The sequence below is a fragment of the Opisthocomus hoazin genome, chromosome 14, assembly GCF_030867145.1.
Source record: "Opisthocomus hoazin isolate bOpiHoa1 chromosome 14, bOpiHoa1.hap1, whole genome shotgun sequence".
NCBI lineage: Eukaryota > Metazoa > Chordata > Aves > Opisthocomiformes > Opisthocomidae > Opisthocomus > Opisthocomus hoazin.
Genome location: NC_134427.1, coordinates 11,529,090 through 11,663,582, shown reverse-complemented (window position 1 = coordinate 11,663,582; position 134,493 = coordinate 11,529,090). Strand labels below are relative to the sequence as shown.

The following is a 134,493-nucleotide window of genomic DNA, read 5'->3' as shown; positions in this document are numbered from 1 at the left end:
ACAGCATGGGAAAGCTCCTGAGCTGCCCCTGCCCTATGCATGGTTAGTGTCAGGCGGGCAACACCTGCAGGCCTGAGCCTTGACCAAGAGACCCCCTTCCACCTCCTCCTCCATCTCCTCCTGCTCCTCCCCGGGGCACCGTGGGGTGCTCCCAGCTGATGCAGTGCCCTCTGTCCCAGGACTACCGGGTGAACATCTTCCTGCGGCAGCAGTGGAATGACCCCCGCCTGGCTTACCGTGAGTACCCCGACGACTCCCTCGACCTCGACCCCTCCATGCTCGACTCCATCTGGAAGCCAGACTTGTTCTTCGCCAATGAGAAAGGGGCCAATTTCCATGAGGTCACCACCGACAACAAGCTGCTGCGCATCTTCAAGAATGGCAACGTGCTCTACAGCATTAGGTAGGACCCTTCTCCTCTGGTGCAGTGCCCGAGTGCAGAGGAAAATCTTTCCTCTTGCCTCCCGTGGGGCAGCTCTTCCCTCCCACTGCCCCAGCCCCCAGCAACCCCCTCCCTTCCTCTGCCTTGTCCAGGCTGACGCTGATCCTGTCCTGCCCCATGGACCTCAAGAACTTCCCCATGGACATCCAGACATGCACCATGCAGCTGGAGAGTTGTGAGTACCTAGCTGGGTTCAAGCTGTGCTTGACCCCCCAATGCCATGCCATGCCATGCCATGCCATGCCATGCCATCCCATCCCATCCCATCCCGTCCCATCCCAAAGGCTGGCATCTCCCTGCTTCTGCGAGGTGAGCAGGAAGGAGCAGTCGTCCAGCGTGGGGATGAATGGGGTGCGTGTCCCCCCTGTCCCATGGCTCCCTCTGCCTTCGCCAGTTGGCTACACCATGAATGACCTCATCTTCGAGTGGCTTGAGGAGCAGGAGGCTGTGCAGGTGGCAGAGGGCTTGACGCTCCCACAGTTCATTCTCAGGGATGAGAAGGACCTGGGCTATTGCACCAAGCACTACAACACAGGTGAGCACCCCAGGGATCCACTGCCACCCCTCTGCGATGGCCCAGGGGTCCCTCTCACCCATCGGAGTTGTCTTTCCCCACAGGCAAGTTCACCTGCATTGAGGTGAAGTTCCACCTGGAGAGGCAGATGGGTTACTACCTGATCCAGATGTACATCCCCAGCCTGCTCATCGTCATCCTCTCCTGGATCTCCTTCTGGATCAACATGGACGCGGCACCGGCCCGGGTGGGCTTGGGCATCACCACTGTGCTCACCATGACCACGCAGAGCGCCGGCTCCCGTGCCTCCCTGCCCAAGGTCAGTGCTGGCTCCATGCTGGACTCCCGTGATGCAGCCTGCCGGGGGCACCCGGGGTGCCCGCTGCCCGCAGTGCCCCAGGGGCAGGGGCAGCCTTGCCTTGGGGATGGCTGGCTCTGTAGCCAGCTGGCTGGGGCACCCCATCTGCCGAAGCGGGACACGGCACTGCTCGGCCGGGCGAGCGCTGGCCTCTGTGTCCCAGCTGAGAGGGCTCCTGTGCCCCTCGGCAGCGTGGCAAAGCTGGCAGTGGGGGGGATGAGCGAGGTGGGGGCAGCAGGTCCCTGAGCCCCGTCTTGCCCTCACAGGTCTCCTATGTGAAGGCCATCGACATCTGGATGGCTGTGTGCCTGGTCTTCGTCTTTGCTGCCTTGTTGGAGTACGCAGCCGTCAACTTCGTCTCCCGCCAACATAAGGAGTTCGTGCGCCTGCGCCGGCGCCAGCGGCGGCAGAGGATGGTGAGTCCCTCCCGCCACCGCTGTCATGATGCCTGCCTGTCCTCAGCTGCCAAGGGGACACGCCGGGGCTGCAGGGCCCGTTCCTCAGCAGTCGCTGGGGCAGGGCTCGGCGCTGGGCTGTGTCCCACTGCCTGGGGCTCGCAGCCGGCCCCTCCAGCACATCAGGGACCCATGGACATCGCAGTCCTTCTGCCTTCCTCAGCAGCACAGTGCACAGCACCTATGGGTGCCCCAGGCCCTGCCAGCGCAAGCATGCCTAGGGTGCCATCCTCCTCCTGCCGGGACATCTTTGGGCTCAGCTTCCTCTAAGAAAGCAGAAAAATGAACAACGAAGGTTGGGGAAATGGCCTTTCCCCTTTTCTGCAGCCCCAAACCTGGGCTCCTCGCTGTGCCACAGCAGTGGCAGGGGCTCGCTGCTGTGTCAGGGTGGTGAAGCACCAAGGGGACATGGTGGCACTTGGGGACAGGGTATGGGCTGCAGACAGGAGTGCAGCAGGGCCTGGAGAGGCAGGGTCCCACGCTGGCGGGACAGCCCTCCCCTCTGTCAGCCCGTCGGCGCAGGCGTCAGGCCTGTGAGGTGCTCAGGGAAGGCAGGCGGCTGCCCACTCTTTTTCTTGCTGCGAGTGCACCGCGAGGCACCAGACCTCCGTGGAAAACATGAGCACGCGCACAGACCACGCAGGCTCGCAGTGCCCTGTGCAGCCGAATCCCTGCGGCACATGCTGAAGACGGGTCCCGGTGCCTGGTCACTGCTAGGGGGGCTTTGGCCCCCATTTGGAGCCCCCATCCCCCTGCCGTGCCCATCCCGGTGGCCAGAGCCACTGTCTCTGGGGCCAGGGCGAAGCCACTGGTCACCCACTGCCCTGTTTCTATTTGGTGCGCACTGTCGGATGCCAAAATGGCCTGAGCAGAGGGACGGCCAGCCTGGAGTCGCTGCGGCAGCTGAGCGGCTGGCCCGGCGGCCAGCTCTCTCCAGCTCTCCAGCTCCCGGGGAAAGCTGGACCCTCTGGCAGCCCCCCGCGCACTGCAGCGCAGCGCACCCCTAGCCAGCCTCACCCCACCTTCCCAAACCGAGCCCCCCAGGAGCTGGCCCCGGGGACCAGCAAGGGTCCCTGAAAGAAGCAGGGCAGTGATGTATTTGCACAGAGCATGTGCCCATAAGGTGGAGCTGCCGCTCCCTGGGCTGAAAAAAGTTTTGAGCGAGGGACGGCAATGCAGCAGAGACAGCCCTGCTCCGTGCCTCAGTTTCCCCTTCCGCAAAGCAGGAGCAGCGCAGCCCCCTTTGCCAACGGCTGAGTGATGGGACAGACCGACGGCTGTTCCTGGGCTGCTGCCCAGCTCCCCAGGCCGTGCCCACACCTGTGGCAGGGTGAGGGCTCTCCCTGCCTGGCTTTCCTGGCGCAGGCAGCTTTGGGGCACTCGCGGCTGCTTGCAGTCACTCCAGCGTGGGCAGTTGCTCAGGGCACATGGGGACTTTGCAGCTCGAGGTGTGAGGAGCAGTGCGGCAGGGCAGGCTCTCAGGCTGGCAGGGAGATGCTGGGGGACGACCGCAGCTCCAGGGAGGAGATCACGCCTGGTACAGCCTCGCCTGTCCGCCCAGCTGGCCTGCCCCCAGCCTCCCCTCCGCCATCATCAGGCCTCGGACGCCGGGAGAGGCTTCCCGGCTCCCCCACCACGCTCGCTTTCTCCCTGCCTTTCACAGCCCCTGAGCACCGGCCCCTGGAGCACCCACCCAACTAGGGCAAGGAGGGCAGGGGCTCTGCCGAACCCAGGAACCGTCTGCCGGCTTAAAACAGACCAAAGTGCAGCTGCCCTGAGGCGGAGGCTGCAGAGCCACCCCGGGGTGCTGCTGGCTAGGCACTGGGTGCAGCCAGGAACCGCCCGGGTTGCTGCTTGGTCAGAGACTGGAGCAGAACCCTGCTGCCCACAGCTCCAGGGCCAGCGTATCCTGATGCAGCACAGCCCGGGTGCCGCAGCCTGACAGCAAATCGGTCCCACAGACCCCACAAAGCCGCGGCCAGGGAGCTCCCTGCACCCAGCCTCAGCCCCCAGTAAGTGCCTTGGGACTGCCGATGCCCAGAGGGACCCAGCCGGGAGGACCAGCACCCCCAGTCTGCCTTCTCCTCCCCCAAATGCCCTGGCTGGGCCTGCTGGCACCCTGGGCTGGGGGGATAGCTGCTGCCCCGGGGGCACACAGGGCAACCCGGCTCCCCCCACTGCATCACCTGGGGCAGCCGCAGGTGTTCAGCCTGGGGCAGGGAATAAAATTCCGCTGCAAATGAGAACGAATCGCAGCAATTTGAGCCATGCTGCTCTTCGCATTGAGAAATCTTGCTTAGCCGGCGGATTGCTGAGTTAAATAAAGATGCCGGGGTGCAGGCTCTCCGCATGAGAGCTCCCTTGCCGGCTGAGCGCCTGTGCAGGCTGACCTCAGCGAGGAGGCTGCTCTCCACGTTTTGAGGGCAGTGCCGGTCGGAGATGGCCTTTGGGATCTGGCACCGGGCTGCGTGTGAGCATGGCATGAGGCGAGGGGCTGGGCTGCAGCACGCCCTGCAAGGAGAGACCCACCGCAGCCAGATGTGGCACCGGTGGGGCAGAGGGGGGATGAGACACAGAGACCAAAGGAGTGGCCCAGGCGCTCAGCGAGAAGCCAGATGTGCAGCCCAGGCTTGCACGTGCTGGTCCCTTGCCAAATCTTTGCACACACAGCTGCACCCAAGGGTAAAAAGCAGGACAAGGGGAGTTGCTGGCGGTGCACAGCTGTCGGTGGGGAGGAGCACGGGCACCGCTGGCCAGCACCCGAGGGGCTGCTCGGTGAGCTGGGCTGTGCCACCCACCATGGCTGTGGGCTGCAACCCCAGGGTGAGGGCAGGCGCCCGGCTCTCACTGCACTTTTGCAGGTTTGATCAGTGGCATGCAGCCCGATGGGCACGCTGCCCGCCCTGCAGCCCCCTCCAGCATGGGGGGAGATGGGGTGAGCAAGGGCAAAGAGACCAGCAAGGAGTCCAGCTCACTCAGCCTTCCTCCTCCGCTGCACCGAGCAGCCCCCGCCAAGCAGCCATGGGGAGAGATGTGGGTCTGGGCCCTTGGAGCGATGGAGAGGCCTGCAAGCCCTGACAGTACCCGTGCTCCTGCATCCCTGCCCAACTCTGCCCCAGCGAGCTGCCTGCCCTCCCCATTCACTGGCACAGGCATGCTTCCATCCCGCAGCAAACACAGCTGCCACAGTAGTGCCTGCACCCCCGAGCTCCCTGCACCCCAGTGCACTCTGTGCCCTGCACCCCCATGCAGCCTGCATCCCCTGCATCCCTATGTGCCCGTCTCCCTCCCCGTCCAGGCTCACCCCCATCCCTCCGGCTGCCAGAGAGCCGGGCTTCCCAAGCTCCCGAGCTGGAGCTGGGAGGAGGCCAGTGGGGATCAGTGTTAGGCTGCCAGGGTCGGGTTGGCCCTTGGCTTTGCCCTTGAAACCTGTGCAGGATGACCAGGTCGGTGCTTGCCCCCACACCCCACGCACACCGCTGCCTGCCTCTGCCTGTCGGGCCCCTGAGTTTGCCTGCATGCTTCGGGCTTTCTGAGAAAGCACCTAACCTTGCGCCGGGCACTTACCTGACCTTATCACCCGGGGCGGGGGGTGGTGTATGGGACATGCGGCCACAAGCGCCTGCTCACCCTGCAGTATCGGCACCCACAGAGTGCCCCAGCTGACAGCCTTTCCCTTCGCCAGGAGGAAGAGCTCATCCGTGAGAGCCGCTTCTACTTGCGAGGCTACGGGCTGGGCCACTGCCTGCAGCCGAAGGATGGGGCTGGGGAGGGCCCCGGCATCTACAGCTCCCCCCCAGCTGGCATGCTGCTGCGGGAAGGGGAGAGCCTCCGCAGGTGCTACGGCGATCGGGCCAAGCGCATTGACACCATTTCCCGAGCAGTCTTCCCCTTCACCTTCCTGGTCTTCAATATCTTCTACTGGGTTGTCTACAAAGTGCTGCGCTCGGAGGACATCCACTTGGTGCCCTGAGACCTGGAAAAGCATGGCTGCCTCTCGGTCTGACCCCCCCAGTGCACCTGGATGCCACAAGCTGAGCCAGAACCAAGTTTCCCTCTGTCCTGGAGCAGTGGCACAGCTGGGATGGGTCTCAGAGCCCGGACACGTGGCAGCCCCCATGCCCCTTCAGGTGCTGGGGCACCGAGGGAGGGGATCAGCAACCCCAGGTCCCCACAGTCAGCTGGAGAGAGGGACCCCTCCTGCCTCCTGCATGGTGTCACCCACGGGTACCCAGGGATGCTGTGCTGCTGGGGGACCCCCAGGTACCCTGGGATGCTGCACTGCCATGGCACAGGGGAGTCCCAGGTACTTTAGGGTGCTGCACAGCTTGTGGCCAGGGAACACAACCTTGTAGCCAAACGCCCTCTGCCTCTCCGCACCTTCCATGCTGGGCTGCTGCTTCTCTAGGCTGCGTCACTGAGCCGTGGGCCACAAGCAGCCAGGTGAGAGGCTGCAGTCCTCTCTCCTCTCCTAGCCCAGAGCTTTGCTGCAGAAAACAGCAGGCAGCACCCCTGCCTGCGCCCAGACTGTGTGGGGTGCTGGTTATGGCCCTGTAGCCCCAGCCCAGCAACAGACAGGGCCCCTGCAGCCCCCAGCCAGCTCCAATGCACAGCAAAGCAGCGGGGCGGGGATGCTCCCCTCCCTGCAGAGCCCGGAACTGCCCATGATGCCCACGGTCACGGGCAGGACTGTGGCCGGGACACTGGGCAGGAGGCTCTGCTTCTGCCAAGGAAACACTAGCCCTGGGGCAGACAGCAGGTGAGCCCGGCCCCGCTGACAGCGAAGGGGCACAGATGGCCCTTCAGGTAGGGCCCACAGCCCGTCTTCTGAGGAACATTTTTCGGGATGAAAGTAGTGGGGCCAGCCTGGCCGATCCCTTTGGAGGAGCAGAGTGAGTGGTGGCATCCCCAGACTGCTGCGTTCCCACGGCACCACAGTGCCAGCACAGCTGGAGGTGAAAACCACCCCATTCCCCAGCTTTCTCCCCACCCTGGTGTCCGGGCATGGCGTCCCCCAGACAGGTTCACCCCTGCTTCTCCTCAACTGGAGAGGAGAGCATCCAAAACCTCAACAGGACAAGCTCAGCAAGGCTTCCAGCCCTCCAGACCTGGATATCCTCTGTGGTTAACAGGAAATAAAAGCAGTAGGTGATGTTTATGTAGGTCCTACAGAGAGAAATGTGTTGATGCTCTCCTTTTCCCCTGCTCACAGCCAGCCCGGAGGGGCTCGCAGCCCAGCGCGGTCTGTCCCCACATGACCCCGGGCACAGGAGAGGGCCCAGGGTCTTGCAGGCAGGGCAGGGTGGAAACAGGATTCGCCCCTTTCCTTGGAGGCTGTGGTGTCACCATGGCATGGCAAGGCCCCGGTGACCCACCTTGTCATGGCAAAAGGGAGCCTGCAGGGCAGGGGCACGTGGGTGGGAGGCCAGCACTGTCTGCTGGTACCAGACCTGGGCAGAACCCCCTGCCATGGCCCCTGGCCCGGCATGCATCACCCTCTCCCTTGCATGACTCACTGGGAGCAAAGCCCCACACCCCACACCCCCTGCCCAGCCCCCCAACCCCCACAGAGTGCTCAGCCGCACGCACCCACGACACAGATGGGGCAAGTGGAGGAGAACTGGCCCCAGGGCACAGCCGGGACCCACCAGGATGGGCCGAGCCAGGTCCATCCCACCACCACCGTGCATGCCTTCCCCACAGTGGGGGTCACCACAGGGCCCCACCGTGTGTCCAGGCCAGGCTTTCAAGACTTGTTTTTGGGGAGGGCCTGTTTGGAGGCAGAGGAAGAGGTGCACCTTGTCTCCTCAGCTCACCTAGCACCCGGCCACCGAGGCAGCGCCAAATGAGGAGGTGCCAGCACGCAGGCAGCACCCGCAGGTGCTGGGCGGCCAAGCCACCCTCTAGTAGTGGTGGGTTTTTAAACAGCATCGATCTTCCTACACAAATAAAACCTTTCTGGGATTTTCAGTGGTGTGCTGGGGGTTCGTCTCTGCCAAGGACCCTGCAGCCAGCTCCAGCTTCCAGTGGGGCCCCCCGTGTGTGGGAGGGACATGGGGATGAGGACAAAACAGCCCTGTGGTGACAGGAGCCGTGACCTGCAATTACACCCATATATATATATATGTGTATATATATATACACCTGATATCCTTACTTCCATGGGTGATTTTTCTGACACAATTGGTGGTGACTGTCAGGCTTTATCTCCCATGTGGAAGATGTCAGCAGGGTTGGGCGGGAGCCCCCCTGTGAGCTCCCAGCCCCAAACCCCATCCCTCCCCTTTCCCCTCAGCTCTGTGGGGTGCTCCCTGCTGCCACCCCAGCTCCTTTCCACCCCATCCAGGCGTGGCCAGGGGACAGGACCCAAGACTGGGCAGATGTGGGGCGGAGGGGGCTCCGGCTCTACGGTGGAGCTCAGACACCCGAACACGGGTGAGTACCCCGATGGCTGAGCCTTCCCACACGGCGCCCTCGCGCCGGCTCGCTGGGCAGGCGCCAGCCTTACAGAGCTGCCAGCTGTCCTGGGGGGCTTACGCCAGCCATACAGTGCCACCCGGGGCCAGCGCTTTTGTCCCCAGCTGGCGCGGGGGCAGGCAGAGCCCACAGCTGAGGGCCGAGCGCCCAAGCAAACATCAATCTCCCTCTGTCCTCCTGGCCAAGTTTCACAGACCAGCTCTGTTGGTACCTCGCAGCCCCGTCGCCTGCCCGGCCCCATCAGGGTCTTCTGCAGCAGGGAGGAGAGAAAGCGAGGTGCACCCACGCTGGTTTGGTACTTGGGTTGTTCTTCACATGGGATAAACCAAATCCCCCCGAGGTCTTGCTCCTGCCCCCACCCCAAACCCAGAGAGGATGCAGCTAATGGCAGAGCCGGGAGCTGCTTCACTCGAGAGCAGTGCCCTAGTTTCTTCACTCCCTGCTCTCCTTTCTCTCTCTTGTCAAATGTCAGGTCTGGGCACACAGCATCTGTTTGGAGACAAACGCTGCGGTCAGCCCTCAGCCACACAGCTCCGGGAACCGGCACGTCCTGGAAGAATGAAAATGGTGATAACCCAACACACTCTTCCTAGGCTAAACCCCCAGGTCCCACGCGCTGGACGCATCAGGGGGGCTGTGTCTCGCTGCTGGCACTGCTCTAGCAAAAGCTGCCCCACGGCCCCGCAAAGCCTTGTGGTTCGGGTGTCCCTGGGAGCAGTTTCAGGGTCAGGAGCAGTACTCAGCCCCTACCCTTGGTCCTCCCAGCAGCCCAGTTTGGACTGGGAGCCGCTGGGACACCCACACAGCTGCAGGGCTGTCACTGCCCTCCAGCACACAGCTCCAGCGGGTCCCTCACACCTTGGGGACAGCAGCAGAACCCAGGCTGGGGCTGCTAAGCCCCATGCCCTCCTGCAGATTGCAGCGTGGCCAGGGCCCAGCTCTGGGACGTGGCTCCATCCCCCAGCAAAGCCCACGGCCTTCCGATGGAGTAGGTTTTCCATTCCCCTCCGAAACTGTGCATTGGGGGATGCATCCCAGCCACCACAGGAAGCAGCAGTGGGCACAGGACCAACAGCCATAGCCAAGTTAATTGCTGGTTTAAATGGAAGTTAGTGGAGTTATACTGAGTTAACAGGATTCCCAGACAGTAAAATGAGCATCATCAGCACTGGCAGCTCCCTGTCAGCCTGCCCAACAGCGTGCCGAGGGCCAGGCAGCCATGGACACACACAGGTTTGGGGCAGCATTGCCCCTCACCAGCCCCAAGCACTCCCTGGGAGTCCTGCATGGGGCTGAGGAAACATGTCCTTGGCCAGGCGCTGCGACAGCATGCCAGTCAGGCCCCCACTCTGCCATCACAGAGGGCCTGATCCTGCTGGAGCCGCACTCTGCTGCTGCGCATGGTGCCATTGGGGCACCGACCCTTCCCTTCCTCCCCTGCTCCCTCACCAGGGCCTCCTGCCCGCACCTACAGCCTGCAGCGGCCTTGGAGCAGCGTCAGCTGCCAGAGGTTTAGCAAACCACCCTGCCCAGATGGACACCATGTCCCATGCTGTTCGGGACAGTGGGTTTAGAACCAGGTGAGTTGAGTGCAGCAAGAACAGGTGACAGCCCTGCTGAGGCTCCCAACGCTCAGCAGCCTTCGCACGTTGCCCAGGCATGGATTGTTTTAAAGACAGTATCAAGCTCCAAAGCTCCAGTAACAGCCAGCCAGCCCTGAGTGGGCCAGGGCTGCTCCTTACAGATGGGAAAACCAAGGCACGAGGAAAGCACCAGGACTGGCAGCTCCCTGCTAAGATCCGGCCACGCCAGGCTGCACGGTGCTGTTGCAGGACTGCAGACCCGCTGCGGCCGGCCCTGGGAGGGGCCACAGGGAAGGTCGTACAGGCTCAGGGTGCTCGGGCAGCGTGGCTGTGTTGGCACCCCAGCCCTCAGCACAGTTCTGCCAGCCCTGCCCCCGCACAGGTGAGCCCCAGGAGCCAAGGGGCACTTTGGCCCCTGCCATCTAAGCTCCAGTATCACACCACAGCCCAGCACTGCTGCCCACTCAGGGGGGCTTTGCCAGCGCCCTGCCAAACCCCACACCCCCAGCCAGCCCCCCAGCATCGCTTTGGGAATCAGCCTGAACTGCCCAGGGGAGGCCAGCCATCACACACAGGCCACGGGGCGCCCCGTTGTCCCCCAGCCCAAGGAGGGGGAGTGCGCCAGGTACTCCCAGGGGCAGGCGGGACACCCGGAAAGGGGCAGCGAGGGAGGGCTGGAGCCCGGTGACAAGCATGGATAAGCTCTGCAGCAATCCCAAGCCCTGGGAATACGGGATAACTGCCTGGCTCTGGGCTGCAGCTTTGCACAAGAAAAAACAAAGCGATGAGGTTTTCCAGTCCCTAAAGTGGCTTGTTTTGTCCGACGTTGAGAAGCCTCTGCGCTTCAGCCGCTCAAGGGGCAGTGGGAGGACCCCGGCACTGAAACAAGGAGCAATTATCAAACCACGGGCTCTGAAGAGCTTTTGTTTCCTGGATGCACCAGAGCAGGGATCGGAGGACACCTAGCGAGATGGCTCGCTGGCCCCATGCACCAGTGGCACCCAGAGCCCAGCGCTGCAGCGGCCCTGGTCCTGCACTGGTCCCATCCTGCTCCCCTCCTCCTGCTGTGGCACATCCCACGAGGGGAGCCCCAGCGGGGCCGCAAGGGCTGGTCCAGCCCTGGGCGAGATGTACAGCTGGGAAGAATCGGCTCCTCGCTTCCCACTGCTGCCTTGGCAGCAAGAGCTTCCATGCCTCCCCGGCAGGCCACACGTGCTGCCAGGGCAGATTACCTCCAGCAGCACGAGGCCCAGCAGTGCTCACGGCTGTGCGACTCTGGCAAAACCAGGGCTTAAAGCTGGGGCTCAGAGACACTGACTGGGATGCAGGTACCCCTTACAGCTCTCTGGGTCCTTGCTGACACCAGCATTGCCCCTTCCCAGAGGTTCTCCTCTCACCCCCCAGTCAAGCTGATTTACTGGTGCAAACAGGGCGATGTCCAGTGACTGTGACTTATTCTCATGGCTGAACTTGTTCGGAGACCACAGTCTTTGAGTGCAAATATCTGGATGGGCACAGGTACCCCAGGCAGAGACGTGCCAGGCCCAGCCCCTCAGAGATCCCCACGAGCAGGCAGAGTGGCAGCGAACAGCCCAGCCATACCCCACGCTCTGCATCGCCCTCTCGCCAGCGCTAGATCCAGCCCAGGCTTCGCTCTGCTCCTCAGATCCCTGCAAGGCGAGAGCCAGGCTCTGCAGACACCCTGCCCGCCTCCTCACCTCCCAGCCTGCAGTACCAGGAAACACCCCGAGCTCACGGCAGAGACCCCGCCAGCCCCGCAGCACAGCGGAGAGCCCTGTGCCCCCAGCGCCCCACGCAGCCGGAAGGCGGGCCCCAAGGTGCTGTCTGGAGAAGCGCCGTGGCACCGAACCCGTCCTCCTCCACTGACGCTGGGCCAGCTGCCGCAGTCCAGGAGCGGCAGCGCCCAGCGTAACGGGCACAGCGAGGCAGACGGACCCGGCGTACAGCTGAGGGCTGGAGGGACCCGGGTGGGTTACGAGGGCAGCAGCGGCAGAGGGGACAGCGTGCAGGGGGAAGGAGCTGCCTGAGGGCTCCGCCAGGACCTGCTCCACCAGGTTCCGAGCCAGGGCTGAAGAACGGAGCCGAAACCAAGCCCCGGGCCCGTGGGGGCAATCCCCCTTCCACAGGAGCCCGTGCTCCCGCGGGCAGCGCTGACGCCGCAGGCCCACTGCGGGCAGCTCCCGCGGCCCTGAGCCCGGGGCCGCGCCGCCGCAGGGCCGGGCCCGGCGGCAGGGGGAAGGGGCCCGCACAGGTTCCCAGCCCGGGCGCAGTCCCCCGGCCCCTCACAAGCGCCTCGGTGCAGCAGCCGGGGAAGGCCGGCCCTGCCACGCGTCCGCCGGAGCCCGCGGGGCGGGCAGCCCGCCCCCACCGCCGCCTTGTCCCCTCCCGCCTCGCCCAGCTGACGGGCAGAGGGCGGGCCGCGGCGCAGCTCGCCACCGGGGATTGGCCGAGGGTGGCGGGCGCCGCGCAGTGATTGGCCGGCCAGAGCGCCGTCGGCTCGGCGGCGGTCATGGCGGCACGGCGGGCTCTGCGCTGGGCTCTGGCGGCAGCGGCCATGGCGGCGGCGCTGGCGCTGGACAACGGGCTGGCGCGGACGCCGCCGATGGGCTGGCTGCACTGGGAGCGCTTCCTCTGCGGCACCGATTGCGCCACCGACCCGCGCCGCTGCGTCAGGTACCGGCGGCGGGAGGGCGGGGGTGCCCCGGGGCCCGGGGCGGTGGGGTGGGGGATGCCGGCGCCAGGGCAGCCCAGGCACGGGCACTGCGGGTGTCGGGTCGGGGCCGGCCGGCCCCCGTGCGATGCTCTGCGGCCCTGCCCCAGGTGTCCGCTCCCCACGCCGGGGCAGAGCGCCAGGCCGGCCCCCGTGCCGGGTCCTTCCCCGCAGGCCGGTGCCGCGCTCCCGGCCGGCCCGGTTGCGGTGTCGGTGCTAGCAACCGGGCTGCCACGTTCTCCGCTTTCCGTCCTGGTCGCGCCGCCTCCCCGTGCCCAGCGAGCAGCTCTTCGCAGAGATGGCCGACGTGATGGCCACCGAGGGCTGGAGGGACGCGGGCTACGAGTTCGTCTGCATCGACGACTGCTGGATGGCCCCGGCGCGGGATGAGCGCGGCCGGCTCCAGGCTGACCCGAAACGGTTCCCCAGCGGGATCCGCAAGCTGGCCGACTACGTGAGTGCCACCCGCCGCAGCGCGGGGCCGCGGCGGCAGCCTGGGACCCGACCTGCAGCCACTCTGGGGGCCGGGGGCAGGCCGGGTGGGGACAGCCGGGTGCCTGCTGAGTTCAGGCCCTGCCTGCCAGAGACAGGTTTGGGTTCGCTTGCCGGGCCAGCTCCGCTTCCTGCTGCCCCATCCCCAGCTCTCTGTCTGTCTGTCTGTCTGTCTGCAAGTGCAGGTCCACTCCAGGGGGCTGAAGCTGGGAATCTACGGTGATGTCGGGAACAAAACGTGCGCCGGGTTCCCTGGCAGTTACAATCACTACGACCTGGACGCCCAAACGTTCGCCTCCTGGGGCGTGGACCTGCTGAAGTTTGACGGCTGCAACTCGGACACGCTGGAGCTGCTGGCAGAAGGTAGGCACAGGCTCGAGGGCAGCGCTGCGCCACGGGGCGGGAGCTGCAGGCAGCGGCGATTCCAGGCCCAGCGTGCGCTCCAGGGAGCTGCTTTTCCCTGAGCATACTCATTTAATGGATCTGCTTACAAAGCGGGTATGAGACTCTGCTCCAAGCCCAAGGTAGTGAGTGTTGCTGGCCCAAGTGTTTTCTACCTGCTCAGCCTCCTGGAGCTTTAAATGCTGTGCACAGCTCGAAAAAGCAGCTTGCTCACACCAGAGACCACGTCTTGCTGAGCACAGGAACATCGACTGCGTACTCTGGGGGCTCTCTGTGCAGACTGCTGCCTCAGCTCTGAACCTGGCAGAGGCTCTGCCCTTCTGCAGCACCTTTACTGGAGAGCTCAAGGCGTTTCACACACTTAACCTTTAATTCCTTTGGTGAGCCCATGTCAACACAGATCAGCCTGAAGCTAGCGCAGCTAGTAAAAAGGGCAGTTATCGGGGCTTTTAACAGAAAAAAATGAAGGGAATTCTGGCATGAAAATCCTGCTGGGGTTTTCACTTTAAATCACGTCAGTGTAAACCCCTGTTCAGAAGTCACTTGCACACAGGCTGGCAAGTCAGCAGCTGAAAGCTCAGTAGCTCACTGTGCCAAGGGGGCTCGGCTACAGACTCCCTGCAAGCACAAGCAAATCCCAGTGCCACAGGACCAGATCTGTGGGAAGAATGGTGCAACTCAGAAGGCGGTTTTCTCTTGACTGGGCACTCACTGCTGGCACGGTCAGCACCACTGCCTTTGGCAGCAGGAATCCTGCACACAGTCCTGGCTCTGCCTGGTGGGGAGAACCTGCCCAAGTGACAATCGTGTGGAAGCCAGCCGGTGGGGCATATGCCAGCTGCCGCAGTCAGGAGCACAGCTCAGCACCGTACGTGACAGCTGAGCTGAAAGCTCTCGCTGGATCATACGTGTAACCCAGACACAATCCAGTTGTACTGAAGCAGTTCCAGGGGAAGAGAGAAAACTTTTTGTTCCTTCTCTGGTGATTAAAAGGGAGTTAACAGGGCTGTCTGGGGACAAGAACAGGACAAAGCTAGTGCTTTTACATTCCTGCCTGGTCTACATGGTGCAAATGCCTCAATAAGAACATACTCCTGCAACACTACCAGTAAAGCTCTACCCAGCAGCTTGATAGATACCAACTTGTATTTCCCAGGTATCTCGAGGAAAAAATGCCACAGCAAAACCACAACCTCCTCCCGTGGCTGTACACACAAAGAGATCAACAGCCTGGGGGCAACAAGCCTGCCCATCACCTGTAGCAGAGCTGTGAAGAAGCTCGCCTGTCCTTGGGAGGCAGGAGACTGGCTGCAGACTATAAGCTCCCCTGCCCTCCCTGTGGCCTTTCAGCCACGAGCACGTGTTTATTCTTGGTTTTGCAAGAGCTGAACTGAAACCTGAACCTGTGACATTGGATTAGTTCTTCTGTTTGACCAAGGAGATCATGTAACCTCTGTCCTCTTCCTTTAGGTTACAGGCGCATGTCTCTGGCCCTGAACAAGACTGGAAGGAGCATTGTATACTCCTGTGAGTGGCCTTTCTACCTGAGGCCCATGCAGCAGGTAAGGAGTGTTTCTCAAGGCTTTCCTGGGGCTGAAAGTGGGAAGAACAGAAAAGCATTAAGACTGCAAAACAGCCTCCTGAGAAACTTGTTGCTCTCTGGTCTGACAGAACAAAACTGTAAGGTGGAGGAAAACCGCTTTTTCCCTCTAGAGCCCTGAAGTAAACCTGAGGCGAGTCATTACTCTGCTGAAGAGAATTCAGTAGGATCCTGCAGCATGAAGGCACAGCCCAGGTGGAGCGTGCCAAGGAACACAGCAGCATCCATCTGCTCTCTGTCTCCAAGGAACTAAGCAACAAAACGTTGGCAATGCACACAGCTAGCCAATAATTCAGTGTTATTCCTTCCGGATGCAGAGTGCTGCAGACTCAGCCTTACAGTCACCGCTGGGGACCAGGAGAGAGACTTTAGGACAGCCTATGTAATAGGAATTCTCCACGTTGTTTACCGACAGATTTCTGCCAGCCAGGGTCCATGACCAACACGTTGCTCTCCACCCATAGCTGGCTTCTCCTGTGCCACCAGAACAGGATGCTGCCATTCCCTCCCACTGGTAGTTAAATCCATTAGTCACTGAAGGGTGTAAACCCAAGAAGTGGCAGTAATTACTGGGATGTCACAGTTTAATCCCACTGGCCCCATCACACCTTCAGTAAAATAGCACTCAAAGGAATCTTCTGTCAGAACTAGGTGGCCAGAACTATTCTCCCAAGGGAAGCAGTAGTGCTGTCTGGAGCATGGCAGACTGGCGTTACTGGGCACAAGGCGTCCTAGGGAGCCACCATGCACTAGATCATCCCTAAATTATCCCTGATCCAGTCTAGCCTTGTATACAGTCTTGTTCTTGTACAGCCAGGCTCTCTGGCTAACCACATTCACTGTTTTGGCAGCCCAATTACACAGAGATCAAACAGTACTGCAATCACTGGAGGAACTTTTTTGATGTCTACGATTCCTGGACCAGCATCAAGAATATCTTGGGCTGGACAGCACTTCACCAGGACAGCATTGTGAAGATAGCTGGGCCAGGGGGCTGGAATGATCCTGACATGGCAAGTAGAGCAATGCCCACCTCCATTGCAGCGCCAGCAAAAAGCCTTTCCTCAGCTGTAGGCTGAGAAGGATGGGGAGGGAGAAACATTGAGAGGAAGGGCTCTGATGGGGCTCTAGGATCGGGAACGTGATGAGATGGTCCCTGGCTGGAAAGAACCAGAGCCAGAGGAAGCACTGTGGCTGTGTAATACAGCCTCTACACACAGTGCCAGCTGAGAACACAGGCGTGGCAGTGGGCAACAGTCTCTGTAGTGCTGATCTCCCAACAGAGGGAAAAATCCTGGGCGCCCAGCTGGGTGCCAGCATTGCAAGGAGGGAACAGCTACATCTGAAAGCAGATTCTTAAATGCTGCCTAGTTAGTTAAGTGTCCTTCTTTACCTCCACCAGTGGTTCATCCTGAATTGCCACACTGGTCATGCCATGCCTTTCCCAACCAGCTGCTCCTGCTCCTGGCACTCAGCCGATCTAACCAGTCCCCAAACAGGGGTCCCACCCTCAGCATCCTGTCATTTACCAAGGTTTCAGGTTGGTGGCCCACTTTCTCCTTGGCAGGCAGTGTTACCGGGCATTTTTGTTTTCTTGTCACAGCTGGTGATTGGAAACTTTGGGCTGAGCTGGGACCAGGCGGTGACTCAGATGGCAATGTGGGCTATCATGGCAGCTCCCCTCTTCATGTCCAACGACTTGCGGCACATTAGCCCTGAAGCCAAGTGGCTGCTCCAGAACAAAGAGGTGATCGCCATCAACCAGGATCCACTGGGCAAGCAGGGATACCAAATCACCAAGGTACAGCAGGACCCTACTGGAGGTGCGGGGCACAGGCAGGCAGCCAGCCTCCTCAGAAAGGGGACACTGGGGACATTGCGGGGTGCAGAGGCGTGCTCAGGGTTTGAGAACAGAAGGCCAGTGAGCCCGCTTGTTCCTGAAGCTTGCTTAAACAGACAGGCACTAAGACCATCAGATCTGCCTTCGCTAATGTAAGCCCTGGGTTTATTTTCTCCTTGGCAGGACAACAACTTTGAGCTGTGGGAGCGGCCCCTGTCTGGCCAAGCCTATGCAGTGGCGGTGCTGAACCAGCAGGAGATTGGGGGACCCCAGAACTTCACCTTCTCCCTCGCCTTCCTCGGCAATGGAGTGGCCTGCAACCCAGCATGCTCTGTCCGGCAGGTCCTGCCAGCCAGCAGGGACTGGGGGGTTTACAGCTGGGTGTCCTACCTGAGCGTGGAGGTGAACCCAACAGGCACCGTGCTGCTGAAAGTAGCGGCACTATAGGAGGCACAAAGGCAATCTTTTCGTAAGGCTCAGACTCTAAACTGCTTGTCACAAGAAGCCTGTGTCTTTCCTCCAAGCAGGGTGCCTTTGTTCTCTCCTCAGGCATTCACTACTCGAGTGCTTCTACGTAGACTTTGAACCTTCAGCCTAATGCGACAAATACCCATCACTCCATCACCACGAGACAGAGAAAGGGGTGCTGCTTCTGTTCTGTTTACCTTTTCTCTGGCATCTCCCCTAACCCCTTCCAAGGGGCTATAAGGGTCCCAGCAGGGCAGCAACTCCTGTTAGCACCCACTGCCACTACCAGCCACAGAAATGCAAAGGATACATGCAGCATCTTGCAGCTGTCCTTGAGCATTTTCAGGACAACAAGGAAACACCCTGGCTGCCTTGCTTTTGCTTTGTCAGGCCAGGACACAGAGTCCAGGAACAAGAAAAGCTGCTCCTACCCCCACTGAAGAAATCCAGCACTCAGAGCACAGACATCTACTTCCGCTTTCTTACAACTCAGGGACTGGCCTAAGTCACTGCACTTCTTCGCAACTGCTTTCTTGACAGCTGCCGGCTTAGTATAAATGGGATGAAGTATCATGCCTTAGGACTTGGAAGTCTTCCTCTCACCAGTGGCTATCACTTCCCTTTAGATGACAGTTCCCTCTTCACCCTTCATGGGGCCACTGGGGTCCCCTTCCTCAGTGAGCTGCCTTCCAGAAGTACCTGTGTGCTGAGTTTTCACTGCTGGGAGTAGCCTTTAGGTTGAGTAACACAGGTCCTTCCGAGACAGAAGACAGATACTTAATCACTTACACAACCATTATATACAGGTGTGTTCTCTTCTGACTACTACACAATCAAGGTATCTTGATTTACTTTAATTTCTGTCACTAAGCATCTCAATTAAAGTGTCCCTTAGAAAGGCTAAGCTTTTTCTTATTTCCACTGTACAGGAGTATAGCATGGTATCTGAAATTAAGCCACGTTCTAGAAAACAGGCTGTTTTGTTCCAGTCACTCCGTTCTTGTGACATTTGTCACGATTGCAACAAACTGCGCTCAGTAAAGCTGACACGACGCAGCCACACAGTCCATCTCACAGGCAGAGACCAAAGCCACTGCTGCTAACAGGTTAAGCAGCAGTAGTTTGAAAACGCCAATCACATCAGCCAGTACTAAATATGCAAAAATATGAGTTCTGTTACTGTTCAGTAACTGAGCGTTCTCAGTCCCTATGAAGATGTGAAGAGGCATTTCTCCATCCTCCAGCTCTATTTTCACTACAAGGAAGTTACTCTCACACAGAGCGCTCCACATCGTGTTCTCAGCACCTGCTGCCAGTGGCCTTCCTGCTCACCGGCAGGACACTGCTGCCTCAAGTGGACAGCAGGGGCATCACAGCCCAGAGCAAGCTGTGCTGCAACGCACCGTGCTCTCGGTAACTGCCCAGTCACCACTCATTTGAAACTGCAGTGCTGTGCTTCAGCTTTTTCTTCTAAGCAAAATTCTAAGAGGCCCCAACAGCAGTCAGGCACAGGGGGCAGGCAGCTGAGGCCTGTCACAGCATCACTTTCAGCGTGACACTGAGCTGCTGGGGGAACCATGGGCACGAAGCTGTCCCTCTCCCATCTCAGCTACCCTAACACAGCCACTGCACACAACTCATCACTGAGCTGCACAAGTAACCACTGCCTAATGGTGCAGGCGATGCTTCCTCAGATGAAGCCCCTCGTACCACACCCACGAGCTGCTCCAGGCTGTTCGCTCATGCATTGGCCCTCAGGGCAGAACAGCTGTTCCCTGTTTGTAAAGAGGGGCCTACAGCCAAGCGCAGGGGCTGTTCGCATTACTCTGGTCCCTACAGTGTTAAAACCATGGCTGAGTGCAAGGAATCTTACCTGCCTCTCCTCTCAGGCAAGGGCTTAAAGAGGAAAAAGGCCTACTCTGACAGCTCTGCTTCTTTTTTCCCTGGTCACTACATCTACCAACAACTCAAATTCACCACAGCATTCATGAAATGAATCACAGAATTACAGAACGTTCGGGGTTGGAAGGGACCTCCGTGGGTCATCTAGTCCAACCCCCCTGCCGAAGCAGGGTCACCTACAGCAGGCAATGGAACCACTATAATAGAGACACGAACTGATTCAAATGAAACAAGCTGCAGAAGTTTGGAGGAGGCCCTTTTGGAGACAGCCTTCTACCATGGAAGCTCATGAATAAACCTGGAGAAAAGCACCAGCACAATGCCCACGCAGAGAAGCAAAACCCACTGGTGCAAAAACCCATCAGAGCCTCAGGCTCTACATATATTCTGAAATGCCTCTTGGCTATCAGCAGGGCTTTTTTCAAAAGCCTTCAGATTACAGACGGTTTATTTACTAATCAGCTTCGCAAGCAACACCTTCCTGTTGGGTTGATGTACTTGCAAGTCCCACCCCACCAACAAGAGCAGATACATAAAATTAAGCAATGGATCACTTCCAAGTAGTTTAATATGGTCCATAACAATGAGTAGGATTGATCTTAGAACTGGATCACCTGGCCCTGTAAGAAGGAAGAGACAGAGCAAGTTTATTCACCACTGAATGTTGCCACCCTTTCTCGGCCACTCATGGTACACAAACATACCTTTCTTTTCTTGTCTCCTCCCAGTTCAAAGTGCTTGCACCTCTTTATGGCCAGCATCCTTTTGGACCTGCAGTTGGGCTCCACACACTCCAGCCTCAGCACAATCTTCTTTGTGGTCTTAGCCTGTGAGGAGAGGAGCAGAGTGTATCAATGAACAAGATGTCCACAAGCAGACAAACTTCCGCTCTCAGGAAAAGCTCGTTATCTGCACTCCTGAAGATTCAGCAGCTTGTTCTCAAAGTATAAAGGAAAAGACTACCAACACAGTTAGGCTCCCTCCATTAAAAACAAGATGGCACCTTAAGGACCAGTACAGGAGTACAGCGAATCTGCACCTTCACAATAAATGACACTGGCAAAAGCATTCAGTGGAGCAGGGCTGGTCCCCTGCAGAGATCAGCCACGCTGGAAGGAAGTCTGTGCCAGTGAAGGCACCACCGAACAGGCACTTCTGCAGCGTGGGAGAACACACTGGCACTGCTCAGAAGTTCAGCAGAGAGCCGGGCAGAAAAAACACCTGAACGCAGCACGACTGAAACTTTCCCTGGAAGGAGCAGCGACACAACATGCTCAATGCAGATCAGCAGATACTGAGAATTCAGACGAAGCCTAAAAGATTAGAGAAGAATTCAAAGCTGCGAGGCTACTGTGGCAGCTGGACAGAGCTATAACCACCAGTTATAAGCCTCAGCCAATCATCCATATAATGCTAACTAGGAACAGAAATGGGGATGGCAAAGTACAGGTGGGGAATGCCAAACTGCGAGAGCAATACAGCTGCTTTGTGTACCCTGCTTGCAGAAGCATTTTTTTCAAGGTCTCCTCACTTCCTGGCAGAATATCAAGTTGAAAAGCTGCTGTCATTTATTTTTCTTCTTGGTGGAAAACTTCCTAAACATCTCCAGCAGAACACCAGGGCCTTCCAGCAATGAGCCACATACCTCTCTAAGGTAACTAAACAGTTCACACAAACTACAAAAAAAATCAGCTGATCAGGTTTCGCTTCTCTGCTGTAAACACCACAGTTTTTGCCCCTCCCCACTCCCTGGCAGGAGGTACATAGAGGCACAGACAGAAAACATGCTGCAAGACTACAGTCCCTGGCATCCACACTGAAAAGGAAGGACAACAGCAACAGACTCTGCAACTCATCTGTAACAGAATGAACTGCTGCCCTTCCACTGCTGCTTTGAGACTCAGGAAAAGTCTAACGCAGCAGCTCCCATTTACTGGCTCAGCAATATGATTTTCCTGAAGACAGCAGACTGCAAGAAAATGATGCTCTGCTCTGCAGTACCCCCAGGAATTGCACACGCTTCGCTTCCATCATACCCTTGTCAGTGAAGGCTGCCTCAGTATGCAGAGAGCCTCACAACCCAGCAAAAAGTTTCCGTGACAAACTACTGGCACTTCAAGAACATAAGGGAAGCAAGCTGCCTTTTCCTTCACTGCACTCTTCCCCTTTGGCAAGCAATGAGTAAAACACTCCTTTCATTAAAGGCATCACTTCCAGTAAGACCCTGCTCCCTTACAGCATCGAGGCTCCCTGCAGAACCTGCCCTGCAAACACACACTATGTCACTCCAGCAAAAATAAGGAGCATCTACATGAGACACAAGCAGCAGGGATAATGAGCAGATATGGACAGAGAAACTGCACTCCTCATACAGCACTACCAGCACAGAGCTGCCATAACACAGCTTGAGCACAGGACCACAAGGCTGCAGGTGACTGAAGTCTCCCTCTTCAGCTAGGCATGTGGATTGCCACGAAAGTTTCAGGTCCTCCTTCCACGAGTAGCACTCACCTTCTTACGGAAGATGGGCTTTGTCTGACCGCCATAGCCGCTTTGCTTCCTATCGTAGCGTCTTTTCCCTACAGGAGGAAATAGCTCTGTTTAGGCAACAAATCAAGACACACCACAAGCACACCCAGCATCCTCACCAAACCTCGGCCTGCAGCTGCACAACCGATCAGAAGCAATCCCCTTCTCCCACAGCCGCATGCTCAGCCCACAACCATTACCCTGCTACGGGGCATGACCACCCGGGGCCCAGGCGACTTCCCCCGGGCCGTGCCCCAGAACCACCGGGGCGCACCCGTCCCTACCCTGGGCGTAGAGGGAGTCCTTCCCCTTCTTGTACTGGGTGACTTTGTGCGGCTGGTGCTTGCCGCACTTCTTGCAGTAGGTCCGACGGGTTTTCGGGACGTTCACCTGGAGGGGCAGGGAGAGTCGATCAGCACGGCCAGGACCCGCGCACGGAGCTGGAACGACGCCACGCCGCGCTCCGGGGGCCCCCTCGCCCCTGCGCTGCCGAGCGCAGCCCGGCCGCCCTTTCCCGCCCCTCGGGGAGGCCCTGCGCCACCGTCCCGGGCCTGCGGCCTCCGCCGGCCGCCCCGACTCGGCCTAGCCGCCGGCCAAACACCCGCCGCCGCGGCCGGCGCCTCGGGGGCGCGGAGCGAGCCGCCGTCGGGGCGGATGGCAGCAGATGCAGCCAGACCCGCGGCCCGCGACCGCAGGCACTCACCATCTTGCCCGCTACCGACCGAAGAGAAGGAGCGCCCCGGAAGCGGAAGCAGACGGGCGCGGAGAACCATAGAGAGGAGGGGCGGAGGGAGGGCGAGCGGCCCGTGCGGCACTGGGCGTGCAGCGCCCCTGCCGGTGGGAGGAGAGCGGGGCGGCGGCCCCGGGCGGGGGGCCGGGGGTGTGTGTGTGTGGGGGTGGGGGACGTGGCCGGGGGGGCCGGGGGTTTGCGTGGGGGTGGGGTGCGTGGCCGGGGGCGCCGGGGTGGGAGACGTGGCCGGGGGGGGGCCGTGGGGGCCGTAGGGCTCGTGGTGTGGGCCGTGGCGAGCGGAGGCCGGAGGCCCGCGGGAACAGGGCGCCGTCCCCCGCCCGCCCCGCCGCCATGGGCTGGCGCCCCGTGCCCTCCGTGCGCGGCGGCCCCGCGGAGGTGGCCCGGCTGTCTCCGGGAGGAAATGCAGCCGCTGCTTTTGAGTCAGAAACCCTGAAAAGGGGAACCGAAAGGGTGGGGTGGGCCGGCCCCGTCCTTCCTCCCCGCGCGGCCGACCCCGCCGCCACAGCCACCCCGACCGCCGGGCTGGGCTGCTCGGGCCGGGCGCGGGGCAGCAGGACCCCGGCGGGCCGGGAGGGCTCGGTGAGTGCGCGGGGCGGCGGGCCCGGGGAGCCGTGTGCCGGCACCGCGTGGGCAGCACGAGGGCGCGGGGCCCCGGGGAGAGGCGTGGCCCTCGGCCTCGCACCCCCGCACGGCTCCTGGCGGGGCCGGGAGATCCGTCCGGGCTCCGGGTGCACCCTGCCGAGCGGCGGAGAGCCGGGCCGGGGCGGCTCGGCCTAGTCCCGTGGCCTGGGCAGCTCCGAGCCAGCGGCGGCTGCCCGGGGGAACGGCTGCCGTGGGGCCGGGGGGTGCCAGGGGCTCGGGGGTGCCAGGAGCAGGGGGTCAGGGTGGTTGGTGCGGGGGTGCCGGGGGCTGTGGGGTGCCAGGAGCAGGGGGTCAGGGTGGTTGGTGCGGGGGTGCCGGGGGCTGTGGGGTGCCAGGAGCAGGGGGTCAGGGTGGTTGGTGTGGGGGTGCCGGGGGCTCTGGGGCAGCAGCAGAGCACGGGATCAGGGTGGTCTGTGAGTGCCGGGAACCCCAGGGGGTCTCCAGAGCCAGGGGCCAAGGTGCTAACTGTGCCTTTGCCGCACCTTACTCATGTTTTTTGCAGTGGGTGCTGCTGGATTGCAGCACTGGGTTTGTCCCCAAGTCTCTCCAGAGCAGGAGATTCCCTCCTCTGTCCCTCCCACCCTTCACTTTTGGCACCCTCCAGGCTGCACCTGAAACACGTTGCTCTTCCTGTTTGCAGGTAGCGGGGGCAGCCAGGCTCGGCTCCTTTGCGGGTCACTGGCAGGGGCCAGGGAGCCTGCATGCCGGGGGTGGCCCTGGGGCCATGGTAGGGCACAGGGTCTGGTGGCACAGGGCCAGCGGTGCATGCTGGGCCCGGTGGTGGTGTTAGAACATGCTTGGCCGAGGTGTGACAGTGGCCGGAAGTCACATTAGCTGGGGGGGACACACACAGGACATGCTTCCACCCACCCATTCGCCACCTCTGCTGTCACAGTGCGGCACCAATGGCTGGCTGCTAGGGTGAGTCCCACGGGGCACCCACCACCCTGAAGGACAGGCAAGGCTGGAGCGGGGCTGGTGGCAGTGCTGGGCAGAGGGTGGCTGTGCCATGCTGGGGGACAGGGAGGGTATGCTGGGGACAGGGTGGCTGTGCCATGCTGAGGCAGAACAGCCCTCGGAGATGCTCATCGTCCTTTCCTCTCTGGTGGCACTGTCACAGAAGGCACAGCAAGGACGTGTCCCATCTGCCCGGCACTGCTGGCGGTGACCCAGCTGCTGCGACTCAAGGTGAAGCTCCTGGGGACCCAGCACTGCAGTCGGGATGGGCCGGTGCCTGTGCCGGGGGGCAATGGGAGCCCTCGTGCTCTTGGGACACGGGACCGGCAGCCGCATTTTATAGCTAGGGAAACTGAGGCATGGGGCTACAGGGGGATGCTGGCGTCACTCTGGGCTCACCCACCACCCTGCCAGCAGCCTGGGGTCAGTGGCCTCCCCAGCCACATGCCCTGTCCCCAGCAGGGACCCCAGGTCCCTCCCGCCAAAGTCTGGATCAGCCAGTGGAGGCTGCTGTTTTCTCTAAAAGACTCTGATGACTCGTTTTTTAAGTTTGGGTTTTTTTTTGAAACCGTGAAAACAAGCCGGAAGGGCCTGAGCCCTGAGGGCCACAAGGGGAGGGAAGGGAGGGCCCTGGGAGGGGGACCCTGCTTGTCCCCAGCCCCTCTGGCTGTAGCCACCGCAGCAGGGCAGGGTCAGGATTGCAGCAGCAGGGTCTGTGCTGGGAGGGTCTGGGCATTGCCAATGGATGGATGGAGGGACGCCCCTGCTCCTGTCCCCAGGCTGGGGCATGCCCTGGAGAGAGGCACAGCCGGTGGGACCAGCTCCTGCCATCTTTGGTCCCCTCCTGGTCCCTGTCGTGAGCAAGCCGATGCCTGCCTCCTGCATGGGGGGAGCGGATGGGCTGCCTGGCCGGGTAGCGGGGGGCTCAACCCCTGACTCTTGCCCACCTCTGAGCCTCCCTTGGAGGAGACGGGCTGCGGGCAGCAGAGGAGGGAAACAGCTTCTCCCAGGTTGTCCTCCAAAGCTGTGTTTGTAGGAGACGAAAGGGAACAAGGTGGAAGTGAAGGGGAAGCAGGGCACATAGGTAGTCGGGGCAGAAGACGCGGAGGGAGTCTCCAGGGGATCACAGTTCAGCAGTGGCTCCAAGTAGCTCATCAGGTCCCCGTTAGGTCCAGGCTGGAGTGAGGTGTTGTTACATCCCCCAGAGGAGGAGAAGCCCACAGCTCCAGCCACGCAGCTCGGCAGGGTGCTGGAACCGTCTGGGTGTTGCAGTGCCCGGGTGTGGCATGGAGCGGTGTGGGGCGAGGTGGACGGGCTGCTCCAAGAGGTGGGCCAGGGTGGATTTCCAGCCCCCTGAGAGCAGGGCAGCAGTGGGATGTGGGGCTCCCATCTGAGCCTTTCCCTGCCCTGACTGTCCCTGGAGAGACTCTGGGAGAGCTTTGCTGCAGAGGGCTGGGGGAGGATTTAACCCCTCTGGTTGCTGGCTGGAGGCAGCCCTTCCAGCCTAACCTGCAGCAAGTGAGCACTGCTCGCAGGGGAGGAACGGGGGCGGAGCATCGTCCCTGCACTCCTGCAGGCTCCTTGGATGCGGAGGGGAAGGATGACTTCAGGGCTACTCCGTGCTCTTGGCAGCACGGCACTGCGGCTCTTCGGGGCCAGGACACCCACGACTGTTTAGGGACCGGCGTCCCGCGGCCGTCCCTTGCACACTGCCGAGTCAGCACGGCCTGGCCTGAAGCGCCTGCGGTGCGGCAGGAGGAAACGGCCGCCACAAACACACACGGACGGTGCTGGAGGGGAGGAGGGAGCTTCTGGGTGTTGCTGCTCAGGCTCTGCGCTCCTCCCCGGGGTGACGCTTCTCGCAGCCTCCCCGGCTCCCTCCCTCTCCAGTGGTCTGTGTCTGTCCATCTGCACACCCGGGGGCCCTCTCCAGCGTCCGGCGGGAGACGAAGCTGGCTGGTGGTGGCTAAATCCTTAGCCTGGTGTCAGAGAGGGGACGGGAGAGGGAGAGGTCACATTGCAAATACCACACGCTGACCTGCCTGCACACCTCTGCAGCTGATTGCCCCCTTGGGGGGCCCCAGCACCCCCTGGCTGCCCCTCCGGCAGCGTGGAGAGTGCACCTGAGGGAGGTCCAGTGACCGGCAGGTTTTTGGCTGAGCAACCACTGTGTCGGGGTTGTCCTGCCCACAGCAACCCGGTGAGCACGGCACAGAGGAGGCTGGGGGGGCTGACATGGCCAGCGTCATCCTGGAGAGCATCTTCTTGAAGCGCTCACAGCAGAAGAAGAAAACATCTCCCCTCAACTTCAAGAAGCGCCTGTTCCTGTTGACAGAGAGCAAGCTGTCCTACTACGAGTATGACTTTGAGCGGGGGGTGAGTTGTTGGCCCCACGGCCACAGGGGCTGTGCCATGGCAGTGCCCACGGGTCGCCAGTTGTCCTTTGCCAGCACCCAGCCCAAGAAAGGGGTGGTTGGATGCGGACGGTGGTTGGCTTGAGTCTCCCTGGGTCTCCCCCTTCGCGATTGTTCCAACCAATGCCGTCCCTTGCAGCGCCGGGGCAGTAAGAAGGGCTCAGTGGACATTGAGAAGATCACCTGTGTGGAGACAGTTGTGCCTGAAGACAACCCTCCTCCTGAGCGGCAGGTCCCGGTGAGGAAGGTCCTGGGGTCACCACTTGTGCCTCCTGTCCCCTCACCGCGGAATTAGGGAGAGTTACCGTGGTCTGGGGTGGTGGGAATGGGGGACAGCCCTGCTTGGCAAGGGGGCCTCTGCACCCGTGGCCCGTACCATACCAGGGGCCCAGCTTGATGTAGGGCAGGGGGACACCAAAAGCTGTGGGTCCTAGGGTAGATGCCAGCTGCTGAGCAGCAGTGTGCCAGCGTCTGTCTCTGCCTCTCTCTTCCAGAGGAAAGGAGAGGATTACAACAACATGGAGCAGATCTCAATCATCGAACGGTTCCCCTACCCCTTCCAGGTGAGTCCTTACTGCATTCCCCTTGCCAGTCTGCTCTGCCCGGCTGCAGGGTGCTGGGGGCTGGCATTGGGGAAGGGCCCCAGAGGGACCTGGCGCAAAACACAGCACCACTGCCCCAGTGCCAGGTGTCAGTGAGCCGTTTGGGGACACCCTGCTGCTGCCCGTGCTGCATGGGACAGGCAGAGGAGCCTCTGCGAGCCCAGAGGAATTGGGCAGTTCTTTTTAAGGGGGCTGCTTACATGGAAACCTGCTTCTGAGCTCTGTCCTGCCACTTATGGTCCCCTGCCTGATGCTGGAGGGATACTGTCTGCCAGCTGCCCGCTCAGCCCCCAACCCAGCTGCCTGCTGCTGCTGGCACCCAGCGTGGCCCCCGACACACCGAAAGTCAGAGAAGGAAGTGGAAATTCTCGGGGGAGGGGGCTTATTTATAACCTCTCTGTCACGGTCCCGTGAGCACCATGCGGGGCCAGCACACACCGGCATGGCTTGTGCTCTGCACAGGCTGCTTAGGGTGGCCGCAAGCCTCAGCTCCCCCCTTCCTCCCTGGGAGACCCCCGGCTGGGGCGCTGAGGTGTGTGGTCCTGCAGGTGGTATACGACGAAGGGCCCCTCTACGTCTTCTCCCCAACAGAGGAGTTGCGCAAACGCTGGATCCATCAGCTGAAGAGCGGTGAGTGTGGGGGCTCTGCGGCTCCCTCGGAAGGCAAACACAAGCAATCGGCTGTGCGTGCGGCACGACCCAGAGCGCTGTGTTTCCGGGGGCTCGCTATCTGTGGTTACATTATCCCATGTCTACGGAAGAGTGAGGGCTGATCAGAAACTTCTCCCATGACGAGCGCACTCGTAAGACCATGCCCCCACATGCATGCTCCCTAACATCCCTGAGCTGACACTAGCTGCTCCTGCCCAGGGGGAGGAGGACCCTCACCTCTGTTACACTCTGACTTCTGCAGCCACCTCGGCTGAGGCTTCTTGCCCTCTCACAAGCCTGCTCCAAATTAGCTCTAGTAGGCTCAGAAGTTATTGAGGACAAGAGGAAATAGTAGATGTGGCCACGCAGCTGTACTGGCGTGCGAGGCGAGGGTTGAGCCCCAGTGCTTTGGGAAACACAGACAAAAGGCCTGCTGGAAACCAGGGAGCATCTGTCCCAGCCCACCCCGAGCCTCGCTCAGTGCTACTGAGCTAACGTCCAGCTGTGTGGGTGCTACCTCCTCGAGCTGAGAGCGTGTTGCAGCAGAACTGCACAGAGGGGCTTGGGTGCTTGTAGTCAGCCGAAATCTGCTGGAGCTGCCCGTATGTCTCTCTTGGTGCATGTGTATCTTCCTGTGGCTTTGTGCTGGTGGGGCGAGATTAGCTGCTTGAGTTGACACAGGGAAGTTTGCCTGAGCAAGGCGGAAGCAGACCAGGCTGATAACGGGGAAGTCGGTTATTTCACGAGAGCCCTGCTGCTCTGCCCCGGCAGGCAGCCAGCCCTCTCCCCACTTCCCTGCTGCGGGAGGGGGGTTGCTGTGGCAGCCGAAGCCAGTGTAAAATCCACAGGGAAAAGGGGAGAGAAAATGCTGGCCTTTTGCTGCCGGGATGGCCTCATACTGCTCCACCAGAGAAGGGGCTCTGTGCACCCTGTGGAGCTGCTGTAAGCCAGCACCGTGCTGCGGTGGTGTTTAGGCACATCCAGTTGTCCCTCCAGCTTGGGGAGAAGTATGAGGAAGCCGGTCAGCGCCTGCCTGGCAAGGGAGCGGTCTCCCAGCAAGGGAAGTTTCTGAGCAGGCAGGGGATGGTGGTCGTGCCCTGCTGTGTCCGTCAACAAACCAGGCACAGTACTGGCCTTCCTCCCCACTTCTGAAAAAAAGGGTTTAAAAGAGCTGTGAACTGTGGGCCTCAGCAGCCCGGCGGATGCTGGATGTTTCGGCTGGCAGGAGGGCCGGTCACAGCAGGACCTGGCCCTCCAAGCATGCTCGTGTCCCTTTGCAGAGCTGCTGAAGAGCTTTGATCAAATCTGAGAGGAAAAGCCTGGTGCTTCCCAAGCTAGGGGTTTCATGGCACAGGATCTGCATAGCTGCTGCACCCAAACACAAGCAGTGAGCTGAGGGAAACCCGGGCAGCAGGCCCACGTGTGGCTGTGTATCAGTGGCACAGCAGAGGGTGAAATGATTTAACAGGGCTGATCACCTGCATTCAGGGAGCAGAGGGCTCTCTGCAGCAGGCTGGGGACACAGCCCCGGTCACACACATCTCCCCTCCTCTGCCACAGTGATCCGGTACAACAGCGACCTGGTACAGAAGTATCACCCCTGCTTCTGGATCGATGGCCAGTACCTGTGCTGCTCCCAGACAGCCAAGAATGCCATGGGCTGCCAGATCCTGGAGAGCAGGAATGGCAGTAAGACACTGGGTACCCTCCTCTTGCCCCATCTCCAGTCCCTGGGGACCACTGCAGCACAACGCCGGGGATCAGTTCTCACCTTAGTCCCTTTTCTGTTCTGAAGGTTTAAAGGTTGGGCGGTCGCATCGCAAGACAAAGAAGCCTCTTCCCCCCACTCCTGAGGAGGACCAGGTAGGGCCAGTGTCAGCATGTGGGTTTGCTCCCAGGTGTTTAAGGAGAGGGTCTGCCTGGGAAAAGCCAACACGCTCAGTGACTGGCAGTGCATTGTTCAGAGAAGTACAGGCCAGGGCTCTGCTCTGGAGAGGGATGTCAAGATGGTACCCCCGGGGAGAGGGCGCTTGAACCAGGGGATGGAGCCCAAAGGCCTGGAGGAAAGTCAAATGATCCTCAGGGGGAGCTGGGAGAATGGAGAAGCCCTGATATAGGGTGGAGGAGTCACCGGTTAAGCCAAAAGACAGAGACAAAACGCTTGTCTTTTGTGAGGATGGGTCTTCAAGCAGGAAATGTTGCAATAAAAAGTGCTGGAGGGGGGACCGGTCTCCTGGTGGAGATACATGTGAGAGCTGATGTGGCCTGAGCCCACTGCCCTGCCAGGCCTGGGGAGGGTCTTGTCTGGGAAACAGTGTGTCTGCCAGCCTCACTGTGTCCCACGCTCTCCCTCACTCTGGGGAAGATGGTGATGAAGCCCATGTCCCCTGAGCTGGCCCACAGCACAGCAGGCGAGATGAAGAAGGTGGTGGCCCTCTACAACTACGTGCCGATGAACGTGCAGGACCTGCAACTGCAGAAGGGCGAGGAGTACTTCATTGTGGAGGAAAGCCACCTGCCCTGGTGGAAGGCTCGTGACAAGAACGGGTAAGAGCTCCCACTGCCCGCAGCACTTGCCCCTCAATGGTGCCATGGCATTGGTGGGCAAACGCACCTCTGCAGCATTGCAGGGGTTGAGACAGGCTGCCTGCCTGCCTGCGGGCTCTGCGTGGGATGGCACGGGAGGAGGGTGAGGGAGGCTGAAGCAGGCTGTGGTATCAGCTATCCCTAGGAACGAACCCAAATGGGTCTGCGCCAAGGTTTTTGAGCCATTTCTACTCAGCTTTCTGGGACAGGAACCTGCTTTCCCCTTGGCCTCCTCCATCAGTGTGTGACCAGCCCCTTTTCTCCTGCAGGAGGGAAGGATACATCCCCAGCAACTATGTCACTGAAACCAGCAATTCCCTGGAGATCTTTGAGTGAGTAAGAGAAGGCGCAGGGACGTGGCAAGTTGCGCTTGGTCAGAGACTATTTACATTCAGCTCTGTTAACCTGCACAGCCTGCGAGCCCAGCCTGGCTGGGTCACTCTCCCTCTTGGATACCCCTTGAGAGCCTCCAGCCCCCTGACAGCCATCCCGGTCCTGCTCCCTGCACCGCCTGTCCTGGCTGGGCCAGGGTCAGACCAGGCTCGGGACAGAAGGCTGCAGTGATCTCCCTGATGGCTGTGTCCTTGTTCCAGGTGGTACTCAAAGAATATCACTCGGAGCCAAGCGGAGCAACTGCTGAAACAGGAGGTAAGTGTTGACTCCTGAGGCTGGGTGCTTTCTTACACACCAGCCCTCCATGGGCTGCTGTCACGTTGTGATTAGCATGGGACCAGCCCTGGCTTGCGCTGGGAGGGAGTGTTGCTCCAGGCACCTCAGGAACCATCTCTACCCTGATGTGACCTCCTCCTGGCAGGCAGTCCAGGAGGTGGACCCCCAGGCAGGGACTGGAAGTAGGAATCCTCTGATGTACTGCACCCTCTCCAGCCATACTGTGATCTTCATTCACTTTGCCTGTTACAGTCACACCGCCCCACAACCACCCTGGCCCCTCTCCCCTTTCTGTTTTAGGGTAAGGAAGGGGGCTTCATTGTCCGAGACTCCACCAGCAAGACAGGGAAATACACTGTCTCTGTCTATGCCAAGTCCTCTCTGTAAGTGGATCTAAGAACAGCTTGTTCCTACCTCAGAGGGCCCCTCCAGGCACCCCTCACCCTCTGCCTGTCCTCCCCGTGCCGCTGACCCTACGTACTGTCTCTCCAGAGACCCCCAAGGCATGATCCGCCATTATGTTGTATGCTGCACCCCCCAGAATCAGTATTACCTGGCAGAGAAGCACCTGTTCAACAGCATCCCGGAGCTCATCACGTACCATCAGCACAACTCTGCCGGTCAGTGTTTGGTGGACAGAGTGAGGCCAGCAGTGTTTTTGCTGACACAACAGTATCCTCACCTTCCTGCGCGGAAGGCAGGAGGCTTGTGTTCCCTGCTGGAACGTGGTGGGTAAGCATGGTGTGGCAATCTACTTTTTTGTGTTTCAGGGCTCATATCCAGACTGAAGTACCCTGTGTCTCAACACCAGAAAAGTGCTCCTTCCACAGCTGGCCTTGGCTATGGTAAGCTGGCCAGGGCTACCTCACGGTTCCCTGGCTGCAGGGCAGTTACTCTGCTGGTAGTAACTTTCCGGGGCTGGGATCCTGGCTGTCCTATGGCAGCAGGGCTCACAGCCTTCCCAGGAATCACTCACTGGCCTTCTGGTGACAGTACTGACCAAGAGACCCCACAAGCTACTTTGCTTCCTGTCCCCTGGAGGAACAAGTCTCAGATTTCATGGATTTTTTGGGATAGTTTTTCAGGAAGCACATGCTTGTGAGCTCTTCTTGGGCTGGCTAGATCAGATGACTGGGAGCACCCTGGAGGGAGGTCACCTGCACCCACACTGCGCTTGCACTCTCTGTCCTAGGGTCGTGGGAGATTGACCCAAAGGATCTGACCTTCCTGAAGGAACTGGGGACGGGGCAGTTTGGCGTGGTGAAGTACGGGAAATGGAGAGGCCAGTACAACGTTGCTATCAAGATGATCAGGGAGGGCTCCATGTCAGAGGATGAGTTTATTGACGAAGCCAAAGTCATGATGTAAGTGGTGAGCAGCCTGCAGGTCAGTGCTGGATATGCCGTGCCAGAATGGCTGCGCTCCTGGGTGGTGTGGAGGGACAGTCTCGGGCAGCCTCACATGCTGCAAAATGCATCCGAGAACCTACTGCCTTTGTGCTGATTCCCCGGTGACCTTTTACACTGTCGCCCAGGCCAGGAGCACCTTCCCTTCCCAAACTCTCTTTTTTCACAGATGTTTCTTTTGCTGTTTGCCCTTCTAGATGCTCAGGATTGCTCTTCTTGTCCCCAATACAGGAACCTGTCTCATGAGAAGCTGGTGCAGCTTTATGGGGTCTGCACCAAGCAGCGTCCCATCTTCATCATCACCGAGTACATGGCCAATGGCTGCCTCCTGAACTTCCTGAGGGAAACTCGGCGGCGGTTCCAGCCTGCTGAGCTGCTGGAGATGTGCAAGGATGTCTGTGAAGCTATGGAGTATCTGGAATCCAAGCAGTTCTTGCACCGAGACCTGGTAGGTCTGTGGCTGAAGGACACATTTCCAGCTCGGCAACAGCCACAGCATGTCCTAGTCAGGGCCCAGATAGTTTGTCAATGTGAGGAGAGGCAGCTCTGCAGTCTTCTCTGCAGAAAATCCCTCTAAGCTTCCCTGCCCACCTGAGCGCGGGTGGGACGCTCTGAAGTCACTGCCCTGCAGCGAGTTAGCAGAGATTGCAGAAAAAGCAGGACTAGGTAGTTTTCCAGGGGATGGGAAATGCATTTGTGGCTCGGGCAGGGTTTGTGTTAGGCAGCACAGGCAGCATCGCTGGCTCAGACATGAAAAGGGACCTTTCCATCCCCATGAAGAGCTGAGCCTACAATTTGTCAGGCCTTGGACTGGCATTGCCAACTTGCAGCCCTGCTAGGTGCTGTACCTGATCCCCTCCTGGTGCTGCTTTGTTCAGGCAAAATCCCGCTGGGGAAGTTGCCACTCCGTAGATAAAGGGGATGTCTGGAGTCCTCTCTTGCCGTCTTTGCTGAGGACTTTGTAGCTTGCCCCAGTCCAGGTCAACCTGCAGGACACAGTGAGGCAAAGTGTTAAGTGGGTGGGGATGAGATGAAGTTCCAGATGGTACAGGAGGATGAGAGAGGCAGGAGCAGGTAGGAGTGACTGCCTCCATCTCTCCATCCACAGGCTGCTCGCAACTGCTTGGTGAATGACCAAGGAATAGTGAAAGTATCAGATTTTGGCCTTTCCAGGTCTGGTAGATACGTCTGTGTCACCTCCCGGTCTCAATCCTACATCTCCTCCTTCAATCTTTTCTGCACTTCAGTATTTCTCCCCACCATCCTCCAGCTCTGCTTTTCCTCCGTCTTCTGTCTTTTTGTTTCATCTGTCTGGCTCCACTTTCTGCCTCCTCACTTTCCGCTATCCCTTTCTTACTTCCCGCGTCACTTTTCCACCTCTCTGCTTCTTCTTGCCCGCACCTCATCTCCTGGCTGCAGCTTTCTCTCCACATCCCCTTTTTGCTATGCTGCTGTGTCACCCTATACCTTCCCCAATCTTGACGAACACATACTTGTTTGCAAAAGGACATTTCTGCCCGTTGAAACCCATGCAGAGTGCAACCTCTGGTCTCTCCAAGAGCTGTCAATTCTTTCTGGGCTTGGTCGGTTGCACGGAGAAGTGAAATGTGAAATCCAAGACAGGCACCCTGATCCATTTATCTGTTGCAGGTATGTTCTAGATGACGAGTACACGAGCTCCATGGGGTCAAAGTTTCCAGTGCGGTGGTCTCCCCCTGAAGTGCTTCTGTACAGCAAGTTCAGCAGCAAGTCTGACGTGTGGGCTTTTGGTAAGAGCATGGTGCTAGTGACTTGGAGGTTGGGAAGAGAGGGTGCCCTAACAACAGTGAGCTCCTCTGCACATCGGCTTCAGGTACAGGTGCTCCCATGTCTCATGACTGTCCCCGCCATTTCCCGTAACAGGCGTTCTGATGTGGGAGGTTTACTCTCTGGGAAAGATGCCTTACGAGAGGTTTACTAACAGTGAGACAACAGAGCACGTCATCCAGGGCCTGCGCCTCTACCGCCCGCAGCAGGCCTCGGAGCGCGTCTACGCCATCATGTACAGCTGCTGGCATGAGGTAAGCCACGTCCCCCTCGGTGCTCGTCCCCGGCCGCCCTGGGGGGGCTGACACGGCCCTGCGGCTCCCCCGGGTGCAGGGGGGGGGTGGGGGCAGCAGGCTGCAGCAGGGCCCCCCTCTCGCCTGGCAGAAGGCCGAGGAGCGCCCCACCTTCACCGCGCTGCTGGGCACGATCCTGGACATCACCGACGAGGAGCCCTGACCGCCGCCCGGCCCGGCCCGCTGACCCCGGCCCGGTGCTGGCGGCCGGCACCGCCGAGCTGGTGCTGCCCCAGCGCCTGCCGCGCCGGACCTGCGCGCCGGCCGGTACCTCAGCACCGCGGCTCCGGGCACGCTGGGGCCCGAGGGACCTCGCGGCCGCCACCGCAGCCCCGGCCAGAGGCGGGGCCCTGCCGGCCGCCGCCCCGGTCCCGCCCAGCGCAATAAACGGTTCCCCTGCCGACACCTCCCTGGTACCGCCGCGCGGGCAGGGGGCGCGCGGGGCGCGCGGAAGGGGCGGGCGCGGCGCGTGCGCGGGGCGGGCGCGGCGCATGCGCGGCGGCGGCGGCGCGGCGCGGCGCGGCACGTGAAGGTCGCGGCGCGGCGGGGCCGGTAGCCCGGGCGGTACCGGCAGCGGGATGGACGCGCCGTCCGCCGGCGGGCTGGGCGGCGCCGACCCCCAGCTCCAGCGCTTCATCGAGGTGGAGACGCAGAAGCAGCGCTTCCAGCAGCTGGTGCACCAGATGACCGAGCTCTGCTGGGTACGGGCCCTGACCGGCGCGGCGGGGGCGGGCGGGGGCGCCGCGCTGACCGTTGCCCCCAGGGGGAGGAGGGACACGGGGACAAAATGGAGCCGGCCCCGGTGAGTTCGGGGGGAGGGGGGGGGCGGCTCTGGAGGAATGGAGGTCCCGGGGGGACGGGCCGGGAAGAGCCTGGGGCGGGGAGCTGGGTGTCCGGGGGTTGGGGAAGCGCAGGAGGCACGGCCTCGGTGCGCGGGGGTGGGGCCGCAGTGCCCCGGGACCGACGGGACCCCCGGTGTGTGCAGGAGAAGTGCATGGACAAGCCGGGTCCGAAGCTGGACAGCCGCGCCGAGACGTGCTTCGTGAACTGCGTGGAGCGCTTCATCGACACCAGCCAGTTCATCCTGAACCGGCTGGAGCAGACGCAGAAGTCTAAGTCGGCCTTCTCGGAGAGCCTGTCCGACTGAGCAGGACCCGCGCCCCGGGGGACCCCAGCCAGCCCCCCCCCCAGGCCAGGCCCTCTGCCGCACCGGCTCCCGGTCGCTCTGCCGCCCGAATGAGCCGGGAGCAGCTCTGGGGTTTAGGATTTAATTAAATGCCAGTCTCGGGGAAGTTGCAGCCAGATGAGAGCCTACGACAGAGGCACGGTCGCCCCTCCTCGGGGTGACGTGCTGCTCCCGGCCCCGTGGGCCAGCAGCCACCTTTGTGCTGGGACTCTGGAGCTACCGCTGCTGCGCTGGGAGCGCGTGGAACGCACCCGCTCAGTGGGACGGAGGGCTGGAGATGCACGCAGCGGGAGGTGCTCCCAGCGCTGATGTGAATCACAGTGCCGGGCGAGACCGGCCTGCGACCGCTGCCGCAAACGGTGCTGCGCAGGACAAACCCTCCCGGGTAGATGCTAACAAGCCCTGCAGGCGCTATCGCCGCGCAGGCCAGGACAGGTTCCCTTCGTGAGAAGAGCTTGTTGGGCACAGTGATCATCCCAGGCAGTGTCACTACTGGAAAGTTCTTTCAGGTGTCCATAGGTAAATCATTCATGTGGCCAAGTGACAAATTTTCAAATTGCAGCACAACTCTGTCAATATGACTTGCTCCATTAACTGCTTTCCCCTGGTCAATGGAATAAATATTTACTGGGTCAATTTTTAACATGAGATTCTCCTTTGTTCACTTAGATGAGCAGTGAGAATTGAAAATCTGGCCATCTTGTCACTCCACCTCCTTCCCAGTCATCCTGTTCAGTGCAAAATTAGTAGGGAAGGGGTATAATTGTCTTCTGGCTAGAAGGTCTGCTCTGAACCCTGATTTGTTGCTCAGTTCATTTGGTCCCGTGAATCAAGCTTGTTTCTGTTCAAGGCCTTTCTTCCTCTTCCCCAAGGACAGCTCCTGCTGTCCGGTAAATGACTAGTTTCTTTAGGGAGACTAAATGCAGGAAATAAGTAACCAGCTACTTTATAACCTCATGTACCTTTACCTGTGGAGACCGCTGGAGGGAGGCCTATGGCTGTGTCTTTTGGACCTCTGCCCCCAGGACACAGAGAGGAGCTTCCAACTGGAAAAGCAACAAATTACTGATCCGCCTTCTGGAAAGGCGGCGTGGCGTTTCAGCAGTGTTTATGTGCAGCGTGGTTCTGGGAAGCCTGGAGCAACACACTGACAGTGACCTGGAGCTCTACACAGGAACCTGGTGAAGAGTTCCGCACACACCATTTGCTATGGGTGGCTGGACAGGGTGTGCGAGTTCCTGGCCGGCTTGTAGCCAGCAGCCTTCCTGGGAACAAATTCAGGATGTGTTTAACAGAGCTACGCAGATAGAAACCCACGTTATGTGAGGACACAGCTGTCTAGTTATCTTTCAGAAGCTTACCTCAATAGCTAAGGACTCTTAGGTCTCTCCTGTTCCCACAGTAAGCGATTCCCTCTCCTCTCCCTGCCTTGAGTTTTTCTCGAGCATCTGCACAGTTCTTCCTACCCCTGTAATCCTTCACGTCTTTCAGTGCTGGCCCAGCTCTCAGGATGCATCACTAGCACTCGGTAACTGAACAAATCGGTTTTTAATAGAATACAGTAAGCAGGTGCTTCATCAACCTGCACAGCAGACATTGCATGAAGAGGCTGGTCCCTCCCTAAGAGCCACAGCACCACGTGGCAGCACCACTGTTTTCCAGTTCTGGCTGTATTCTGTTCTTGAATGTGAATCTGTAAATAAATTCTAGCAGAGTGAGCAAAACAAGTACTCAACAGAGGAATTTTTGAATTAATATTCTGGGTCTGTCATCTTTAGAGCCAGACATCCATCTTCGTGTAATCTTAGCACCATATTAGATTATTTTGTAACTGTTAATCTTCTAAGTGAGTTTTTAAAGAATGCTGTGAGGCATCCCCAAATGTGTGGTCTTCGCATTCAGTAAGGGTTAGCACTGTGTTAGTGCTGTGGGCCTCTGCGCAGCCGAAGCCTGTGTCCTGACGAGGGCGGATCAGTTCTTCCTGTATAAGGGCAGTGAAGAGGCATCCGATCCCAGGAACTGGGCGGTTCCCAGGGCTCCTGTCTGTAGCGGCAGGAGGCTGCTGTCCCCGTCAGCCTCCTGGCAGTGGCAGGTCACCCATCTCACACCTGGGGCAGGTAGAGGGTAACTGCCAACTCCTGCTAGTGCAGCAGTAGCTAGCAGCAGCTGAGGCAGCACGTTCAACTTTGCAGTGGACCTGCTCAGCAGTGGGAGCAGAAAGCGAGCAGTTCAGAGGCTTTCTCACACGCTTCCACCTTCCTCCTCCTCTTCCTCCTCTGTGCTCTGAGTGCCTTTGTCCTCTGAGGGCAGAAGAGGCTGGTGCTGACATGACTGATGTCTGTCTGCAGTCCTCCACGAGGCATGCAGGTCTGCCCTGCCTTGCTGCAGGAAGAGGGGCAGGAGGTCGGGGGTGAAGGGCATGTCCCTGAAGGCGTGCAGGAGGAAGATGCCGCACACAATGGTGAGGAAGCCGCTGATGGTGCCGATGCTGTTGTCTAGCACCATGTGTTGCCACTCCTTGAAGAGGATGGCAGAGCATGTCATGACTGCTGTGGTGAACAGCACGTAGTAAATGGGTGTGACCACAGATGTATTGAAGATGTCCAAGGCTTTGTTCAGGTAGTTGATCTGGACGCTGATGCAGATAACAAGGCATACCAGGAGCACCCAGCCAAGTGGTTCTTTCAGAACTGGCTTCCCAGAAAACAGTTCTTTCAGGGCAATCCCCAAGCCTTTGACGCAGGACACAGAAAGCGAGCCGATGGCAGAACAGACCAAAACATAAACCAGGACGTTGCTTTGTCCGTAACGGGGTCCAGCCACAAAGATAAGCAGAAGGGAGCTCACCAGGACGCACACAGCAAATACAATGAATCCTTGGGGAAGGAAGAATTAAAGAGCTCTATGAGAGCACCAGTGACAGACGTAACTGAACAGCAAGTAGAGATGGCTGCATCAGTCTGTCTTTTTAGCCTCCACCTATAGGGACCGGGGTTGGAAAGGAGAGTTGGTCTCCAGCCTGAGCAAAGTTGCAGAGGCAACGGCAGCTCTGTACAGAGCTGATCACAGCACGGCCCCACAAGTCAGCCTGTCAGGGGATACAGCTGCCCGTGCTGGAAGGGGTAGGGGCACAGCCAGGCTATGCTGCACTAGTGGAGGTGGAGGACTTATTGACCAGGAAGATGAGGGGGCACAGCTCTGCAGGAGGCCCAGGAGGGTGGCAGAAGGCTTGGGAAGCCCCACCTGAACTCTGCAGGCTATGGCAGAATAAAGAGGAAAGCACCACATCACAGGAGCGCGAGGTCCTGCCAGAGCACTCCCTCTAATGAGCAGCAGCACCTACCTGTTACTCTGCTTTGCTCTTCGCTCTGTGCTGCCTTCCTCCATCTCCTGTGGCTTATTCTGCCATTCATGCTACTGCCCAAATCACGTCCTTGCAACCTGCTTCATCCTCTAACATAAATATCAGGACTACTTGATCTTGGGCATAACTCCTTGAATCACTCATTCACCTCTGCCTCCTCTCTTCCCTCAGCCACTGCAGTGCCACCCTCGTGTACAGGAATTCCCTCTCCTGTCCCAGCACTGCCACAGGCCAACCCCTTCTGCTGACAGCTGCAGCTAATTCCCATGCTTTTCACTTTTTCCATCTATACCTCATAGACAGTACAAAAAGAGTACACTTGGTGACTGTTAATGACCCAAGTTCTCATCCTTGCTTTGGCACAGACCCAGTGACTTGGGAGCACCACCCAGACTCCCTCTCTGCGAAGCGGGGTTCCCATCTGCTTCGTTCATCCAGGGTCAGGAAGCCTTGACAGTCCTAAAAAGCCATTCAGAAGCTGACCCTCCCCCTGTGTTTTGAGCTAGTCAGTACGGTGTAAATCTTCTGAGCATGTGCATTAAACGCTGTTTGACTGTCACCAGTCTCTCACACTTAGAGCATGGAGACCCCAGCCTTCTCCTACCACAGAAGGCAACCTGCAAGCTATCCTGGACACAGGGACACCAGCTTCCTCCACTGGTGCACAGAACAAGAAACACCTCAATTACCTTTTAGTTCAGTCCTTCCCAATCTAGCCAAGTTGTGTCCTACCTTCTGCTGTCACTTCCAAGCCTGAAGTTGACAGGACCCCTTTTATTTTAGTACCTGGATCTTTCAGCTTCTCTGCCATTGACTCCAGGCTGGAAACCTCTTCTTCCTGCGGAGCATGGATCACCATCACTGTGGAGCCCAGGATACTCAGGATGCAGCCAATCTTCCCATGAACATTCAGCTGCTCATTCAGGAAGGTGGAAGACAGAACTGCACTGAACGATAGTAAAAAAACCCAAAACCAATTAGGCCAAGGGATGGAGCACCTGAGGGAAGAGACAGAGGAAAGCAGAGAAATTGCTTTCACCGCTAAGGGGTGGTAGGCGAGGTAAGGGTGTTTCTGAGCCTGCTTACCTAACAAGGACACTTAGAGCACCCAGTGGAGTTACCAGCGTTGCAGGGGCAAAGGCGTAGGCAGCAAAATTTGCCGCTTCTCCAACACCCACTGCAAGAGAAACTCTGTCAGGTGAGCATCAAAGTAGGAACAATTCAGCATAATACACGTTTGAGCGCAGTCAGAAGAGAGTTTCAGGTTCCATCTGAGCATCCTGTGTTTCTCTGAGGTCTGTTGTGCAACCACAAAAGAACAGCACCACCAAGAACAAGCAGAAGCCCAATATAGGTTCTCTTGGGAAGAGAAGGCTCGTGGTTACTTATGGTGATCCTTAGTCACATATGGCTATGCAGCTGAGCAGTAACCACAGAAAAGTATTTCCATAATGTCCTCAAAGCTGAAAGGAGTTTTGACCCATTTTGTATTTCTAAGTCATGTTCTTCTGGAACAGCTTTTATGTTTTTTTAAACGGTAAATCAAGTACAATTGGTTATTAACGTTGAAAAGTGTAAAACAGAGCTGCTGAAATCGCTGTAGCACTACACCTGTGGTGCTGGATGTGCCACTATAACTACATCATCTGGGCAGGCCATTTCAGAAGCACTTAACCCAACCCAGTCAGACCAGCTCCTCAACTCCTATTTAGCAGAGAAACCTGGTAACGCGTCAGACTTCAGAGTATTTTAGAGTTACAATTAGATCAACAACATCCTCAGATACTCAGATAGAAATCAAGGAGTCAAACAAGGATCATGATAATAAAGCATGAAAGCAACTGGAAACAATGACAAACACACTCTTAAGTGTGTGTGTCTCGCTACAGTGTCAGAGCGGGTACTTACTGCACAGCAGGCCTGCCCACCAAAGCCATTCCTGCAGGTACGCGTGACCTCCTTGCCCTGCGTAAGGAAGGGTAACGAGAAAGCTCAGAGGAAGCTGCACAAAAGGCTCATTATCCTGCCCGAACTGCCTCGGAGAAGCAAGTGCAGGCAGCCTGATCTGGCCTACACGCGAGGCTGCCTCGGGCCTGGTGTCACACGTTGGGCTGACCCGGACACGGGCAAGCACTGATTATTTTACCCTGAAAGCAAAGATTGTTGTCCCCTGGATCTCTCGAGTTTGAAAGAGAGTGGTTTGAAGAGCGCGTGTGTGGTTACCGAAACGGGCCTTGCCTGGCTACGGCCGATGGCTGCCCGCCCCCGGGGAAGCGGCCTGCTGCCAGAGCAGCCCCCGGGCAGGGGCGGGCTGCCGGGGCCCGGCGCTGGCCCGGGGGGAGGCAGGCGGCTCCGGGGGCGAGGCGGCAGGGCCAGCCCGGGCGGTGTCAGCCCGGGGGGGTGTCGGCCCGGGGGGTAGGGGTGTCGGCCCGGGGGGGGGTGTCGGCTGGCGGGCCGGTTGCGGGCCGCTCCCAGGGCAGGCACCGGCGCGTTTTGCCCCTCCCGCCCCCGTTAGCCCGAGCCACCTCCCTCCCCCCCGCCCCGGGCCGGGGGTACCTGCCCTAGCGCGGCCGCGGCGGCAGAGTCGAAGCAGCCCCTTCTTCTTGAGGACGAAGCTGCCGCCGATGAAGGCGCTGGAGGCCAGCGCCAGGCCCAGCCCCGCGTAGAAGCCGGGCCGCCCGCCCGCGCCCCCCATGGCGGCGCCGCGGCCGCTTCCGGTGCGCCGCCAACACCCTTCCCCCGGCGGCGCGGCGCGGAGCGGGCCGGGCAGTCTTGGCCGGCGCACCGGGCCTGACTTCCGCCCGGGATCGGGGCTGTGCGCGCCGGACGGGGCCCGGCGCGGTGTCACCGCCGCAGTAGAGCAGCCCGCGCCCCGGAAGGGCCCCAGCTGCCCTGGCGAGAGCCCGGCCGCAGGGCGCCGGGCCGGGGCTGCCTTGTAGGAGCCGCCTGGGGCCGGGGTGGTTGTGTCTTGTTCTCCAGGCGGAGGGATGAGTAAGAGCAAGGACGATGCCCCGCATGAGCTGGAGAGCCAGTTCGTGCTGCGGCTGCCGCCGGTGAGGGACGGCTCGGCCCGGTCTGCTCGGCGAGCACGGGGGTGGGGAGAGAGGTCAGCAAGGCAGGGGAGCTCGGTGGGGGATCTGCCGACCTGGCAAGGGACCTGGCAGCAGGCTGGGTGCTTGTGGCCGTGGGTAGCCCGTTCTCACTCGTCTGGACAGATTTTCCACGGCGTCCTCTGGAGAGGGGCTCCTGCAGCACAGAGCGGGGGGCTCGGAACACGGCTTGGAGGATTAGGGAGGAAATTTCTGGAAGGGTGGAGCTTTGGCAAGTGCTGGGTCTCTAGCTGCTGTGGCTGTCGGTGCTCTTGATGCTGTTGTTAGATGCTTAAAGCTGTGGCTGTGTCCTGCTGAGATCACGAGAGCTTGGCGAGGGGAGCTGTAACGTCCCCCAGAGCTGTGGTTCGCTGGCAGGGTGTCTCCATCGGGGCCTCACACCACTGTCCGCTGTGTCGCGTCAGGGCATGTGAAGGGCATTGGGAACAGCAGAGCCACAGCCTTAATGTGGGGTTTTGGGAGGAGGGTGCAGTTTTCGTTACAGCTGTTGCAGTTGTTTCGCAGCATTGGGATGGCAGGGCTGTTTATAGCTGGGTCAGCTAGACAGACGCCTTCGGTGATACTCGGAAGAAGCCCACCCAGTCCTGACAGAAGTCTCTCCAACCTTCCCAGGAATATGCCTCCACTGTGCGGCGAGCAGTACAGTCTGGGAATGTCAACTGGAAGGACAGGCTCACCATTGAGCTACACGGTGAGTGAGCAGGAGCAGGGCATCTTAAAACTCCTCTGACTGCCCACAAATGCACCTGTGCAACTTGCATGTGTTTTCCCATGAAATTTCTGCTGCCCAGGAATGTATTGCTCAGTTCAGCTGTTCAGTGACAGCACTAACCTGTCCTGTGCCTTTCCGCAGCGGATGGGCGCCATGGGATCGTCCGCGTTGACCGGGTGCCACTGGCGGCCAAGCTGGTGGATCTGCCCTGCATCATAGAGAGCTTAAAAACCATTGACAAGAAAACCTTCTATAAGACAGCAGACATTTGCCAGGTATGGGCTGTCCTTCTTGCCTGCCCCAACAGCTTAATTTCTTGCATCCCTCTCCAGGAAAACCCTTGTACACTTTGGCAGCTGGACACAGAGTGTTACATAGCCAATTTCTGTATTTTCACAATGTTGGCAGTTTCAAATTCTCCACTCCACTTGGTGTTTAGAAATCCCATTTCTGAAGCATGAAATGGGATTGTTCTTGTAACAGCTTAACTGCCACTGTGTTCAGATATGAACTGGGCTGGGTGTGGAACATTTTGTTTCTCGTACCCCATGCCCGTGAGTCCCTTTGACTCACAACATGCAGTGGGCAGCCACTGTTTATTTTCCAGAAAAGCTTTCACATCCTTTTGTCCTTGCATTATGATAAGCACCCTTTGTGTTTATGCCGGCATTCCAGATGCTTGTTTGCACTGTGGATGGTGATCTGTACCCCCCTTTGGAAGAGCAAACAGTGAGCACTGACCCCAAGGCAAACAAGAAGAAGGACAAGGACAGAGAGAAGAAATTCATCTGGAACCATGGCAGTGAGTAGAGGCTGTGCCAGACCCCTCCGTCCCACCACCCCAGTGCCCCCACAGCTGGGCAGGGCGCTCACCAGTGCCGGGTCCCGGCTGTTCTGCTGCTCCGTTTTCAGTCTGCGCTCTGTTATTGAAGGGACCTTCTCCCTTTTGGCATGCAGCTCTCCCGTTAGGCCATCTGCCTGACACATGCGATCTGTTTTCTCTGTCACAGTCACGCTTCCCCTGAAAAATGTACGGAAGAGACGATTCCGGAAGACTGCTAAGAAGAAGGTGAGTTGCTTCTCACACAGATGCAGATTCAATAACCAAGGGATAGGAAGGCAGAGACATTAGAGCTCTAGCTGTCTATTAGTCCAGAAAACATGTAATTTCTTAACATTGCTTCACATGTTTTCTTTCCTGAGATGAGGGTGAAGGTAGGGTAGTGGATTTAAACACTTCTTTGGGTGCTTCCTCCATGTTTTCCAAGATGCTCCTGGGGGGAAAATCCTCTGCGCAGAGAACTGCTGGACACCATTCCTGCGGCTGCCTTGCCGTAGCGCATCTCTTCCTGCTCGTAGAGAAGAAAGGAAGACTCTCATGGAAATGAGGCTTCACTCGTTCCTGCTTTCCCAGCCGAAATTCTATGCATGACCCATTCACTTCCCCAACAAGCAACACTACAAATAGAATAGCTGTCATGTCAGCTGGGGGAGTGACAACAGATGGAGCTCAGAGACCACCTCTCCGCATATGCACAAGCCAGGCAAGGTGTTGGGGAGATGCAGCACCGTGAGGCTGGGAAGATCTGTTCTTCTCTGCTTTACAGTTTCTGAGAACAGGATGGAGTGCTATTTTGCATGACATTTGGGAAACAAAATACTTGTGACATTCTTATAGCCCACAGGAGAGGTTTGATGTCACTACATTAAGATTCCTGGCTAATTTAAAAGTGAAAAATGAAACCTTCTTTTGAGTGCGATGGGAAGGAGTTGAGTTGACCATCCATCAGGAAACAGCACCTCAAGGACTTTCTGCATACACACGGAAAGTCTTATTTCAGAAATAGTGTAGAAAAGTGAGAGTATACAACCCACCAAGGAGCTCTGTACAAAACAGATGGATTGCTTTCTGGAGGTGCATAAATTACTTCTAGAGTGAGCATGAGGAAAGTCTGAGCAGAAAGCTTAAGAAAGGCTTGAAACAGGGCCTTGTCCAGAGGTGGAGGGTTGGAGTTGACCAGCACCAGCAGCTTGTAGGAGGCATTTAACAGTGACTCTGTTCTCTTTCCCCTCTCTGGCCCAGTATATTGAGTCTCCTGATGTGGAAAAAGAGGTGAAGCGTCTCCTGAGCACAGATGCTGAAGCTGTCAGTGTCCGTATCCTTTTAGGAGAAAAAAAGATCAAGTGGGGGACAGGATGCTATGTGTGACCACGGGGTTACGGAAAAGAGAGACAAGTTCAGCTTTGTGTGGGTGTGAGAGACTGGGAGATAAGCACATGAGAGGCACGGAAGTTTTGGAGCTTCGTCTTTGCCTTGTTCAAAGCTCATTGCTTCTTCATGTGACCTTTCCTTGTGGACTGTACTATTGTACTGAGCAGGAACTGAAGAAACAGCAGAGGAAAAGGCATCAAAAAAGGGGTCCGGGGTGGTTTGTCCTGGATGTCCGTAGCTACAAGGCCAGACTTCTTGGAGAGGCAGTGATCTGCGGTTTTTAGCATTCTTTTGTTGTACTGCATGTTTCATGTTCCTCTTTTTCCCTTGACTCGTCTGTTCCTGCTGTCAGGCTGGGAAGTCATTGCTGAAGATGAAACAAAAGAAGTAGACAACCATGGTTCACTCACCAGCCTGGACATCTCCTCCCCAGGGATGTCGGGGCATAAGCAAGGCCACGGCTCCTCAGGTGCGCTGGGGAAGGCGGTGGGTTTCTTTCTAGCCACTAAGTAATCAGTTGGGCCCATTCTCGCTGGGGTAAGCCCTAACCAGAGTGCAGGAGGGAGGGCGTTGAGACAGGCACCCTGTACTGACATGGTCCCTGGCAGGCAGAGGGTGCTGGGAGCTTATCAGCTGTGTTTTTCCTCTTCCCTTTTGCACCCCCCTAGAACATGATGAACTGCGGGAGATATTTAATGACATCAGCAGCAGCAGTGAAGATGAAGATGAGAGGGATCATCATGACGATGAAGACCTGAACATCATGGACACTGAAGAGGACTTGGAGAGGCAGCTGCAGGACAAGCTGAATGAGTCCGATGGGCAGCAACAGGAGAATGAGGGCTCCAACCAGATAGGTGAGTGGGTGGCAGAGCGCAGCAGAATCAGCAGGGTGCCAGGTGGGCTGCGCTGCCCAGCTCTGCTGCTGCTCTGGGTCTGAGCTCACTGTCTGTTCCAGTCATGGGGATACAGAAACAGATTGACAACCTGAAAAGTAAACTCCAGGAGACCCAGGACAGGAGGAAGCGCCAGGAAGATCTCATCATGAAAGTGGAGAACCTAGCCCTCAAGGTGAGAGCTCTCCTGGGATCTTTTCAAGTCTTCTGCTTAGCCCTGGCTTACCGGTAGATCCAGCAGACTGATTCAGCTGCTGCCCTGGAAAAGCCAGGGGACTTTGCCTGCTGGGTTCAAAATAATTGTGGTGTGACCATACATACTCCAGCATTTCCTGATGGAGGCAAAGCAATCTGTGAAACTACAGGAGACAAGGGGCCTGGTTGTCAGTGCAGCTTGGTGCTTGCTGCACCGTTTGACGTGTTGTGGCAGCACCCATTCAGTTGAGAACACATTGGTGACTGGTCTGGCACGTTTGTCTCTGCAGACCCGTCTCCAGGCTGTGCTGGATGAGTTCAAGCAGCAGGAGGAGCGCGAGAAGCAGCAGGTGAGGAAACTCCCGCGGTGCAGTGGGAGGGACTGGGGCGTGACATGGTTCTAGGCTTGGCCTCTGTAGTTTCCCGAATCTTGTGCCACGCCAGCAGCTTTGAACTCGAGTGTCACAGGTCCGGTGTGGTTGTACCTCATCTGTACTTGCATGGAGCTTCGTAAGGACACAAGGAGATGTAGGAAATGGGACTGATTGCAGTCTGCCTTCTGGAGCCGAAACATACCTAGTCAGCAGTCCAAGGCTGCTAGGATTGCTGCCTGGGGTAAAACAAGAGACAAACGCAGTGGCACCCATGTGTAAGAAAGGCAGTAGCTGTAGGGTCCTTGCAGATTTCCTGCCTGAGCAGCTCTGCTGAGTTTCAGCCAGGTACCAAGGCAGGAGGTTCCCACTCCCAGGTTCCTGTTGTGCAGCTTTGCCTCGTGGGCAGTGCTGAGTTCTGCGCCAGAGGTGCCCAGGCACCACTGCCTGCGACGTGCAGGCAGAGCAGCCACTGGCGTAGGAGTAGGAGGAAGATTCACAGAACACAAAAGGGCTTGGGCTGGAGCTGCCAGGAGTCCCAGCCATGCCTTACAGTAACGTCTCACTCCCTCTTCCCAGATGACATCCCTACAGGAGCAGCTGGAGTCCCTCATGGAGAAGTGAGGAGCAGGCCTGGGTCTTCATAACTGCAAGCAGAGCTGGAAGCGTTGTTCATCTGCCATGCTGAAGTCTTTGCTCTAGTCACACACCTCTGCTGCTGGGCAGTGCTAGAGCTGCTCTCACATACATTGTGCTGGGCTTAGCTGGTGGGGCTAAGGAATTGGACTATGCCTGTGAGAGCAGCCAAAACGCTGGATTTACTGTAAATATTAAGCACCATTCTCCCGGAGGGGTTTAGTCCTCCCTGAGGGCACTGGGACAGTATGGTGCAGCTTTCTGTGTCTTAGTGAGTCTTGGAGTTGGTGGGCTGTGGCCTGGTGGGAGCTTGTTCTTGTGTTTGGGGAATGCTTGTGTCTGCAGACCAGACTCAATAAAGTACCATTTCTAACCCTGGTCTGTTCCTCTGTAGTCTCTGGAGCACAGACTAGCACGGCCTCTTGCCAGCTTGTGCCTGACCACATTCAGACCTTGGCTGGTGCTCCCACAGGCATTGCTGGACTCCTTCACCGACATGCTCCTTGCATGGCTGGGTCAAAGGGAGACTGTGCGCGAGGGGACCCCATGAGCTGTCACGCAGTGGGAGGAACAAAGCCCTCCTCGTCAGGGAGTTTCTTTAATTCCTTACAGACTAGGCAGGCAAATCCCAGATTAACCTGGCAGGGTGGGAAGAGGATTAGAAAGGCAGTTCCAGAACGCAACAGAGGGCACCGCAGGCTTCGGCAAGGGTGTACCACAGCAGGACGCCCCTCTTGCAACCCAAAGGGCAGGGGAAGGGGAGAAGGCTTCCAAGCTCTGCCCCCAGAACGGAAGGTGAAAGCCCAGCGGCAGCCCTGGGAGATGGCACATGTGTCCAGATAGTCAAGAAAGGCAGATACCCTGAGGAAGACGTGGAACTCGGCAAGGGCTAGAGCGTGCCCGTGTGCATGTGCCTGTGACCTGCTCCTGGAGGCTGGCAGGAGTGGCCATGGAGGAAACCTACCTACTGAACGTGGAAGGGGTCAAAAAGAAGATTCTGCATGGAGGCCAAGGGGAGCTGCCGAAGTTGCAGGATGGGAGCAAGGTAAGTAGTCTTGGCTGTTGCCCCAAAGCCCTAGGAGAGGGGAGTGGGTCCAGCACCACCATCCCTGCCCATTATGGTTAGATTCCCGCTCACAAGCCAAGCTCCAAGTCCGTGGCACAGGGAGATCCCGTCTCCAGGAGATCCCTCGCAAGAGGGGTGCAGGAAGGGCCATGTTGGGTACAGGCAGCCACATTGCCCACTGCTTTCGTCTTGCATTGGTGTTGTTATCCACCTCCTCCCTCTGTCCTGGGGCCAGCAGAGCTCAGTGGCCACGATGGGTTGCTGGAAATCCGCCTTTCTTGATGTGTGTCAAACAGGAGTGAGGGGTGCTAAGGGGGAGCTTTCTGGGCATTCCAAGATTGCCCAGCCCATGGGTGCAGGCAGATCAGTGTGGGTTCCACCAAGTCATGCTGCTTGATGCAGGAGCACGCTCTTTGCCGGGCTATAAAGCGGGATCCAAAGAGAGCAGCAAGATGTAGCACTGGTGGGCGTTAAGACACGCCACCATCTGCTCGCTGTCTAAGACAAGTGGGTAGGAGGCACAATCTCCTGCAGATAGACAGCTGCCAATCAAACCCACACCTCGCCAGGAGCAGGCTTGGCCCTGCATCCTGGCCTCGTAGCAGAGGGTTTCAGGGCTGGTGGGGGGACAGAGGGCTCTCACTGCAGCACCTGCCCTGGCTCAACACTGAGTTTTCTCCGGGGCAGATCACCTTCCACTTCCAGACACTGAAGGATGACTTTGAGCGGACAGTGATCGACGACAGCCGGGAAGCTGGCATCCCCATGGAGATCATTGTGGGCAAGATGTTCAAGCTGGAGATCTGGGAGACACTGCTCAGCTCCATGAGAGCCGGGGAGGTGGCTGAGTTCTGGTGCGACACCATTGTGAGTGAGGGGCCCACAGGTGCCCCCTCCCCTCCTTTCTACGGAGCCAGGGCACAGGACCGTGCACCCCAGAGATGCTCCAGCCTTGCCTGGTGGAAGCACAGGGGGCACAGGTGTCACTTCACCATGGCACCAGGGGTCTGCCCCAGACGAAGGGGGTGCGGGCTGCCCCCATGCAGCTGAGCAGGGTGCTCCCCCTCCTCGCAGCACACAGGCATGTACGCCCTGGTCTCCAGGGGCATGCGGAGGATCGCGGAAGGCCGGGACCCCCTGGAAGGGCAGAAGCACCGCTGTGGCATGGGCAACATGTTTGACTACCACAGCACAGGGTACGACGACCTGGACGAGCTGCAGCGGACACCACAGCCCCTCATCTTCATCATGGAGTTGTTCCGGGTAAGGGGGATGGCAGGGATGGCTGCCAGTGCAGGGATGGCCGGGGCAGGCAGCTCAGCTCCTGCTGCCCGTGCAGGTGGAGGAGCCCTCAGCATACAAGCGTGACACCTGGGCCATGAGCAAGGAGGAGAAGCTGGCGGCAGTGCCTGTGCTGCACAGCGAGGGCAACCGCCTCGTCCTCTGCAAGGAGTTTGGGCAGGCAGCGGCAAAGTACCAGGAGGCTGTCATTTGCCTGAGGAACCTCCAGGCCAAGGTGAGCAGGACCCGGCCACCTCTGTCATCCCTGCCTGGGTTTCCTCAGCAAAGCACTCCTCTGTGTGTCCTGGATGGCCAGGAGGGGACAGCCATAACCGTGAAGCACCCACTGTGTCTCCTCGGGGCAGGAGAAGCCGTGGGAGGAAGGTTGGATGAAGCTGGAGAGGTTGGTCACGCCACTGGTGCTCAACTACTGCCAATGCCAGCTGGAGCTGGGCGAGTACTATGAGGTGCTGGAGCACACAACGGAGCTCCTCCAGAAACACAACGGTACCCGTGCCCTGCATCCCATCCCGCGCTGTGTCCACAGCCCCCAACGACTCTGTCCTCTGGGTCCTCTCATCCATGACAGTACTCATCCCACATCCCTCTACCTGTGATGGTACCTATGTCACCTGGATCCCTATGTCCACTGCAGAACCTGTGTCCCAGATTCCCCTGCATATGACAGTGTCCACATCCCTGGTTTGCTGTGCCTACGATGGCACCTGCACCCCATATACTTTAGGTCCCCCAGCCCACCATGGCTCTTCTTGCCCATGATGATCCTTGCACCCCATAACCCCTGGTGCCCATGGTGGTATGTGCATGGCCCAGATTCCCCTGTCCATGATGGTACCCGTACCTACAAGTGTGTACACCCCATGTTCCCCTGCCTGTGATGGTACCTGTGCCCCATGTCCCCTGGGTTCCCAGGCTTTCCAGCTCCTGTGGCTGGTGGCCATGAGCTGCAGGACCACTGCTGGGGGCTCTCCTCTCCCGGCAGACAACGCCAAGGCCTATTTCAAGCGGGCGAAGGCCCATGCTGCTGTCTGGAATGAGCGGGAGGCACGGGAGGACTTCCTGCGCGTGGCCCACCTTGACCCCTCCATGGCAGCTGCTGTGAAGAAGGAGCTGAAGCAGCTGGGGGAGAGGATGAGGAAGAAGCACGTGGAGGATCGGAAGCGCTACCAGGGGCTCTTCCAGCCGCCCCGGGGGCCACAGGCCAGCGAGGGGCAGGAGCGCAGAGAGGTGGGTAATGGGGTGATGCTGCAGGAACAGGCACCCCAGGGTGAGGTTGGGGTCCTGGAGATCTCTGGAGAAGGGGAGCAGGGTGCAGGGGCCAAAGAAGCAGAACAACCAGGGGCTGACCATGCAGAACAAGGGGCCACCGGGTCGAAGTGTGAAGGTGCAGCACCAGGAGGAGACGCAGCTCAGGGGCAGCTTGCAGGGACAGAGGTGGAAGCAAGGAGTGGGACAGAACTGTGGAAAGAAGCAAGCCTGGGCACCTGCGAGGCAGAGCCAGAGAGCTGGAGAGCAGAGGGTGGGGCAGAGGAGGAAGATGAGAAAGCGGAGGAGGCAGAAGAGGAGGGGGAAGAGGAAGAAGAAGAGGGAGACGAGGTGGAGAAGGAAGGAAAAGTGGAGAGGAAGGAAGAGAAGGTGGAAGACGAGGAGGGAAAAGTGGAGAGGGAGGAAGAGAAGATGGAAGACGAGGAGGGAAAAGTGGAGAGAGAGGAAGAGAAGGTGGAAGATGAGGAAGAAGAAGTGGAGAGGGAGGAGGAGAAGGTGGAAGACGAGGAAGGAAAAGTGGAGAAGAAGAAGGAGAAGGTGGAAGATGAGGAAGAAATAGTGGAGAAGGAGGAGGAGAAGGTGAAGGAGAGCCCAGCAGCAGAGATGGAAAAGCTGGCTGTAGGGCAATGTAGGGCTGTAGGGCAGACGGAGGCAGTGGGGCTCAGGCAGGGAGCTGGCACAAGGAGCATGGCTGGTGCTGAGCCAGGCAGAGTCCCAGGGCCCCGCCGCGAGAGGCTGGGGTCAGCTGAGGGACCCCCAGAGCCGGAGGATGAAACACCCAGAGAGGCACTGGAAGAGGGGAGCTGCAGGAACCAGCGAGCAGACCACAGCTGAAGAGATGACACAGACAGCTTCCCTCCTGGGGCAGTGCTCCAGGCTGGGCGCTCAGGGGCTGACAAGGAGCTCAGGAGCTGGGCAGAGTGGCAGAAGTACCCTCCTGCCCCATAGCAACCAGGGAAGGGGGTGCTGCATCCCCAGGGCAGTGCAGTGAGAGCAGAGAGCTTGGAGCCACAACGCTGGGGCACGACCAGCCCTGTGCAGGGCCAGTTACCCTTGGATGGGGAAAAGGCTGCTGGACCACTGAGAAGGAGGCACAACACAGGTGTCGTGGCTGCTGTACCCCGAGAGGGAGCCCCGGGACTGGGGACTGGCCCTGGCACTGACACAGGAACAATGCCAGCGCTGGGACCACCAGCCCTGCTGCGCAGCAGTGCCTGCTGCCTCCCTGTGCCGACACACCGGCTCCAGCCCCTTGCACCTTGGACCCCCGGAGCCTTGCTGGCTGAGAAATAAAAGCTCTTCCCTGGCACTGTGCGCTGGACTTGTTCCTGGAAGTGACTGGCTTCCCTGATCACAGCCCGCACCCCTGCCTTGTGCTGGAGCCTGTGGCACAGGGATGGGGATGGGACATTTTGCTCTACCCTTGAGAAGGGGGAGTTAAAGAGGCCGCATTTCACCCCCGTTTAAGCTCCTGAATCTCTGCTGTGTGAGAGCTGTCCCTACACTTTGCTGCAGTAGCACCATGTCAGGCCTGTGCCCAGCCCCGCCAGCCCTTCCTACAGGTATCAGCCCTGGGCAGGCTTCACCACCAGCCAGAGCTGGGCTGCACCCGGTGTGGCGTGGAGGACCCAAGACCCCTCAGCCTTGCCCTGGGCTAGTCCTCAGCTGAGCCTCTCACTGTGCCGTAGAGACACAGGGCACATGGGGCAGCATCCCACTGCTGCCTACATCCTTCCTGGGGCTAAAGGGTTTCCTGCAGCAGAAATTCCCAGGTGAGGAAGAGGGATTGTTCCCACACAGCCCCTGTCCCAGCCCTCAGGCTGCCTCGTTGTCTTGAGTAGACCTTGCTGGAAGAGGATGAAGGAAGATGGCAGTTGGGAGATGTACCTGTGTCTGGGGAGCCTGGGGTATGCTCTCAGCTTCTGCTTTGCCTCGAATGCTGTGAACAGCCAGGGTGGCACAGGGCACAGGGACATCCGTGTCCCAGCAGCGCGGCAGGAGTGGTGCCAGCATGGTACAACACTGAGAGCTGTCCTGACTCAGCTGAGGTGCACAGATAGAAGAGGCCAGAGCACCAGTCTGGGTCTCAGTACAAATACAAATTTATTCTCTTTCCAGAGCAGAGATGGTGCAAAGCAGTGAGGACAGCAGCACCATCGTACATGGTTACCAGAGCATTAGCCAGCTTGCTCCCCTCCCTGTCGCATCCTGGCTCCCAAACACGGCCCACGCTTGCCCTGTACCCGACAGCCCAAGCACGCAGCCTGGCCACTGCTGCTCCCCATGCCTGGCACCGGGGCTGGCAGCTCTGCCCTCATCCTGCCTTTTCCTTCCTCCAGACCCCCCCAGGCTGGGTACTCCTGACCTCATCCTCAGGCCAAAGCCTCACTCCCCCTCCCCCACTCCTCCCCATCCTGCCAGTGGGATAACAGGGGGGGTTCAGCTGGGTCTTGCAGGCTGGCATGTGATCCCTCACTGCGGTCAGACAAGCAGCCTGACACACAGCACACTTACAGCCAGCCTAACGCCAACGCCGCTGCATTCCTGCCGCCCACCCGGGTGTGAGCGGGGATGGCAAGGACAGCACCCAAAACACCGTACGGCTCACGCCCCCCAGTCCCCGCTGCAGGCACCGCTTTGCACCTCTGCCAGCACGCCAAAGCCAACCGCACAGCCCTGTGCCCCCACATACTGCCTTGATTCAAACCTCCCCACACAGCTCGCCACGGCATCCCGTCCCAGCCACAACAGCCCCGGCCCTGTCCTTGCAGCAAGCCCTGTTTTGGGCAGGATGCTTCACACCGGCATGCAGCCCTGCTTGTGCCCTGCCCTGCGGGCTCAGGCATCACATCCCTCCACAGCCTGTGGCCCCAGAGCACCAGGGCCATCTCAGCCTCTGCTCTGGGCCACCCCTCAGCACCTGACTCTACCTCTTTCTCGACATAACACAGCATGAGACAGCCAGCCTGAGGGAGCCTTTGGGAGCAGGAGCCATCACCACCGAGCTACCCTGCAGAACAGCCTCCACCACTGCCCACGGGGACTCACCTGCTCCCAACTAGTGCCTCTGGCCCCTCAGCCCAGCTCAAACTGGGGGACAGCAGCAGGGAAGCTGCCCCTTGGCGCTGGCAAGGCGGTGGCCTGCCTGTCCTGCTGCCTGCCTGCACTGCTGTGCTCCTGCATCCCAGCCCAATATCCTGGTGGTCGCTAGGGCTGGAGCTACAGCTGGAGAAATCTGTTCCCACAGCGCTGTGGGGATGGGTGGCTGCAGGAGCTGAGGGTCCCCAGGGACCGAGCTGGGTCTGGGCAGGACAGGATCTCTATGCCACGACAAAGGCACAGCACCCTAGGAAACCGGGTAGGACAGAGTACCTGCTGTCGGTCTGGCCTTCTGCTGAGCTCCCCTTGCAGCAGCCCTGCTCTAAGGCAGCACCTGCAATGGGGAAGGTGCTGGTCCCCACGGGAACAGATGTTGGTCTGGACTCCAAGCAAAGGGCAGCTGCACTTACAGTATTAGAATTTAATGGAGTGAGTCCATGAGAGTATTTAAGTACAGAATATATATAATATATAGAAATATATGCAAATTAAATGATAAGGCTCTGTTATAAAGACCTTCTCAAGATAAGGCTACTAGCTGGGCTGAAGCTCTAACATGGACTCATCCCTACTCCATAAACCTCACTGACTCTCCCCACCAGAACATATGTACCTGGCTGGCCGCGGAGCCCTGGGTGGCAGAGAGAGTTGAATCCGTAAGGCTGGCACCTGGATGCTGTTCGAATGAGTTCTTTCAAAAGCCAGGCGGCTCCAGGAGTGTTTTGTGCCCATAAACCTGGAGGCCTCTGAGCACAACTGAAGAGGAACGGGATGCTGAGCTCTGCGTCCCCCAAGGGCTGTGGTCAAAGGCAGCAGCCCAGGAGCACCAAGGCGGGGACAGGTAGCTTTCACAGCCTCAGTACTTTCTTCTAAACCTTTCCACCCAGGCTTGGACACTGTGGCTGAGTGACCAAGCCAGCCTCCTGGGGAGCCCCCAGTCCCACTCCTGTATGACCTATGTTCCCCTGAGATCTTCTGGAGCTGGCAAGCATCCTGCACAACTGGCTTAGAGGGAGCCTGTGCGAGGTCTGCTGCAGCACAGGGAGCACGGCAGGGAGAGGAGGGGGAAGAAAGCAGCCAGGTAGCTGGTTAGGAAAAGTCTCTGGCTCACAGGATTTGTTAGATAAGGGAGGTCATACCTGAAAGAGAAATGGAGAGGTCAGGAAAATAGGACCTGGAGCCATGTGGTTAGAATGAAGCTGCTGCAGAGCCAGGAGGATCCTGCTTAGGGATGGCAGAAAGTGGGTGAGGGTCTGTGTGGGCAGAGGGGAAAGCTCTCCCTCATCTCATGTTAGTGCTGGCACAAAGCAATATCTCCCCCCGGCATGCGCATGGGCAGCCTGGGCGAGGGACCGAGTGCTGCTCCTGGGCTGGAGCACAGAGGGACAGCAGAAAGACCAACACCAAAACCCACCGGGTGAGTAGAGCGCTGTCCACACACGCATCCCCCAGTCCCCACCCCTGCTGGGAAGAGCCATCCATGAGCAGCTAGGAGACCTCGCACCATTGCTTCCATCTTGCCAGGTAACAGGGGCCTCAGTCTCTCCTGGAGAGGGGTCTGGACAGGACAAGGCGAGGAGGTGGCTCAAGGTGATCACTGCAAACTCGATGCTGGCAGACATGTCCATCTTCACAGTGGGAAGCCCCGTGGCGTGCAGGGTCCCAAGCAGGGCAGAAGGCTGCCTTGCAGCTCTTCTGGGGGGGATCTAGTTGGTCCATACTCTTGGCAGCTCTGATCGCCTCTCCTTGCAGATGTGAAACCTCCTCCTCAACCTCTCTGCACCCAGGCCACACACCAGTCCCAGCAGCACCGCGGCAGCATAGCTCTTGGCTATAGGCACTGCAGGGGATCAGCCGTCGCAGGGAAGCTGGGATTGGGGCAGGGCTCCATGGGGAAAACCTCATCTGAGGGAGCAGTAAGAGGCCAGAGAGGGAGATTTCACTCGAGTACCTCGAGAGTTGGGGAAGGCGCTCCGCAGCTTCTCCATGATGTCTTCCAGGCACATGCTGACTTCCTGGGTTTTGGCTTCCACATCATCTACAGTGGGGAAAAATGGGGTAGGGGGGAGCAGGCTCTCTGGGCAAACCGCATCGCCGGCCAGCATCTCTGAAGGATGGCAGGGCGTAGGCAGCTTCCTGCAGTATTGAACTAAGGGAGTGGGACCGAGAGCTCAGCCTCAACCCCAATCCTCACCTGCAGCTTCGGTGTCAGGGGTGTTGTGCTCTTTCTCCTTTGCCTGGCTGCCTTCAGACTGATGTGGAGATGAAGCCAAGGAAGAGGCTGCTGAACCATTGCCATCTGACTCTGCTGGAGGCTGAAGAGAGAAGTGGGGGTGTCATGATCCTCTACCCTTGTTCTTCCGCTTCTGACCATCCCTTTCTGCCGCTGCCCTAGCTCCGTTATGGCAAAGCCCACCCCAAGAATGGGCTTCTCCAGATCCTTGCTCTGAGAATACCTGCAGCAGCAGCTCCCTCAGCCGGTGCAACTGGGACTCCAGCTGCTTGTTGTGGTCCTCCAGGATCTGCATGCGGGTCTCCAGGCGGCTCTTGTGCTGCCGGAGGATTCGTGCTTCTGCCAGGAGCTCATCATTACGTAGGTCTTGCACCGATTCAGGGGAGCCTGTAGCCAAGGTTGGAGACTCCACTGCTTCATCATGCTGCCATTTCAAACGTCTTAGCTCTCCCTGGAGGATCCTGCAAGATAGCCTAGGTCAGCATCACTGCTCTGCTTTCTAGAGACTGCTGGAAACACGCAGCAGCTTCACACTGGGGATGGCCAGAAGACCCCTGGAGGCTTTGCCACGTGTGAAGCTTGAGGACCAGGACACTCCCAGATTTTGTTCCTGCACTGCAGGGTGGCCTGCTTGCAGCTCTGACCCCCTTGGGCGGTTTACAAAAAGACATGTAACTGCTTCCTAAAAGACTGAGAACAAGGGCAGGGAAAGCATCACCTCCTCCTGAGCTGAGCTGTCCCGCCCAGACCCTCAACCTCATGTGGTCCAGAGCAGCACCATCACTGTTTGTGGGGAGCTCAAGGACAAGAGAGATAGCAGTGCACGAGACTCACTTCAACCAGTTTGGGGTTCAGGAGGGGTACAGGTTCCGGGGATGGGGGCAGGAACATTTTGGGGAACAGAGTCTTCTCCCTTCCTTGGAGAACACACCTGCACCGAGTGCTCCCATGAAGGTTTTAGGGCTCAGCCTAGACACCCTCCAAACCAGCCCACTCATCTCCTCCGATCCCCACCTCCAGCCCCAGCAGCTATTCTCTGCCTCCACTCTGAGCTCTGCCAGGCTTCTCCAGCCCCTTTCCCTTAGGCTATAAACCTCACTTTAAGAGTTGCCCATGGCCCTACCTGTTTTCATCCTCTAGGTGGGCTAGGATTCGCTCCAGGTTTCCCTTGTCATCCATGTTGAGGCTTCCTGGAACATGCTGGCTGCCCCCAGGCTCTCTGTCGGTGATGGGGCTGGAATGGCGCAGCAGGTACTGGTCCTCGTCCCTGTTGCAGGAGGTGGAGAAACACCTTAGTGAGGTCTCACAGGATTTGTGTGCCCTTGGAGAAGGACAGCCTGGAGGGAGCTGGTTTCATATGGGAGCTTGTTCTGGCTGCTCCAGGTCTAGAGCTCAGAAATGGCTCAGCATCCCTGGGTAGATGGGGGTCCCTAAGAGCCTCAGACTCAAAGGAGCTGGGAAGGAAAGCATTTCTGTGCTCTGGCCAGGCAGGGATGGAGCCACAGGAGCCCTGACTCAGCAGGAGGTGAGGAGAAGGGAAAGAAGACAGAACTCACAAGCTATCATCAGGGGATAGGCTGTCATTGAAGAAGGAACAGTTCTGGCTTTCCATTTCTGCAAGCCTGGAGGAAAGAGAAACTGGTTGAGATATGGTCAGAGACACCCTGAATGTCTACTCAATGCACCCTATTTATGGCAACCCCTGCAAGACCCCTCTCTGGCAGGGCCTACCAGCTGGCCTGCACCAGTTTGCCCTTCTTTACAGGCTCTAGAGAGTTTTGCCTTTTTAGAAAACAAAAGACACTGCTGCTCTGGGGCGACAGTCACTGGAATAAAGGGCTGCTGCCATGCAGCTGGCTCAGCCTCCTCTCCCCTAAGCAAAGGAAAGGGGTGAAAGCGTACCGTCTCCAGCCTAGGGCCTGAGCTATGGGCTCCCTGTGCTCCTTTGGTCCCCGCTCTGCCTCGCTCCATGGTGAGGGCAGAGGCATTACCATCCATAAGGCAGCAGCAATGGGATGTGTGCAAGCAGCACTGGTGAGCACACAGGCAGAGCAAGGCATTGAGGGATCTGCCTGGTGAAAATCCAAGCAGCAGCTCATATTGTGAAAAGCGGAAGGGTACATGGAGGCTGCTTCATCACTAAGACATCTGCTGTCAAATGCGTGGTATCTGCTGCCAGTTTGCGTGGCATAAGTCACATTCCAGGCAGGACCAAAGTGGTGCAGGCAGGTGTGCCTGGCCCTGCAGCTACATCTTCCCAACAGCACTGCAGCCTGAACCACTGCAGCCAGCATGCTGGGAGGTATGAAGGGGGCTGCAGGCAGCAGGAGCTCACCATGCGTCTGCCCCGAAACCCCTCCACACCCATTGGAGTCATGCTCCGTGCTCTGGCATGACAGCAGTGCCCAGTGGTGATACCTGCTGGCAAAGTGCTCGATCCGGGAGTGGGTGTCAGCGTGTGGTAACATGGGGGAGGAGGCTGGTCTGGAAGAGAAGCACACTGGTGAGCAAGGCTTGGCAGTCCTCACTTAAAGCTAGGGCTTGGAGAGGCTGCCCTGCTCTCATGTGGGCTGAGAAGAGCCAGGGACAGGCTGGCGAGGGAGACCGAAATCTCTGCTTCTCCAAGAACTAGCAGCTCCAGAGAGAGTGCCCCCTCCAGCCCTCCCATGGGAGCTCTATCTTGCAGTTGAGATGCTGCTTCCATCTGTGGGGCCAGCATATCAGGCAGGGTTGAAAGGAACAGCCAACTCACGTCTCAGAGAATTCAGCCTCAAGTACAGACTGGACAGGCAGGTAACCTCTCTGCGGGTGCTTGCTGAAGTACTGCTTGGACCGAAACTTGTTCTTCAGCGTCGTGGCAAAGTCTCTCATGTTCTCACTGGAAGTGGTCTGCAGAGACACAAACATTACAAAGGTGCAGCTTAATGAAAAGTGAGGGACCACAGGAGAGCATCTGAAGGAAAGAAGTCCCTTCAGGCTGGGCACAAGTTCCACTGAGGAAGAGGCAGACACAACTGAGGAAACAAGGAGGACACACGGCAGGTCTGTCAACCTGGCATGGGGCCTGGCACAAGCCAAGCTGGGCACTGGTGGATGCCATGCATCTTCCTCACCACAAGCCCCAGAATAGCAGGGACACAGGCAACCTCCAACACGTGGAGTGGAACAAAAAAAATACAAGGGATCCACTTCTGGGGCTGCACCAGCCTAACCATTGCAAGGCTGCTGCTGTTGATAGGGACCTGCTCCGAGCCAAGACCCTCCCAGCCCAGCCCTATACCGGGGTGTAGTACTCCATGATGGGGTAGTGCAGCTTGTTGCCCTTGCTGGCTCGCCCGGTGAGGAAGCAAGTCTGGCAGATATCCACATTGAACTGCTTCAGGCTCCGATACCTGGAGAGATCAAGAGGCGATAGGGAGGCAGTGAGGGTAAGCAAAAACACATCATTTTGGAGCCCAAGGAGAGCTCAGCAGGGGACAGAGGTGGTCTGTGTTGTTCTTGCACCCCACTGAAACCACAGTGCTGATGGCTGAAGACCCCAGAAAAGCATCCTGCTCTTTCCCCTCCGCTGTCACCTAGTCTGACCTGCCTGAAACACTGCTGCTGCAGAGCTCTAGGTTCCCCCAACAGCACAAAGCAAATTCAGCTCCCTCCTGCAGGACACCATGCAATTCTCTTGGGGGCCAGGTTCCCATCTCACAACCCCTACCTGAAGCCCTTGATGGGGCACTGCCGGCAGACGGAGCACTTGGTCTGGTGCTTCACCTGCTCAGCCATCGTCACCCGGTGCAGCACGGCCAGCCACACCATGGACTGTGGCTCCAGGTTGGCCCACTCCAGGAACTGGGATACCTCAATGGTGGGCTTTCCGTTGCTCTGGGGAGGGGAAAGGAAGGGGCTGCTCAGAGCTGGAACCCAGCTGTGATGGGGTGCAAGCTCCTTGCCACCTCTGGGAGGCTCTCCCTGCCACAGATGCTGCAGAGGGGATGGCACGGACCATGGCACCCTACTCACAAAGCGGAAGCAGCTGCGGACGCTGGGCTCCACGTTGCTGCCCCCGAATGCCGCCACCTCCCCCAGCTGGCGCGGGACCTGGATGGCCTCATGGAGCAGGACGCCAAGGTGCCGCTGGTCACACAGTCCCCCGGCGTTCGCCACTTGGCTGAAGAGATCTGCTGGCAGGACGGACATACGTCCCCGTTAGAGACACAGCTGACATCCCGGCACACTGGGCAGGATGCATGCACGAGGGAGCAGTGTGTGGATCAGACCAGGGGCTCTGCTGCCTGTCTCCGGCCAGGAGCTCAAATAAGAGGGAAAACCTGAGCTATGATTAAATAACCTTTACCAGTGGCCTTCCAGCTCCCAATAACCAGGAGTTTAGAGTCTTCTTGAGACAGAGGTTACATATATCACTTCCTAAACAGCCATAGCTGGCCTGTCCTCTATGAATCTGCCCAATCCCTTTATTTAACCCCTTGGTTCTTCCTATGTTAACCTCCCCACCGTATCCCATGACAGAGAACCATAGTTGAAAATAAGTGAAATAAGGGGCTCCCTTTAATTTGTTTGAAACCTACTACCCAGCCATGCACACCCACTTTTTTTTCCTTCTGGGGAGCACTGGACAGCTGTTGCCTGTTTGCCTTCTCTGCACTGTTCCTTACAGTGCCATGCGAGCAAGATCACTGCAGCACCAGTCTGCTAAAACGCCTCCTAATTTAGGTGGCGTAGGCTTGGGTAGGGAGGGAGGGAGGGAGAGGTGGCAATGCAAGCAGATTAGTCACTGCAGCAAAGCTGTTTCTCTGCTCTTTCTGGGCAAAGAAGGGTTAAGCTGGGACATAAAAACACTCCCACATTCCCCAGGTTACTCCACACCAGGCTCTGGGGAGGGAGACAGGGGACTCACACTGAAACTTCTCCTTGACCTCTGTCCCGCACAGACATGCAATGCCCGTCTTGAAGGAGAGAGCCCTCATCTTCCCACTGCGGCCACTGCAAGGCGAGATATTGCACAGGTTTGCAAATGTTTTGGAGTTTGTTTGGTTTTGTTTTCTTTTTTTTTATGCAGGGGGGTCAGCAAGGCAAGCCTGTGCCAGGCAGCCCCCTCACTAGCAGCCAAGGCCTTTTTTCAGCACTGCCAGCTGGAAGAGCAGCACAGACGTTTCCTTCCAAGCATGGAAGCCCCACAGCTCAGGGGGATGCTCAGAGGCTGGTACCTGTCGAAGACATTCAGCAGCCAGTTGAGGCTCATGTCCACACAGAGCGGCACATTCACCAGGATGCCTCGCTCCTCCTCCAGCCTCTCATAGAGGGCAGTCAGGCAGTGGATGACCTCCACCACATCCATTGCCCGGTCGCTGGGCTGAAGGTCATGCTCACTGAAGATTTCCAAGGCCGTGGCCAGGGTCACCATGTCCACTGCGCAGAAAGCCCAGGCGGAGGGATCAGAGGCAGAGAAGAAAACGGGAGAGGTGAGAACCAAGAAGAAGGAGACACAGAGCTGCCCTGACCTGAGGCAGTCTCAGCCCCACTGGAATGGGGAAGATGCTGGCAGGATGGACACAGATTCCAGAATTGCTCTCCCATGCATAAACCCCTCCCAAAATACCCACATCTCCACCCACAGCAACTTGAACCACCATTCTGTGACCTCCTTTCCCTGCTGCTGTGGCCAGCCATGGCCACAAAAACGCTACCCATGAAAGGCTCTGTGCGGAGCCACAGGAACCCAAATCCAGCCTCTGCATGTGCCAGGACCCTGCGGGACAGGCGTGGGGAGGTGAGGGAGCACAGAGCCACACAGACCGTATGAGCAGCTGCCTAGAGGTGGAGCAGTCCTGTCTCCAGCTCTGACTGACAGCAGGTGTCGAGGCACAAACCTAAAACAGGGCTAGGACAGCATGGGCTGCCTTAGCTACCTTGCTTTCAGATTTCTATGGCTGCAGGTTGTATGTGCTATGGTGTTAAGCAGCCAGCAATCTTTCTTTCCTGAAAGTCTTTCCATTTCTGAGACCATTTACATTCCCAGTGCCCAGGGGGTCATGTGCCATTACCACACTGTAACTTCACTCTGTGGAAAAGTCCTTCCCTCTCTCCTGTCAAAGATGATGACATTTGCACTGGGGACCCCCAATTCACACGCCTGTGGGTATCGCTCCTGCTCACCTTTGCATCCACACTGCCCAAAACTGCATATGGCTCTGACATGTCCCACACTGCCTCTTTCCTACATGGTCACTCACTCCACCAAACCTCTCTCATCATGGGGAAGCTGCCTTGGCAGACTCCTCGCCCTGCTCAAGTACATCTTGAAGAAGCACTTCTTCACATTCTTCCACATCCTTTCTAGGCTGGGAAGAAGGCAGCAGTGCAGCATGTGAGATGCAAGAGACGGCAGACCAAAGATGCACAAGAAGCACATGAAAGGGCTCTGCTTTGCTCTCTGCCCTTTTCCTCACCATACCTGCTGTTTCTGTGGCAGCTGCTGCAGGGACTTTTTTGCAGGGTGATGAAAGCTGACTGCTGCTTGCCTCCATTTGGCACTACATCAGCCCTGAATGTCCCCGGATATGGGACAGCCTGGTCACCACAGTGTCATGAAACTGCTCTGCAGCCAGGGTTCAACTCCCCGAGTACCAAACCTCCCCTCACCCATTGCCTTCTTCCAGGCCTTTCACAAGACATCAAGGAGCACAGGTCTGCCTAGGATCCCATTGCCACCTGGCTGTGTCTCCTCCCTGTCGGGAATGACTAATTCAGGAGCAGGCGTTCCCTCATCCTGCCCCTGTTTAATTTTGACAGAGCTTTAGGTGAGAGGCCTTGCCGAAAGCTCTCCAGCAGCCAAGGATGCCGCATCTATCAGATTCCTGTCCACCTGCTTGCTGATTGCCCCAGAAACTCCTCAACAGTTTCAGAGGAGCAGCTTCCCCTCAGAGTGCCACACCTCGTGTCAAACTCCTATAGCATCATATTCACTTGGCTATTAATCCTCATTCTAACTGGAGTTTTACCAACAGTGCAGAAGTTGGGTTTATTGGCTTCCTTCCTCCTCTTTAATTAGTGAAGTCCCCTCTGCCCTTGCCAGTGAGGCTGATTTCTGCTCTCAGGTACACCTTTGGCTTCTCCTGGCTCCCTTGGAGCTCCTGGGTGAGCCCCTGCCCAATCCCACAGCTTTATAACTCTGAGCTGGACCACTTTGCTCTCAAATCCCTCTGAATAACACCTGCCCTTGAGGTATTTCCACCCTAAGCCTGCAAAGAAAGGCACTGACACAGACACCTCACTGGTGGATTTGCTCAGCTTTCCAGCCACTGGCTCATCTTCCTAGCTCTTCTCGCCCTCAGCTACCTGTCCCCTGGTAGACTCCTGCCTTTGATGTGCTGATAAAAGCTTGTGTTAGTTTAATGCCTTTATAGAGGGAGACCCAGCAGGAGGGAAATACTTCCCACACTCACGTCGCAGGGCTTTTTGCACCCGTCGTAGTTTCATAGCCGTCCGGTACGCTGAGAACTTGATGTTATTCAAATCCGCTGCGATAACACAGGAAAAGAAGAATAAAACCGCAGCTCGACATCCTTATCTCCAGGGCAGGAAGCAGCAGTTGCAGTTCCCAGACACCAGCCCCACCAGCAGAAGCAGAGTGTGTGCGGGAGGAGGACAGGCAGAGCCTGACAGAGGGTGGCACCCCATTGCTTTGGGGGGCCCTGGGCCACCGAGGGGAGCAGGTGGGCTGGGGAAACCTCTCACAGCACCCCATGCTACAGAAAGGCGGATGCTACTTGAATGGTTTTGTGGCAGCCTCCTTACCCAGCGTCTGGTACAACTCCGTCATCTTCGGGTGGTCCCAGCATGTTGTCTGGGCCTGGTGGCTGGAAGGAAAATAGAAAGAAACCATGAGTCAACCTGGGAATTAGGCAGCTGCCATGAGAGATTAAAAAAAGGACTCAGCTGCCCCTGAGAACAAGTCCCCCAGTGCCTGCAGACACTGGGGCAGCTGCACCCCAGTGAGCACGCTCCCCAGCCACAGCAGCATGGAGGATGCCCACAGAAGGATGCCCCCACTTGCTGCCAGCCCCTCCTCCTTCCAGCCAGCATCCCCTCTCCTCTGGGACATCTCAGCTGGCAGGGAAAGCATGGCTTTGCCAGGTTGGGGGCAACATGCTTTGCTGGAGATCAGTGCTCAGACCAGTCTGCTCACTGTCCCCTACTCCGAATTGATCCCCAACTCCTGTTCCCACTGGGCCAGAGAAGACCTGCGGTTGCGAGCACACTCACTTGATGTAGTATGGCACTTTGTTGGGGGAAATGGCTCTCTCCCAGGGTACCTGGACAGAGGCTGCAAGGAGAGAAACACAGATGTCAAATCAACACCAAATGCTCCTTTAGGTTGATGCTGCTTCTGATGAGAGCCCAGCAGGACTGTCCCACCAGGTGGGTGTTTCTGAAGAGGCTGTGCCTTCCCAAATCACCAACTGCAGATGTTGGAGTGGGCAAGGGGATGCTGCCTATAAGAGAGGCACAAGACTGCTGGTCTTGTCAGAGGTATCTTGCCTCCCTTGAGACAGGGGCTCTGAATCTGGCTGAGCTCAGAACTCGGGAGAAGACACTTCCTGACAAGGAATGCTGTGGTCACCAGCAGGCAGGGCTCACAGCAGCTGGGATTTCGGCACACACACAGAGCAGTGCCTGTTTTGGCCAGGCTTGGGCACTCGCAGCATCTGCTGTTCCCATTACTCATGCTCTGTGTGACAGCTGCAGTATCTCAGGAAGATGAGGACACATCCCATACCTGTTGCCTGCCACCCTGTGTTTGTTGTCTAGAGGACAAAAGCCCTTGTATGACCCTCAGCTGTTTTCCCTTGTCACAGGCAGCTTATCAATTCCAGCAACTGGGAAAGTTGCTCTTCCTTTCGGATAGGAGGACTTGGTCTGCAGAGAAACACAGGCCAACAAACCCCACTGGCATCTGGAAACCTTGCAGGGCTCAGCACTTCTGAGGACAGACCCCAGACTCTGGAGCACAATCTGCTGCCCATCCTTTTCAGGTCTGAAAGGTGTAAGCCAGCAGCAGCTCAGCTGTGTAGGAACAGCATCTCTCTGCCTCGCCACAAGAATGAAAACCTCCTTAACGTGCTCATTTTTGGCCTCTGAATGACTAACACGGGATATGGGGGACTGCCTTTTTCTGCCATCTGTTGTCCTGCCCACCCAGTCTCTGAGGCTGGCACAGTCCCAGTATCACCTGGGAGCTGTTGCTGCAAATGTCACAGCTCTTTGCTCTGAAACAGAACACTCATGCCCCACCCTTGGTCCCACAAGGTGAGGCAATGCACCACTAACTTTGGGAGATGCCTTCTGCTCATGTTCCTGTGCACCAGGCACTGGCCTGGGCCCTTTTCTAGCTGTGTGCGTGGCTCTGGGCTTAGCAACAGGACTCTGCACCCCATTCTCCTGTGCCACAGCCCATGCTAAGACACTCTGCAGAGACAGCCTCACAGCAGGAATCCAGCAGGACCTGTTCACGTACAGGAGAGGAAGTGCTGGGAGCCTGGTCCAAAGTCCCGATGGGCATCCTGGAGCTGCTTCAGGCGTTCGTTTATGGAGGCCTGGAGAGTGGGACAGAACAATTCAGTGGCAGCCTACCAGGCATTTCAGATCGAAGCCCCACTCAAGAAGTCTTGTGGATGGACTCAGGCATGCCCCAGCACCCAGGTCTTCTTTGTTCCTTGCCTGCCTTGGTATTTGCATTCCCCAGTCCACTCAGCTCCCTACACCTCCTCCCACAGGCTGAAGCAGCACAGGTCACATCTCTAGCTCACCTGTATCCATATTTGCAAGACATCAACAAAGCCACAGCTGGTACTGACACCCCCCCCTCCCGATCCTGATTTTCTTCAGACAACATCCTTTGTTCCTCCCATTGCCTTTTCCTGCTCAAGACCTCTACAGATTTACCAGCCACTTTCCTCACACTGAACCAATGTTCTCCTCTTCCAGGAACACCAGCTACACCATCCCTGCCATGCCAAGCCTTACTTTATTATCCCTGAAGCTCAGCAGTGACAGCCCTTCCCCAGTGTCCTCCCACCTGTGGTTTATTTGCAGTGCTTGGTCCTGACTCCTTCCCACCTGCAGCTGCTTCCAGTGCGTGTTGATCTGCTCCAGGGTACGGGAGTTCTCCATGGACAGGTGGACATCTGAGATGGCAAGCTGATGGGCAAGATCATTGACCACTTTCACCCCATCCTTCACGGGGGAGAGCTCCTCTTTGAACAGCTGGAGTCCCGTGCCCGGGGGAATAGGCACAGGGCAGGAGAAGAAGGAAAAGAAGCAGGCGAGCAGTCAGGACTTGGATCCGATTCCTCTGCTACAAGCTAGGGTGGTCTAGTGGCTGGCAAGACACTGTTGACTAACCCTCCCACAGGGTACTTTAGTGGGGAAAAAAAAACAACCACACAAACCAGCCAGGCTGGAGATTACTTAAAACTCCTGAGAAGTGGGACATGGACAATCTATGCTAAGCCACTATACCTGTGTAAAGTCTGTAACGTGACAAGGTCCTCAGAACCTTGCTCACAATTGCTCAGGACACTGCAGGCCAAACCCACCCTCACAAAGCTAGGGGGTCTGTCAGAGGGAGGGCTTGGTCCCTGAGACCCCAAGTAACGAGGCTGCATTGGACTGAGTAGTCAGGAGGAGCAGCACTGCCCTCCTGGGAAGCAGCATCTCATCACCTCTGGGGCCAAGACTGGAGCCTGGTCAGAGACAGAACTACCTTGGTTGACTGGATGTGCTCCGGTAAGGAGTCAATGAAGAGGTCCCCAATGGGTTCCCAGGTTTCACGCACGCTTTCAGCCTGGTCCAGTGTCATGCTGAGCTCCTCCATGGCCCCTTTAATCTCTAGCAGCTGCTCCAGCGTCCGTTCAATGTGACGGTGCTGGTCCACACACCGGGCTGTGAGCTTCTCCCACAGCTCACTGGCCACGTTTGCCTGCTTCCAGACAAAGCGGCTGATGTTTTGAATCCGGTGCCGGGGAGAGACATCTGTGAAGGCAAAGCAGATGGGGAAAGGAGAGCAAAAATGAGAGCCCAGCCCAGAGGAAAGTGGGCAAGAGACGGAGGGAGGGCACAGAAAAGGAAAATAAAAAAATCTAGGGAAAACTGGAAAGAGGGAGTAAAACCAAGTGATAACAGTATCCATCTCTGCACCAGCTCCTCTAGGTATCTAGTCTAGTCCTCTATCTGTCCTCACAGGCAGAAGCCTTGCTGCCCTTTAAAATGCTTCCCCAGAGCATATCTGATACTGTCTCATGAGATGCACCCCATCAAGGTCTGCGCCAGCGGCCTCTGCCTTTGCCCAGAACAGAAGCACCGCTCTGCACCGGTCTGACCTTTGTCCAAAGACTGGAAAGAGCCTGGTGCATGATGGTGTGAGGCAGAGCGCTGATGTGCTGCTTTGTGCCACACCAACCACCACCACTTTATCTTCTCTGGTCCATCCCCAGGAGGAGCTGTGTGGTGCTATGGGAGAGCAAGGAAGGGGGAGCTCCACAGACCTTTGCTTTCTGAAGTTGGTTCTTCCAGTTCCTCAAATGGATGCTGGGAAAGGAAAGCCTGTGCTGACTCCAGGACAGAATAAATGTATGGTCCCCGAGACTTCACTTCTTCCATGAAAGCCTGAGAGCACAGAGATGAGACAGCAGGCTGAGCTGGAGAATCATGCCCTTGCCGCCCCCTTGCCAGGGGCTACAGTGATTTATTCACTCCACAGCCCAAACCTCACTGGAGACACAGAGAGAAATTAAGAGAGAAATGTTTTGCTGTTCGGGGAAGGAATGACCGCCTGCAGGAAGGTGGCTCCTGCAGAGGTCTGGACTGCAGCTTTGCTTGAGGGGGGGAGGCAGAGCAGCAAGCCCAGCAGGAGCCCAGAGCAGACTTTGGAGGCAGGCTGGTTTAGGATGTCCTCTCCTCCCTTCCAGCTGCAACCCCCCACTGGTGCTGTCTGCTGGATGGGCTATTTGTGCACTGGGAAAGTGGCTAGCTCCAGCAAGGATGAGGGGTGTCAACAGTAAGCAACAGTTCTGTTTTTGAGGTAAAAACAACGAAAGTCCAATGGCCACTGTCAGCAAGAAGGAAATGCTCTGATCAGGGAAGCAGGAAACTCTGATCTGTCTGGGTTTACCCCAGTTTCAGATGTGATGATAGTGTGCTACTGCAGGGATCGCTCGTGTCCCGACAAGCACGGTGCCTGTAGACTGATCCACATCCTCAGGCCCCAGGGTCCCAAAAGCAGTGGTCAGTGAGAGGCAATTCCCTCTGTTGCAGAGGCAGGACATAAGGAGGAAGCTAGAAGAGGAGTGGTGGGGCCCGTTACAAGCTGCAGCACATGCAGATGTCTTGAGGCTGTAGTGCAGATTTATTGTCTAAAACCAGATGGGCTACGCCTGTTACGTGCCATGGGTATTTGCTATGGGACTGGGGCTCTGCCTTTCCACAGGAAGGAGAGATACAGATGGGCAAGGCCTGGTGCACTCATAGGCTACGGGCATGGGCAGCGACATGGGGCAGGGGTCCCAGAGAGGGCAGCCCTCCTGCAGTCCACCTTAGCAGTGAATGGTGGCAGGCAGGTGCGAGGGAACGTACCGCATGCGTCTCCTTTTCCTGCTGCACCAGGAGGACATCACCCCGCAGCGGCAGCTGTGCCGAGAGCTCCTCATCCTTCTGCCCCAGCCAGTCTATGATCTCCTGGAGAGGCACCTGCAGCTTCCCACTGTGATCGGAAAAGGCCTCCAGCCGAGCCCTGGCAGGAGAGCAAGGACAGCAGGACGGTGGTCAGACAGACAGGAGAGGGGCAGGTTCCCTGGGGAGGGGAGGCACAGCACCATGGCTGAGGTGGTGGCCCCCAGGCACCCACCGGACCCCACCAGTGACTGGCAGCACCCCTCAGCATGGGCTATGCATGACCCTTAGCCAGCACAGAGGCTGCACAGCCAGGTGGGGTATTGGGAGGAGGAAACTCTGAGGCTATTCGTCACCCTGGAGTCTAGAACAGAGGACAGAGCCACTCTGCGTTTGCCTGTGGGTCGGGGCTGTGCTCTGGCTAGCATGGGGAGGGGGAGCTTGGCTTGGTATTTGCATGACTGGGCAGCTTCCAGGAGCCTTGCGTTAAGGCAGCAGACAATTAACACGCCCCAGTTAAGCTCTCCACCATGCTGGCTGTGGAGCTGCAACCTCTGGGGCTCTGGAAGCTGTGTTCCTCCCACGCAGTGGAGAGGCCTCCCAGCAAAGGGACGAGCGTGGAGGAGGTGGTGGCAAGGCTGTGGGGCAAAAAGAGACAAGCTGCAGAAGCAGCAGCGGCAGAGGATGGAGAAAGCAGCAGAAAGCAAGCAGGAGTGAAGGAGGAGAGGGAGAGGAGGATGGGGTGGATAGAAATGGAGGGGATGCTTTCCAGCGTAAGGAGAAAGACTAAGGGGTCTGTGGACAAGAGGGGAAACCGAGGCAAGGTCACTGTGAATTCATGTGGCTCATCAAGCAAACAAGTTCAAAAACCTCCTGACAAGCACATGCAGCGGGCAAGGCTGGAAGGCCAGGCCAGCCCTGGGAGCTTGCTCCGGGCAGGGACTCTTACCGAAGGCTGTGGGATTTCTTTTTGATCTCGTTCCAGCAAAGATTCATTTCCAGAGGCGCCTGGGGCCCAGCGGTACCGCTCAGAGCGCGGGGGGTTACACACGAAGGTCCTGCACCATCCTGCGAGGCTTCAACCTGGGCAGAAACAGAACCACGCTGCATCCAGAGATCGCTGCCCGGTGCTTACAGCACTTGCCTGGGAACACCTAATCCCCTCTGTCCTGAACCCACCTGGATTTTCAGCTCACAAGGGGGCTGTCCTGCTCCCAGAGGGGTCTATTAGCAGCTCCAGGAAAGCTTGTAGCTGTGCCTGGGAGGAAGGATGCAGTGCCAGCTCCAACAGCACTAAGAGCAAAGGCTGAAGGAAGGGCTTACTGCGAATCTCCTGCTCTGCTTGATATCTGTGGTCCTCGGTTAACCAGCAATGAACCTATCTCACTTCTAGGTATTAAATCAGAGCTGGTCTTTGTGTGTCAGTCCCTGAAGGTCTAGCGGCAATTTCTTTCCACGCCATACAGGGCTGCTGTGCTTTGAGAAGAGGCGAGGCACCCTGAGTCCTGTTGCTCCTAGGGACCAAGAGGACCTGCCAACCTCCTTTACGCCATCCCCAGTACTGGGAGCTGCCACCTGCTCCTCTGCAGAAGCACAAGGATATTCCCTGCCTGCACAGCAAATCTGAGATGCCACTTCTCCTCCACAGACGCTGCTTCTCCTCCACACCTCCCCAGAATGAGCAGGGGTGGGAAGGATGCTCTGAGAGGTCTTGGAGCAGATGACAGCAAACCCTAACCCAGCCACACAAAGGAAGCACAATTTGTGCTGTGCCACTTAGCCTGGAAAATTGGGTGCTGATCCCTAGGCAACAAATCCTTGGCGGATGGGGGAAGGAATCCTGAATGCTAAGCATGTAGCACTGTATCATGCTCCTGCTCGTGATGGTAGTGAAGACATCATTGCACATGCTGGTGACAGCCACACACATGAGCAGGACTGAAAGCATTTCACATAGGACTCAGTGAGTGAGAAGGGATTTCCTTTCCGAAAAACGCAGTTTGTTGTGCAAAACACACGGACACATTGCATTTCCACAAGTGAGACATTGACGCCCTTTGTTGGGGAAATGGCAGCATTTAGATCTAATGCTACTTTTATATTAGAGCTCATTTGTGATAATTATCCCCAGGTGATTAATCAGCCATAATTAACTGCATTAGCACTTTCTAAACAGCGCATACAACAGGCACCCCTTTGCCAGAGAAGGGCAGCCTCTGGGGGAAAGCAGCAGCTCTTCCAAGGAAAATGCGCAGATACTTGTCATTTGTCCTGTCCGAGGGCTCCCAGAGGTGTCCAGGGGACAGATCCAGCCAAGCCAAGGAGAAGAACAGGCAGAAGCAAACCAGCAGATGAGGAATTTGGCTGCACAGCTAAAACTATACCCCCTCCAATCCCAGCTGTCAGAGACAAATCAAATGATTGCCGAGACTGGTGCAAAATTTGCTTCAGCTAAAACCATCTAACACCAGGCTGTTCTCTGCCTCCCCGTCCTGCCACTCCAGAAGCATCAAGAAAACAGAGAAAACCATCACCTGCAGAGTTCACAGAAATCTTGGGGCCATGAATAATAAACCACTCCAGCTAAAACTGCTGCTCGCACATAGAAAAATCAATACTCTGCATGTGCACATCCTCACGGCACTAAAGTACGTTAGCCCCACAGCGCTGCCAGGGAGCACTCCAGCCCTCCGCTCTGCCCCAGGGGATACCAAAGCAGGTGATCAGCTCTATCTGGGTGCAAGCACAACTGCAGCACAGCTCAGCAGACAACCCAGTCCTCCCAGCCTTGTTTAAGTTAAAAGCCCGTCAAGCCTGCAACTCACAGACCGTGCCCGGCAGAGGAGCCAGTGACAGTGGACAAGCGGGGGCCAGGTGTTGACCATCTGCTCCCGTAAGACAAACCCCCCCCTCCCGCAAGAAAGCAAAGGGAGAAAGCAATGCTTTCCCTCTGACCAAACCCTAAGCATCCCTTCCTCAGAGCCCCGGCAGCGTCAGCCTGGATCCGCACTCCCCCTCCACCCTTGCACAGCTTTATTTTCAGGCGCAGAACACTCTGCAGGCTCTGGCGAGCGCGTCTACCTGTGCTCAGCCACAGATCTGCCGCAGGGCCGCTCAGCTTCTCCGGAGGAGCGGGCATCGCTTCCCACCCGTCCGGGTGCCACCGGGCAGCACCCGGCGGGGAAGCAGGCAAGCGCCGTGTGCTTGGCAGAGCGGGCGCCCCGAGCACTGACCCCCCAGGAATCTGGAGGGGGGCGGCAGTGCCTCACAGCCAGCCTCAATCCCAGCTTTGTGCGGTGGCATTCCAGCAGCCTCCAACCTGCCTTAACCCCGGTGGTGCCACCGTAGCTGCCTGCAAAGCGCAAAGGGGGCAGAGATCTGCCCGCTGCAGGGCACCCTGGCGTGGGAAAGCCCCTTGTGGGAAGTTGGCCATGCGCAGCAGGATTGCTCCGGGCACTGGGAAAGATCCATCTCTGCAAGGGCATGGCATAGGTGATGGTGGGCTGGGATGGAGTGACCCGCAGAGACCTTGACCTCAGATGCTGCAGCACAATGCAGGGCAGACAGGGGTGTTTGCCATGGAAGAGATTTACCCAGGGAATGGTCCCAGCAAACTTTGGCTACCCAGAAGGTAAATAGTCAGGTCCTTGAGACCTAACCCCCAAGAAGCCAAAGTTGCCTTCCTTGCCCCCAACATGTCCCAGCCCAGTACTGGGTGCCGGCACAGATGTTCTGTCCTCCTGGACCGGGTGCAAAGAGTTTGTTTTTGCCAGAAAGCTCTGGGTTGGCTCCTTGTGCCCCCCACAGTCTTGCCGCCCAGCATTGTTTCCATGCTCTCCTCCACCTACAGGGAAGGAATGAAAAGCTTGCTGTATCTCCCCCTCTCTTCCCCTCCTTCCCTGCTCGCACATCTGACTGCTGCTGCCTCTTTCTCTGGGACCAACATGGCCAGCCTCCTCTCCCCACCACCTCCCAGGCCCCACAGATGCAGCACCAGCTCCCAGACTGGAGGAGGGGCCTTCAGCAAGGCCAGGGCACAACTAAGGATGGGTTGTCTGCAGCCAGCTGGGAGCTTTCAGCACAAGCAAGGACAAGAGAGGAAGGCTGTTTCCTGGGTGGCAACACCTACACCTGTGAGGAGGGGGGCATGGCAGACCCTTTGAATGAGACAGGCTGACATTAACATTGCAGGAGCCAGCAGCCAGCTGGTGCGTAGCACCCAACACGGTGATGCCCACACAGCAGAAAGCCAGGCTCAGACAGGGACTGGGGGAAACCTGTGATGGATGTGGCCTGAGCTGAAGATGTTTGCCCCCTCCCTGGGTGCCATTTTGCAGCTCAGTGGTGGCAAGTCCCACAGGGCATCCTGGCCCAGCTCCCCTCCCCTCTCTCAGCAAATTCCACAGGGCTCTGACCCCGTCTGTAGAAGCTTGGGCTGCTCAGGCAGCTCAAGAGTGTATTTGCTTGCTCACCTTGTTCTGTCCCTCTCCCTCCTTGCTTCATCTGCTGGGCTGTTCATTAACCACCCATGCATTGTCCTGGTAGCAGCTACCTACCAGCCACTCCAGGGCCAATAAGCTCTGACTCAGCTACCGAGAGCCTGCCCCAGCTGTAAGCCCCATCCTTGCATGCTGGAGCCACTCCAGAGACAGCTCTGCCTTTCTCCTGCACACCCCAGCTCTCTGGGGCAGGATGGGTCCAGGCTGATGACAAGCCACGACAGGGAGGAATCCCAGGCTCAGCCTCTGCTCTTCATGTTTGAAGAATGATAAATAAGGAAAAGGCAGAGCCAGGGATCTCATTAGTCCTGGAAATGACACTGCCAACACCCATGGCACCTTCCATCATCACGGTCTTGCAAGTGAGAGGTACCCTGGGGCCAACAGCTACAGGCAGCAAAGGGGAAGCTATGCTCTAGCAGAGATAAGGCAGCTTTTACTCAGCCTTGCTGTCCTGGGTGACCCAGGACAAGGTGCTAAACCGGCTTGTGACAGCTCGGTGCAGAACACAGGAAGCTTTGCAGACAGCTGCCAGCACACCTTTCTGTTCTCCTCCACTCTGCCCTGCCATTTAGCCAGGGATCCCAGAGACCTCTGCTCAGCTTCAGCGAGGAGCCTGGCTTGCTGGCTCAGACACCCTGGGGAGAAAGGAGGAGGGAGACCAGCAATGTGAGCACCTATTCACTGTTCCTCAAGACAACTAGATTAGAAAGAGGTCAGACTCCTCCCTCTGTCTTACAGCATTCGCCAGGGGCTTATTTCCAAGCTCTTCTCTGCAACCAGGAAGATTAGAAACCTACTTTTTCAGCAAAAGCTGATGTTCTTCCAAGTTTCCAGGAAAAACGTAAACCCAACCAAATACACAAGAGCTGTTAACAGTGGCCTCTTCCTCTTTATTTTGAAGGAAGCTTGAAATGAAGCTCTGCAGGTTGTCTTTCGCTCTACTTTGGGAAAAACTTTGCAGCCAAAACGCTTGAGGAGTGCTAACGCTCTCATTAAGTGCAAGCCGATGAGGGGCTGGAGCTAACAGCTTTCCCTGCCACCAGGAACAGAGGTCCTGGTTTGCTCCACAGACGTTTGCAACCACTGCAAAAAGCTGCCATGAGAAAGGCTCCCAGACCCAGCTCTTACCTGAGATAGCGGGTGGGCAGCGCTGCTGTGCTGCACCTGGTCTGTGACATGCCACTCAGGGCATCGTGGGAGGACATAGGGCCATTCCTGCATCACCAGGGGCTGCATCAGAACCGCTGCTCATGGGGACGGAGACAGCTCTGGGCACAAGCACCTGAAAAGCAGCGTGAGAGTCCCTGGGTCAGCTTGCACCTCCTCATGGAGCTGACCCCCTTCCCAGCTGCCTAGTGTGCTGCCTTCACTAAGGCCGAAGAGTAAAAGGATGCATTTAAAAAAAATATTTGTACTAATGTTGCAATATTTTTTCATGTAAATGTCCAACTCTTTTTTGCATCTAGTTATACAATTTGCTGTAATAATATCCTGTATTAGTGAGTCCCACATATGATGTTGCAGTTTTAAAAAAGGTTGGGTTTCTTGCACTACAAGAGATGCCCATGGTTTAAAGGAAGAGGGGAGAGAGGATCTCACTGTCATCACCACTTATGTTTAGACATAATAGACATATCCCCATAACAGACAATATTTTAAAATATTTTTTTTCCTTTTATGTTCAGAAGGAAAATTGCCGAAAGCCTCAGTCCCCCATATATGCATCTCACTATCAGCTGCCTTTTTATGAGCTGTTACTCATTATGAGTTATAAAATTCCCTTTTTTATTCTGTTTTTAAAACTCTATGACCCATAAAGCCACTTAGTAGTGGCCCCTTGTCTATTCTATGCTTCTGAAATGCAACCTCTGGTCACATCACGGCTTTTTTTTGTTGTTGTTTGAACTCTGAATAAGGTAAAATACTGATTTATCCCACTGCCAGCATGATCCTAGCTTTACAGAAAGCCATGAGAAAATAAAGCCCAGAGAAAACAGTGCAAGGTAATATTTACATGAATCTGGTAAATTTTTAGAACTGAAGCACAATCCCACACCTCTACATTTGGCCAGTGGCAGTGCTGTGAAAACGGTTGAGTACCAACACATTCACAGCAGGCTGGAGACCTAACACACAAAAGCTGTGAACACCATGCACCTTCCATGCTGGCACCTTCTGTGTGGGAACAATCACTGGACGTCTGCAATTTTAGAGGGGGACTCTGGCAAAAGTGAGTTTGACTGAGAGACTGTGTTGGAACCTGTGTCTTTGCCTGTATCAGAGTCAGCACATCTAAGGTCAGATGAGCAAATCAAGAGTGATGCTTGGATAGTGCCTGTGATGGGTCAAGAGGCGGTGCTGAGAGACTGTGCTGTCTCCTGTCCCACCCACTGCCTAACTTAGAGATTCCTTTCCTGCTTTTAGAGGGAAGCTATCATCTGGCTCCAGCAGTCATACCTCCTGTCCAAGCAGAGATGTGGCTGCTTCCAAGGTACTGGTACAGAGGAACATTGCTGGAAGAAGGTCATTGGCTCCTTCACACCCAGTTCACTTAGACCACCTGAGAAACTTCCTGCTTGGTCATGGCAGGGCAGGAGTAGGCAGTGCAACCTGCACAGCCAGCAATCATGCTGGACAGATGGACGAGGAGAAAGACCGCAGGCCCTGGTACTCACTGCCCATCTCTCACGCTTTCACATCCCTCACTCCCCTGCTTGAGCTTTCACTGCCTCTCCCCCCTCCATTACACACATTAAGAGAACAGCTTATGCTGTTATGATTTTTTTAATCCCTTAGCAATTTCTACAGCCATAATTCTCTCCCTCTCCAGCAGAACAGCCTGTGCTGAGCTCTCCAACATCCTGATAATCCAAGGTCTTGTCCTCTATCCCTCCTGCCATTTGCACAAACGAACATCGCAGACTGTATATCACAGCACCCTCACCCTGCTCCTTTCCCTGTGCAAGCAGTGTTATTGGGACACATTAATAGTTATAAACTCCAGGATCTTCAAAGTCTTGTGGCGCAAATTCTTCTCATACAACTCATGTGGTGGTACAGTGGATTATTTCTGGTTTTGACAGAAATTGTATTTCTCCAGTGCTTGTCATATTTGTGATCTGAGCTGCCCCTGATCCTCCAAATAACCTCTAGATGAGGCTCAGTTTGGCAGAGGTGCAATTCTCACGGCATGAACAGTTACCTTGCCTCAAAGCCGTCACCAGAGGAACACCATTCTGCTCTGTTGCATGGCTGGAAAATGTATGGCTTTCGCCGATGAAGTTCTGCGACGTCTCATTGCAGCTGCCAACCTAAGGCCTCAGTTCTTCTGCTGTGCAATGTAATTGCAGTGATGTGTGCTGGCCAGGCAGGTTCACCCAGCCCTCCAACACCACACACAGGGCCTCTCTGTTCCCAGGCATTTCCCAACACAGCCTGGTCTCTTGTTCCTCCCACCTGTGCTGCAGAACAAGAGCAATACTGGGAAGGTCACTAGCTCTGATCTTACTGCATTTTTCTCAAGGATAAGTCTCCATGCACAGGATGGGTGCAGTTCTGGAGACAGAGAAGGGTAAACCATGTCCTGCGGGTATCCACGTGTCAGATGTGGTGGGTCTCCATGCTCTCTACTAGCATTATGGAAATAAGAGCAGCCCTTGCCTCACTTCCTCAGTGCTGGGCCCCTGAACTCCTACAGTGAAGACAAGGTCCATCAGGACACAGAGCCATGGCACAAGGAAACTAAAGACTGCCCGAGGCAGCAGTCAAAGGACAAGACTGATCTGGAAAGCTAAGTGTCACGCACAGGCCACTACCTCAGCAATACCTTGCTGACACTGGAATCTTACTGCAGGTTTGATGGCAATGGCTCAGCTGTTCTTTGCCACTCTGCAATAACAAAGACAAAGCCCAGATGTGGAGAACCCAAGATAATGTGGAAATAACTCAGCTGCCCAGCAGCCAGCACACAGGAGGACACTCAGTGGGAGAGAGAGGCAGCCAGATGGTGAGGCACAACTGCAAGCAAACCAACAACTACATATGGCTCAACATCCAGATGGAGATTGGTGACAAGTGGTGTCCCTCAGGGGTCTGTATTGGGACAAGTACTGTTTAAGATCTTCATCAATGACAAGGACAGTGGGATCAAGCGCACCCTCAGCAAGTTTGCAGATGACACCAAGCTGAGTGGTGCAGTCAATATGCCTGACGGATGGGATGCCATTCCAGAGGGACCCGGACAAGCTTGAGAATTGGGCCTGTGTGAACCTCATGAGGTTGAACAAGGCTAAGTACAGGGTCCTGCACCTGCAGGGCAACCCCCAGTATCAGTGCAGGCTGGGGGATGAAGGGATTGAGAGCAGCCCTGCGGAGAGGGATTTGGGGGCACTGGTGGATGAAAAGCTGGACTTGAGCCACCAGTGTGCACTCACAGCCCAGGAAGCAAACTGTATCCTGGGCCACATCCAAAGCAGCATGGCCAGCAGGTGAAGAGAGGTGATTCTGCCCCCCTAGCCTGCTCTGGTGAGACCCCACCTGGAGTCCTGCATCCAGCTCCAGAGCCCTCAGCACAGGAAAGACATGAAGCTGTTGGACTGGGTCCAGAGGAGGCCACAAAAGTGATCCGAGGGCTAGAACACCTCTCCTATGAGGAAAGGCTGAGAGAGTTGGGGCTGTTCAGCCTGGAGCAGAGAAGGCTCTGTGGAGACTTTATTGTGACCTTTGAATACTTAAAGGGGGCTTCTAAGAAAGATGGGGATAGCCTTTTTAGCAAGGCCTGTAGCAATAGGCCAAGTGGTAATAATTTTAAACCAAAATAGGGTAGATTTAGACCAGATGTAAGGAAGACTTTTTTTTACAATTAGGGTAGTGTAACACTGGAACAGGTTGCCCACAGAGGTGGTACATGCCCCATCACTGGAAACTTTCAGGATCAGATTGGACAGGGCTCTGAGCAGCCTGATCTAGTTGAAGATGTCCCTGCTTATTGCTGTGGGGTTGAACTAGATGACCTTCAAAGGTGCCTTCCAACCCTAACCATTCTATGATATGATCCCTTGCCAAATTCCCTGCTATTACAGGAAGCATGCAAGGAGAAATGCTCTTGATCTGCTCTGCTCCTTTGCTGCGGCTAACAAAATAGCTCCAACTCTTGCACTTTAGTGCTTCAGTATGACACTGTTTCTGGGTGCTGCAGCATGTGGAGTAGTTATGTTGTGGATGCTTCCTGGCTAAATGTCTATTGCCTGCTGCCTATGCCTGTCAAGAACCGAACTCGTGACCCATCTTGCTTCTTGCATACTAGCATTCACACTCTGTGCTCTGGTCTAGGTTGGTGCTGGAGACTTGGTGTGCTACAGCCAAGGGACAACATCAATCGAAAAATATTTCAGTGTTGGCAACTAAAACTACCATCTCTGCAGCCTGCTGCAAGGCTCTACTTGAAAAGGAGCTGGAAAATCCTCCTTTGGAGGACTCTTGGAGCAATGTCATCAGGCAGTCCAAACACATTTAAAGCAAGGTTGATCCCCTGGGTGCGTTTCTGTGCAAGAAGGAAAAACTTCTAAGCCCATGTGAGCAGAAGCAGGTGAGAATTTCCACAGGACGACATTGCAAGGAGCAGTCTTATAGTCACCACAGAGCAGGCACTGGGACACTGCACCTGTGCAGTGAAGAGAGCAAGGACTGAAACCTTTCCCACTGCTGTCTCACCTGGTCTTCGCTGGAGGTCCTCATTCCAGGCCCAAAGGCGATCAGACCCTGCCTTAGAAGGATCAGGTACAACCTTGTTACATGATGCTGTTTTGAACCCGCCTACACGAAAAGCACCCAACACTTGCCTCTGCTCTTAGTACACGTTAAGAAGCAAAGCATTAGACGTTTCACAGTGCTGTGTTATAGTTTCCAAACACTTTAGTAACCAAGGCACAACTGTTTAGCCTAGTTGGAGACCATGACGATCCTCTATTTGCAAAATAAGAGAGCCAAAAATCTCGATATTACATTTCAACAGTTGAATGCTTGGGCATTAAGGTGTATTCAAAACAAAAGTTGCCTTTTTCCTCTTCCTACATGAACTGCATCTGTTACAAATTCAGCACTGGAGAGCCTGGCTCACCGCACTGCTTTCCAGGCAGTCTGACAAAGGCAGCTGGAACAGCCTTTGCTCAACCAGTTCTGCTTCAGCTCTGCCGCACAACTTACTGCTCTGCTCAGTGATCTCTGCACTCTTCCCACTTACAGACCCGTTGCAGCAGCAATGCTGGCTGGCCGGAGAGGCAGGACTCAGGAGCACAGGCTATGTCCCTTCTCCATCCCAGACAACAGTGAGATGACAGCTTGCCACCAGTGCACACACTGAAGAGTGTATTTCTTCCATTTTGCTGCATTTGTTTAAAATCATCATGATACAAACCCAGATCCAAACTCTCCCAGACATCAAGGGAATTCACACTGCAGCTGACCCGCATCGTTAAAGGTAACCCCCAGGATTAGGGACCTGCCACGGAAGCTAGTGTCCAATGTCGGATGTGGCATTTCTGGCTCTCTACCACATATAACAGCAGCAAATACAGCATATAGGTCAAGAGGTCTCTCAATCACAAGGCTTATGCTTTGAATTGCTAATTTTCTCCAAAACGTTCTTTCTGGGCTGAAACTTTCCACTTCAGTCCTTGGCCTATAAGGAAAAAAATATGGCAACATTTTGAGGCAAAATGATCAGCCTTTATCTCATGAGGGGAATGGAAACACAAACAACTTCCCTTCTGTTGGAAATGTTAATGACTTTGTTGTTGTTTAACTTACTGTACAAGAGAAGTAATAATATTTCAGCTCAGCATGCTCGGTGTCCTTTAAGGGGAAAGGTGGGAGGCTTGTGGATATTTCAAGGTTCAGCTCCCATGTAGATATTAACAAAGGAAGCATTCCCAAGCTGGCAGACAGCAGGACTCCTGTGACAGCGCAATAGCACATCCTGTTCCAGCAAAAATTGTTTTCTGCATGTGTAAGAAAATAGTTTAAGCCTGAGATCGAGGACCAGCAGACCTAATTCCCAAGACCCCACTAGGTCAAGATTTGGTGAGAGAGAAGGAAGAGATTCCAGTGGAACAAAGACTTCAAGCGTACAAACAACACAACTCCCTCTTAAAGCATGGGCCCTTAGTCTCCATCTCTTTACAAACCAGGAACATATACCCAAACACACTCCTTAGAAAAATCACCCCAACAGTCTTCTGGTTCTCACTTGCTTACATGCACAAGGAAAGGGGAAAAGGACTTCCACAAGAGTGGGCATTTACAACCCTGTCATCCAAGGGCTAAAAAAGCCAGATGTCAAAGCTGCAGCTGGGCTTCACACTGCACTTCCACGTAAGTACCAGTTCCCCTTCATTAATTAGAATGAAGAGTCCTTCAGTTAGGCAGTTGTCCTTACGAAGTAACATAAAACCTTTGCTGTACCTGGTAGTGAGCAAGTGGCACAGAAGATGCCTTATTCACTGAGGGTGGGTGAAGTGGGGCACTCTCATATCTCATGAGCTACACTCTTAAATGACCCCTTAGACTTTGAGCTCATACAAAAATGTTATTTTAATTCAATGGATAAATAGGTGCCACAGGTCCTAATAAAGATGCAGCTTCTCTTCTGCTGGCTCACTCGGTCTCCATTTGCCCAGGCAATAGTACATGCACATGCACACAAAAGCTCAAGTTGAAAAAATTCACCAGTTAGTTTTGTATTAGGAAACTGGGGCAATGATGTCCACTGCTAACCAGGTAGCTGCGGGTGCATGCCCACAACAAGGCCATGCAGAACTGACTGCTCCTCTCTCTGCTTAAAAAAAAATCTGGGAATTTATTTAGGAAGATTGAAACCTAGCTTTCTTTCACACGCCATTTCAGACTCCCAGCTGGGTTTTAAGCTGCTCTCTCCAAAACTCACTTTGCCTAGGAATTCTTCCCATCGCTTCTCCTCTTCCTCCTTCGATTAGACAAGTACTACAAATAATTACCCGAGCACCTTGAGGACCCAGCTGTAAACACACAGCCCTGCTAGACACAGAGAAATTGCTGTCTGAGAGACCCGACAGACAAAGGAGCAGGGGGAAGCAGCAAACATCCTCCAACCTCCCAAAAGGGACAGGGTGAGCCGGGGGGAAGAATAACTTGCCTAATGACCAAAAGAAGATTGCCCCAACTGTAAAAATTGAACCCAGTTCTTCAGAAACTTAGACACGTCCTGCAGCCCTGAAACCAGCCTATTTAAACTCACTAAAAATCCTGAGTCTTGTCTTCGTCTTTCCCCTCTGAGACCCTGAGCTTTCCCTTCCCTGCTGTTAGAGGCAGGAAATGAGTCTTGCTGTGTTGTGAAAAATGCATCACCCACCTGCCATAGTGGGAAGAGCACACACACCACACAGTGATAGCCAAAGTAATGCTGTGCTAACTTTTGGCTTCCTTGACACTGCGTTTCTCATTCTCAGTATCAAACTACTGTCTGTTTCTCTGTACTGAATATTCTGCCTTGCCCCCAACAAGCTTGTCTTTATAATAAACTCCCAGTCAAATCACGGGGTTCTCTGGCCATGTATTTTATAAGCAGCCTGTGAGCCACATGAAGTCGCATTTCCTTTCCTTTCTTGATATGTATCAGAGAAACCTTATTCTTATGCTAAGGGAAACAGCAAAGGGAAATGGGATGTAGCTATTTTGGCTCAATTCTGAAAAGCTCAGTTTCATCTTTATACACCTGTGAAAATGAGGATTTTTTGACAATTGAATTTCTTCTGATCAGTATGTCTTGTTTCATGAGACTTACAATTCCTCTTTTATGCTTTTATCATAGGCATCCAGCCTAAAGTGGAGGCCTTGAATATATTTCTCAAAATAGCATTATGATCAGAAATTCAACATACATCTCTGGAACTCAGGGCTTTTGTTTGAATGCATTCATCCAATCCCTCCCCTAACTCACTTTGTTTAGTTTTGAAAAGAGTCACTCCAACAGGAGCAGTCCCACTCACAGTTACAGTACTGGCCAATTTCAGTGAGTAGGATTGATCTATCTCAGGTATTAATCCAGAGAGAGATAGTCCCCATCTTAGTTTCTTCAATTAACACAGAGGACCTGAACGCAGCATCGCATCACAGCACCCACCTCAACACATTTGTATCCCAGTGCTCCAGGTACCCACGTTCCTGGGCACAGTGCTGTAAAACAAGATAGTTTGAAACTGCACGTCTATAGTCTGGTCCCTCTCCGGAATGCCATTACACACCTGTTGTCACCAGAGCCCTGCCTGGCCATCCCTGCAGCAGCAGAGAAAGCAGCTTTCAGCATGGGAAACTGGCAGGGGAGGATGCGAGATGGCACCAGAGCCATGGCAGGCACATGCGCTGCACACGGCTGCCAGAAGAACGGAAACCCTCCCGGCGCAACTGAGCCTTGTAGCTGGGACTTCACACAGTGTGTTGCTGTAGGGTACTATGGCGAGGCAATAAAAGCCATTAAAGAGAATGATCAAGCCAGAAATCTTACAGCTCCAGAGAGATCAGTGAGCAGCAGAAGCAGAGAAGGTGTGAAGGACCTTGGATTAGGGCACAGGTAAAACTGACTGACAAAGATTTGACTAGAGATTTTTTTTCGACCCTAAAAACCAAAACCCAAACAAACATGAGTTTCTTCCACAGACAGCACAGCATTTAAAAGTGTGGGAGTAATTGCTCCATACCCCTGTCACTGCATACAGGCAATCTCAGCTTTGAGACCCCATGAATACAGTGCTGGCAATTCTACCAGCAGAGCTCTATGCATACAATGCCACGCCGGAGGGAAGACTGAAGGGTACGGGCTGGACTGTGGACCAGTAACAAGCTGTTGTGCAAAGTGGCACTAAATCTTGGTGAACCACTGCCCAGGCTGCCCTGTCTGGCATGGAGATGGAGGCGGACTGCTGAGCCCCGGGGAGCAGGAAAGGTCCTATGGCTACTGCGGGTGGTTCTGCAGCCGGTCAGGGCTGCCTGCATCAAAGGGAAGGTCAGTGGTGGCAATATAAAGCCTTAAGAGAGGAGGAGGAGGAGGAATGAGTAAAAAGGACTGGGAAGAAGCTGGGGGGTGGGGCAGACACAAAGGAGCAAGGCTGGACTGGACTGAATGAAAAGGGCAGAGCTGGGACTAGAGTCTAATCCCAGCTTATCACTCGAGAAGTATTTGGGTCCCTGCCTTGCCCTGATGTCTAATCCTCCCAGAAGGATGCTTAGAAGGCCACCATGTATCCTGCCCAGAGCAGTCCTTCAGCTCAGGCAAAAACAGTGCCAGGGTAGATAAGCCTGTGCAAAGAGTCAAAAAAATTGTAAAATTAGGATGCTGGCTACTATTGTTTGCCTTGGGAATCCACATCACTTACTGGTTCCCAGCCTCTCCCTTGTGGAAACAATCTTGGCTACCTCTCTTGTTCCCACTGTGTCCCCCCGACACCCTTCGTTTCTTCTCTGCAAGTTTCCTCACCCATACATACATGGGCAGTGTTACTGCGAGGGGATATACACATGCACGCACGCCCAAAGAACGTATTTCCGAGGTTTATCATCCATCAGTATTTTCCCCTTTTCCAGCCCAGGCAGGATCTGAGTGGGAAACAAATTTTGTCATGGCCTACCTTCTGAGTCCACCAGGTCTGAGATGCAGGGGCTGTGGCTGCTGGGCTTCAGGAGCAGGGACTGGGGCTGCCTCTGTGAATCAGCAAAGGAGTCCCTGTGACAGGGATGCATGCTGAGGCTGAGCGCTGCTGTCTGCACACTCCCTGCCTCTCCTCCTCCACCGCCCGTGTTGCTGTGTTGCTATGCAATCACATCAGCAGGAGTAACAGCATCTCTCCAAGCCTGCAAAGAGATACCCTTGACTCGGCAAACGCAGGAGGAACAAGGACGATCCCACAAAGTGCCTGGCCCTTTGGAGGTCTCCTCAGCTAGCAATCGATCCAGAGGAGGGGAGGGAGAAGAGTGGAGATGCAAAGACAGACACACGCACAGGAGGAGGAGGAGACAAAATACACATGGAGATGGAGAGAGAAAAGGGAGGGGGGGGAGAGATGCAAACGCACAAAAGGCGCTGTAGTCTGACCTCCGGAGACCTGACACAGGCTGCTGGGCTCAGACACGCTTCCCGCTGCTTGCCGACATGTCCCCACTGCCTTTCAGGACTGGAGGCTCTCATTTTAGATTAGATATGGCCATGCATCTGCTTGAAAATGCCAGACATTTTCACCTCCTTTCTTAACCGCAATTTGGGTGTCTGGCATAAGATTATTAACTTAAAAATAGCCCATTCTAAAATTAAAGTTAAGGAGCAAAAATAGGATAATCATTTAATTTCAGACATGCTTCCTATTCTTCTTACAAAAGAAAAATAAGTAAAGGAAGAGCCAGTTCTCCAAGCTGCAGAGAAATCCTGATCCAAGATTTTTTAAATGTCACAGTATCTTGTCTGAGCTTATGAGAAACAGAAGGATTTGAGCTGCTAACTTGGCTGAGGACATAAGCAGACCTGGAGTTCGGATTTCAGTCCGTACAAAACAAGTAGCTTGCAGTTCTTCAGATCATTGCACCCAAGGATTTTAAACTGTTCAAGATGCAACTAATGTTACTCCAATATCACACAAAAAGAAACTGAGTTAAATGACTTTGTCAGAAAAGGGATTCAAATCTGATCCCAGCCCTGTGCCTTAGCCACTAGACTGTCTTAGCCTCTCCCTGGGAAAATTAAAACTTGGGAAACATGATCTTCCTGGTTCCTGACAGAACAAACTATAATGAACCTTAACCCTTCTTTTCCAAGAACTGACAGACTGAAGATGTTAATTTTCGACTCATACAGTCATGTTCTACAGAAATATCACTGCTGTTTATAAAGATTGCCCATTTTCACACATCTATTCCTCAGAAACGGCAGGTTGGGTGTACCTCAAAAAGCAGGTTCTCTTGGCTCATTCAGCCCCAGCAAATGGGTAGGTAACAACAGCTTCACAATTCCACTACATTTCTGAAAATCATTTCTGGTCAAGACACCTCTCTTGCAGCAACGGAAAAGGCAACTGGAAAACTATTTGCAGTGGCACAGGGCTTCCCATGGGCTGTGCATTGATGAACGTCGGTCAGGAAATGCTGTCGCACAGAGCAGCAGTGTCCAACCCACCTCAGCTGCCTGCTGCTGTGGCCCGTGTAGTGAGGAGGCCAAGTCTACCTTTCAGCCAGTTTTGGGACCCTAAGAACAAAACTTTCTAATCCCACACACCATTGTTACAAGGTAGATCTGAACAGATCAAAAACTTTCCACAGAATATGGAAAGAGGGACAGGCCACTTGGGAAGAATACAGGAATGTCGCCAGAGCACGCAGAGATGCAACGAGGAAGGCCAGGGCCCACCTGGAATTAAATCTGGCAAGGGATGTTAGAAACAGCAAGAAGGGCTTCTTCAAGTACATCAGCAGCAAATGGAAGACCAGGGACAATGTGGGGCCGCTGCTGAATGAGGTGGGTGTCCTGGTGATAGAGGATGCAGAGAAGGCAGAGCTACTGAATGCCTTCTTTGCTTCAGTCTTCAGTGCTAAGACTGGCCCTCAGGAATCCCAGGCCCTGGAGGTAAGAGGGGAAGCCTGTGGAAAGGATGACCTTCACTTGGTCAAGGAGGATTGTGTGAGAGATCATTTAATGAATCTGGATGCCCACAAAACCCCGAGCCCCAATGGAATGCACCCACAGGTGCTGAGGGAGCTGGCGGACGTCATTGCTGAGCCACTCTCCATCATCTTTGAGAGGTCCTGGAGGACAGGAGAGGTGCCCGAGGACTGGAGAAAGGCCAATGTCACTCCAATCTTCAAAAAGGGCAAGAATGAGGACCCAGGGAACTACAGGCCGGTCAGCCTCACCTCCATCCCAGGAAAGGTGCTGGAGCAGCTCATTCTAGAGGTCATCATCAAGCAAGTGGAGGAAAAGAAGGTTATCAGGAGTAGGCAGCATGGATTCACCAAGGGGAAATCATCCCTGACCAATCTGATAGCTTTCTACGATGGCATGACTGGCTGGGTAGATGAGGGGAGAGCTGTAGTTGTTGTCTACTTAGACTTCAGCAAGGCTTTTGACACTGTCTCCCATAACATCCTCCTAGGGAAGCTCGGGAAGTGTGGGCTGGATGAGTGGTCAGTGAGGTGGATTGAGAACTGTCTGAGTGGCAGAACTCAGAGGGTTGTCATCAGTGGCACTGAGTCTAGCTGGAGGCTGGTAACTATTGGTGTCCCCCAGGGGTCAGTACTGGGCCCAGTCTTGTTTAACTTCTTCATCAACGACCTGAATGAAGGGACAGAGTGTACCCTCAGCAAGTTTGCTGATGACACAAAACTGGGAGGAGTGGTAGATACACCAGGAGGCTGTGCTGCCATTCAGCAAGACATGGACAGGCTAGAGAGCTGGGCAGAGAGGAACCTGATGAGGTTCAACAAGGGCAAATGCAAGGTCCTGCACCTGGGGAGGAACAACCCCAAGCACCAGTACAGGCTCGGGGCAGACCTGCTGGAGAGCAGCTCTGCGGTGAGGGACCTGGTTGTCCCAGTGGATGACAGGTTGACCATGAGTCAGCAGTGTGCCCTGGTTACCAAGAAGCCCAGTGGGATCCTGGGGTGCATGAAGAGTGTGGCCAGCAGGTTAAGGGAGGTTCTCCTTCCCCTCTACTCTGCCCTGGTGAAGCCCCATCTGGAGTGCTGTGTCCAGTTCTGGGCTCCCCAGTTCAAGAAAGATGAGGAGCTACTGGAGAGAGTCCAGTGGAGGGCTACGAAGATGATAAGGGGACTGGAGCATCTGTCCTACAAGGAAAGGCTGAGGGAGCTGGGCTTGTTTAGCCTGGACAAGAGAAGGCTGAGAGATAATCTTATAATCGCTTAGAAATCTCTTATGGATGGGTCTCAAGAGGATGGGGCCAGACTCTTTTCAGTGGTGCCCAGCAACAGGACAAGGGCAACAGGCACAAACTGAAGCATAGGAAGTTCCATCTGAACACGAGGAAGAACTTCTTCACTCAGAGAGTGACAGAGCACTGGAACTGTCCGCCTAGAAGGGTTGTGGATTCTCCTTCTCTGGAGATATTCAAAACCTGTCTGGATAAGGTCCTGTGGAGCCTGCTCTAGGTGATTCTGCTTTGGCAGGGGGGCTGGACTAGATGACACAGAGAGGTCCCTCCCAACCCCTATCATTCTGTGATTCTGTGAATTTCTAGGTCACCAATTTAAACCTGGAGAAGGCAGTCAAAATGCAGTTTATCTGCAGTAAAATACATTTGAGAGAGTCCTCAAGAAACCATTGTGCTCCTCATAGTGGTACCAGCTAGACAACCTTCAGCAGGTGGGTGACTGACCCCGAGGAACCTCTCCTTTCATCCTAGGCAGATGAACCAGTAGTCAGGAGCAGAGTCCATCAGCACATATTGAGGCAAGATGCACAGAAACCTCACTGTAAGGAGATTTTTAAATAGCAGCCTCCTCATAGCTGGTTCCAAAAGGAGCAACACTGAATATTTCGAGTACCAAACCAAGAACACGTACTCATTCCACACACCTTCTGCTTTTAAAAGCTTCTTCAACAGCTTCTGCTCCACAACAGCTGTACTAATGCAACAAAACTCATTCTGAAAAGCTGTATTTAGGCCGAAAAAAATAGATATGGATAGGAAGACAGAAATGAGCAGAGTCTCTGGTGGACTATTTTTGTGCATACACACACACAAATAAGTTCAGGGTTAAGTAAGGAGAATGAGGGGGATAAAACCAACAGAGTGCTGGAAAGGCTATCCAGGCAACTCCAAACACACTATTCTACAGAGAGACGTGACCAAATTCAACTGCAGCGTGCATCTGTCACCAACGGTATCTATAAGGGACATGACAACATGGATAAACAAAGTGAATACCTATCAAGCCAAGTTACACATGCACATGTGACAGACATCAGCACAGAGACACTAACAGACAGCACAAACCACAAAACCAAGGTGCTTTGCAGCACCTGAATCCTAAATTATTGATAGTTTAGGGACAGCAAAATGCAGCAGAAAAAAAATGTCGTGCCAGTTTAGCTTAGATTTTGAGGAAAATCAGAATCTCTGGTGAAAGATTTGCTCCCAAGGCTGGGAGCATCTTCGTAAGTCCCCCAATACCTTCTCTTTAAAGGATATAATTAGGAAAAACAGCTGAGCAATTCAGAACTCAAAGAAAATCAGGGAGACAAAATCAGATTTGTCATAAACATAGGCTTTCACATAAGCACTACAACTTTTTAAAGTGTATGGGAAGGAATCTAGGACAGGATGCTAAAATTTGTGTGCTTTGAGTTCTGAAAATAACTTAAAAAAAAAATTCTCCCAAGGAACTCCAAGAACCCAGCTTCCAGATGACACAGTGATACCTATCATATGCCTTTCCCTAACAAAATATTTCAGACATATATATTTTACTAAATAGCAAATATGTACCTGTTAGCAAAATTAAGAATCTTTACCCACCCAACAGCAACATCTCGACATGCACAATGCTGCATCCATGGGCCCCGATGGAATGCATCCACGAATGCTGAGGGAGCTGGCGGATGACATTGCTGAGCCACTCTCCATCATCTTTGAGAGGTCCTGGAGGACAGGAGAGGTGCCCGAGGACTGGAGAAAGGCCAATGTCACTCCAATCTTCAAAAAGGGCAAGAAGGAGGACCCAGGGAACTACAGGCCGGTCAGCCTCACCTCCATCCCAGGAAAGGTGATGGAGCAGCTCATTCTAGAGGTCATCATCAAGCAAGTGGAGGAAAAGAAGGTTATCAGGAGTAGGCAGCATGGATTCACCAAGGGGAAATCATCCCTGACCAATCTGATAGCTTTCTACGATGGCATGACTGGCTGGGTAGATGAGGGGAGAGCAGTGGATGTTGTCTACCTAGACTTCAGCAAGGCTTTTGACACTGTCTCCCATAACATCCTCCTAGGGAAGCTCGGGAAGTGTGGGCTGGATGAGTGGTCAGTGAGGTGGATTGAGAACTGGCTGAATGGCAGAACTCAGAGGGTTGTCATCAGTGGCACTGAGTCTAGCTGGAGGCTGGTAACTATTGGTGTCCCCCAGGGGTCAGTACTGGGCCCAGTCTTGTTCAACTTCTTCATCAACGACCTGGATGAAGGGACAGAGTGTACCCTCAGCAAGTTTGCTGATGACACAAAACTGGGAGGAGTGGTAGATACACCAGGAGGCTGTGCTGCCATTCAGCAAGACATGGACAGGCTAGAGAGCTGGGCAGAGAGGAACCTGATGAGGTTCAACAAGGGCAAATGCAAGGTCCTGCACCTGGGGAGGAACAACCCCAAGCACCAGTACAGGCTCGGGGCAGACCTGCTGGAGAGCAGCTCTGCGGTGAGGGACCTGGTTGTCCCAGTGGATGACAGGTTGACCATGAGTCAGCAGTGTGCCCTGGTTACCAAGAAGCCCAGTGGGATCCTGGGGTGCATGAAGAGTGTGGCCAGCAGGTTAAGGGAGGTTCTCCTTCCCCTCTACTCTGCCCTGGTGAAGCCCCGTCTGGAGTGCTGTGTCCAGTTCTGGGCTCCCCAGTTCAAGAAAGATGAGGAGCTACTGGAGAGAGTCCAGTGGAGGGCTACGAAGATGATAAGGGGACTGGAGCATCTGTCCTACAAGGAAAGGCTGAGGGAGCTGGGCTTGTTTAGCCTGGACAAGAGAAGGCTGAGAGATAATCTTATAATCGCTTAGAAATCTCTTAGAGTCCAGCGGAGGGCTACTAGAGCATCTGTCCTATGAGGAAAGGCTGCGGGAGCTGGGCTTGTTCAGCCTGAAGAAGAGAAGGCTGAGGGGGGACCTAATAAATGTTTATAAATATCTCAAGGGTAGGTGTCAGGAGGAAGGGCCCAAACTCTTTTCAGTGATGCCCAGCAACAGCAGAAGGGGCAACGGGCACAAACTCAAGCATAGGACGTTCCATCTGAACATGAGGAAGAACTTCTTCACTCTGAGGGTGACGGAGCCCTGGAACAGGCTGCCCAGGGAGGTTGTGGAGTCTCCTTCTCTGGAGATATTCAAGACTCGCCTGGACAAGGTCCTCTGCAGCCTACTGTAGGTGACTCTGCTTCGGCAGGGGATTGGACTGGGTGACCCACAGAGTTCCCTTCCAACCCCTACCATTCTGTGATTCTGTAATGTTGAATACAGTGTACAAATATGCAATAGATAAAAATCAAGCTAGGTTTTATAAGGCATGAACATGAAATTGAAATCACATTCTGATTTACACCAGAATTGTGCCCATTAAAACACTGGAGTTTAATCAACTTAAAACATTGAAACAGATTCCAGTTTACACTTGTGACATCAGAATCAGCCACACTCACTAAACATACAAAGTCACAATATGCAGAATACCTAGAATGGAAATGCATTTGCTGAAAATGACTGTTGAAAACTGTGCTATATGGAGATACACTAAAAGTATTCTTCATGTGAAAATTTTAAAAAGCTAGAAGTACAGGCTGTGTCTGGCCTTACCCCGAAGTCTATTACTTTCTCTTTATTCAAAGTCAATATTAATTTGGCCAAATCACGCATCCATAACACTAAGTATCTTGCATTACCAACCAATAAAAACATTAACTAAAATTCTAGCATTTGCATTTTCAACACAATACTTCAGGTGTTGATACAGTTAAATGCTATTACTTTTACATTTTTCTTCCCATAACCTCCCACCCATTACCTTCCTCTTCCAAAATAGTCCTTATCACAGCAGATTGTTTCCCAAAATGTGCACTCTCCTCTTCAAACACTGAAACTTCTCTGCTTTGAATTCTCACATCTCCTGAAAGGGGAGGATCATCTTCCCTCTTGTACAGAAGAGGAAGTGTTACCATCCTTTGGAAACTTTGTTAGATTCTTTCCCTTTCTGAATAAAGCTCAAATTTATCAATTCATCCTAATTAAAGTATTTTAGAGAATGATGCTTTACCTAAGAACCTAGAATGTAGACTGTGCAAGGAAGATTACAACTTACTAGTGTAGAATAAATTTTCAAAAATCCCTTATATAGAGTACTACCAAGAACGTGCACATAGAATGCAAAGTACAGCTTCAGGGAGCACGGTGCAGCAGCAGCAAGGCAGGCAGAGGGTTAGAGCATGTTCATACACCTGTATTCAACTGATCTTTGCCTTGCAAAAAGTGCTGTGGCATTTTGTCAAGCAACCTCTGATGAGGAACACATGACATTTCGAGCAGACAAGCAGCTGATAGAGCCTGATGAGCTTAATTCCCAAACTAGTGTTGGAGAAGCAGTTGGAGGTTGTGAAGTTCCTACATGTGGAAACAAGTCATTGATATCCTAACAGCCTCCAAACCCCAAATACCTGAATCAAAGAACAGAGCTAAGCATTGACTGAGAATATATACAGAAGTGCATCCCTGCTAAAAGGAGAATACAGGAAGAGACAAAAAAAGACCACTTTTCCTAGAGCCGTACTCTAATAGTGTCCGCATGGATCCAGTTGCTGAAGAAGGGTTTGGTGAATGGCTTGAGCCAGGACAAGGTCCCTTACGGCTTGAAAAAAATCCGATTTCTCCCCAACAGCCTATGAGTCTGTTTTCCTGGGACACAGGGCTCCCTCATCTGGGTCTCCTCCTGCTTCAAGTAACAGATGAGAGTGCACTCTCGCACAGCTGTCCATATCAAAAGAACAGTAATCCGGTTTTGATGCAGGATCATTGATCTCAGTGGTTATGCTGTGGCTACCTGAAGAGGGAAAGCCAGAGGAACAGATCTCGCACAAAGGGACAGATCTGCCCATCAATTCCGGTACATTAGATAGGCAAGCACGCTTGTGAGCAGAGCACAAAGAGCCTTTTTTCAAGAAGGAACAAAACTAGAAATAGAGGCCCTAAATTCACCTTGAGAAGAATCTAAGAATGGTTGCCCAGATATTGTGTCATCCTGTTCCTTTTTTTGTTTAAATAACTGATGTCAAATAAACAACCGCACCCTCTTTGCTAGCATCACTAAGCACAAAGATCTTCCAAGTACAGATTCTACCCTGCTGAAAGCATTTAGCAAAACGGCAAGATACTTTAAAAGCACAGTACCTGGGGTGAGAGAGAAGAATGGGTAGAGAACTGACACAAGCAGACAGCTGACATGGACTCACAAACAGAATTTGTTCCTACATAGGGATTGAAACACTATCCGCTGAATGAGACATGAGAAGGACTATAGTGGGGAGAGAAAATCTTTTCAGAGCAGTAAGCACCAAAAGAAGAAGGGGTGAGTGTCAGAAGAGTATGAAATAATTTGGGGGAGAGATGGAGAAAGAAAAGAGAAAGGAGAAAATGATAGAAAATAAAGGAAAAACATGCAGGAGAGAAGTGGAAGGCAGGCAGGCCGTTTTCAGGGACTGTTTTGTTCTTCAAAAGCTGTCAACACATTTACAATGTGCTTTCCATCCCCCTCCTTATCTACTGGGCCACACACACAAAGGCAAAGGAAAGCAATCGCACAGGAGCTGTCGAAGATTCACTTCGACATAGAACAGAGGTACCCTAAGAGAAAGGAAACTGCTCAGTGATCCGTGTACAACAGACCATGATGGGAGTGTTGCAGGCCTGGAGACTCTGGGGAGAGGGTTGGGAGAAAGCCTACAGAGAGCAGCCTCTTCCTGCAGAGATCACGCTCGGGACCTGCAGGCAGCACACATACTGGAGGAGAGCGAGTCAAACTGCATGGAGATGCAGCTGCATATAAAAATATACATATATACAAGAAGCTTATCACTGAATTCTTTAAAGGAAGAGCCCAAATGATTTAGGCAGAGAATAAAATTTTCAGAAGTATGTTGCAATTTCCACCTAAACCCAGCGCCTCAGGCTCAGGAGCTCAGCCATGTTACAGTGACTTAATATGCCATCACCTAGCTTGTGCTAGAGCAGTCCATTCGGTGTCACATTTCTGGCAGGTACCAAAGCTTGCCTGATGCATGTTCACTCATTAAGCTGCAGAATGGGATCCTGTCTGAGCCTACAGATTTCTAAATCCTGTCAAGATTAAAATAGTACTTACAGCCTGTGTAAGATACCTGCAAGTTTTGGTTTTTTTTTAGACCAACTGTTTCAGTGTCTACATTTGTGCAAGACCGTAGTGAGCCTGAAAATGGAAATTAGATGCCAAAATAATAAAGGCATTTTTTAAAAAATCTTACCCTCTGCTATGCAGACTTTTTACTCCTACAAGACAGGAAACTGAGAAGCAGAGAAATGAAGCAGCATCACAAGATACGCACTTTACTGAACATCATTTATGTACTTCAATACTCCTTTGCCAACTACAATTACTTGGGAGATACTCGGCAGGTCTAACAGCTAGATACAGATCTCGGGAATTCTGTGCCAAAAACCATGTCACCATATGCTAAGAAGGTCATAAAATATCTTCTTAGTCAAAAGCAAAGTTTGGTGAAATCAAACCATCATCAGACCAGAATCATTACTTTTATTCTAAGCAGCAGAGCCATAATGAGGGAAAGCCATCAGTACAACATAAATCATCTTTCCTGGAAGAAAATACTCGGAGACTTTATTCTTTCGAGATATTAATCCTCCAGAGCAAGCTTGTTACCAATGCCTGTTGTTCTTCACCCAGACTGGATGCATCCTCTGACTAAAGAGCTCCCGCACCCTCTCTCAGGAACTGCCACACTACGAAAGTAGTCCACTGTGTATCATTAATAACAAGTTATCAGAGAATCCAGGACCACAGCCAGACATGAGTTTACTGTACTGTCATTCTGTAGAGAAGACGAACCCTTAGCTGGGTCAGATCCCTCAGTGTCCTTTGTTCTTTTCTCCTCTGTGCAAAGATCTGTGATAAACCATTTTGTCACAGCAGCTGGGAGGCGATTGTCCTGCCCTAAAGGGCTTATAACCGAGCTTTAACTAAAAGACAAAGGGAGCCAGGCGAGGAGGCACTGGGTAGAAGCACAAAAAACTTAAACATTATATGAAAAGGGTAAAGTGAATTTTATTTTGGTACCAGTTAAATGTTATTAGAAGAGCTCAGCCACACACATATCAGCAGTTGTTAGAGCTGCAGTACAAGCCTCAGAGGTTCAATTTTCTGAGTGGCTACAGCTGTACCACCTTCTAAATCCTTGGGTCCTGATTTATTCATGGCATTAGGAATGCAAAATGCAAGTAGAAGGAAGTAGGCCAACAAGAGAATAGAAAGCAGGGACACAGAGGAACCAGTTTCTTCATTCCAACTGAAAACAGGTTGAAATTATTAACTCTTTCAGAGTAAGCTCCCTTTGAAAGGGCAACATAGCTTGATACATAAAAACACACAGATGAGTCTCTCCCACAAAATAAAAGCATGATTAACAGAAACACAAAGCAAACATGGCTTCAGAAAAAGAATTCAGCTTAACTCTAGCCCGAGGCATTTGCATGTTCAGATGCATAACGCTCAGGCCAACGTATCTGACAGGGGAGGGGTTAATGGCTTTGGTTCTGTGAGCTGTGGACCAGATGTTCAGCTGGTGCAACTCAACACAGATCCATTAGAAATTAGTGGAGTGATGCCTGCATACCCCAGACAGGATTCCGGCCCTGTACTTTGAAATCCTGTCTAATACCCACTCACAGATTTTTCTAGAGGGAAAGGCCTCACTTTTTGGAAGCATTTAAACAGGCTTCTAGAAAAGCTGCAAAACGTGGTTAAGCTGAAATGACCACAGCCCTGGCCTGCCTGTAATATACAAAACCCCTAAATCAAAAGCTTCCTGAGAAGGGAGGCCAGACAGGAATTGGAGCAAGTCATCAACTTTTACTCGTGGGGAGAAAAGACACAAATCAGCATTCCCTGAGATCAGTTGATACTAGAAATTTGGACCTTGAAACAGCATCGTCCAGAAATTAAAAACACACTAGAGAGCAGACTCAAATGACATAAAAGCATGAACTTTCTTTCCAGTGAAGCATGCTGAATACATAATCCAAAGAGGGAGGTTGCAGGCCTGACCTAAACTTAAATGTTCTGGGGTGCTGGTTGACAACATGAATGCGAGCCTTAAATGAACTTTTCATCCTGCGTTGTTCCTATCAACTAGTACCACAAAACAGTTGTTTCTGCTACATTTCCATAACGTATACGTACAGGCTGCACCTTACAACAGGCAGAAACAGGCACTAGAGGTAAATCAACAGTTTGTCACTTACCAGGAAACAGATGGGTCTTACTGTCTCCATTTTAGTCCTCAGAGCAAATGCTGTGGTCAGCCAAATCTTTGAGCATGCGCTTGTAATAGAAAATGGTCTACAAAATTTACCACGGTGATTAGATGATAGAGTGAATTGGGGGGGTGGGGGGAGGAGGGGGGAAGAGGTACAGCAGCACACTCGTCCCTAAAAGGACCATTCTTCCATTCAAGTTGAATGTTAGTTAAATCATATTTTTAAAGAAATAAAGAAGAAAAAACGTCCAGATGAGAAAGACGACAAGAACTACCAAGGCATACAAACAGGCTAAAAGTCATCTCAAGTGCCCAGTAATACTAGGCACATCATTGCTGCATGGGAAGGATTTTAAACAGCCATCTTGACCAACAATGCTGACATTAAAAGGAAAGTTATCTACCCTGTTACTTTATTTCTGCACCTCTAAGCGTCCAGCCTATACACTTGAATGACAGAATTGTACACAATTTGTTTAAAGACTTTCGTAACACAGGGTGTAATAAAAGACCGGTGATTCTGCAACAAGAGTCTTCCACAACACGATTCTGTGCTTTCTCAGCCAAACACCAACCTCAAGGGAAAACTGATCTCAGTGCCCAATAACTATACAACATTCAGTATATCCTAAAGGATTCTGCTATAAGCCTTTAAATACATTTATATACATCACATACACACTCAAGAATCTAGGCACCTTTCACAACTGAAATGAAGCCTCTGGCAGCACCTTCCAGTCTGACAGGACTGCCACAGAGCTCTGCTCCTTTGACGTAAACTCCAAACAGCACCCAGGTAACATGAAGTCTGTCTTCCCAGCTAGAACTAAATGCTTCTTTGAGATGTTCTGTATTTGCTCCTTTCCCCACTGAATTAGCCTGTCATACACAGATCTATAACTGAGTCCATGTCTTCACCTCATGTTTTCCTAGGGCTGTCAATCCTCCCAGTCCTATTCCTATACAGAATTCCAGTACAGCAATACGGAAGTACAAGGCTGGTCAACATCTGAAGATAATTGTATGGTGTAAGGACAAAAGCTAAGGATTAAGTTGTCCTTAAGGAATGCAGTACACAGGCTTTCCAGCATTAAGTATTAGCACTTCTAATACCTTTCTGACGATAGCTTCACAGAAAAATTATAGAAACAACCATGGAGCTACAGAGCTCTCCTCCTTGAGTCCTTAGCCGAAACCTTTAAGAAGTCTAACAAACAATAGGCAACACTACAACAGAGATTTCCAACCAGTGGTATTGGCATAATCCTCAGCCAACAAGCTAAGCTGGTCCAAAACAACAGTACCAGCCCTTAAAGGAGATAACTAGCTATATGTTAGGGGCATATCTTGAAACATATCCACTTGAAGGTATTTGTAATTCATGGAGTTTCCTCTCCTGAGAAAATACAATCAGGATTTTTGAAGATCTGTTTCTCTTGATAGAAATTAGCAAGCAGCACTTCTACTAGCTGGAATAACACAGCCAGATGAGAAAGGGCAGTACTTTAGTCTAAGCAGATATCTCTGCAAACCTCTCTCTTTCAAAGTCTTCAGTGAAAGACCTCCTTATTGTCTGGAGAGAATATATACACATATAAATATATATATATACACACACACATATTAACCAGATCATCCATTTGAGCCGAGAAGTATGGTAGTCTACCTAGAGCCAGTCTGATTTTGAGAGGATGAAGAAACCAAACATATTTTCAGTGGCTCTGGAGTCACTCTCAGGACCAATTCCTCTACTGGATCAAAGTACAGATTCACATTGTAAAATTCAGTGTACTCTGACCCATCTTTCAAGTGGTTACAACCTTGTTTTACAGCAGTGAAATAAAGTTCACTCAAATTTTGGAGACCTGAGTTAAACTTCTCCCAACTTCCACTCAGTGTTAAAATGAAATGAAATATATTTTGTAGCAGAGTTCCTTCAAAACGGCATGTTGGAAACTTTTTACAGAATATAAATTATATATATGTACACGTATAATATAGAACACACACAGAGCTAAAAACACAAAAAGGAAAGCTACATTTGCACTTATCAATAGAAAACGGTGAGTTGGTGGCAACATTGTTCAAGTGCTCAAATCGTCAATAAACCATCAACTGAGCATCAAATTTTCCAGCTGCATTAGAAGAACATTATAAGCAATATTAGCAAAAAGTCTCTAGGAATCTTCATAATGAAAATGAAGTTCAGGAAGGTCAGTTCAGTCAGCCTGTTAAAAGCCAGTATTCACGGTACAACAGGGAATTGTGAAGCTCACAGTGCTCCACTCCAGTACATACACGGTATCCCTGAAAGGCTGACTGAATTGTTTCTCATTACCTACTGCTGAGGAAGGCAAAGCATGTCAGCGATCAACAGTATTTATAAATGAAGCAGCACTGCTCATTGCAGTTTTGAGATGGAAAATGTTTGTTTCTCAATCAAAGCAGATACTCCAACAAAGACAAATGAGGATGAAAAATGTGGATGATACATAACATATGAGCTCAGCAGCTTCAGACCAGAGAAGTTCGGTAGAGACAAGAGAAGGTTCACTGCTAGTGAACCAAGCCAGCCTAAGCACTCCTCCTATGTCTCTGCTTTCCTAAAACAGATGTCAGTACAACAATGCAGACAAGGGTAGTTGCTCTGTTTCTTTCCTCTGAAGAAGGAAGAGTTAGTGACACAGTCCATTATATTCTGCTTTCCTGTTCCAGATGATAAAAAGGCTCCAGTGAGTCCCAGCGTCACACTTGTACATTCCCTGCTTTACTGTGAGAGGCCTGGGAAACACGATTGATGCTGCTTTCAATAAAGACCTTCAGGCCCTTCAAACCTTGTGCATAGAGGTATTCCAGATACCAGTTCCACCTCTTTCCCTACAAAAACAGAAAGAATAGTCAGATGTGCAGGACATAGCTTTGTCTCTCTCTCAAGCCAGTCTGAAAAGGTCTGCAAATATTACCTCCCACGGTTTGACAACATCCATCCTAGTCTGTAAATACCCACAGGTATACAGGGTCACATCCTGTTCCCAAATGCCCAGACTTTTCACTTATGTATTACACATTTTTAGCTTGAACATGACAAATCATGATCTTATTTAGTACTGAAGATGTTTATAAATCCCAGTTCTAAAAAGAGCAAAGTCTATTGGATTAACAGAGATGATGTCAGGAACCAAATGAACGTGGATATTAAAGCCTTCCTTCCATCACTAATAATGATTCCTCCAGATGATGTTTGAAGTACACTGTGATGCAGGAAAGGAAACAAACTGCCACTGTACTTGCTCAGTGGAGGATCACTGTTCAAAGCTATAACATAGCTACACTTCCATCTCAAATTCAATGTTAAGTTCATTGACAATAGAAATTCTGCTTCAAGTACACCAAAAATGTAACTTTTTCTTGGGCCTGAAGAGAACAATATACAGTCTTGTCCTGATACTGCACTAACTCGTGGAGGAAATATATAAAAATCTCAGACCACTACCCACAGATGGCTAGATATGTAACTTCTCGGATGTTGATGTCCTCATGTTTGGCCCTGTTAAGAGATTGAACCAAAGCCTACAGCTGGAATTTTCCCCTTTCAAGGTTTTTATAGGGCATTTGTAGAATTGGTGAACATTATCACCTCATCCTCTTCTACATAGCAGCTGAAAATTGCCTGTTTTCACTTCACTAAAACAAGAAATCTTACCTTAATTAAACTCAAGTCAAAGGTGGTATCATCTGGCCAAGCCTTAAGGAGAGAGAATAAAAACAGTATCAAGTCAGATAAAAAGTATGTCCAGAGTTACTGGGCCTCTGCTTAGTCCCCTCCTAAATCAGGAATTGCAGGTGTGCAACGAAATTCAGAGATTTTTGACTATGCTTCAGAATGGGCTTCCAGCATCATACTGTGCCCACAAGTAGCAAGGTAATGTGAAGACTCTCTTGCCCTGTGCTACAGCATTACTGGATAGCAACAAAGAACATTTCTAGGTATCTTTAACCATTGTCTCTCTACAGTATAAAAGCTACCCCTTCAAAACATTAGATAGATAATTCCCAACAATGAGAAAGAGCAAGAGGAGAGAATCTACCAACATTTAGATTATTGCTTGTGTTCCCTGAGCGTGCTTGCAGAGCAGTGCCCTCTGGTGCTCAGCACTGAAGCGTTTAATAAAAGATGGCACTGCAGCTAAATAATTTTTTCTGTCTTAAGATAGATACATAGCTGCTAAGCAAAACCTCTTTCTTGGTTCTGCAGTAGGAAGAGTGAAAGAATTCTCCACTAGATGGTTTTGGTTCGGGTTTTTTTGTGTTCTTTTTTTGGCTGCAAAGAAGAATCAGTAAATCTCAGATTGGAAAGGATCTAGACAGAAGATATGAAAAACTAATCCTGCTACAAAAGGAGAAAGAGAAGGAAAAGAAGTTGTATATAACAAAAATAAAATAGCCTCCTCTGGTGAAGACAAAACATGGGTTTAATCAGCAATAAGATACAAACTACCTAGATTCAGGACACCAAGCATATAAACAAAGGCACATTTGTGAATTGTTCCTAACAAGCGTTCACTGCTTCAACTTCAACCTCAGGTTTCCCTGCCTTCATTCCAGAAGCCACACCTACGCATGCCTTCAGTTTGCCAGCGTCCCTCACAACAAAATGGCATCTTTGTGCACCCCTTGGATAGCCTGCAAAATCTGACGTCTCAGATCAGTGTGTACATCTTGGAACAATAACAACTCCAGCAAGCTGGTCCCTCCACTATCCAGTAGCTGCATTGAGAACATGATGGCACCCGGAATTCAAGACTACTACTAGCAGAACTCATATCAGACAATACAAGACAGCACCATATTCTCTTACACTTCTGTACTTGAAGTAGCTATTTGTATTTCTTTTTTAATAAGCCATTCACAAAAGCTACTGCAAGAGCCAGAAAGCACTAAAAGCTCCACTGTGCGCACCTGTATACAGTTTAACTACATATTTCTTGACTTTCTGGAGTTTAAATGTTTAGGTCACACTTCATATTTTGTGGGGCAGGATGCACTATTAGGAAGCTTTTACTGAATTAGTTATTTATTTCCTTATTTAGCTATTTTAGTTATGTCCTCAAAATAAGCGCAAATTCTCATCTAAAACTGTTACATTCATGCTTTCATACCATGCAAACAAGGACTATTCAAATTGTGCCACTGATCTGACAAAAACACAGAATGCCATAACTCATTCAAAGCTCAGTTGACTCTACAAGTCAGCCAGTACACCGAGAGACATTTCTCTAGAGAAGCTAGATAGAACTGCTGCCAAAGGCCCAAATGTTGGTCTACACCATTACCTGCTGCAGGAAGAGGACAGCATAGCCCATCATGGCTGGGTGGTAGACAATGTTAAAGCTGGTTCTGAATTCCTGCACTGCGGTTTTCTTTAGCAGTTCATCATCCATACGAAGACCTTGAGGATGAATATCCTTCTGGAATGCCCTGGATGTCCACAGACAACCCACCATAGCTATTATGTACTGGTTGTACTCTTGATATATCTGGCTACTGAACTTGAATTGCAGTGTTTTCTGAGGGACAAGAAAACAAATCAATAAATAGTATCCTCAAAGCAGCTGTGTGCTCCCTCCAGTCCTTAACAGAATGTCATCAGAACACCCCCTCTCCATTCAACCCAACTCCTTGCTAAGGTCTGTTCTAGCACATAGATTTGTCCACAATACCTTTTTACTCAGCTCATTTTCTTTTGCAGCCACCAAGTTGGTTCGATACCTGAAAAAAATAAAGAAAAGAGAAAGGCAGGTGCCTGTAAATTTTTACTGCCTACCAGTGTCAAAAAAAGCTGGAGGAATGTATTAAAAAAGCTTATTTCCTCCACGAGAGGTGTAAAAACAGAGACATGGAAAAGAATTCAAAGGACTTGATCACTTGGCATAGACCCACCCTTACTAGGTAGAGTACGGAGACATCTCATAATATTAATCTCTTAAATGATTAAGACATGACCAGTTTGCCTGGGACAGTCACCTTCATAAAGGCAACACACAAGACATACAGCCTTAAAATCAGCAGACAAATGCAGTGTATTTTTAAGAAGGGAGACTTTCATTCAACAAGCAGAGAAGCAGAAGCCACTGGAAGTAATGCAACTTGACAGTTGTTCTATATAATAAGCACTAGCTCCTCTTATACCCCAGACACCATCCTGTCATGTTAATTATCCTGTAGACTCCTTAGAGAAAAAGCCACATGGAGACCCCTGCGCCAGCTGTCAGCAATCGGCTACTCTTCTTCTCAGATGCAACTACTGGAACTAACAAGGCCAAGAACAGCAGCCGTGTTGGTGGATCCCGCAGAGTGCTAAACAGTGCTGTCTTTGGACCTGCAGGCAGCACAAGGCAGTCCCAAACTCCCACAGAGTTTGGAGGTGGCAGAAGTGCAAGTGCTTCCTACTCGGCACATTACAGAATTTGTAAGGAAAAGCTCAAGACCAGTGGTCAAAGCACAGGAGGGAGAAACTGTATAGTTAACTACTAGTGATTCCAGCTGGCTGACTTAAGTTCTCCTAAAGCAATATGGGAACTCTTTCCTTCACATATCAAAGATATGGAAATAATACTAGGAAAGGGGTCAGAATCCCACTGTTTTGTATAACAGACTGAAAAAAAGAGACTAGGAATTACAGCTGTAAAATCCTGTATCATGAAAGCTGGGCACAACTGGAACTTTCACCTGTGCCTTGCGTGGTAAGAAAAAGTAGATTTCAGATTTTACAGCAAAGTAATTTCATTTCCAAGAGACTGAAAGAGAAGACTAGGAGTCCCTACAGCCCACACCATTTGTAGTACCTGTACATAATGTAGCAGAGCTGATTCAAGCTGACAGAATCCATGCTGAGAAGTGCAGGGTAGAAAACTCCAGCAGGAGGCATTATCAACAAAGGCAGATTGTACCTCAGATACATGTCGCACACCTGCAGGAATGAAGGAAATCCAGGCAGATTATTATTGCCATTAACAAACCCTGAAGCATCTAAGAGCAAAAGACAGCACAACACTGCATTCCAGTCAGCTCCATCAACTTCACCTAGAAGGGAAGGCCAGGGTGAAGCAATTCCATTCATTTCATTCTCAGTATGAGACATATTCATCAGTTCATATCTCAGTCTTTGCTTCAACCATTTAGGTATACCATATGTTTTGACATGGTTACTTGCTGAGTCAAATCTACCCAGATCTCTGTAAAAAAGCAGCAGCCATTATTTTTCTGATCTTTTAGATCATTCTGACATATATAGCTGGGATTGCACTAGACTTGACCTTGTTCCTAGCCTGGTTTCCTGATACCAGCAAGCCAAACAGACCATACACTCTTTCAATTGGGAAATTAAATTTTTCTATTTGACCTTGCTAGAATTGCATGAACACAAGATAAAGCTTTGCTCTAAGAAAAGATTATATGGCCACAAAACATAGGTTTATTATCAGACTTTTAATTTAACATCATATTATTACATGTTTAGAATTTAAGGTCAAGTTTCAAGCAAAAAAGACATTTTTTTAATTTATGCAGATTTAATAAGATCTTCAGCTACAATGACAGTCTTAAAGTATGGACAAATAATTACCGCAACTTAATATGTTACTGTCCTCTACAGCTTAGCCACAGTAACTATTCCCAAAGGTTATGTTCTTCAGCAAGGTATACATCATTCTCAGAAGAGCAGTGGTCTAAGAATATGCATATCTAGTTACTACAGCTCAGACCATAAACAATTAAGCTGTGACAGCCCACCATCCTGAAGATGGATATTTTTTACATTTTGTTCTATTAGGCACAACAGTTGTTTTAGAACTCCTCCTCCTAATCTCATAACACACTTTTCACTAAAGATTGCTTGCCAGAACTTCACCTTTATTCTTGGCCTTAGTACAACAATACCATGAAAGGTATAGGCAGATACTTGTACATAACTGAATTACTGGTATTTTCAAAAATCTAGACTCTTTAATTAATATCTCAGCTGCATGATTTCAGAAATCTCTAGAGTTCTAAATACGGAAGTAAAATGTCAAAAAAAATTTCCAATCCTAGGTGTCTGCTAGAGCACCAACAATCATATATCGAAGCGTGCATGACTGTATATCCCCATAAAATAAGCATTTACTTATTTTAAACACTGTCTTGTGCAAATATTGTTACCCATTAGTTTTGTACATTTTCAATGGACATTTTAGTTACAAGTAGATACCAGAACTATCATTATTTTTTTCAGCTCTTCACAATTTTATTCAAATTGTAGGAGGAACAACAGCATGGCTAGAGTTCACATGGCAGCAAGCACATCTACAGAGAGGACATGAGGAAGCTAGAGAATAGGCTTAAGCCTATTTGATGCTGCTTAGTTTGTCTACAGAACAAACTGGGGAAAACAACTATTTTAAGGGAACATTTAAGGAGAAAATCATGATATGTTGTTTGAAATTGAATGGAACTTTGATCTTTTCTATAAATTACCATTAAAAAAGCATGCTATGTCATATTGTTACTTCCCCTTCCACAGTTCACCTCTGACTTAAGAGCAACCACTTTCTAGCAGCATATTTAGTTCTACCTATAGATGCAACAGCAGCAGCTATCACCTGCAGATCTACCAAGTATTTGGAACATTCTTGCATTTAACCACAAAGTTCTGTAAACTATAACGAGGAAGATGTTTTCACGCTTTAGCTTAAAAAATGCAAACAGTATTGGGATTCTGAAAGCCAAAATGAATAGGATACATACGGTCTCATAGAAATCCAGGATGAAGTACAGCAAGAAAGTAGCATTGTTTTCCAAACGCAGTGCAACAGTAGAGATCCATCCAACAAAGTGGATCAGTTCAGCCACCACATTCACTAGTCCAGAAAGAGTGGTATTCCTGCAGCAATGACGTGACACAACATTAGTATATACACCACTTTGCAAATGATAAAAATGAAAAGTGGTAAAAAACAAGTTAAAGTTCATCCTTCTGCCCCCCCAAGCATTCAGCAACATGCAGTTGTCCTTCAGTATACCCACTAACATGTTGTTACCAACTTTACTACAAACATGACCCAGCTGTCAGTGTTACAAGGCTTTTGACTTCTGGACATTTCAATTTTCAGTGTCAACAGAAACACTTTTAAAAAAAGAGAAAGAACAGGATTGACAAGGTAGCTTACAATATAGCAGAAACATTACAGCATTATTAACCTTCTAGTCAGTCTTTATGCTAGGTAATAGGGCTAGAATATATATCTAAATACACTAGTGAACAATGCACAGAACACTGTATTGCATTTATTCCAGATGAACTTACAAGGAATAGACTTCAGACTCAAACTCTGAATCCAAATGAATCATGTGCCAATTTAACCAGTTCTGCAACAGCTCTTTCAGAGTCTCAAGAACACTGCACTGCAAGGAGCAAAAAGAAAACAGGTTGATGACAATTTACATAAGTGAATAATAGTGAACAAAAAAATGCCATGAGAATTGACATATATAAGGAAAGATATCATGAGTTTCTCATGACTACAAAGAACAGTGAGATAATAGCATATCCCTTGAACTGAATGTATGCATCACAGCTTTTCCTGGAGAATGCGAGTTTCAGCTACTGAGTTAAAATTGCAATAAAACAAACCAACTACTCGCTTGCGTACTATCAGTTCTTTTTATTTCCAGTACCCCAGTTTAATTCCAGTGGAAACAGAAAATATCTTGAAGGCACTCAAATTCCCAAAGAAGTTACATTGTAAGCATATATTTTACTCTCATTTGGGCACAAGACCTCCCCAAAAGAAGTCCCCTACACAATGCCCCAGACCGCTACACCTGACACAAGTGCAGACAGCAATATCAACCAGAAGTAAATAGCCACTGTACTTATTTAAATTACCTTAAATTACCCTTACCTTAAAGTAAAGGGACGATGTGAAAAAGAGCTGTGCCAGGGGATCATAGAGATGTGACTTCATTTCTGAAACAAATGAGAAAGCAGCATGATATCTGCACACACATTCTATCCCCCAAGATCAGACACTGTCCCACCTCACCCAAAGGATCTGCAACACATACCAGAGGAGCTGCTGAGGGGGATCCAACTCACAAGTTTGAGGATTTGTGATCGACAGCAGAAGCCATCCCAGAGAGGAAGGCTCTTATACAGGAACTCTTCACAGGAAGAAAATCCCTCCTACAAAGCAGAAGATGAACATTCAAAAACCATCTCATATGCCTGCACCTTGCCATGCTAACTTCACCCTGGAGAAAGAAAGAGGCTTAAACCTCCTTCCTGCCGTACAATTCACCAGGACATTCAAACTATCATTCTCAATATCAAACTATCTTTCCTGCAGAAAACCAGGCCATCTCTTCACTTCTTCCCTCTGAGGGTGACGGAGCACTGGAACAGGCTGCCCAGGGAGGTTGTGGAGTCTCCCTCTCTGGAGATATTCAAGACCCGCCTGGACAAGGTCCTGTGCAGCCTGCTGTAGGAGACCCTGCTTTGGCAGGGGGGTTGGACTGGGTGACCCACAGAGGTCCCTTCCAACCCTGACCATTCTGTGATTCTGTGATCTCCAGAATATCGACTCGCTACAGGAATATGTATTTCTTACCTGAGACACTACACTGTCGCTTCTCAGCAATACTAAGGAAATGCATAAGTCCCAAAAGCACTTTAAGGGAAGATTTCATGAAACCCTTGGCTTCAAAAAACAGACACTTACCTGCAAGAAACACTCTGTCTTGTAGACAGTTTCCAGGAAGTCCTTGAACTCCTCTTCATATTGGTTATTATCAGCCACACACCAGGTGCATTCTAAACAGAAGAGAATACTATATTTGAATATGAGCACGGCAAGAATAAGCACAATGAGAAACACAATTCAGCTCTCCTCCAGCAGTTGTTTTAACGTTGTGTGATTGTCACTATAAATCCAAATAGCAAAGTACCATTACTAAAAGGTGAAAAGCCTCAGACATCCTTTACCTCACTCCCATGCAAGGTAACACTAAGTTCCTACCTTCCTGAAGAGTCTGGCCCATCCAATAGTAGAGCCTCAGGTAAACAGATTCATCTTTGATGCAATTCATGTAGTGAAGCAATAAAGGGTTTGTTAGCACTGAACCCATCTGGGAAGGAAACTGCAAGAGAAATCAAGAAAAAAATTGTCATTCAGTATTTACATCAGCAAATTGCCAAAGACTCTCATTCTATCACAGCTGTCTAATTCTTTTTACCAGCAAAAAGACCATCTCCAGGACTCATCCATCACCCTCACGTAGGACTAGGTGCTTTGTCAGAACTGGGTAGCCCACACACTATTCACATATAGACAGGGCATGAAGGAATATCCTTTGATCTCTTAAAATATTCCATGAGCTTACCAATACCTTCCCAAAACTCACCTCTAGACAGTGGATATTTTGTAGGAGCTGAGGAAACGTCTGCAGCTGCTCCACTGGAAAAGACTCACTCGTACTGTACAAATCAACATGGTTCTTTTCCCTGTTCTCTTCTAAATTATTTTTGTTTGTACTGCTTGCAGGTATAATCAACTGGGTATTCCATTTCTGTAGAAAGGAAACACAAATGAACAGCAGTGACTGTTTCCAATGCAATTAAGTGCACTTGTACCAGTGTTCCCATAAGGACCCCGACTTGCAAAAAATGTATCCAGGCTTTCATTATAAGAGGAATGCTGCATTTCTACATAGCTAACTCCACCCTTCTCAGTGCTGACTTATTTGCCAACACTCATAATGAAAACAGCTGCTCGGCACCGCCGAGGGTCTACCTTAGGCTCGCAACCTACCCTTTTTCGTGACTGAGGTTGAGCTGTGCCTAAAAACAGTGGCTGGGACACTAGAGAGTTTTCCTGGTTTCTTCGCCTTACTGTGTTGATTGCTGCTTTCCATGGGCCCTCTGAACTCTTGAAGTAAGTCTGAAAACATAAATCAGACATCTATCCAAGAAGCTAAACTCAAACAAAGTGACAGAAAGGTCAGTTTCCAGTCTGATAAGCATCTGCACAATACTTTTTTTTGTCACTTCCATTACAATCAGTCTTTAAATCCTAATCAAGTGCCAAACCAATCACAAAAGTATTCAGATTGGTTTGGGCCTAGGTAATCAAGACTTTATTACACAAGTTAAGACAGTGTGCTCATTAAAACAGTTGAAGATCTATTTGGGTTTTAATTGCTAGTTATTTACTTCACCTCTGCACATGCCAAAAAATGTAAATTCTCCAACAGATAACTGTGCAACACAATACAAAGTATACATTTATAGAGCAATGTCAGTACACAAGCAGACTGAAACAAAACATATCTTTTTATAGAAACACTACTTGTCTACATATAAATTAAACATATCATCTAAAAAAAACAAAAAATCAACAAGGCCTAAGTCTATTCCACTGAAGTACCAAAAGAAAATTTGTTGCAGAAGTTAGGTCTCACCTGCTGCTATTTCCTGTTATGCATTCAGTTTCTGCTACATACATTCTACTTGGACAAAGGGCTAAGCATACACATAGCCCTGTCTAAAAGCAGAGTCGTATTTTTGCTGTTACCTTGAGGCTCTGAGAAATCAGCTCACTGCATTTTTCCATGCTTGCTTTCTCTCTCCTATGATATAGACCTTCCAAGTGTGAAGTTACTTACTGACTTCCACTGTTCTTTGTACTTGAGCAAGTCAGTAATTTGGACAATGCCTTGTACCAATAAGACAGTTTGTTTCTTGAAGAGCTTAACATTGTGTGAAACAAGTCAAAACCAGTAAGAACAGCAAAAGTAGGATTAAAGTAACCCTCATAAGTATAAAGGTAGATGCCATAACAAATTATCTCATTGTCCTGAAGAGGAAACAGAACGCAAGGCAAGAAATCCCCATCTAAATCTGACTTCACTCAGTGAAAAGAGGAAATAGAATTAATCTTCGCCATCAAATCATGCTATAGCTTACACTGAAAGCTCGGTACAAATACTGTCGTAAACACTGGTTCCAAATAGATTAAATCTAATTCCTTACCTTCATTTTCCCAGGAAGGGTTATGGTCACCAGCTCAGGACAGAAGAGTTTGTAAAGTGATAGCAGAGCCTGCAGATGAGACTGCATTCCCTGTCAAATAACAGAATGAGTGGAAAAACATGTGGGGTATGTTTTCAATATAGAGACTGAATACTGTATTCTAGAAACACAAAAAAACCCCGGTGATTGCTAAAAGCTTTCTAAAGCCAGATGTTAGTAAGTAACCACAGATGAAAAACTGAAAAGCAAAGTAAGAACAGGAACTGTGTCAATGATATACCATAGGAAGGGGACTGAAGAAAGAACTTCCTGTAGTCATAACTCTAATAAAAAAGAATTTAACAATCAAAACTATGAAAAACAGTCTTCTGCTGTCTAAATGCTCCAAAAAACACGTTGTCATAGCTACAGGTTTTTTCTTACAAAAAAGGGAGCAAGATCCTCTACAATCTTACATTTCTCAGTCATTTTCGATATTACTTGAAAAAGGAAGATGAATAGAAAATTAAAGATGTTAACAGATAAATGAAGCTGTCCCTTGCTTCAGAGATTTTACCACACCTAGCCATAACATATAGCTTTATGCATGTCATTGCATGTGCTCATAAAACACAAATGAAAATTAAGGATGCACATGCAAGATAGACAAGCCCTGATGCTACAAAGACTACAACCTACAACTCCAAGTCTAACCCTGTCCTGAGACACTATCCACTCTTCTCCATCCTGTAATGACATTAGTCTTACGAACTGCATTATTAACCACAGTTCAAACTCTACAAGATTTGAAATAAACTCACCATTTTTGCTTGGAGGTCTAGCAGTCTCCTAATCCGAAACGGCTTGACTGAAAATACAATTAAGAACATAATGGATTTAAAAAACACTGTACCAGTCATTTAAGCAAAAATGCAACATCATTTTTATTACAGAAAGTCATGGCAAATCAGGCAGAACCAATCAGTCCTATTTCTAGGCTAACAGACAGGTTTCCAATTCAGAAAGTGTTACACAAATCAGGCTGAAACACCATCCATGTTTCCTTGCCTTAAAAGCAATATATTTGCCAGTCATTGTATTAGCTCCATGAGAAGAAAAGGTAGTGCCAGCAAACAGAATAAGAAACAAAATGGTATTCCATCTCATACAATTAGACAGACTCACCACTTTCTTTCCTGGTCAGCAGGTAGAGTAGGTGGCAGACATAGGGGCACTGCAAAGAAAGTTCAGCAATGAATTATCCTGCTGGTGCAGACTACTAACAAGGATACACTAAAATCAACATACAGGCTTCACAAGCTAATACTGTTTCATTCAGTTAGCTGCCTCAAGTCATCACTGCATGCCCATTGCAGCAGAGCATACCTTACTTCCCTTAAGAAGTAGCACATTTTTTTAAGTCACATATGTCAATTTTCTTCAGAAATATTATCTGCATTATGACCAGTCCCTACAGTAATGAAGCGATTTGGTGAGCCTGGATCTTGTTTTTTGCAACACAGTCTAGATATTTCAGGAGTCAGCAGTGAAAGTACAATTACATTTTCAAAAAGTAAGGTACCTTCGAATGAAAATAATTTATTAGAGCTTCTAACTACCATTGAGGCTGCAAGGGTCTTAAATTAGTTTCACTTCGACTCTGCTGCACTTTCCAATTGGCCCATCGTTCCTGAAAATGCTATTTTAAACAGTAAGAACTTAAACCCAGTTTTTTAAAAAGATTCTAACAAATGTTAACCTAAAACCATTAAAAGCTTTGCAAGAAATATAACTCGGAACTTTGTGAACTTTAAAAGTCTCAACCACAAAATACCCTAAACTGAAAGAATATTAAGAATTTCATCTCTAACATGACTGCCAAGATCATCTTAATATGAACTGAATTCAAACACTTCAGTATTTCAGCACCTGGATTTACTGTTGCCATATAGCAGAAATCTCCTGATAGCTTGTTCTCATTTCAGCTACACTTCAATTAAGTTGAACAGCATTTAGTTTCTCACCTTTAAATAAACATTGCTCTAAAAGTGTTTTTTTCTTTATGCCCAGGGTACGCAAATCAGTTTCTCGCCAGAACAGGAGACTTCACCTGCTGAAGTCTGACATCAGATGCAATCCCAGGGACTGCAGCATCATAGTTACTCTTCGGAGTTTAGACAGAATATACTATCACTCCGTGATGCAGAATAGCAATTCTTGGAAACACACTTAAACAACCAGACCACAGCACTGAAACTAAAATAATCATATAGTACTTCCTGGTTTCTGAATCTAAATTACGCAGCAATCTTTAAATGCAAAATGAATAAAATAAATTCTATCAGCTATCAGAAAAGGTTTCTAACCAACAGCTACTCCAGACTAATTCCAGCATTAATATGCATAGTACTAATGAACATTTAGGCTTATTTTGTCAATTCCATATATTCTTCAGCTCTCCTTACCATCTTCTCATCTTGCAGGAAGGAAAAGAAGAAACCATAGAGGGCATGAAGTTGTTCCTTGCGATCAATGAAGTCAAACACTGTGATCAGCCATCTTAAAAAAAGCAGCTGCAGGTATGAAAAAAGCCGATTATATTACATTAAGTGATGGGCAAAAGCAAGACAGACCAGTCACTAGCGAATTTAAGAGACACAAACATTAAGAATACATCCCACTGTCAAGGACAACCAGATAGCTGCAAACTAACAGTACACAGGGATAATTCAGCTGTGGAAGAAAGCCTGCCAAGAGCACCAACTGCCATTTTAGAATAGAAAAGCAGCTCAGTTTGGAATATGTGCTGCCCCCTCAGATACGATCTGTGGGCCCCTCACTACAAGAAAAAAAAATGAGGTGCTGGAGCATGTCCAGAGCAGAGCAACGAAGCTGGTGAAGCACCTAGAGAACAAGACTTATAAGGAGTGGCTGAGGGAACAGAGGTTATTTAGTCTGGACAAAAGGAGGTTCAGGGGAGACCTTATCGCTCTCTACAACTACCTGGAAGGAGGTTGTAGCAAGGTGGGTGTCCATCTCTTTTTCCCAAGTAACAGAACAAGAGGAAACAGCCTCAAGTTGCACCAGGGGAGATTCAGATTGGATATTAGGAAGTTTTTCTTCATTGAAAGGGTTGTCAAGCACTGGAATAGGCTGCCTTGGGCCGTGGTTGAGTCACATGCAGATGTGGCACTTAAGGACATGGTTTAGTGGTGTACTTTAGTGGTGTTAGGTTAATGGTTGGACTCAATGATCTTAGAGGTCTTTCCCAACCTAAATGACTCTATGAGTCTGACCTCTGAGCAGACCACGTGAAGACAAAAAAGACTGTTTTGCTAACGTCATTTTGCCACGGCCAACGTACACAGAAGCTAAGGAAAACCTTGCTGAAGTTGGTGAAGAATGCCTCATACAGCTGAAGTATTTCACAGAAATGTTGGCAGAGAAACCATTCCTAAGGAATTCAGAGATACAAGACAAGCAGGAACTGTGCAAACTTCCACTCACACTATTTAAAAGTGTTCCTCGGTTCCCACTGCTGCTCCAGCAAGGGGTGTCTCTGCCAGTCTTTCTAAATGACAGTATTTTACATATGAACCTTGTAGATTAAAACCTCAGGATTTTTGCTTCCTGAAAATAATCTATCCTCATCATTCTTGTGCAGAAGCAACAACTACTGTAAACATTTATTAAGTTACCTGGATGTTGCCTGAGCATTTGCTGACACAGAGCCAAGATACAGATGAAATCACGGAAGTTTCTGGTATTACTGAGGCCGGAACCAGACTCTTCAATAAACGAGTATTCACTGTATCAGCTGGAACATAAACAATTTAAAATAAGATAGTGCTCATGTGGTCTCTTCTCCCAGGTAACTAGCGATAGGAAGAGAGAAAATGGCTTCATGTTGTGTCAGGGGAGGTTTAGATTGGATATTAGGAAAAATTTCTTTACTGGAAGAGTTGTCAGGCATTGGAACAGGCTGCCCAGGGAAGTGGTGGAGTCACCATCCCTGGAGGTGTTCAAAAATGTGTAGATGTGGCACTTCAGGACATGGTTTAGCAGGCGTGGGGGTGTTGGGTTGATGATTGGACTTGATGGACTTGGAGGTCTTTTCAAACTGTAATGATTCTATGATTCTACCAGGTTCTTTGATATGGTTTTGCAGCTTAGGTAAAAATTCTTTCCAGACCAGATGATTCAGAACTTCATTGCTTAAAGTAACAGTGCACAAGAATCTAGTAGGGATTTACCTATACCTCAAAAAAATATGAGAAATATTTCTTTCCAGCTTAAAGAAAATGGAATGTCGAGTATTTTAGTACTGAAATAGCCTTTAGGTTCTTGGCAAGACAACCAAAAGTAATACAAATTTCTGGCAATATTAAACTATCAATTCCTTCAGCAAAAGGATACATGATTGTCAGGCAAACATCAAGCAGATTAGTGTCCTGGAGATCAGCTAGTAATTCTAAATCAAGGAAAGCACTAAACTAATTGCATAATGGGGAAAGAATCCTGCATGCTCCTCTTTGGTTAGAGGGAGGGAAAAGTTCAGAGTTTTTTCATTGAATATTTCATTATTTAGAAGTATAAATGGTGGCCACTGTTTCTAAGAAAGCAGTGTAAGGGCTGCACTGACACTGCTGAATTGATTGTTAGGATGACAATTTTAGCAAGTTTCACTAATACAACTATATCAGTTTGCTCAATTATTTTGATCCTGGGGAAAAGAAACCTACACATTTACAACAAGGAAAAGACACAATGGCTGCTAAGCACATACTTTAAGCCTTTCAGAAACCCGCAATTACGAACAAAGGAACTAAGCTTTTCAAACAATATTTGTTACAAGCCATAATATTTTTCTGGGTATCATGCCCCTGTAGCAAGAACTGAGGTTATTTTTGGCATGAATTCAGAAATTACACTGAAGTGTGCCAGAAGCATTCATTTTACACTAAATGTAACAATACAGTCACCATAAACACATTATTTCAAGCAGGTTTCATTAGAGTGGAAAGAGACATTCACAGAAGGCATGCTAGCTGTACACATTTTACCAAGTTTGCCACTTAGTGCCACGTTTAGCAATACATCAAATCCTTCAGGGGGTAACCCTCTTTGCAGGGCAATACTTTCCACAGTAGTCAAGTGTTTCTGCAGAACACTGTTGTTTTTCAGTGAAACACGATCTTGAACTAGGGAAAAAAAAAAGACAGACGACAAGCATAAGGACAAAACAACTTGTGAACTGGAAATGAGCTATTTTAAATTTCTCCAAACTGTCCCTACATATATCCCTTTTAGTTGGGCTCTTTACACAATAACAGAAAGAGGAAAATCTTCTAAGACATCAAAGAAATATTACAGAGTTCAGGCATTAAAGAGGGAAAACAAAAGGTAAAACTATATATTTTTAATTATTATTATTAAGAATGTAGTTATCATCTTTTCTATCCTAAGGAGCTAACCTTAAGACTGTTCTCACCTTTCGCAAAGTAGCTTAAAGCTTGCTCAAGAGAGTCTTGCTTGCTGTCATTTTTCTGATCGTTAGGAGACTGAATATTCTGAACACTTTTTCCAGGGTCAATTCTCCCTCCTTTTCGCCACGCAGAGAGATCAGTTTGATTTTCATGGTGACCTTGCAGAGGCTGCTTTGGGGTCTTAGAGCTCTGTCTTCGCTGCATCTTTTCAGACTCCCAGCTGAGACTGGAGAATTTTACTCATTTGTCATGTGAGTTCCAATCCTTCATTACGAAAAGGCAAGAAAATTTGTCAACCTCCAACAGCTGAAGAACATTAGAGAGCCAATTCGCTGCAAGAAAAGAAAAATTTATTTTCCTAACAAACAGATTTTAGAGGGATCCTGCATAACGTAACAGAGTAGCTTCAGAAGTCATTTAGAGCCACCTGTCCCCAAAAAGATCAGACAATATACTCAAATACACAGACAACACTGTATCAAAGCTCCATTCTTTCTTTCATTAAAAAAGGGGAAAAGAAATTCACAAGTTAAAAGGAACAAACTCCTTTCACTTTAAAAATTATCTGATAAATTTGCATAGATTTTTGATCAAAAAAATAACCTGAAAGCTAGCAAAACATAATCAACAATTTTATTCTGAGCTTATTTTGTGCATTATCAGTTCATTACTTGCATTGTGTACACCAATGCAATCAGTCAACAGGGCGTGATTTCCTGCAAGGTAGTGCACAGATCTTAGAGGATCGTAACACTTATCTTCCTGTTTTACAAAAACTAGATTCTTCTCTAGCCTTTCTACCTAGCAGCTAGGATTGAAAGGAAAAAAAAAGGAATTTTGATATACTTCCAAGTGAAGCACAAGAGCTACCAACACTGCCAAATTGCCTAGCTCTGGGTGAAACACAACCGTGAAAAGTGGCATTGTCTCCCCAATACGCTCAAGAGATCAACCTTTTACCCACAAAATGTGAAATTTTGCTACAATTTCCTGGATTTGGTAGAGCATTCATGCACGTCCCTGGATTGTTCAAGCATATCTTTTGCTTCCTAGATTTCCTGACACAATAAACCAGAATGATTTTCAATTCATACTCCCTCTTCAGCTTTCGCTTCCTGAAGATGTTAGAATCGTCTTTATTTTCCTGTTTGTTTGTCACTAACCTCCCTGTGCAGCACACCAAGAACAGATGTCCAGCTAGCTACGTGAAGACCTCCTCTGAAGCACACACTGATATGCACAGACAGGGCATTCACATTTACAAATGAAATCTACTGACTTCAGGAGAAACAGACCCCCTCAGCTTTAAACGACAACACCAAGCCCATCAGAACTCCCACAAACGATGCTTTTTTGCCTGATGGTGACTCACGACAACTGAGATGCTTTAAGACAGTGAAAATTTGCGATAGCGACCACAGAGCGTGGTTAGATAGACATGAGCTGGACTGAGATGTAAGAGTTGCAGAAAACTCCTAACGCTCTGGAATCCTGCTTGTTGCATCTGGAATCACCGGAGCACACTGGAAGTGGCTCAGAAAGCAGATCGAGCTAACAGTTCCCGGCTGCCACGCTCCGCAGTACAACAGCAGCTTTCTCACAGATTCCACAGCACCTGCTCTACCGGGTTTTTTTTTATTTTGCCTTGCAGGAGTTCTGCCAGAAAGGTTTGGTGGGGAAGAGAGCGCCAGCAGACCTTAACGCGGAACTCCCAGGCAGGCTGAACGCCCGTTCTTACTAACAGCGAGCCCACCACCGCGCACCCCTTCAGTACGCGACGCTTCCACACGGACATCTGGCACAAAGGTCTCTTCCCTCCTCCCCAGCCGGCGCACGCACACCCCGCTCCCTGCCGCTCCCCCCGGACGGCCCCGCAGAGCCCTCCGATGCTCCGGCGCGGGGAGCGGCCCTGAGGGAACGCAGGCAGCCGAGGCCCTCCCGGCCCAGCCCCAAGCCGCGCTCCGGGACCCCAAGAGCGGCGGCGAGGCCCCACCGCCGCGCGAAGAAGCCGCCGCCCGGGGAGGCCCCGGCCGCGGGGCCTGCTGCCACGGCTGCAGCCCCGTTACCTCCCGCCAGCGCCGGCTCCAACCGCCCCGCAGTTCAAACCTCCGCGCCACATCCCGCGCATGCGCGCTGCCGCCACGCACGGCCGCGGTGAGCGGTGGGCGCACCGCCCTTCTCTTGCCGCGCATGCGCCGCGCTGCGCGCTGCCGGGGGGAACGGCGGCGCTTCCGCCCCGCCCCGGGCCGTTCTGAGCCTGCGCGGTGGCCTCGGCGTGCGCGCCGCGGGGCAGGGCTGCGGAGGGGGGCGGTGCGGTCTGGCAGGCTTGAGGGGCGGGGGCTCGGAGGAGGGCGGTGGGCTGCGGCCTTCTCCGTCCCTCGACTGACGGGCGGGCAGAGGTGCCTGGGCAGGTCCCGCCGTGCCACGGCTGGGCGGCTCTGGTGAGCCCTTCGGCAGGCCGCGGGCCGGCCGCGCTGCGGGCGCCTGAGCTCGGGTGAAGCCTGCCTCCGCAGCAGGCTGCAGCGGGCAGGTCGCTGGGGCTGGCGGGTGTCTGCCGTGGCAGCATCTTGAGGGGGCTGGCAGGAATGAAATTACGGGCTTGAAGATAAGAAAGAAAATCGCGAGGGAAAAAAAAATAATAGAGTAAATTAGCATCGTGATCTTAGAAAAGGACTAATTCAGTTCTTGGCACCTCACCACCGCTAGCAAGCAGGGATAACTGGTAGCTTCCAAAAATAGCTTGCTAATGCTGGGGGGCAGTGATGGAGGCCAACCCAATGTAGATAAATACAGAATTCTTGTTACTGCACTCCAAGAAGAGTCTTGTTTTCCTCAGTGGTAAGGAACGTGCAGCCACTGCTGTGGGTCACTAATTCATACTGCTCCAAATGGCAAAAGTGTGGGGACATTTTTCAGAATTCACTTAGTCCTTTTGCAGGGGTAAGCTTTGCTATGCAGAATGTTTTACACTGATTATCATGGCATCTGTACAGGTTTCGGTGAAGAACATTACAAAAGACAAACAAACCGTTGTTTCCAAAAGAGTACTGAGTTAGATGCACGTGTGAGGGGCAGCTGGCCAAAAGGTTGCAGCAATTCAGCTGTGAGTACTTTGTGTAGGAATACACATTACAATGCGCTTTTGAGTTGGTGGTCTTTTTATTTGATTTTGCATTAAAAAGTGATTAATAACTCCAGTCAGCGCATGGCAGATTAAGTGACTTAAGCGAAGTAAAGAAATTGTGTATACATTTGGGATGACCTTGAGGTAGTCTGTAAAGACAAGATTGTCTAAGAAAGGTGGCCTTGGTAGTTTCCTTTGTTTAGGTTGCACATCTGATAAGAGATAGTATTTGCGGCTTTTGGAGGACGATTTTTCAGTGTCTGTATATTTGGGACTACATCTGTTGCAGCAGCAAATTTAACATAAGAAGAAAACTGGATATACTGCATATGAACATCATCAATTTTTATAGATATAATACAATTTTACTGGAGTTTCTTTTCTCGCTGCCACATTGTACTGAAGCCAAAATTTATCTGTTTCATGAAGATGTTCAAATGTCCCTTTTAAATGCCTGTGGTTATTAATGTGGAGCCCAGTAGTGCTCAGATGGCTTCCATCCTGCATCACCTTGTCTTTCTCTGAGATACCCCTGACGTGATTCTGCCCATCTTAGGTGCAGTGTTTGAGCACAGGAAAAATATTTTCAGATATGTCTCTCAAAAAAGAAATTTGTTTCTGTCAAGACATTTTTCTCCAAATTTCAAAGTTTATTTTCATGAATAATTAAGAAATTAAGGAAAAACTAGAAACAGACAAACATGAAGAAAAACAAACTCAGAGGCAACACAAGCTTCTTATGACACTCTGTAAGATTTCAGATACAACACACGGGGATTCAAGCTCTGGCGACGAGACTTTCCGCAGCTCACCAAAGCTGTGCTTGGGATGAACGGTGAGGTACCTGGGCACGTTCAGACCCTCATCTAGCAGCAAAACCTGGCAATTCTATTAATGTTGCAGTAGTTGTGGAAAAAAAGGGATTTTTCCTTGCAAGGAAATAGGGAGCACGATGCTATTTGCCAACAGCAGACAGATGTTTTGGAGTTCTTTGGGCAGTTCTGCTCCCCATCCCCTCCCCAGGGATCCTTACTCTCTGCCAAAAGGGGTAAGGAGATGCCATTGCCTTGCGTGAAGCAGGCAAAAAATTACCGTTATCAGGCCATTGTCCCAGTTTCAGAGTACCTGCAAAGTGTGGAAATGAAGGAAGATGCAAATAGTGCATCCCATGTTCTCCCTGGAGAACCAACCCAAAGAAAGGACTGGGCACAGAGGCAGCAAAGGCTAAGGGATCCCTCTCTCAGACACAACAAACAACACTTCTGTGCTTGGTAGGGGCCTTTCCCCCTTGACTATGGAAAAGGAAATGTAGATTTGTGGATGGGGCTGCACCAGCCAGCACAGGAACACGCTGGCGCTGTTCCACCCAGCTGCCACATAGCAGAAGTGGATCCAGGCTAGGTTTCAACTGCCATGGGGCTTGGGGCTGATGCTCAGGGACTAATGTCCCCACTGCAGCAGTGCCCAGTTAGCATGACTACCTGCCCAAGTCCTTGCCCATGCTCTCAGGCTGGTTTTGCAGCTCCTGCTGAGGCTGGTGCTACTCCAATCAGACTGCTAACTGCCTCCACGCTGTCCTGGTGAAAGATAGCTTGTCTTTTTCTACGTTACAGGGCAGCAGCAAAAGCAAGACTACAGTGTAGACATACCACGTGTCTCTCAGACCCCAAGTGCAACTTTATTTAGACAGACAAAAATATAAATAGGTAAATAAAAAACAAATTTTCTGGGTAATTTTGGAGAGAGCTGCCTCGAGGGTCCATATTTCTCACTCGCACTCAACTAGGATACCTTCATTTTGCCTTTCTCAGGAGCTGCTTCATGGATGAGTGGCTGCTCATCCCCATTCACTGACAGGATCCTCCTTTCTGGTGGCTGCTCCTCAGGCTGGCGGGCGATCAGCAGACGACAAGTAAGCAGGATCCCAAAGACTAGGGCATGGGCGTAACGCTTGAGTGGATCCCCCACTAGCTGGTGGAAAAAGAGCACAGCCAGCACAAGGATGAGGAGGACAAAGTTGGCCACATCTTTGGGGCGACCAGGCACCAATGTCATGACAATACCACACGCGACTTCTAGGGCACCAATGGTCTTGCGGAGAAGGATGGAGCTGACTCCCATCTTCTTTAGCATGGGAAGGGCCCGCACGTAGCTTTTGTACGCTCGTTTCTGAAATCAAGCAGTAATAGCATAGAATGCCATAATGTGAGAAAGTAAAGGCAAAGGTGACTTCCATTGAAACAGACTGATGTACAATATGACCTGAAGATCCCTTCAATCATCACAGACCCCTCTGGGACAATATCAAATCTGTACCCCTAAAGCTTCAGTTGGAGGGATATTAACACCATCAACCTGCAATTCCCCCTCTATAAGCTGTTGTCTCCTCACTGGAAAAAGAGTTCTGCAATCTAGCACCCATCTTTGGAGCTAGGACGTGGCCAGGTGTACCTTCTCCTGAAATCTGAAGTTACAATTGCTAGAATTAGCAATGCAGAACTATGTTGTTAAAAAAAAGTACCTAAGAGTACCTTGTCCTTTGTAATTAAGTAACATACCTAGTCCCTGCAAAGCAAAGGCACAGCAAGTAAAGGCAGAAGTCTCTTTCCACCTCAAAGAACCTTGCAACACCCCAGTGTTTATGGGCAGTACAATCTTAGCACGGGACTATACATCAAACCTGAGATTCACCAGCCCTATCCTGTGCTTACATACCTTGATGATACTTTCTTTCCTCAGACGAAAGCAAGCTGACATTTGACATCCTTTGCTCATTGGTTTGTGCTGGATTTAGAAGCAGCGTAAGTTGCACGACTCAGCCTCCTTACACAGCTGCCTCATTGTTTCAGCAAAGAAACCACGTCTGTCCTTACACATGTTCAAGTTCTTGCATTTGAACATTAGGTGCTTGTGGGCTTACCATTTGTTTGGGTTTTTTTAAATCAAGTATTTCCTTTTTTTTAATATTTTAATGAAGGTCCTAGTTATTGGAGGCACTGAAATTATTTCCACTTACATGTGAGTATGTTATCCCTGCAGATATTCTTGCCATTGTGCTCTCTGTTTTCTAATCAGGGAGAGGGAAATGGAAGCCAAATCTCAGGCACAGAGTTGTTCAGCTCTCACAGGTGCTGTTCAGATTGTAGGTTTACTTCCATGTGGTTTTGGAAATGTGCACTACAGGCACACAGAACTTCCCCACTTCTCTGTAAATTTTGCTGCTTTCTTTTAAGAAGAGCTGACATTTCGCATGTGGTTAAAAATATACAGCATTGTAATTTTTGCTACTAAATAACTGAAGTTCTCATGACACATTTATGCTAGGTGTATGCATTGTAAAGATGCATTTTAAACCTTTAGTGAATAAAACCTCTCCTCAGAGCAGAGTATTTTTAAACAGTTGTGTAAAAGATAGCTTTATGAAGAATTGTGCTATCAGCATGTCCTAGAGTACTCTGGTATTTTAAATATTTTCATAAACTAGTGTGTCTGTTTTTTGCTGAATGAAAAACTGCAAGTATGGTGTTGTACATAGATGGGAGGTTCTCTGCTCAGGGCAAGAAGCCATGCTTATTGATTGGCAAGATCAGGTTTCTGCTGTCTCCATCACGACAGACACCCTGGTATGCAAGACAGCAAAAGCATGGAAAGCCTAATGACCCATGAACATGTTACAGTATGGACTATTACGAATGATGGTGCTGTGTGGTGTCTGAAAGCCTCTGCCTTGTCTTTGTAAAAACAGACTTCATCGCTACCTATAGGCCTGACTCTTGGTAAAGCACAAAGGGACAGAAAAGCAAAACATTTTACAGAACAAGGATTTTGCAGTGCTTATAAAGTCTCAGTGCTTTTTTCTGTCCCTTATGTAGCAAAAATGTAACAGCTTTGTTTTCCAGGCATTTTATCTCAGTCTCTTGCTCCTGAGTTTCTTCTTGTTGAATCTTCTCTGTGAGATCCCTGTGCTGGGCTGCAGACAAGGCACTGCAATTCAGATGTTATTTGAGAGTGAAGGAAAAGCAGCTGGGCAGGTGGAGCAAAGGGAGAGAACAGAATGTGCTGGAAACTTCCAGCACGACTTTTCTAGGGGCACAAAAATTATACCAATGCTTTTCAGCCCCTGCAATAAATATAATAGGGGGAGGGGGTGGCGGCAGAATAAACAAACATAGACAAGGAAGCAAAACGTGGCAGCCAGTCCCTCGCCTGCCTGCAGCTCGCAGCCGGCCAAGCTCTGCAGCAGGGCTGGCCCTGGGCAGAGAGGAGCAGACTTGCTCACCAGCTGAGAAATGCACACGGTGACTTCTCCTTCCTCTCCTGACCCCTTTCCCATTAGGCAAGAGGAGAAGCGGCTCATTTTCCAGGCTAAAGAGAATAACAAGGTGACTATTAATAATACCACCTTCTCCCAGCTAAGAATCTCAAAAGCATTTCAGGGTCATGAATTAATCCCTGCACAAGTCTGGTGAGGTAGGGACAGTCAGGCTACATGCCTGGCACTTCTTCAGGCTTTGCTTTTCAGAGACCCATCTTTCTGCAGGCATCAGTGTGCTCTGCTACCCCATCCTCCTTGCCTCCCCTCCTCATCCTTAACCACAAAAGGTTTCTCCACGGACAGGCTCAGGCGGAGCCCAGGCGAGGGCCACCAGGATAACCTCGACAACTGCGTACTGTTTGGTTTTCTCCATGCCCATCAAATAAGGAGACAGATAAGCTTCTTCCCTCTCCCTCCCATCGCTCAGGGCTCCAGAGCAGTCACCCTCCGTGCATCCCACTGCAAACACTGCTGCTGCCGCAAGGTTGAGGGGAGAGAGCCCTAACGCGTCTTCCTCCATGCTGCCACTGCCGTACTCACCATCTCATTGTAGGCATCTCTGCTGAGCCGAGGGGTCAGTTTGATGGTCCCCATAAAGACGAAGAAGAGCCCCAGGGCCACCGAGAGGGCGATGATAGTGACAGTCCTGGGAGATGCCATGGAGCCTCCGGGAACCGGTCCTAGCGAGGCCTTCTCGCTCTGGCTGCCAGCCCGGGCGGGAGGTAGCCACTCACCATTGAAGGGGATGAGGAATAAAGCTGCAGAGGCAGCGAGGATGACAGCGGGAGGGGGATTCAGCCTCCTCCGCGGAGCAGCCTCTGGGTCCTAGCGCCCTGCAGCCCCGCGGCCAGAGCCAGCCAGCTCCAGCACCTGCTGAGCGACGAGCATTGCCAAGCTCCTGTCGTTAAGTCATCCTCTGTTTCCTTGCACGTTCCATAAATCACCCCCAGAAAGCCGAAAGTGAGCCATTTCTAGGGATGAGGGATGGCAGCCAAGTGCACAGCGCAGTTGCTACTGCTAGTCCCTCAGTACTAGTGGGACAACAAGGACGTGTTAGCAGAGGGCTCATGAGTAACCTGCTATGGAGCAAGAGTGGTCGGAGGTCTCTTGTATATAGGTGGCTTTCAGTTTCAGATGCTCAGAACTAATGCACAGCAAACAACGTAATGCTTACTATAGTTGCCCCAGAAAAGCAAAAAAGATGTTTTGCCCCTGTGGCTCTCCTGGAACCTGAAGCCCAAAAGAGACAGTGGGGCCACTGTACCACCCAACCCCACTGCAGATAAAACCTGTCCTGTATGTTCAGCTCTCCAGAGACTAGTGGAAAGGTTTCCTGGTCCTCGATTACTTTCTGATTTAAAGTCATTATCTCTCCCCCTCTAGTTTGCAACAAATTTCCTTTTGACAAAAGCATAGCCAGGCTAAGCAGAAATCCATTCAGATCTTGCAGCAAGAACCAAAGGTGTAATTACACAAGACAGAACTGCTGGAAAACTGCATCCCTCACTCGAAACTGAAAACAAGAGGCTGTAACAGTGTACAAAAATCTCACACACGTGGGACAGTACAAGAGCGACGCTTCCTATGCCTGTCAGGAATCTCCCCATCACCTCCCTTTATGGTGTAGTAAGTCTCAGGTCCTAAACCCATGTATTTTAAGCCCCCATGGCTTAAGAACTGGTGGTTGTTGTTATTATTCCAAGCTCATTTTTCCTTAGACTGGAGTTAAAAGTCTGAAAAATACAGGCAGCTCTCCCTGTTTCCTTGGGAGTTTATCAGTCTTTATTCACCCAAATCAGATAGGGAACTCCTCTTTTGGAGGAAAGAGTCAAATTTCACAGCCTGACTGTAGAAATGTGTTCTGCTACTGGCCTAGAAGACCAGGATAAACCAAAGGTAACTTCATTACAACATGAAAGTAAAAATTAAAAAACAGAAATAAAAGGAGCCCTTAAAACAATGTGGAGTTCACAAAACACAAGGGAACTCTACTCGTTCAGACCTACCTCCAGGTTGTAGCAGCTCCATCTTTTGAAGAGCTGGAGAGAACTTCGTATAACATTGAGGTTCACAGCTTGCCAGTCAGTGAGCATGGCAGGACAGATACAAAACACATCAGATTTTTGAACTGGCTATTGCAGAGCAACCTGATGAGGAAATAATTTGTTCCTGCTGACATTTTCATAGGGGACTTCACATTTAGGTGTCAGCAAGCATTAGCGGAGAAGCGGGAGGCAGGTGTGGAAGGAAGGACACTGAAATCTGTTCTCCATTTTATAGAAAAATCTTTCCCATTGCCTCCAACTTATCCACGTGACTGACAGCAATTCAATATTGGTTTTGGAAGTTTATACAGGAAATATTTCCCTGACCCCAAAAGTCAACATTTTCCCAGTGAAGCGTGAGGATTTCTAGTTGCTATGGTTTCTTCATAGCAAGTTCACTATGGACTTGAAAACCACCTGAAATATTCTTGAAGGAAGCAGAGAACTAATGGCATGGCAGTATGTCCTGGTTTCGGCTGGCATAGAGTTAATTTTCCTCCCAGTAGCTGCTGTGTTTTGGATTTAGTACAAGAAGAAAATTGTGAGCACTGATGTTTTTAGTTGTTGCTATGAAATCAAGGACTTTTTCCAGTTTCTCATATTCAGCTAATGAGCAGGTGTGCAGGAGCTGGGAGGGAGCACAGACAGATAGCCAAGCTAGCCAATGGAAATATTCCATACTACAGATGTCATGCTCAGTTTATGAATGGGGGTTGGCTGGGGGGAAGGAAACTACTGGCTTTTCAGATTTCTGGGAGTCTGAATCCTCTCTTGGCTGGGAGTTCAAACTTTTTTTGGGGCTGTGAATTGGTTGTCAGGTGGTGAGAAAAATTGTATTGTATATAGTTTGTTTTGCATATTCATGATTATCATTATTGTTGTTTATTTTGTTGTTTTATTAAACTGTCTTTATCTGAGCCCACGAGTTTCCCCTTTTGTCTGTTTCTCCTTCTCATCCCACTGGGGGATAAGGGGAGGAGTGAGGTCTGTGGTGCTTAGTTCCCAGCTGCCACGTTAAACTATGACACAGTATTAGAAAATACAGTGGATTTTAGTACTTCATATGTTGATAATGAAAACCCGTAATACCAGGGAGAGGGTATTTTCCAGGCTGCTTTAACCAGCAGCCCAAGAAGAGGTTTGCAGGGGAGAGAAGGGTGATGAAATGCTACAGAGAACCTTTTCACACCAGAAATCCAAGTATTTCCTTACAGAACAGTAGAGGTAGGCAATCCAAAAGAAAAATTATTTATTGTTATACAACTTCAAGAAAATAAGTTAAAATCCTAACTACATCGACTCCAGACTTCTGGACAGCAGGAGGCTGCTTCTCAAGCTCTCAAAGCTGGCACACCTGCCTCCTTGTCAGCGGGTAAACAGCAGCACCAGCTCACAATGAACAGTATGAGGAAACATGTCAAAAGGTATAGCCAACGTGGGGGCAAATGGCTCTCCTGCCAACTTCTTCCCCGGGTTGGGTGGGCAGCACAGCCTATGGAAAGCAAAGAGAGCATCCTTTAGACCAGTAGCAGAATCCTTCCCACCATTATCGGTAGCACAATAGCATACAGGATGCACTAAGGAGGTCTCATATGTTTGGCTAACATCCTTCAGAGTCTGCAGCTGACAGAGGTCTGGAATCATTAATACTGAATCCCAAACCAGCTCTGAAAACCTCATGGACAAGCTGAAGAGTCAGTGGCAGGTTTAAAGCTCCCTTTCTCACAAGCCATCCCAGCTGAAAGACACTTAAAACCCTTAGGAAATGATACTCAGTTTTGCACTGCCTCCATTGGTTACCTGCAGACGTATTTATCACCTGCAAAAGGGCCTGCCTCAGATAAAGACTTAGCTATATGATTACCCCTAAGCAGGTGACTTCCAGCCTTCCTGCAGTGAACCTGGTGGACTCCCTATCCCACAACCAGATGCCCTGTTTTGTTGGGGAAGGATGCACAATGCCATTACAGCATGTTTGTGTTATTTTCTATTCTTTACTGATGTGCGAAAGCATTCTGCTGCAACATAAAACCCAGAGAATATCTGCTACCTTAAACCAGCGAGTGCAGCTTGCAGGTAAACCTAAAGGCAGAAGCGTAAACCACTTCTGACCATGCACTGACTAGTCCTGGATCACACCAACAGAACTCACCCACTGAAATTCAACTGCAATAAAATCCTTCCAAAGCCAAGGTGAGATATTTATGTCCTTGTCAGGACATAATACGGTCTGTCACTAAGGTCAGTGCAAAGGAAGAGAGGAGGGTGCTCACTCAAGAAAGTTCCTCATGGCTTCACCGTCTGGCTTGCAGGAGATGTAGAGCAGCCTTCGGATGGACTTGCAGTTTCGGATGGCTCGCACAACCCTGTAATCTGCAAAAACAGATACCGTGCTTTTGCAGTGACCCACCACCACCATGAGCTCTCCAGAAGGAATGATTGCACAGCAAGCATCATAGAACTACACTGAACTGTCAAAAATACAGGGCAAAAAGTATATACACGTTTTGCTATGTCCTGTCTCAGATGCAGGGTCTTAGAAGACCAGGAATGTGACCCATGCTGCTAACAGGTCAGCCAATTTGGCAGGATAGAGCAGTGGGAGAAATCCCCCTGCTTCCCAGGGGGATGAAGGATGAGAGAAAAATTGTTACTTAATCAAGCAGAGGCACGTAAAACCTTCCATATACTCCTGTGAGACCCCGTCTGGGCACCAGGACCAGTTTGGGACTTCCCAGTACCCACTGGAATGAGTCCAGCAGAGACCACTAAGACAGAGGGCTGGGGCACAGCATGCATGAGGAGAGTGAGGGCTGGGGTTATTCAGCCTGGGGAAGAAAAGGTGAGCAAGCATCCATTTGCTATCTTCAGGGGTCTCATGGGGGATTACAGAGAAGGTGGAGCTAGAATCTTCTCAGAGGGGCATGAGAAGATGATGAGATGCAACAGATGCACTGCAGCAAGGGGAAATTCTAGTTAAATATTATTAGGGAAAACATTTTCAGGAGAGGGTATCCACCCTTCAGCACATTCAAACCTCAACTGGGCTTTATAGCCCTGTGCAACCTTATACAACTCTGAAGGTCGCCTTGCTTTAGGTGGGAGACTGCACCACAGACCTCCAGAGGCTCCTTCTCTCCTAAATAATTCTGTGAGCGTATGAAAGATGGAAAAAAGATTAGAGCTGCCTGCTTTAAAGAGAAAGCATGATAAAGGCACTGAAAACAGCAGACTATGGGATTTTAGCTGCTGTCAGCAACAAGGTAAGAAACTAGAGACTAAGTGAGCAGAGGGTTTGGAGCCAGTCTCACAGAACTTGTTCAAAATTCTCTGTTTTCAAGATGAAAATAAATAGCATATTCACTTACGGAGCCCAGACCGCGATGGGTTCACCACAGCAACAATGGGTCGTGCATCCTCCCACGATGACAGGAGTTGTGGTAACACGGCCTCTGCCTTTCCACTGTGAAACTCACAGTTTGAAATTCCTGTGAAGCAAAATGCAACCCCACGAACTGAGCAAAGTCAGTCTCACCAGATGTTAGGTATAACATGAAGTACCACCCTTTGTTGCATGGAGGTAAGCTGTTAGGATCCCTCTGCTCACTTCTGCTTCTGTTTTTTCAGCAGTTAGTTTGAAACCTTCTGCCACAGCAAATTTGAACTCACCATTGAATGCTGCATTCCACCTGGCATCCTCTACTGCCTTCTCCACCATCTCAATACCAATGATCTTGGACACTTGGTGAGCCAGAGAGAGACCAATTGTGCCTGGAAACGAGGGATGCAAAATACTCCGTACATCCATGCTGAAGAAACAAGCCTTTAGATAGTGGGGATCAGTTTTGGCATGCAAAGCACCAGCCCTCACATGGCCACTGCTCACCTGTTCCACAGCAGATGTCAAGGAGGACAGTGTCCCCACCAGCCTGACTCAGCTCCCCAACCACCTGGTACAGAACTTCGGCTCCACCTGTGTTTACTTGGAAAAAGGCATCTGGAGAGATGCGAAACTTCAGGCCGAGCACTTCTTCAAAGATGTGTGATTCTCCATGAAGGAGCTGGAAGGGGGACTGCTCATGGAAGCAGCGTGTCATGGTGCTAGCAAAGCACACAAAAACAGCTGTTGGAAGGCAGCAAAGAGGCAGCTGATTTCCATTCCCAGGGTGCTCATGTACAGGGCAGGATAGGTCTCACCCCACCAACTTTTATTTCATGTGAGCCTTTCAACACGATCAAAGAATTCTGATTCTTTGTAGGGCATCTGTAACATGCACAGACTGAAATTCATTAAAAGGATCAAAAATGCCTTCGCAGAAGGCAGCAGCCCTAGGGTCTGTTCCCTAGTCTTCTGCTAATGTTTTTTTTTCTTTAGTTTCCCAGGCTCATAACTCCCATGAGGTAGAGCCATAGTGTAATTCAAGTATTTCAGGTCTGGAAAAACAAGATGCGGCCATCTTAGAACACCACATCTGCAAGGGGCATCCAAACATCTGTCATTCTCTTCAAGCGCTCCCTGAACTGGCAGAATTTGAATTTGATCAGAGTGGGGAGAAAAAGGAGGTGGCTTTGTTTCCACTCTTTCCCTGTGTCAAGAAATATACCTCTCTTGGAAATAAAGTGAAGTTAAGGCACAGACTGTTCCAGATCCACATGTGAAGAACTCCTTAAGCAATGCTTTCTGAGTAGCCAGTGCCTTCTGTCAAGAGCAAGAAAGGAAAACATGGCTGTTTGGGTAATACCAGACACCTCTCCCCAGCAACACACTCGGCAAGCTCAGGTCAGCCAGAGACCTGATGTACCTCTTGCCAGGGGCCCTGTCCTCCACGCACTCACCTGGCCCAGCTCCTGGGGGTGGAAGGTGATGATAGCCATGGTGTGGCCACAGTTGGTTGTGCGTACCACGAGCTCCCGCCAGTGTCCACCTTCGTGGAAGAGGAGGCAGGGGTCCAGGGGGGAGCAACGGATGAACTCCTCATAGCACTGAGCGGAGAGGAAATGGCACTTGTAGGACAGCGAAGGCAACTGCCATGATCTTAGCATAACTGTGCACCCAAATGGGTGGCCCTTCCACCAGTATCGTGTTTTTTTCTGTTTGATTTCAACACACTGAGTGATAGCTCTTTGCAAGTTCTTGGCAGACAAGACATTTTAATAATTTCAATTTGTGAGTCTTATGTATTTTAATAGATTGGCAGGAATTCCTTGTCACTTGATTAACTTTGTTCTTTGAGGCAGTTTAGAGGCTGCGATATTAACACGCAAGTTTAAAAAAAAATATTTACCTATCAGAGTCAGGCCTGAAACTTTTCAGTACACAAAAATGGACTTGACTAAAGTAAGTAACTAAAAGTGCAGTCCTCTTCCAAATAAGAGTTATGGCAGTCCCTCTATTCCAGAGTCTAGAGACAGACATGACTTATTCTTTACCTGGGCTACTTGTTTGTGTTTTGGGGGTATGTTCTCCAGGTGGTTGGCTTTCACACAGACAATATTTCTTGCTGGAGAGAGACAGAAAGGTATTTCATTGCTTTGTTTCAGGGCCTGTAAACCACTGTAGCATCTGACATGATAAACTGTGGAGAGGCCTTTCCCCTGAATTCTCCCATTGTACAAAAAAAAACAGGAAAAAAAAAAAAAAAGAAAACACTGGCATCTAAGTGTCCCACTAAATCCTGTGATGTTCTGGGTACCTGCAGTCTGCAGGACCTGTTGCCAGTGATTATAGTCACTAACTTCCATGAAGGGGTTGGAGCTCCTGGAGCTTTTTAAATGTCCTCCAGCAATTCCCACAGGAGCTGCTGCACCGTTCTGAAACTAAGGGAGCCAGAGCAGAGCAAGGTGGTTTTCTAACTGGAGGATAATGTTGTGGGCCTACAGCAGCAACACAGTTTAGGTTGCCTGGAAGACAGCATTCCCACTTCAATTTAAATGCTGAGCTGCTTCTGTCAGAGGTAAAATGCATCCATGGAATTGTTTTTTCAGTGAGAAAAGTACACAGCAACCACCCCAGCATCTCTTGCTGTCGATGTTGAGAAGCAAAACCTAGTATCAAAGGTGTGAAAGAGTTCACCACTGAGCAGGTTGCAAGGAGTACACAGGTCACATATTTGTTGCAGAAAACCAGACTGCCTCACGCATCCCAATTTAGCAAACCAGAAGCTGCTGTATCTTACAAAGCTAACGAACTGAGGTTTTAAAACCACTGCCCCGGACTTGGTGGTGTTTCTGGTGGCATCCCCCAGGATTCAGGCTTTAACTCAGCTGGAGGCTGTCACAGCAAAGCCTTGGTCTAACCCAGCCCAGGCCAGCAGTTTACGCAGCTTCTTGTCATGCACTGACCTCTGCCAGTTCCCACATACAACCCCACAGTTTTGGGGTTCCCATCTGGTCCTCGGTTCACAGAGAAAGTAGATTTGTTTCGGTAGCCATTAATGACGGGCTGCGAAAGAAAAGAAGGAGAAGTAAAGCCTTAGATTAAAAGAAAAAGTAGTGGAGGAAAGCCAAAATCCAGCCTGGCTGTTCTGTTGGCAACAGGGGGAGGTACACATGAATGTGCAAAATGCAGAAACAGAACCTGTGAGCGAGATGCCCAGTACTTCCCCTTGGGAAGAAGAAATGCCTCTCTGTGACAGAACGGTGACAGGTTTATCAGGGAAGGCTTGGGCACCAAAAAGGGTTCCTAATCACTGGGCTTGTTTCACTCTCCAGCAGTCACAGGCTGCAAAGCAGAAGTTAGCAAGGACTGCCACAGAGATATTCTCCGTCACCAAGTAATGCCCACCATGAGACCCTTCGGGAGTCGTGTGAGAGACTGTTAGTGATTCAGAGGGGACAGCATTCCCATGGGATACTCACTGAGGCGACTACAGGCTGGAGAGAACAGCAGAGTCCACCAGGTTTCTGCGCATCTATGCCCAGCTCCTCAAGACGAGATGCCAGTGTCTGCAAAATCTTCCTCTGGCTTTCATACTTCACCTGCAGAGGAGTCCTAAGCCAGAAACACTCTCAAAGGACCACACAACAGCGGGCACCTCCTCATCACCCACCTCTGGGAAGCCCAACAGAAGGAAATACTGCAAGTGGGACATAGTCCCCGAGGAACTCTGCCTTTGTCATCACCACAGCCACTTAGAGCAACGGGGAGAGAGAGAAATTCTGTGTCTGTGGTCTCCAAGCACTGGCCTGGAGCACCTGGTCCAGCCTGAAGCCCCAGTGAACCAGCTGTCCCACACTGAAGAGGATCACTGTGCAAGCGTCCATTCTCTCTGTTGGTGATCATACACACCACTCACAGGGAACCTCCCAGTTCTACCGTTCACAATAACAGAAGAATTAGAGCAGCAGTAAATGGGGTCTGAAAAGTTTACAGCATTTAGTGACCAAGATGCTAGGGGCTGTTGCTCAAGGGGGACAGGAAGGACAGCTGGGGCAACGTGACAGAGAAAAGTCCATGTAAGCACATCTTACCTGCAGCTGCTCTTGATAGGGAAGTCTCCACAGTGGAGTTGCCACATTCGCTAACCTGGGAAGCACAACATTGCGGTAGGGCCCAGAGCTACTTGCCTCCTGATAGTTATGGCATAACACCCCCACCAGCTGCTTCGTGGGCAGGACCATTCTGGTAAGTGCTCTGCACCAGAGCTGGCTGTGAACATCCAAACTCCATTTTCATGGCACCTTCATGGTGCACAACACTTGTGGCTGGAAGAGGGGCCCAGAAACCACAACGACCAGCTCTCCAGAGGACAGGCTGAGCCTTTGGCAGAAGACTGACCAGTGATGCCTGGGTATCTGGGGTAACCCAGGTATCTTTCTGATCCCCCTTTAGAGGGCAGGGCCAGGAACAACATTTCCTCTGCACAGGGACACAGAGAGGCCCTGCTGAGCCCTGGGTGAGATCTGACTCCAGGCTGCTCAAGCCAGGCGAATAAGTATTCAAATGTTACTGGTGTCAGAGGCGAAAAACAATCACTGAAGTGCAGGCAGAGAAAGGGGACGAAAAAACCAAACAGATCATGTTGTAGCTTCAGATGGGCTCAGTTGCTTTCTCCCACTGAATCAAAGGCTTTGGCCATCCCTTGCTGCTCTGAGGACAGCTCGAGTCTTGTCTCCCTGGAGTTTTCCCCTAAAAGAGCAAGACGCTTCTCTCATCACTCGATGCATCCATCCTACATCATCTACCTGCTCACATTTCCAGCCACTACTACATCTTTTTTTGATAATGCTGTACTAGATTAAATCCACCACAGTGAAATGCACAGTTTGTGTGTAGCAGGCAGGGAATTACAGGCTGCCCACCCTCACTGACCTGGCCACCCACGCAGCATCATTTTAGAGATAAACCTTAGAACTTGCCACTACTTGTATTTGAGGCAGGGTGAGCAACAAAATACACAAAAGCTGATTTAAATTAAAAAAATGACAGAGTAAGGGGTGTAGTGGATATGATCCAAAGCATCCTAACTATCCATCAACTACTGACTCACTGAGCGCATGCAGAACCTCGCCCCACAGGTGGATAAACTGCTGTTATTGTCTACCGAGATTTTTGGAGCTGCTTCCAAAGTGCTCAGTGTCAACTACTTTCAGGCACAGAACTGCAAATCAAATGGACTACTACTTCTTGCTTGCCAGTATGGCACCTGCTCTGCTCCCGATCCTTTCATCCTGGACCTTTTCATTTACCTTTTCCATTATTACTACGTCCAGGCCAAGCTCCATGGAAGCCAGCTGAGCCCTGGTTCCTCTATTCCTACCGTGGAGAGCTGGGTGAAGGTGAAAACCCAACCCACTGCTCCAACTGCTTCAGGTGCTCGGTGGTTTGGAAGAACGCGTGGTCATTTTGGAACCGCCATACCTCTCCTCCCAGCAGGAACCTGGCAGGCTGCAGCCCTCTCTGGCCTTTTTATTCTCCTTCCACTCTTCTGCTGTCTTTTTCTGCGCCGGCAGGCTGCGGTCCCGACTGGGCAAGCTGCTCAGGTGAGCACTGGGAGGGCGAAGGTGCTGGCGCGGCAGCCTCAATGCACAGGACAGAGCCATGGTGGGAAGGAGAGGGGCTGCGCCCCTGCCAGCAGCGGAGCGAGCCCCCTGTCAGGCCCCCGGAACATCAGCTACGCACCCGGGAAAGCCCACCGCGCCGGGGCCAGCCCTGCTGCAGGCAGCGGCGGCTCGGCCTGCGCCCCCCCCTCACCCGCGCCCGCGGGAGGCGGCCCCGCCCGCTGCCGGCCCAGCGGCGCGCGGCTCAGCTCGCGTCTCGCGGGATGAAGGGCGCTCCCCCCCTCCCCCGCCCGCCGCGCGCCCGGGCCTCCCGCGCGGGCCGGGGGCGGTCAGCGCCGCAGCCCCGTACCGGGTTTCGGGCTGAGGCAACGGCCCAGGCCGCGGCTTCCCCGTTGCGCCGCCAGGTGGAAGAGCCCCCGGCAGGGGAGCAAGGGCCCGCTCCCCGCACCCCACGGGCACCTCTGCTCGGTGGGAGACCCGCCGTGCTCCGGGGCCCGCGCAGCACCTCCGGGCACGGTGCCCCGGCGCTGCTGCAGCCTCCCGGCCCGGCAGCTGCGCTCTCTGGGTCCGTCGGCGGCAATGGGGCGGCTGCGGTGCCCGACCCACGGTCCTCGCCGCACCAGGGCAGCGAACCCTGGTCAGCATGGAGGGACCCCCAAGGCTGCAGCCCTTGTCCAGCTGCCGGCACAGACTGTCCCGCACCCACTGAGCATGGTGCGGCGGCCGACCCTCCCTGCTCTCCCCGCTGGAGACACCCGGGGTCTCTCACACCCGGGCTGCCCCTCAGACACCCGCTCAGCCCCTTGCTCCCAGGCCACGTCACCTGCTCACCGCCTCGTGCTGCTTGATCTTTGCCGGCCATCACGCTCACGCACACACCCGCGCTCGCTCCAGTCCCTGCCCCAGGAGCACAGGGACCCTCCGCGCCGTGGGCTGAGCCCAGCTGCCGTACTCACAGCCCCGCACACACACACACGTGCACGTGGGACCGACAGCCCGCACCCAGGACAGAGCCAAGAAGGAATTTAATACGGACACAGGGCAGGCTGCACCGGTCAGGCGCAGGGCACGGCCAGGCAAGCGCACCGGCAAGGCGCTGGCTGCTGGGCACCCCTGCTCTCACTTTCCCGTGAGGCAGCTGCAGCGGAAAGCCCTGCGCAGAGCCCGACGAGCTGTCCTGAGGATGGACGACCATCGTTGGCGAGCTGGGGCACGCGGGAGGGCAGCGATGCCTACGAGGGAAGGAGAGCTGTAGGCGAGAGGCTGGGCGGGGACAGGTGCTCTGTGCCCCTCGTGCCCGGGACCTCCGGCCAGGGGAGAAGCCGCTGCCTCTGTGCCGGCGTCCTCTGATGGGGCGAGGGACGCGCTCTGTGTGTCGCCGTCTTCCTCTCCTGCAGCGTCTTTGTCAGGGACCTCTTCCCGCTCCTCCTCCAAGTCTCCCAGATCAGCATCAGAGGCTATGGGGCTGACAGGGACAGGAGGCCCTTGGCTCTCCACCCTCGCTGCCAAGCCCCGGTCTCTCAGGACGCCCTCAGCAGCGCCCACAGATTTGGCACCAGCACCGGCCAGCTGGGGCACGGCTGCAGGCAGGGGAGGAGCCACTGACTGAGCATCTGGGGGCGCTGGTGCAGGGACAGTCACGCTGTGCCCCTCTTCGCAGGGAGCTCCAGGAGAGGGACCAGTTGCAAAGCTGGTGTCCTCAGGCATTGCTGAGGGGAGAGGCTCGCTGCGTCCCTGGGCCCTCCAGCCAGGCAAGACTCTGCTGCTGGCACTGCATCT

The 134,493-nt window shown here is 52.3% G+C and overlaps 12 protein-coding genes across 30 annotated transcripts in view; 6 read left to right on the top strand and 6 right to left on the bottom strand.

Moving 5' to 3' along the window:
- LOC104329526 (glycine receptor alpha 4) overlaps positions 1 to 6,938 on the top strand; it is a 10,935-nt gene extending 3,997 nt beyond the window's left edge. The window contains exons 4-11 of one of the 3 annotated variants that reach the window (XM_075435842.1): positions 180 to 403; positions 535 to 617; positions 837 to 977; positions 1,061 to 1,275; positions 1,581 to 1,730; positions 2,631 to 2,691; positions 3,294 to 3,306; positions 5,424 to 6,938. In XM_075435842.1, coding sequence (XP_075291957.1) covers positions 180 to 403; positions 535 to 617; positions 837 to 977; positions 1,061 to 1,275; positions 1,581 to 1,730; positions 2,631 to 2,691; positions 3,294 to 3,306; positions 5,424 to 5,742 — 1,206 coding nt within the window. In that variant the 3' untranslated portion in view covers positions 5,743 to 6,938. Of the gene's footprint in view, positions 1 to 179; positions 404 to 534; positions 618 to 836; positions 978 to 1,060; positions 1,276 to 1,580; positions 1,731 to 2,630; positions 2,692 to 3,293; positions 3,307 to 3,432; positions 3,961 to 5,423 lie in introns of those variants that run through there. The other 2 variants (XM_075435840.1, XM_075435841.1) reach the window with 2 other exon arrangements.
- A 5,426-nt stretch (positions 6,939 to 12,364) lies between these two features.
- Positions 12,365 to 18,257, top strand: GLA (galactosidase alpha). The gene is made up of 7 exons (XM_075435412.1): positions 12,365 to 12,523; positions 12,840 to 13,014; positions 13,238 to 13,415; positions 14,925 to 15,016; positions 15,906 to 16,067; positions 16,658 to 16,855; positions 17,078 to 18,257. The coding sequence occupies exons 1-7, from the start codon at positions 12,405 to 12,407 to the stop codon at positions 17,339 to 17,341; spliced, it is 1,188 nt and encodes a 395-aa protein (XP_075291527.1). The 5' UTR covers positions 12,365 to 12,404; the 3' UTR covers positions 17,342 to 18,257.
- A 1,557-nt stretch (positions 18,258 to 19,814) lies between these two features.
- On the bottom strand, positions 19,815 to 22,569 carry RPL36A (ribosomal protein L36a). The gene is made up of 5 exons (XM_075435485.1): positions 22,497 to 22,569; positions 22,078 to 22,183; positions 21,776 to 21,843; positions 19,969 to 20,091; positions 19,815 to 19,884 (listed from the first exon to the last, which is right to left on the bottom strand). The coding sequence occupies exons 1-5, from the start codon at positions 22,497 to 22,499 to the stop codon at positions 19,864 to 19,866; spliced, it is 321 nt and encodes a 106-aa protein (XP_075291600.1). The 5' UTR covers positions 22,500 to 22,569; the 3' UTR covers positions 19,815 to 19,863.
- A 268-nt stretch (positions 22,570 to 22,837) lies between these two features.
- Positions 22,838 to 34,785, top strand: BTK (Bruton tyrosine kinase). Of its 8 annotated transcripts, none has more exons than XM_075435598.1 (20): positions 22,998 to 23,123; positions 24,307 to 24,374; positions 26,337 to 26,519; positions 26,697 to 26,795; positions 27,052 to 27,120; positions 27,708 to 27,789; positions 29,371 to 29,499; positions 29,606 to 29,673; positions 30,176 to 30,357; positions 30,666 to 30,728; positions 30,990 to 31,044; positions 31,366 to 31,448; positions 31,558 to 31,685; positions 31,836 to 31,910; positions 32,258 to 32,429; positions 32,703 to 32,919; positions 33,580 to 33,644; positions 34,122 to 34,240; positions 34,374 to 34,531; positions 34,662 to 34,785. In XM_075435598.1, the coding sequence occupies exons 3-20, from the start codon at positions 26,379 to 26,381 to the stop codon at positions 34,731 to 34,733; spliced, it is 1,977 nt and encodes a 658-aa protein (XP_075291713.1). In that variant the 5' UTR covers positions 22,998 to 23,123; positions 24,307 to 24,374; positions 26,337 to 26,378; the 3' UTR covers positions 34,734 to 34,785. The 8 variants fall into 8 exon arrangements, with proteins under 8 accessions (XP_075291710.1, XP_075291711.1, XP_075291707.1 ...); XM_075435597.1 differs by having other exon boundaries at positions 29,371 to 29,511; XM_075435592.1 differs by lacking the exon at positions 24,307 to 24,374 and having other exon boundaries at positions 22,841 to 23,123; positions 29,371 to 29,511; positions 30,203 to 30,357.
- A 295-nt stretch (positions 34,786 to 35,080) lies between these two features.
- Positions 35,081 to 36,399, top strand: TIMM8A (translocase of inner mitochondrial membrane 8A). The gene is made up of 2 exons (XM_075435855.1): positions 35,081 to 35,271; positions 35,556 to 36,399. The coding sequence occupies exons 1-2, from the start codon at positions 35,149 to 35,151 to the stop codon at positions 35,715 to 35,717; spliced, it is 285 nt and encodes a 94-aa protein (XP_075291970.1). The 5' UTR covers positions 35,081 to 35,148; the 3' UTR covers positions 35,718 to 36,399.
- An 886-nt stretch (positions 36,400 to 37,285) lies between these two features.
- On the bottom strand, positions 37,286 to 41,832 carry LOC104329559 (magnesium transporter NIPA2). Of its 2 annotated transcripts, none has more exons than XM_075435845.1 (5): positions 41,677 to 41,832; positions 41,029 to 41,085; positions 40,207 to 40,297; positions 39,907 to 40,067; positions 37,286 to 38,632 (listed from the first exon to the last, which is right to left on the bottom strand). In XM_075435845.1, the coding sequence occupies exons 1-5, from the start codon at positions 41,813 to 41,815 to the stop codon at positions 37,998 to 38,000; spliced, it is 1,083 nt and encodes a 360-aa protein (XP_075291960.1). In that variant the 5' UTR covers positions 41,816 to 41,832; the 3' UTR covers positions 37,286 to 37,997. The 2 variants fall into 2 exon arrangements, with proteins under 2 accessions (XP_075291960.1, XP_075291961.1); XM_075435846.1 differs by having other exon boundaries at positions 41,681 to 41,754.
- A 78-nt stretch (positions 41,833 to 41,910) lies between these two features.
- TAF7L (TATA-box binding protein associated factor 7 like) lies at positions 41,911 to 47,630 on the top strand. Its single transcript, XM_009934687.2, has 11 exons — positions 41,911 to 42,173; positions 42,843 to 42,921; positions 43,084 to 43,217; positions 43,618 to 43,744; positions 43,953 to 44,011; positions 45,026 to 45,098; positions 45,507 to 45,623; positions 45,823 to 46,011; positions 46,113 to 46,225; positions 46,536 to 46,595; positions 47,196 to 47,630. Exons 1-11 carry the CDS (start codon positions 42,108 to 42,110, stop codon positions 47,238 to 47,240), a joined length of 1,062 nt encoding a protein of 353 aa, XP_009932989.2. The 5' UTR covers positions 41,911 to 42,107; the 3' UTR covers positions 47,241 to 47,630.
- Positions 47,631 to 48,201: 571 nt separating this feature from the next.
- Positions 48,202 to 54,311, top strand: LOC104329555 (aryl-hydrocarbon-interacting protein-like 1). The gene is made up of 12 exons (XM_075435269.1): positions 48,202 to 48,297; positions 49,006 to 49,185; positions 49,393 to 49,581; positions 49,658 to 49,834; positions 49,965 to 50,106; positions 50,603 to 51,067; positions 52,378 to 52,498; positions 52,575 to 52,658; positions 52,728 to 52,900; positions 53,226 to 53,366; positions 54,098 to 54,244; positions 54,298 to 54,311. Exons 1-12 carry the CDS (start codon positions 48,202 to 48,204, stop codon positions 54,309 to 54,311), a joined length of 1,929 nt encoding a protein of 642 aa, XP_075291384.1.
- On the bottom strand, positions 52,977 to 84,399 carry DRP2 (dystrophin related protein 2). Of its 5 annotated transcripts, XM_075435641.1 has the most exons (24): positions 84,060 to 84,399; positions 74,530 to 74,683; positions 69,849 to 69,982; positions 68,864 to 69,020; positions 67,777 to 67,897; positions 66,996 to 67,264; positions 66,350 to 66,496; positions 65,748 to 65,826; positions 64,496 to 64,556; positions 64,028 to 64,089; positions 63,676 to 63,750; positions 61,438 to 61,639; positions 61,128 to 61,213; positions 60,233 to 60,390; positions 59,928 to 60,094; positions 59,499 to 59,610; positions 58,971 to 59,107; positions 58,637 to 58,702; positions 57,775 to 57,840; positions 57,342 to 57,485; positions 56,442 to 56,679; positions 56,180 to 56,300; positions 55,937 to 56,023; positions 52,977 to 55,124 (listed from the first exon to the last, which is right to left on the bottom strand). In XM_075435641.1, exons 2-24 carry the CDS (start codon positions 74,635 to 74,637, stop codon positions 55,105 to 55,107), a joined length of 2,817 nt encoding a protein of 938 aa, XP_075291756.1. In that variant the 5' UTR covers positions 74,638 to 74,683; positions 84,060 to 84,399; the 3' UTR covers positions 52,977 to 55,104. The 5 variants fall into 5 exon arrangements, with proteins under 5 accessions (XP_075291756.1, XP_075291755.1, XP_075291758.1 ...); XM_075435640.1 differs by lacking the exon at positions 52,977 to 55,124 and having other exon boundaries at positions 55,539 to 56,023; XM_075435643.1 differs by lacking the exons at positions 52,977 to 55,124; positions 74,530 to 74,683 and having other exon boundaries at positions 55,539 to 56,023.
- A 13,826-nt stretch (positions 84,400 to 98,225) lies between these two features.
- Positions 98,226 to 114,504, bottom strand: CENPI (centromere protein I). 2 transcript variants are annotated; one of them, XM_075435486.1, is made up of 20 exons: positions 114,236 to 114,504; positions 113,808 to 113,945; positions 112,443 to 112,561; positions 111,210 to 111,317; positions 109,930 to 109,978; positions 109,566 to 109,612; positions 108,766 to 108,855; positions 107,546 to 107,674; positions 107,139 to 107,303; positions 106,754 to 106,874; positions 106,457 to 106,548; positions 105,804 to 105,921; positions 105,641 to 105,705; positions 105,043 to 105,140; positions 104,484 to 104,619; positions 102,545 to 102,669; positions 101,420 to 101,468; positions 101,033 to 101,266; positions 99,403 to 99,444; positions 98,226 to 98,576 (listed from the first exon to the last, which is right to left on the bottom strand). In XM_075435486.1, exons 1-20 carry the CDS (start codon positions 114,432 to 114,434, stop codon positions 98,445 to 98,447), a joined length of 2,256 nt encoding a protein of 751 aa, XP_075291601.1. In that variant the 5' UTR covers positions 114,435 to 114,504; the 3' UTR covers positions 98,226 to 98,444. The 2 variants fall into 2 exon arrangements, with proteins under 2 accessions (XP_075291601.1, XP_075291602.1); XM_075435487.1 differs by lacking the exon at positions 107,546 to 107,674.
- A 3,479-nt stretch (positions 114,505 to 117,983) lies between these two features.
- Positions 117,984 to 122,475, bottom strand: TMEM35A (transmembrane protein 35A). Its single transcript, XM_009934650.2, has 2 exons — positions 122,210 to 122,475; positions 117,984 to 119,523 (listed from the first exon to the last, which is right to left on the bottom strand). The coding sequence occupies exons 1-2, from the start codon at positions 122,327 to 122,329 to the stop codon at positions 119,137 to 119,139; spliced, it is 507 nt and encodes a 168-aa protein (XP_009932952.1). The 5' UTR covers positions 122,330 to 122,475; the 3' UTR covers positions 117,984 to 119,136.
- Positions 122,476 to 124,973: 2,498 nt separating this feature from the next.
- TRMT2B (tRNA methyltransferase 2B) lies at positions 124,974 to 133,602 on the bottom strand. 4 transcript variants are annotated; one of them, XM_075435722.1, is made up of 12 exons: positions 132,575 to 132,931; positions 131,185 to 131,239; positions 130,573 to 130,692; positions 130,057 to 130,156; positions 129,145 to 129,215; positions 128,551 to 128,697; positions 128,319 to 128,413; positions 127,601 to 127,815; positions 127,384 to 127,485; positions 127,083 to 127,202; positions 125,988 to 126,087; positions 124,974 to 125,206 (listed from the first exon to the last, which is right to left on the bottom strand). In XM_075435722.1, exons 1-12 carry the CDS (start codon positions 132,754 to 132,756, stop codon positions 125,080 to 125,082), a joined length of 1,434 nt encoding a protein of 477 aa, XP_075291837.1. In that variant the 5' UTR covers positions 132,757 to 132,931; the 3' UTR covers positions 124,974 to 125,079. The 4 variants fall into 4 exon arrangements, with proteins under 4 accessions (XP_075291837.1, XP_075291839.1, XP_075291838.1 ...); XM_075435724.1 differs by having other exon boundaries at positions 130,573 to 130,705; positions 132,575 to 132,660; XM_075435723.1 differs by lacking the exon at positions 132,575 to 132,931 and adding an exon at positions 132,403 to 132,524 and having other exon boundaries at positions 131,185 to 131,842.
- Positions 133,603 to 134,493: the final 891 nt, after the last annotated feature.

Coding starts and splice junctions, on each gene's coding strand:
- TMEM35A (XM_009934650.2), bottom strand. CDS start 122,329: ATGGCATCTCCCAGGACTGTCACTATCATCGCCCTCTCGGTGGCCCTG. Junction 119,524..122,209: donor GAGATGCCTACAATGAGATG/GTGAGTACGGCA, acceptor GCTTGATTTCAG/AAACGAGCGTACAAAAGCTA.
- TIMM8A (XM_075435855.1), top strand. CDS start 35,149: ATGGACGCGCCGTCCGCCGGCGGGCTGGGCGGCGCCGACCCCCAGCTC. Junction 35,272..35,555: donor AGATGACCGAGCTCTGCTGG/GTACGGGCCCTG, acceptor CGGTGTGTGCAG/GAGAAGTGCATGGACAAGCC.
- RPL36A (XM_075435485.1), bottom strand. Junction 21,844..22,077: donor GGACTCCCTCTACGCCCAGG/GTAGGGACGGGT, acceptor TTCCTCCTGTAG/GGAAAAGACGCTACGATAGG. Junction 20,092..21,775: donor AGCCCATCTTCCGTAAGAAG/GTGAGTGCTACT, acceptor CTCTCCTCACAG/GCTAAGACCACAAAGAAGAT.
- TRMT2B (XM_075435722.1), bottom strand. CDS start 132,756: ATGGCTCTGTCCTGTGCATTGAGGCTGCCGCGCCAGCACCTTCGCCCT. Junction 129,216..130,056: donor GTATGTGGGAACTGGCAGAG/GTCAGTGCATGA, acceptor GTCTCTCTCCAG/CAAGAAATATTGTCTGTGTG. Junction 128,414..128,550: donor ACCCCCAGGAGCTGGGCCAG/GTGAGTGCGTGG, acceptor TGCTCTTGACAG/AAGGCACTGGCTACTCAGAA.
- LOC104329555 (XM_075435269.1), top strand. CDS start 48,202: ATGGAGGAAACCTACCTACTGAACGTGGAAGGGGTCAAAAAGAAGATT. Junction 49,835..49,964: donor TGAGGAACCTCCAGGCCAAG/GTGAGCAGGACC, acceptor TCCTCGGGGCAG/GAGAAGCCGTGGGAGGAAGG. Junction 52,499..52,574: donor CCAGAGCTGGGCTGCACCCG/GTGTGGCGTGGA, acceptor ACTGTGCCGTAG/AGACACAGGGCACATGGGGC.
- GLA (XM_075435412.1), top strand. CDS start 12,405: ATGGCGGCGGCGCTGGCGCTGGACAACGGGCTGGCGCGGACGCCGCCG. Junction 13,416..14,924: donor GCTGGAGCTGCTGGCAGAAG/GTAGGCACAGGC, acceptor CTCTTCCTTTAG/GTTACAGGCGCATGTCTCTG. Junction 16,856..17,077: donor AGGGATACCAAATCACCAAG/GTACAGCAGGAC, acceptor TCTCCTTGGCAG/GACAACAACTTTGAGCTGTG.
- DRP2 (XM_075435640.1), bottom strand. CDS start 74,637: ATGCAGCCCCTGGTGATGCAGGAATGGCCCTATGTCCTCCCACGATGC. Junction 63,751..64,027: donor GGAGTTGTACCAGACGCTGG/GTAAGGAGGCTG, acceptor GTGTTATCGCAG/CGGATTTGAATAACATCAAG. Junction 59,108..59,498: donor TCATGGAGTACTACACCCCG/GTATAGGGCTGG, acceptor GTGTCTCTGCAG/ACCACTTCCAGTGAGAACAT.
- CENPI (XM_075435486.1), bottom strand. CDS start 114,434: ATGCAGCGAAGACAGAGCTCTAAGACCCCAAAGCAGCCTCTGCAAGGT. Junction 105,922..106,456: donor AGACAGAGTGTTTCTTGCAG/GTAAGTGTCTGT, acceptor TCTGCTTTGTAG/GAGGGATTTTCTTCCTGTGA. Junction 99,445..101,032: donor CTGTCCTCTTCCTGCAGCAG/GTAATGGTGTAG, acceptor TCTCTCCTTAAG/GCTTGGCCAGATGATACCAC.
- BTK (XM_075435590.1), top strand. CDS start 22,875: ATGGGCTGGCGCCCCGTGCCCTCCGTGCGCGGCGGCCCCGCGGAGGTG. Junction 26,796..27,051: donor CTCCTGAGCGGCAGGTCCCG/GTGAGGAAGGTC, acceptor TCTCTCTTCCAG/AGGAAAGGAGAGGATTACAA. Junction 27,121..27,707: donor GGTTCCCCTACCCCTTCCAG/GTGAGTCCTTAC, acceptor GTGGTCCTGCAG/GTGGTATACGACGAAGGGCC.
- TAF7L (XM_009934687.2), top strand. CDS start 42,108: ATGAGTAAGAGCAAGGACGATGCCCCGCATGAGCTGGAGAGCCAGTTC. Junction 42,174..42,842: donor TCGTGCTGCGGCTGCCGCCG/GTGAGGGACGGC, acceptor CAACCTTCCCAG/GAATATGCCTCCACTGTGCG. Junction 42,922..43,083: donor GCTCACCATTGAGCTACACG/GTGAGTGAGCAG, acceptor GCCTTTCCGCAG/CGGATGGGCGCCATGGGATC.
- LOC104329559 (XM_075435845.1), bottom strand. CDS start 41,815: ATGGGGGGCGCGGGCGGGCGGCCCGGCTTCTACGCGGGGCTGGGCCTG. Junction 40,298..41,028: donor GTGGGCAGGCCTGCTGTGCA/GTAAGTACCCGC, acceptor TTTCTCTTGCAG/TGGGTGTTGGAGAAGCGGCA. Junction 38,633..39,906: donor AGAGAAGCTGAAAGATCCAG/GTACTAAAATAA, acceptor TCCTTCCCCAAG/GATTCATTGTATTTGCTGTG.